At 44.1% G+C, this 143,231-nt stretch overlaps 8 protein-coding genes and 1 long non-coding RNA gene across 12 annotated transcripts in view; 6 read left to right on the forward strand and 3 right to left on the reverse strand.

Moving 5' to 3' along the window:
- Positions 1-4,595: 4,595 nt before the first annotated feature.
- Positions 4,596-33,328, forward strand: LOC139544127 (neuropeptide Y receptor type 1-like). The gene is made up of 5 exons (XM_071350909.1): positions 4,596-5,182; positions 5,337-5,578; positions 14,638-14,784; positions 15,311-15,527; positions 32,204-33,328. Exons 1-5 carry the CDS (start codon positions 4,874-4,876, stop codon positions 32,417-32,419), a joined length of 1,131 nt encoding a protein of 376 aa, XP_071207010.1. The 5' UTR covers positions 4,596-4,873; the 3' UTR covers positions 32,420-33,328.
- Positions 33,329-51,907: 18,579 nt separating this feature from the next.
- Positions 51,908-59,066, reverse strand: LOC139544128 (beta-centractin). Its single transcript, XM_071350910.1, has 11 exons — positions 58,875-59,066; positions 57,336-57,400; positions 57,144-57,219; positions 56,844-56,969; positions 56,477-56,601; positions 56,153-56,369; positions 54,726-54,818; positions 54,428-54,602; positions 54,247-54,308; positions 54,058-54,098; positions 51,908-53,962 (listed from the first exon to the last, which is right to left on the reverse strand). Exons 1-11 carry the CDS (start codon positions 58,920-58,922, stop codon positions 53,860-53,862), a joined length of 1,131 nt encoding a protein of 376 aa, XP_071207011.1. The 5' UTR covers positions 58,923-59,066; the 3' UTR covers positions 51,908-53,859.
- A 397-nt stretch (positions 59,067-59,463) lies between these two features.
- On the forward strand, positions 59,464-62,117 carry LOC139544129 (E3 ubiquitin-protein ligase MARCHF5-like). The gene is made up of 7 exons (XM_071350911.1): positions 59,464-59,634; positions 60,038-60,124; positions 60,213-60,415; positions 60,590-60,720; positions 60,931-61,105; positions 61,301-61,467; positions 61,559-62,117. The coding sequence occupies exons 2-7, from the start codon at positions 60,096-60,098 to the stop codon at positions 61,733-61,735; spliced, it is 882 nt and encodes a 293-aa protein (XP_071207012.1). The 5' UTR covers positions 59,464-59,634; positions 60,038-60,095; the 3' UTR covers positions 61,736-62,117.
- A 6,321-nt stretch (positions 62,118-68,438) lies between these two features.
- LOC139544130 (BTB/POZ domain-containing protein KCTD9-like) lies at positions 68,439-72,886 on the forward strand. 4 transcript variants are annotated; one of them, XM_071350912.1, is made up of 12 exons: positions 68,448-68,699; positions 68,915-69,036; positions 69,134-69,177; positions 69,285-69,402; positions 69,480-69,538; positions 69,631-69,759; positions 69,839-69,906; positions 69,979-70,074; positions 70,186-70,335; positions 71,278-71,383; positions 71,503-71,636; positions 71,676-72,886. In XM_071350912.1, the coding sequence occupies exons 1-12, from the start codon at positions 68,652-68,654 to the stop codon at positions 71,823-71,825; spliced, it is 1,224 nt and encodes a 407-aa protein (XP_071207013.1). In that variant the 5' UTR covers positions 68,448-68,651; the 3' UTR covers positions 71,826-72,886. The 4 variants fall into 4 exon arrangements, with proteins under 4 accessions (XP_071207016.1, XP_071207013.1, XP_071207015.1 ...); XM_071350914.1 differs by having other exon boundaries at positions 68,450-68,699; positions 71,739-72,886; XM_071350913.1 differs by having other exon boundaries at positions 68,454-68,699; positions 71,709-72,886.
- Positions 72,887-85,284: 12,398 nt separating this feature from the next.
- On the forward strand, positions 85,285-107,116 carry LOC139544132 (fibroblast growth factor receptor 1-A-like). The gene is made up of 17 exons (XM_071350916.1): positions 85,285-85,877; positions 93,186-93,415; positions 95,596-95,685; positions 95,850-96,022; positions 98,686-98,809; positions 100,502-100,692; positions 102,379-102,523; positions 102,687-102,877; positions 103,027-103,172; positions 103,341-103,462; positions 103,583-103,693; positions 103,888-104,078; positions 104,270-104,392; positions 104,674-104,744; positions 104,888-105,025; positions 105,138-105,243; positions 105,352-107,116. The coding sequence occupies exons 2-17, from the start codon at positions 93,307-93,309 to the stop codon at positions 105,583-105,585; spliced, it is 2,265 nt and encodes a 754-aa protein (XP_071207017.1). The 5' UTR covers positions 85,285-85,877; positions 93,186-93,306; the 3' UTR covers positions 105,586-107,116.
- Positions 107,117-114,922: 7,806 nt separating this feature from the next.
- Positions 114,923-121,245, reverse strand: LOC139544671 (stanniocalcin). The gene is made up of 5 exons (XM_071351971.1): positions 121,035-121,245; positions 120,587-120,729; positions 120,399-120,506; positions 120,009-120,112; positions 114,923-116,348 (listed from the first exon to the last, which is right to left on the reverse strand). Exons 1-5 carry the CDS (start codon positions 121,150-121,152, stop codon positions 116,051-116,053), a joined length of 771 nt encoding a protein of 256 aa, XP_071208072.1. The 5' UTR covers positions 121,153-121,245; the 3' UTR covers positions 114,923-116,050.
- Positions 121,246-135,826: 14,581 nt separating this feature from the next.
- On the forward strand, positions 135,827-137,010 carry LOC139544135 (uncharacterized). The gene is made up of 3 exons (XR_011668808.1): positions 135,827-135,910; positions 136,034-136,162; positions 136,305-137,010. It is a non-coding gene; the product is annotated as an uncharacterized lncRNA (long non-coding RNA).
- On the reverse strand, positions 136,704-141,128 carry LOC139544134 (ras-related protein rab7-like). Its single transcript, XM_071350919.1, has 6 exons — positions 140,937-141,128; positions 140,116-140,194; positions 139,591-139,717; positions 138,990-139,208; positions 138,651-138,779; positions 136,704-138,338 (listed from the first exon to the last, which is right to left on the reverse strand). Exons 2-6 carry the CDS (start codon positions 140,166-140,168, stop codon positions 138,252-138,254), a joined length of 615 nt encoding a protein of 204 aa, XP_071207020.1. The 5' UTR covers positions 140,169-140,194; positions 140,937-141,128; the 3' UTR covers positions 136,704-138,251.
- A 60-nt stretch (positions 141,129-141,188) lies between these two features.
- The window catches only part of LOC139544133 (uncharacterized), a 2,813-nt gene continuing 770 nt past the window's right edge, over positions 141,189-143,231 (forward strand). Inside the window, exons 1-2 of the mRNA XM_071350917.1 lie at positions 141,189-141,303; positions 143,164-143,231. The exon at positions 143,164-143,231 is cut by the window's right edge and continues 770 nt beyond it. Of these exons, the coding sequence (XP_071207018.1) occupies positions 143,209-143,231 (23 nt within the window). The 5' untranslated portion in view covers positions 141,189-141,303; positions 143,164-143,208. The remainder of the gene's footprint in view (positions 141,304-143,163) is intronic.

The following is a 143,231-nucleotide window of genomic DNA, read 5'->3' on the forward strand; positions in this document are numbered from 1 at the left end:
CTCACCCCCCGCACACACACACACACACATACGCTAGCAGAGGAGAGTCGGTATTCTACCCTTTGAGAGAAAACACTCTGTGTCCTATACACTAGTAAGCCTGTGGAGACGCAAATGCTAGCGTGTGTGTGTGTGTGTATGTGAGTTAGTTGTTTATCCCAGCAGGGAGTTTTGGAGGTGATGGATGGAGGATATTTGCTTCATTATTGTCTTCCGTTGAATAAATGATTTCCACTGAGTGACTCAACATCCCTCTCCCAAACACACTCATACAGATTTTGTTTTCTACCTTTTATAACAAACCAGCCACATGCTGCTCATCAACCCCTACCTGCTGCTCTAATAGAGTACCACAGTATGAGCCATAATACTCATAAAACCTAGTGGTCAAACAGGGAAATGGTTCCAATTCGTTTTTCCACCATTCATTTTTCCCATAGGGGATTTTAGAAACACTTAAAATGAACACTGTGTTTCGTTTAGGCTTACCCTGGCGTGACGTTTTGATAACCATGTAAATCTCTTTAGGACAAGGTGACTTTTATCAATATATTCGCCTGTATTTAAAAAAATAAATACTGCCATGCTAATTTGCTGATAATGTGGCTATCATAAAGACCTACAAATGCCATGACGATCTGGGCGAGAGTGACGAATCGAAGCAAATGTAATAATCTCTGGATTAGTTATGTAATGTTAGCTAAATTTAGTAACAAATAAATTGGCTACATTTCTTTAAATTTGACAATTCTGTCAACTGTTTTGTGCATGTTTTAAATTGATCCAGTACCTGTTAGCAAAGCTATCATTTAGATATGAAGTGCAGGACCTTGCAGGGATTTGTAGTTTAGCATGATGTCTACTTTGATGCTGATATTAAATGTTAATCACAAATGACCAGTCACTTTCATAATGAGTTAACGGGAGCGAGGGCAGAGGCGGTTAACTCATTAAGAAAGTGACTGGTCATTTGTGAGCAACATTCATAGCACAGTAAAATGGCCTAGTGGAGACTAGCAAAACAGAAGAGAGATATTAATGTTGTTTTTCCGGATTAGTGATATTGATATCTGTCTGTGGCAATGAGCTGGTGTCATAAGCATGATGTATTGTCTTTCAGAGTGGTTTTAATAAACAGCTTAGTCAAACCAGGACGCCACTGGCCTGAGGAAGAGAGCAGAGTATGAACCAGATAAATTAGGAGGGAGGAACGTTCACTCTTTTGTGTGTGTGTGTGCTTGTGTGTGTGTGTGCAGGTGTGTAAGTGCACATTCTTACGTGTGTGTTTGTATGCACCCAAGCATGCATGTATGTGTGTGTCTGCATGTGTGTCTTCGCACATGCTTGTGTGTGTGTGTTTGTGTGCATCCAAGCATGAATGCGTGTGTTATTCACAGTCAGTCTGTGTCTGGGAGCGCGTTGGTATTTTTAGAGAGGCCAGGGCTTTCAGACATCCCTGTCTGCTGGCAGAGCAGAGAATATTACAGTCTATCTCTGTTCTACTACATATACTCTCTGTTGTCTAGCTATAGTTATACTGTTGTATATTCTACTACAACTGTCTAGACTAATATAATGAAACACACACATTCAGACACACAATTCTTTGAGGGTCACATTAAGCCATTTGTCTCTAATGTTTAATCTCGTCCGAGGAGCCAGTAATATTCCGTGAGACAGGCTGTATAATCACACTATTAACTTGAGGGCAGTGTGTGTGAGTCTGTGTCTGTGTTTCAATGTATGTGTTTGTTCCCAGTCTCTCTATAGTCTCCCTCACCTCTCCTTCTCTCATGTGTGTGTTTGTTTCCTGTCGTAATTGGCAGTGTATTGCTGATTGCTTGACTACACACCTCATCTGAGCTGCACTCCCCCTCTCATGCAAATGAGACAGAAATCTACTCTCATTTTTTCTGTTACTGTAACAGGTTTTGTTTTAGTTTGTGTGTGTGTTTTTTGTTTTTTTGTGTGTGTGTTTGTGTGTGTGTGTGTGTGTGTATGTGTGTATGTGTGTGTGTGTGTGTGTGTGTGTGTGTGTGTGTGTGTGTGTGTGTGTGTGTGTGTGTGTGTGTGTGTGTGTGTGTGTGTGTGTGTGTGTGTGTGTGTGTGTGTGTGTGTGCAACCTGCTGGGAAGATTTAAAAGACATGAAGCAAAGTTCTGAGGAAGAAGAAATGATAAGATGGTTATACTGGTGTGAAGAACAGAGAGAGAGACAGAGATAAAGATAGAATGAGAGATGAAGAGTAAGAGAAAGACATTTGTAATGTCTTTATTCTTTTGAAACTTCTGTATGTTAAATGTTTACTGTAAATTTTTATTGTTTATTTCACTTTTGTATATTATCTACCTCAATGTTAACATATGTTTCCCATGCCAATAAAGCCCATTGAATTGAATTGAATTGAAAGAGCGAGAGAGAAGCTGGAGTAATTGTCACAGAGAGCTGCTTTCCTGAAGGAAGAGAGACAGATATAATTACATCCACATCTCCTCTCTCCTCTAATATCTTTCCTTGTGCTCTTCAACACTGCCTAGAGATTTTATTAATATTTAGTGGACATTTTAATATTTAGTGGACAATGAAAGCCTTTCCTCCCTCTTCTTATCTTCTACTCTCTCTACTTATTAGTTATCCCCTTCTCACAATAATACATTTTCTCTCTACTTATTAGTTCTCCCTCTCTTCTCTGTTTAATATCTTCTTTCTCTGCTTATTAGTTCTCCCTCTCTTCTCTGTTTAATATCTTATCTTTCTACTTATTAGTTCTCCCCCTCTTCTCTGTTTAATATCTTCTCTTTCTACTTATTAGTTCTCCCCCTCTTCTCTGTTTATTATCTTCTCTTTCTACTTATTAGTTATCCCCCTCTTCTCTGTTTAATATCATCTCTCTCTACTTATTAGTTATCCCCCTCTTCTCTGTTTAATATCATCTCTCTCTACTTATTAGTTCCCCCCCCTTTTCTCGCTTTACTATCTTCTCTCTACTTATTAGTTCTCCCCCTCTTCTCTGTTTATTATCTTCTCTTTCTACTTATTAGTTATCCCCCTCTTCTCTCTTTAATATCTTCTCTCTCTACTTATTAGTTCTCCCCCTCTTCTCTCTTTAATATCTTCTCTTTCTACTTATTAGTTCTCCCCCTCTTCTCTGTTTAATACTGTATCTTCTCTTTCTACTTATTAGTTCTCCCCCTCTTCTCTGTTTAATATCATCTCTCTCTACTTATTAGTTCTCCCCCTTTTCTCGCTTTAATATCTTCTCTCTACTTATTAGTTCTCCCCCTCTTCTCTGTTTAATAATGTCACGCCCTGATCTGTTTCACCTGTCCTTGTTATTGTCTCCACCCCCTCCAGGTTTCGCTGATTTTCCCCAGTGTATTTAGCCCTGTGTTCCCTGTCTCTCTGTGCCAGTTCGTCTTGTATGTTTCCAAGTCAACCAGCGTTTTCCCGTTCCCATGCTTTTTGCATTCTCCTTTTTCTAGTCCTCCGGTTTTGACCGTTGCCTGTTTCTGGACTTTGTACCCGCCTGCCTGACCATTCTGCCTGCCTTGACCATGAGCCTTTTCTGCCACTCTGTACCTCCTGGACTCTGATCTGGTTTTGACCTTTTTGCCTGTCCACGACCATTCTCTTGCCTACTCCTTTGGATTATTAAACATTTGTAAGACTCCAACTAGCTGCCTCCTGTGTCTGCATTTGAGTCTCGCCTTGTGCCTTGATAAATATCTTCTCTCTATTTATTAGGTCTCCCGCTCTTCTCTCTTTAATATCATCTCTCTACCTATTAGTTATCCCCCTCTTCTTTCTTTAATATCTTCTCTCTCTACTTATTAGTTATCCCCCTCTTCTCTCTTTAATATCTTCTCTCTACTTATTAGTTATCCCCCTCTTCTCTCTTTAATATCTTCTCTCTCTACTTATTAGTTCTCCCCCTCTTCTCTGTTTAATATCATCTCTCTACCTATTAGTTATCCCCCTCTTCTTTCTTTAATATCTTCTCTCTCTACTTATTAGTTATCCCCCTCTTCTCTCTTTAATATCTTCTCTCTACTTATTAGTTATCCCCCTCTTCTCTCTTTAATATCTTCTCTCTCTACTTATTAGTTCTCCCCCTCTTCTCTGTTTAATATCTTCTCTCTACTTATTAGTTCTCCCCCTCTTCTCTGTTTAATATCTTCTCTCTACTTATTAGTTCTCCCCCTCTTCTCCGTTTAATATCTTCTCTCTACTTATTAATTCTCCCCATATTCTCTCTTTTTCTATTCTCAACTTCTCCCCTCTTAATTGTTCTAATATTCTCCCTTCTCATACCTTCTCTGTCCTCATCTAAACTATGTTCCCTCTTTTCTTTTTTCTAATTTCCTTTTTTTATGATCCTCTTGTCCTCTCCTCTCTTCTAATCTCATTTTCTCTCATCTTCTGTTCTGTCTTTTCACATTTTCTCTCATCTTCTGTATGTATATCTTCTAAGTTCTATTCTCTTTTCCTCCACTCCCTCTATTCATGATCTTTAGATCTTTTCTTACAGATTCTCTCCTCTTATACAGTAGATAGACTGAGATTATTTTCTATTCTCTTCCCTGTTTTACAGATAGACTTTGTGCTCCTCCTGAGCCAAACCAATCATATTGTCTCCATCAGACTGAGTGCTCAACCAATAAGAGTGATTAGCAGACTCGGAGAGACAATCACAGCGACTCTAACATCTTGACGACCAATCAGACAACTGAGGAGGGTATAGAAGGACTATAACTGCCTGATTACCCAGTCACCCTGTCCCCTCTACACCCCCTTTAGCTCCCTCTTGCCCCCCATCAACTCCCAGGCTCTGCCAGTAAGCTCCCTCTAACAGCCCCCAAAACACTTCTTCCACCATGACCAATAACAGCAGCTCCTCTGGCGTCTGGGATAACTCTGATTGGTCAGAGTCAGCCCAGTGTCCGCCCTCGGTGAGTGGAGCCACCTTCCTCATCGTGGCCTACAGCACGGTGATCGCAGTAGGGTTGCTAGGCAATGTGGGCCTGGTTTTCATCATCGGGCGGCAGAAGGAACTGCATAATGTCACCAACATTCTAATCGCCAACCTGTCCTGCTCCGACATCTTGATGTGTGTGGTGTGTCTACCCGTCACCGTCATCTATACTCTGATGGACCGCTGGGTACTGGGGGAGGCACTCTGCAAGGTGAGAACACAGTCTTTTCTTCAAAAAAATCCTTGTTCAGAGTTCCTGTATCTTTGTTTGATAACCTTGCCGTGTTTGTTTGTGTCCATAATGTGCCTTTTTCTCCTCCCTCTCCCTCTCTTGTCCCTTATATATCTCCTCTCTTCACCATCAGGTCACTCCGTTTGTACAGTGTGTGTCAGTGACGGTGTCTATTTTCTCCCTGGTGTTGATTGCGTTGGAGCGCCATCAGTTGATCCTGCACCCTACTGGCTGGTCCCCAGCAGCAGGCCACTCCTACCTGGCCGTAGGTCTCACCTGGTTGGTCGCCTGCTTCATATCACTCCCGTTCCTGTCCTACAACATTCTGACCGACAACCCCTTCCAGAACCTCACCCTGCCTGCCAACCCCTTCAGGTGAGTCTGTGTGTGTGTGTGTGTGTGTGTGTGTGTGTGTGTGTGTGTGTGTGTGTGTGTGTGTGTGTGTGTGTGTGTGTGTGTGTGTGTGTGTGTGTGTGTGTGTGTGTGTGTGTGTGTGTTCATAAATTCACTCTGGCTACCTACTCTGATTTCAGAGCACTCTCGTCTGAGTGTGCCAGAGCGCAGAACAAGTGATGAATTTACGAACGCTCTCTTTGTCTTTTATTCTCTCCCTTCCTCTCTCTCTCTCTCTCTCTCTCTCTCTCTCTCTCTCAATTCAATTTAAGGGCTTTATTGGCATGTTAAACATATGTTAACATTGCCAAACCAAGTGAAATAGATAATAAACAAAAGTGAAATAAACAATAAAAAAATGTACAGTAAACATTACACTCACAAAAGTCCCAGAAGAATAAAGACATTTCAAATGTCATTTTATGTGCAAATAGTTAAAGTACAAAAGGGAAAATAAATAAACATAAATATGGGTTGTATTTACAATGGTGTTTGTTATTCACTAGTTGCCTTTTTTGTGGCAACAGGTCACAAATCTTGCTGCTGTGATTGCACACTGTGATATTTCACCATGTAGATATGGGAGTTTATCAAAATTGGGTTTGTTTTCGAATTCTTTGTGGGTCTGTGTAATCTGAGGGAAATATGTATCTCTAATATGGTCATACATTTGGCAGGAATTTAGGAAGTGCAGCTCAGTTTCCACCTAATTTTGTGGGCAGTGTGCACATAGCCTGTCTTTTCTTGAGAGTCAGGTCTGCCTACGGCGGCCTTTCTCAATAGCAAGGCTATTCTCACTGAGTCTGTACATAGTCAAAGCTTTCCTTAACTTTTTTAGGATAGGGGGCAGCATTTGAAATTTTGGATGAAAAACGTGCCCAAAGTAAACTGCCTGCTACTCAGGCCCAGAAGCTAGGATATGCATATAATTGGTAGATTTGGATAGAAAACTCTAAAGTTTCCAAAACTGTTAAAATAATGTATGTGAGTATAACAGAACTGAAATGGCAGGCGAAAACCTGAGGAAAATCCATCCAGGAAGTGCTATTATTTTGAAATGGATGTTTTTCCATTGAAAGCCTATCCACCATACAAAATGGTTAGGACCCAGATTGCGTTCCCTATGGCTTCCACTAGCTGCGAACAGTCTTTAGACATTGTTTCAGGCCTTTATTCTGAAAAATGAGGGAGAATGAGCAGTTTCAATGAGAGGCCAGTGGAAAGTCCCCAACCTGTTTGGTGCGCAATCCCGAGACACTTCAACTGTGAGAGACGGAATCTAAAACAAAAATCCAGAAAATCACATTGTATGATTTTTAAGTAATTCATTTGCATTTTATTGCATGACATAAGTATTTGATCACCTACCAACCAGTAAAAATTCCGGCTCTCACAGACCTGTTAGTTTTTCTTTAAGAAGCCCTCCTGTTCTCCACTCATTACCTGTATTAACAGCACCTGTTTGAACTTGTTACCTTTATAAAAGACACCTGTCCACACACTCAAACAGACTCCAACCTCTCCACAATGGCCAAGACCAGAGAGCTGTGTAAGGACATCAGGGTTAAATTGTAGACCTGCACAAGGCTGGGATGGGCTACAGGACAATAGGCAAGCAGCTTGGTGAGAAGGCAACAACTGTTGGCGCAATTATTAGAAAATGGAAGAAGTTCAAGATGACGGTCAATCACCCTCGGTCTGGGGCTCCATGCAAGATCTCACCTCGTGGGGCATCAATGATCATGAGGAAGGTGAGGGATCAGCCCAGAACTACACGGCAGGACCTGGTCAATGACCTGAAGAGAGCTGGGACCACAGTCTCAAAGAAAACCATTAGTAACACACTACGCCGTCATGGATTAAAATCCTGCTCAAGCCAGCGCATGTCCAGGCCCGTCTGAAGTTTGCCAATGACCATCTGGATGATCCAGAGGAGGAATGGGAGAAGGTCATGTGGTCTGATGAGACAAAAATAGAGCTTTTTGGTCTAAACTCCACTCGCTGTGTTTGGAGGAAGAAGAAGGATGAGTACAACCCCAAGAACACCATCCCAACCGTGAAGCATGGAGGTGGAAACATCATTCTTTGGGGATGCTTTTCTGCAAAGGGGACAGGACGACTGCACCGTATTGAGGGGAGGACGGATGGGGCCATGTATCGCGAGATCTTGGCCAACAACCTCCTTCCCTCAGTAAGAGCATTGAAGATGGGTCGTGGCTGGGTCTTCCAGCATGACAACGACCCGAAACACACAGCCAGGGCAACTAAGGAGTGGCTCCGTAAGAAGCATCTCAAGGTCCTGGAGTGGCCTAGCCAGTCTCCAGACCTGAACCCAATAGAAAATCTTTGGAGGGAGCTGAAAGTCCGTATTGCCCAGCGACAGCCCCGAAACCTGAAGGATCTGGAGAAGGTCTGTATGGAGGAGTGGGCCAAAATCCCTGCTGCAGTGTGTGCAAACCTGGTCAAGAACTACAGGAAACGTATGATCTCTGTAATTGCAAACAAAGGTTTCTGTACCAAATATTAAGTTCTGCTTTTCTGATGTATCAAATACTTATGTCATGCAATAAAATGCAAATTAATTACTTAAAAATCATACAATGTGATTTTCTGGATTTTTGTTTCCGTCTCTCACAGTTGAAGTGTACCTATGATAAAAATTACAGACCTCTACATGCTTTGTAAGTAGGAAAACCTGCAAAATCGGCAGTGTATCAAATAGTTGTTCTCCCCACTGTACACGTGTCTTATATCATTTTAAAGGTAATCTTGTTGTTAATCCCACCAAAGTGTCCGATTTCAAATATGCTTTTCAGCGAAAGCACTACAAACGATTATGTTAGGTCACCACCATACCACAATAAGCACAGCCATTTTTCCAGCGAAAGATAGCTTTCACAAAAAGCAGAAATAGAGATAAAATTAATCACTAACCTTTGATTATCTTCATCAGATGACACTCATAGCACTTCATGTTACACAATACATGCATGTTTTGTTTGATAAAGTTCATATTTATATAAAAAAATCGGAGTTTACATTGGCGCGTTACATTCACTAGTTCCAAAAACATCAAGTGATTTTGCATAGCCACATCGTTTCAACAGAAATACTCATCATAAATGTAGATGATAATACAAGTTATACACATGGAATTATAGATATACCTCTCCTTAATGCAACCGCTGTGTCAGATTTTTTTTTAACTTTGCGGAAAAAACAAACCATGCAATAATCTGAGACGGCGCTCAGAACAATAGCCAAATTAGCCGCCATGTTGGAGTCAACAGAAATACGAAATTACATCATAAATATTCCCTTACCTTTGATTATCTTCATCAGAATGCAGTGCTAGGAATCTTATTTCCACAATAAATCGTTGTTTTGTTCGATAATGTCCATTACTTATGTCCAATTAGCTAATTTTGCTAGCATGTGTACGTGTCCAAACGCTCGCGCAGATGCAGGCAAACGTAATATAACTTTTTGAAGTTATACTTTTTACAAGTCGAATAAACTGGTCAAACTTAGTAGAGAATAAATCTTCAGGATGTTGTTATCATCTATATCCAATAATTCTTCTCCGTCTCTATAAGTAATGGAACGCATGGCGATATCATGAGGAAAGTGCGTGACCAAGAACTGGCACTCTGCCAGACCACTGACTCAAACACCTCCCATCCGGTCCCACAACACAGCATAAGCTTCATTCCACGTTCTACTGACTGTTGACATCTAGTGGAAGGCATAGGAAGTGCAAACAGATCCATATATTACAGGGAATTTAATAGGCGTACTCTATGAGTGGATACGTATGCCATTCGGCCTCATGAACGCTCCTGCAGCTTTTCAGCGGTGTATGGAGGAGTGTTTGGAAGGGCTCCGGGATAACTTCTGCATTCCTTATCTGGACGACACGCTAGTTTTCAGTTAAACTTTCGACAGCCATGTGAATGATGTGCAAAAAAATTTGCAGCGTCTCAGAGAGTATGGCATTAAACTCAAACCCAGTAAGTGTGATCTCTTTAAACCCCAGGTCCGTTATTTGGGCAGAATAGTGTCTGCAGAGGGCAGCCGAGTTGACCCAGCCGATTTTGAAGCAGTAAGAGCATTGAAAAAAATCAGACCAGAGACTGTGGGTCAGCTCAGACAAATGCTTGGTTTACTCACTTACTACAGACAGTACATCAAAGACTTTTCTAGGAGGGCCAGCTGCCTGTATGACCTCCTGAAAGCAGATTCAGAGAAATTACCTGACCACCCACGGAAAACAAAAACAAAGAAAGTAAGTCATGTGGTGCCCTCAAACAAGCCAATCCTGTGGACTGACCAGCATCAACAGGCACTTGAACAGCTGATTGAGTGTTTGCTTCACCCACCAGTCTTAGGTTTCCCTGATTTCACTCAGCCATTTGTTGTACACACTGATGTGTCACACCAAGGCTTGGGAGCAGTTCTTTATCAAAAGCAAGATGGGAAGCTTAGGGTCATTGCTTATGGCTCTCGAACCTTAACAGCAGCTGAGAAGAACTATCACTACCACTCGGGCAAGCTAGAATTTCTAGCTCTAAAATGGGCAATCACTGATAAGTTCCATGATTATTTGTACTATGCTCCGACCTTCACTGTATACAGCGATAACAACCCGCTCAGCTACATTCTGTCTACTGCAAAACTGAACGCAACCACTTCCAGGTGGGTTTCAGAATTGGCTGATTTCCACTTTACAATAAAGTACAGGCCAGGCAGAGAGAACGGTGATGCAGATGTGTTGTCAAGGATGCCACTGGATGTAGAGTCACTGATGAGAGAATGTTCTGAGGAGCTTCCACCAGACACCATTGCCGCCACGATACAAGCAGTTGAGGTACAGAAAGAGGCTGTTGTACCTTGGTCACTTTCAGCTGCAGCTATGTCAGTGTCAGCTGAAGGTGAGACAACCACTGCAACAACCAGCTCGATCCCAAAAGATGGGATAAGAGAAGCACAAGAATCTGATCCGGTCATCCGTCCTGTGCTCAATTTCAAACTGTCTGGTTCTAAACCGCCAGTTAATAAAGAGCAAAAGGAATTCAGTCCAAAGACAAAGTGCCTATTCAGAGAATGGGACAAATTGACAATAGACAGTGATGGCATTCTGTACAGAATCACTACAGCCCGCAAGCGGTTAGTTCTACCAGAGCAGTACAAAGGTAAAGTGATGGAAGAGTTGCACAATAACATGGGACACCAAGGTACTGACTGCACTGTATCACTAGTACGTGACCGCTTCTTTTGGCCATATATGCAATCTGACATCGAGCACTATGTGACTAAAACTTGTAGCTGTGTCAAGCAGAAAAAGCCAGCCCATGAAACAAGAGCTCCTCTGACAAAAATTGTGACAACACAGCCATTTGAACTGGTATGTATAGACTTGCTTCATCTCGACAGATGCAAAGGGGGATATGAGTACATCCTCGTGATTGTTGATAATTTTACACGTTTCACTCAAGCCTACGCCACCACATCAAAGTCAGGTAAAACTGCTGCAAATCTCATCTTCAATGACTTTGCCCTGAAGTTTGGGTTCCCATCCCGCATCCACCATGACCAAGGGGGAGAATTTGAAAATCAGTTGTTCCATCAGTTAAAGAAACTCAGTGGCATGGCGGGGTCCAGAACAACACCCTACCACCCGATGGGGAACGGTCAAGTGGAACGCATGAACAGAACATTGTTGCAAATGTTAAAGACACTAACTGAGACACAAAAGTCAAATTGGAAGGAGTCTCTGAACAAACTGGTTTATGCCTATAACTGCACCCGTTGCGAAGTGACTGGCTATTCACCATTTTATCTTCTGTTTGGGAGATCACCCAGGCTTCCAGTTGATATGCTCTTTGGATTGTGCACAGAGGCAGGTTCCAGTAACCATCGAGACTACGTGGAGAACTGGAAACGAGGGATGGAAGAAGCATACGCCATTGCAAATGAAAATGCTCAGAAAGCCGCTGAAAGAAGTAAGAAGTACTATGACACTTAAGTTAGGAGTTCAGTGCTACAGCCTGGCGAGCGAGTTCTGATTAAAAACCTGACACCGAGAGGAAGACCAGGCAAACTCCGTAACTATTGGGAAGATACAATTCACACAGTAGTGAGACAAATGGGTTCAGACCTGCCGATTTATGAATTGAGACCAGAAAAGGGTAGGGGACGCTCCAGGGTCCTGCACAGAAACCTGCTCATGTCCTGTGACCACTTACCTTTTGAGACACAACCAGAAATGACAAAAGTCAGAAAAAAAGGAGACATCAGCCTGCATCACATCCTCTAGATTCTGATGAAGACAGCGGGGATGAATATGACCTTCATCATGAGCCGCTACAGGTTCCCACATCTCCTACAGTACCTGAGGAGAGGAATGATGAACCAGCGAGAGAGTGGGAACACAGGCCCCCACCAGTGAAACAGACAGTTGCGGTGCCAGTCCCTGATACTCTACCAGCACAGCCTCTTGTTGAAAAGCGGCTGGAGGAGACAACAACAGTTAAAGACCTGCCTGCTGAGGAGATGAACTTGCCTGCTGAAAATCTGCCTGATGATCGTCCACCAAGTGCCTTTCCTTCATTAACTGATGCTGCTGAACCTGAGGAACCAGCCTGAGGAACCAGCTGCCACAAAGAGAGAGACACCCTCCAAGACGTATCACCTATGATCAGCTTGGTATCCCTTCCTGCTACAGTATCCAGCCACGGCCACAGTTGTTCCCTGTCTACTCTACACCAGGACTGGTTCCATGGCTGCCATCACTACAGCAATGTTACTTTCAGCCACCTTACATGTATGGGCTTCAGCAAACATGAGGCTACAGAGTTGACATGTTTGACCATGGACTACTGACTGATTTCACAGACTGTCACAAGAGACAATTTGCAGACTATGCATTTAGATCATTAAAATTGATGGACTGTTGATCAATAGTATGAGAAAGGACTGTTTATGTTATACAGCTGGTCAACAGATATGGACTGTGAATAACTTGTAAGTTATATTTGAACTGTGACCCTTGACCTCTGCTCAAGTACTACCTTACAGAAGAGGATTTTCTAGGTCCAGTGCATACAGACTGTTGAAGAAGACAATGTTGGTAATGTTGGGACAACATTTATTTTGTCGGGGAGAGTGTGACAGGTTAAAGGAAATACTAATAGCCTGTTATGCATTAAAAAGTATTAGTAAGTTCATAGTATGTGAGGATCTTAAAACATCTAAGGTTAAGAAGATCATGCATTCAGTACTAGTTGATAGAGATTGATAACATTTATATAATTGTGTTAAAATCCGTCAAGCGTACAATGGGTACGAATTGTGAGAGGAATGTGTAAACGTTATGTTGATTACTTTATTTTGTCGTGGGTAAAAGTGTTAATCTGTGATCTACTAAATGCTCTTAATTAATCTATGAGCCTGAGATCGATTGCTCTGGTCTCCACTGAAGGTCCCGGAGAAATTGCGGTCTTTTCTCATTGCACTAAAAGTTTCAATGAGTAAACAATACCGTACCACTCTCGTGATCATTTCTCCCCTTTTTCAGGTACGTTATTGATGATAAAAAAGAGTAATTTAAATGTAATAACTCGCTAACATGTCAAGAGTGTTTAAGGTGTGTCTTAGTAACATATTGAGAAGGTTAGTTAAGTTTGCAGAGAGTAATATGAGCCCTGCTCGGTTGCAGCGAAGAATAGCTTCGTACTGAGAGTAGCTGCCATTTTATGTCGATTGTGAATGAACATGTGCGTTGTTAATAAGATATTTTGCGGTGTTATTTGAATAATGGTTTTTCAAACACTTTATTGCCTGTTGATAAATTGAGTTATGGTTTACTGAGTTAAAGCTTTGTGCTTGACAGTTATATTGAAATTAGTATCTGTTTCAGTGAATTACAGTGTATACTGTTGTGACTTGAATAAGCCTTGTACCCTACAAACCTATCTATTTCCTGTAGATCTGTTGTTCTGTAATGTGTTACTTTTGTAAAATGATTGCACTAAAAGTTTCAAAGAGTAAACAATTCCGTACCACTCTCGTGATCATTTCTCCCCTTTTTCAGGGGCGTAACAATGACTTTAACATCGACCACTCTCAGAATTCTCACTTCCTGTTTGGATTTTTTCTCAGGTGTTTGCCTGCCATATGAGTTCTGTTATACTCACAGACATAATTCAAACAGTTTTAGAAACTTCAGAGTGTTTTCTATCCAATAATAATAATAATATGCATATATTATATTAGTAACTGGGACTGAGGAGCAGGCCGTTTACTATGGGCACCTTTCATCCAAGCTACTCAATACTGCCCCCTGCAGCCATAAGAAGTTAAAACAACCTGAGGATTGATTATAAACATCGTTTGACATGTTTCTACGAACTTTACGGATATTATTTGGAATTTCCGTCTGCCTCTTGTGACCGCATTTGAGCCATTGGATTACTGAACAAAACGCGCCAACAAAATTGAGGTTTTTGGATATAAAAAGGGACTTTATCGAACAAAATGAACATTTATTGTGTAACTGGGAGTCTTGTGAGTGCAACCATATGAAGATCATCAAAGGTAAGTGATTAATTTTATTGCTATTTCTGACTTCCGTGACTAAACTACTTGGCTGCTAACTGTTTGTAATGTTTTGTGTGCTGAGCGCTGTCCTCAGATAATCGCATGGTTTGCTTTCGCCGTAAAGCCTTTTTGAAATCTGACACGGCGGCTGGATTAACAACAAGTTAAGCTTTATTTTGATGTATTGCACTTGTGATTTCATGAAAGTTAAATATTTATAGTAATTTAATTTTAATTTGGCGCTCTGCAATTTCACCGGAAGTTGTCGAAGTGGGACGCTACGTTTGGTCTCACTCTCTCTCTCTCTCTCCCTCTCTCTTGCTCTCTTTCACTCTCATTCTTTCCCTCCCTCTCTCTTGCTCTCCTTCTCTCCCACTCTCTCTCGCTCGCTCCCTCCCTCTCTCTCTCGCTCCCTCCCTCTCTCTCTCACTCTCTCTCCTCAGAGACCATGTGATCTGTTTGGAGAAATGGCCGACTGAAAGACACCGTCTGGCCTACACCACCTCCCTGCTGCTGTTCCAGTACTGCCTCCCTCTACTACTAGTGCTGCTCTGCTACCTCCGCATATTCCTACGCCTACGTCGACGCAGGTGACACACACACGCATGCACACACACATGCACACTCACGCCAGCACACAAGCACACACACACATGCACTCATGCATGCTCGCAAGCACAGACAGACACACACACACACACAAGACAGTCAAAGAATTGTCAGTGAAAAGTCAATAATAGTATGCCTACTCAGACGCAGGTAATACATCAGGACAGGAGTCAATGAATGGTAGTCAATGAGTGACCAATGATGAATAGGTGAATAAAAGAAATGAATGCGTGGAGTAATAGTCCAAGGATCATCAAAGAGGATAGACAATGAACAGTTAATGAGTAAATAGAAATGTTAATGAAATTAGTAAGTACCTGGTAAAGTATGGTTAAATCCCATCCATTTAGTCCGTTCCGGTTGCCACCCATTGATCAAACAAAATTACAACAACAGTTACACAAAGAACAAATAAACAGACAAAGAAAACAGAAACAAAAGTAACTGGAAAAGTGTGGAATACTCTAAGTCCCATCTAAAGTCCTTTCCTGTGTTTTTCCCATCCAGGGACGTGGTGGAGCGGAGCCGGAAGGCCCGAGGAGCCCAGAGGATCAATGCTATGTTGGCGGCCATCGTTGCCGCCTTCGCCCTCTGCTGGCTGCCTCTCAACGTGTTCAACACGATATTCGACTGGGACCACCAGGCGCTGCCCGCCTGCCAGCATGATGCTGTGTTCTCCGCCTGCCACCTCACCGCCATGGCCTCCACCTGTGTCAATCCTGTGGTGAGTGTAGTGGAGTTTAGTTTAGGTTATTAGTATCCACATTAGCTCCTGCACATGCAGCAGCAACTCTTCCTGGGGTCCACATAAAACGTACAAATACATGACAAAGTGCAGAACAGTTATAGACAAGGACATGAAATAGAATTAATAATAATAATAACAAATAAACATAAACAAATAAAATAAATAAGAGTTATAAATTGGATAGACACTAAGAGAGAACAAAAATATTATTTACACTCTATTCTTATATACATATTCATATTATTACACAGTGGGGCAAAAAAGTATTTAGTCAGCCACCAATTGTGCAAGTTCTCCCACTTAAAAAGATGAGAGAGGCCTGTAATTTTCATCATAGGTACACTTCAACTATGACAGACAAAATGAGAGAAAAAAATCCAGAAAATCACATTGTAGGATTTTTAATGCATTTATTTGCAAATTATGGTGGAAAATAAGTCTTTGGTCAATAACAAAAGTTTATCTCAATACTTTGTTATATACCCTTTGTTGGCAATGACAGAGGTCAAACGTTTTCTGTAAGTCTTCACAAGGTTTTCACACACTGTTGCTGGTATTTTGGCCCATTCCTCCATGCAGATCTCCTCTAGAGCAGTGATGTTTTGGGGCTGTTGTTGGGCAACACGGACTTTCAACTCCCTCCAAAGATTTTCTATGGGGTTGAGATCTGGAGACTGGCTAGGCCACTCCAGGACCTTGAAATGCTTCTTACGAAGCCACTCCTTCGTTGCCCGGGCGGTGTGTTTGGGATCATTGTCATGCTGAAAGACCCAGCCACGTTTCATCTTCAATGCCCTTGCTGATGGAAGGAGGTTTTCACTCAAAATCTCACGATACATGGCCCCATTCATTCTTTCCTTTACACGGATCAGTCGTCCTGGTCCCTTTGCAGAAAAACAGCCCCAAAGCATGATGTTTCCACCCCCATGCTTCACAGTAGGTATGGTGTTCTTTGGATGCAACTCAGCATTCTTTGTCCTCCAAACACGACGAGTTGAGTTTTTACCAAAAAGTTCTATTTTGGTTTCATCTGACCATATGACATTCTCCCAATCTTCTTCTGGATCATCCAAATGCTCTCTAGCAAACTTCAGACGGGCCTGGACATGTACTGGCTTAAGCAGGGGGACACGTCTGTCACTGCAGGATTTGAGTCCCTGGCGGCGTAGTGTGTTACTGATGGTAGGCTTTGTTACTTTGGTCCCAGCTCTCTGCAGGTCATTCACTAGGTCCCCCCGTGTGGTTCTGGGATTTTTGCTCACCGTTCTTGTGATAATTTTGACCCCACGAGGGAGATTATCAGTGGTCTTATATGTCTTCCATTTCCTAATAATTGCTCCCACAGTTGATTTCTTCAAACCAAGCTGCTTACCTATTGCGGATTCAGTCTTCCCAGCCTGGTGCAGGTCTACAATTTTGTTTCTGGTGTCCTTTGACAGCTCTTTGGTCTTGGCCATAGTGGAGTTTGGAGTGTGACTGTTTGAGGTTGTAGACAGGTGTCTTTTATACTGATAACAAGTTCAAACAGGTGCCATTAATACAGGTAACGAGTGGAGGACAGAGGAGCCTCTTAAAGAAGAAGTTACAGGACTGTGAGAGCCAGAAATCTTGCTTGTTTGTAGGTGACCAAATACTTATTTTCCACCATAATTTGCAAATAAATTCATAAAAAATCCTACAATGTGATTTTCTGTATTTTTTTCTCTCATTTTGTCTGTCATAGTTGAAGTGTACCTATGATGAAAATTACAGGCCTCTCTCATCTTTTTAAGTGGGAGAACTTGCACAATTGGTGGCTGACTAAATACTTTTTTGCCCCACTGTATACAGTTAAATGAGATATTTAGAAAGAGGAGAGGCTCTGTGAAACAATATGTTGTTTTTTTTATAAATTTTTTAAAGCTAAATGTGCTATTTGCCTGAGTAACGTCTGGTGGCAGAGCATTCCACGATGACATGGCTATATACATAACTGAGCGATGCATTAAATCTGTTTTGGGTTTGGGTACAGTGAAGAAACCCATAGTAGTGTGTCTGGTGGGTTATGTACAGTAGCAGTCAAAGGTTTGGACACACCTACTCATTCAAGGGTTTTTCTTTATTTTTACTATTTTCTACATTGTGGAATAGTAGTGAAGACATCAAAAATTTGAAATAACACATATGGAATCATGTAGTACCCCAAAAAATGGTTAAACAAATCAAAATATATTTTTTTATTTGAGATTCTTCAAAGTAGCCACCGTTTGCCTTGATGACAGCGTTGCACACTCTTGGCATTCTCTCAACCAGCTTCATTGAGTAGTCGACTGGAATGCATTTCAATTAACAGGTGTGCCTTGTTAAAAGTTAATTTGTGGAATTTCTTTCCTTCTTAATGTGTTTCAGCCTATCAGTTGTGTTGTGACAAGGTAGGGGTGGTATACAGAAGGTAGCCCCTTTTGGTAAAAGAACAAGTCCATATTATGGCAAGAACAGCTCAAATAAGCAAAGAGAAACAACAGTCCATCATTACTTTAAGGCATGAAGGTCAGTCAATGCGGAAAATGTCATGAACTTTGAAAGTTTCTTAAAGTGCAGTCGCAAAAAGCATCAAGCGCTATGATGAAACTGGCTGTCATGAGGACAGTCACAGGAAAGGAAGACCCAGAGTTACCTCTGTTGCAGAGGATAAGTTCATTAGAGTTAACTGCACCTCAGATTGCAGCCCAAATAAATGCTTCACAGAGTTCAAGTAACAGACACATCTCAAAATCAACTGTTTAGAGGAGACTGTGTGAGTCAGGCCTTCATGGTCAAATTTCTGCAAAGAAACCACTACTAAAGGACACCAATAATAATAAGAAATTTGCTTCGGCCAAGAAACACGAGCAAAGAACATTAGACCAGTGGAAATCTGTCCTTTGGTCACATGACTCCAAGTTTGAGATTTTTGATTCCAACCTCCGTGTCAAAGTAGGTGAACGGATGATCTCTGCATGTGTGGTTGCCACCGTGAAGCATGGAGGAGGAGGTGTAATGGTGTGGGGGGGCTTTGCTGGTGACACTGTCAGTGAGTTATTTTGAATTCAAGACACACTTAACCAGTATGGCTACCACAGCATTCTACAGCAATACGCCATCCCATCTGGTTTGGGACTATCATTTGTTTTTCAACAGGACAATTACCCAAAACACAGCTCCAGGCTGTGTAAGGGCTATTTAACCAAGAAGGAGAGTGATGGAGTGCTGCATCAGATGGCCTGGCCTCCACATTTACCCGACCTCAACCCAATTTAGATGGTTTGGGATGAGTTGGACCGCAGCCAGCAAGTGCTCAGCATATGTGGGAACTCCTACAAGACTGTTGGAAAAGCATTCCTCATGAAGCTGGTTGAGAGAATGTCAAGAGTGTGCAAAGCTGTCATCAAGGGGAAGGGTGGCTACTTTGAAGAATATAAAATATATTTTTTTAGTTACTACATGATTCCATGTGTTATTTCATAGCTTTGATGTCTTCACTATTATTATACAATGTAGAAAATAGTAAAGAATTAAGAAAAACCCTTGAATGAGTACGTGTGTCCAAAATGTTGACTGGTACTGTATGTCTGTTTGAAGTGAATGCAAATAGATTATACAAGTGGTTAGGCATTTTCAACACAAAAACGTGTCTTAAAAAGACTAGAAGAGAAGCAGTAATTTTGTCCTCAACCATGAGACTTTCATGCATGTTGTTGATGTTAGTTCTATGTTTGCAGTTCAGGGTAAGGCGTGCTGCTTTGTTTTGAGACAGCTGCAGCTTTGCTAGGTCTGTCTTTGCTACACCTGATATTACCAGACAGTAATCAAGATGGGACAAGATCAAAGCCTGAACAACGAGTACAGTTGATCTTTGGTGGTCAGTTTTACGAGTGTATGTTTGGCAGCATGAGTGAAGGATGCTTTGCTGCGAAATAGGAAGCCGATTCTAGGTTTCATTTTGGATTGGAGATGTTTAATGTGAGTCTGGAAGGAGAGTTTACAGTCTAACCAGACACCTAGGTATTTGTAGTTGTCCACATATTCTAAGTCAGAACCGTCCAGAGTAGTGATGCTGGATGGGCGGGCAGGTGCGGGCAGCGATCGGTTGAAGAGCATGCATTTAGTTTCACTTGCATTTAAGAGCAGTTGGAGGCCACGGAAGGAGAGTTGTATGTCATTGAAGCTCATCTGGAGGTTAGTTAACACAGTGTCCAACGAAGGGCCAGAGGTATACAGAATGGTGTCGTCTGCGTAGAGGTGGATCAAAGAATCACCAGCAGCGAGAGCGACATCATTGATGTATACAGAGAAGAGAGTCGGCCCGAGAATTGAACACTGTGGCACCCCCATAGAGACTTCCAGAGGTCCGGACAACAGGCCCTCCGATTTGACATACTGAACTCTATCGGAGAAGTAGTTGGTGAACCAAGCGAGGCAATCATTTGAGAATCCAAGGCGGTTGAGTCTGCCAATAAGAATGTTGTGATTGACAGAGTCGAAAGCCTTAGCCAGGTCGATGAATACGGCTGCACAGTAATGTCTCTTATCGATGGCAGTTATGATATCGTTTAGGACCTTGAGCGTGGCTGAGGTGCATCCATGACCAGAAATACTCATCATAAATGTAGATGATAATACAAGTTATACACATGGAATTATAGATATACCTCTCCTTAATGCAACCGCTGTGTCAGATTTCAAAAAAACTTTACGGAAAAAGCAAACCATGCAATAATCTGAGACGGCGCTCAGAACAATAGTAAAATTAGCCGCCATGTTGGAGTCAACAGAGACCAGAAAATACATGATAAATGTTTCCTTACCTTTGATGAACTTCATCAGAATGCAGTCCTAGGAATCCCAGGTCCACAATAAATGCTTGATTTGTTCGATAATGTCCGTTATTTATGTCCAATTAGCTACTTTGGTTAGCGCGTTTGGTAAACAATTCCAAAGTCACAAAGCACGTCCACTATAACGTGACGAAATGTCCAGAAGTTCCGTAACAGTCAGTAGAAACATGTCAAACGATGTATTGAATCAATCTTAAGAATGTTGTTAACATACATCTTGAATAACGTTCCAACCGGAGAATTACATTGACTTCAGTTGAGCGATGGAACGGAGCTGCCTCCCACGTGAACGCGCGTGGTCAAAGCGTGGTCACCTCATTGCTTTGGTTACTCATTCCTGTCTCCTTCGGCCCCCCTTCACAGCAGAGTCATCAGACAAAGTTCTATTGACTGTTGACATCTAGTGGAAGCCGTAGGAAGTGAAAACTCATCCATATCTCGCTGTAATTTCAATGAGAGCTTGGTTGAAAAACTACCAGCCTCAGAAAAATTCCAAACAGGAAGTGGAGCTTCTCAGGTTTTCCCTGCCATATGAGTTCTGTTATACTCACAGACATAATTCATTATGTATTATCATATATTAGCAACTATGACTGAGGAGCAGGCCGTTTACTCTAGGCACCTCTGTGCACCTTTCATCCAAGCTACTCAATACTGCCCTGGCAGCCATAAGAAGTTAACTTGGTTTTCAAAGACCTTAGAAAGGCAAGGTAGAATAGATATAGGTCTGTAGCAGTTTGGGTCTAGAGTGTCTCCCCCTTTGAAGAGGGGGATGACCGCGGCAGCTTTCCAATCTTTGGAAATCTCAGACGATACGAAAGAGAGGTTGAACAGGCTAGTAATAGGGGTTGCAACAATTTTGGCAGATAATTTTAGAAAGAGAGAGTCCAGATTGTCTAGCCCGGCTGATTTGTAGGGGTCCAGATTTTGCAGCTCTTTCAGAACATCAGCTATCTGGATTTGGGTGAAGGAGAAGTGGGGGAGGTTTGGGCGAGTTACTGTGGAGAGTGCAGGGCTGTTGACCAGGGTAGGGATAGCCAGGTGGAAAGCATGTCCAGCCGTAGAAAAATGCTTATTGAAATTCTCAATTATTGTGGATTTATCGGTAGTGACAGTGTTTCCTAGCCTCAGTGCAGTGGGCAGCTGGGAGGAGGTGCTCTTATTCTCCATGGACTTTACAGTGTTCCAGAACTTTTTTGAGTTTGTACTACAGGATGCAAATTTCTGTTTGAAAAAGCTAGCCTTAGCTTTCCTAACTACCTGTGTATATTGGTTCCTAACTTCCCTGAAAAGTTGCATTTCACGGGGGCTATTCGATGCTAATGCAGAACGCCACAGGATGTTTTTGTGCTGGTCAAGGGCAGACAGGTCTGGAGTGAACCGAGGGCTATATCTATTCCTGGTTCTATATTTTTTGAATGGAGCATGCTTATTTAAGATGGTGAGGAAGGCACTTTTAAAGAATAACCAGGCATCCTCTACTGACGGGATGAGGTCAATGTCATTCCAGGATACCCTGCCAGGTCGATTAGAAAGGCCTGTTCGCTGAAGTGTTTTAGGGAGCGTTTGACAGTGATGAGTGGTGGTCGTTTGACCGCAGACCCATTACGGATGCAGACAATGAGGCAGTGATCGCTGAGATCTTGGTTGAAAACAGCAGAGGTGTATTTAGAGGGCAAGTTGGTTAGGATGATATCTATGAGGGTGCCCGTGTTTCCGGATTTGGGGTTGTACCTGGCAGGTTCATAGATAATTTGTGTGAGATTGAGGGTATCAAGCTTAGATTGTAGGATGGCCGGGGTGTTAAGCATGTCCCAGTTTAGGTCACCTAGCAGCACGAGCTCAGAAGATAGATGGGGGCAATCAGTTCACATATGGTGTCCAGGGCACAGCTGGTGGCAGAGGGTGGTCTATAGCAAGTGGCAACGGTGAGAGACTTGTTTCTGGAAAGGTGAATTTTTAGAAGTAGAAGCTCGAATTGTTTTGGTATAGACCTGGATAGTAAGATAGAACTCTGCAGGTTATCTCTGCAGTAGATTGCAACACCGCCCCCTTTGGCAGTTTTATCTTGGCGGAAAATGTTGTAGACACGGCTAAGACATCCGGGTTGGCAGAGTGTGCTAAAGCAGTGAATAAAACAAACTTAGGGAGGAGGCTTCTAATTTTAACATGCATGAAACCAAGGCTTTTACGGTAACAGAAGTCAACAAATGAGAGCACCTGGGGAGTAGGAGTGGAGCTAGGCACTGCAGTGCCTGGATTAACCTCTACATCACCAGAGGAACAGAGGAGGAGTAGGATAAGGGTACGGCTAAAGGCTATAAGAACTGGCAGTCTAGCACGTTCGGAACAGAGAGTAAAGGGAGCAGGTTTCTGAGCACGATAGCATAGATTCAAGGCATAATGTACAGACAAAGGTATGGTAGGAAGAGAGTACATGGGAGGTAACCCTAGGCATTGAGTAATGATGAGAGAGATATAGTCTCTAGAGACGTTTAAACCAGGTGATGTCATCGCATATGTGGGAGGTGGAACAACATGGTTGGTTAAGGCATACTGAGCAGGGCTAGAGGCTCTACAGTGAAATAAGACAGTAATCACTAACCAAGACAGTAATGGACAAGGCATATTGATATTAGGGAGAGTCATGCGTAGCCAAGTGATCGTATGGGTCCAATGGGTGGTTGGGCTGGCTGGGGACATGGCGATTCAGACAGTTAGAAGGCCGGGGCTAGCAAGCTAGCATAAGGGCCTTAGATGGACGTCGCGATGGGGGAAAGTCTGTTTTTGCCTCCTCGTGCGGTGACGTCGATAGACCAGTCGTGGAATTAGTAGGGTTCCAAGTAGCAGAGGGGTCCAAGTCCAACTGGCAAAATGGGTATAGTGGTCCAAGAAACTGGCCGATGGATCAGCTAACAGTCCAATATACTCTAGATAGCTAGCAGGCCGCGGTTAGCAGAATGGGCATTCAGGGGACGTTGCCCCTGAGGGGCCTGTTGGGATCCTCGGGCAGATTATGTCGGTATTCCAGTCGTGAAGGATCGGCGGGGTTCCGGAGCCCTAGCCGGGAGATGGGTCTAGCATGGGCTAGCTCCAGGCCAGTTGGTGCTAGCTCCGGGACGGAAATGTTAGCCAGGAGTAGTCAACCCGGGTTGCGGTTAGCTAGCTGTGATGATCCAGATGAAAAGGTTCAGAGTTTGCGGTAGGAATACGGGGATATGGAGCGAAAAATAGGTCCAGTATGCTCTTGTTTGAAACGCGTTGTACGAACTGGCGAGAGCTTTCCGAGCTAAAGGTTAGCTGATGACCGCTAGCAGTGGTTAGCTGACTGATAGCTGGTAGCTAGTTAGCTAGCTAGCTTCAGTTGAGGTATTCCAGTTCGGAGGTAAATAGAAATACTTAAGAAAAAAACAGATCCAGACCACATTGGGTGAGGCGGGTTGCAGGAGAGTATTTAGAAGTTGAGGTTTAGGAAAAATATTAAAATGAATGCGAAGAGAAAGATATAAAAATATATATACATGGGACGAGACAAAGACAAAGATGTCTGACTGCTACGCCATCTTGGATTTTTTTAAATGTATTATTATTTATTTTTTTCAGAGTTCTTCTGTCATTTCCTTTCTTTCTCTCTGATGTCAGATTTTCTATCAACCGTCTGTGTTCATTCTTCACGTGGCAGAGTTGGTCACTCAGCTGCTCCATCTCTACGTCAGTGCTGGTAGAGAGCTGGTCCAGGACTTGATCTTTTAACTCTACGAGTTCTGAGTCTAGCTGGGAGAGGCTGCCTCTCATCTGCACCACAATGAAATTGGGTTTAGGTGATGATTTGGCCATTTCTTTGACCATGTCCTCTCTGTCTTTGTTCACTGTCTTTGTTCATTGGGTTCATTGGAACTTGCTTGTGATGTTGTAATGTTGATCAGGTACTGGTCATTTTTTCCCTCTGCTTCCACCACAGATTTGAGTGTAAAAAATCTGTCTACAAAGGTGTGGAGCGCAACTTCATCATTCGCTCCCTTGAACCAATACTGTCCCATTCAGGTATATGTTTATTGTGAGGTACCTGATCTCGCCTTCTTTCTCCTGGTCCTCCAAAATCTGAATCTGCCATCCCTTTTCCAATGCCCCTTTTTGTTATGTATTTTAGTGTCTACATAGGGCAGAGTGCCATGTCGTTGGGCAACAGGTGAAACACAGGAGGTTAGTTCATGTGTTTTGCAAATGCACATAGTGACCAAGTAATGTATCTGGGCTGTCCCTTTATTGCTTCAGTTTGTGGCACCTTTTGGAATGTCCTGATGTCACAGATGGTGGATAGACAAACGGGCGTGGTGAGACTTCTACTGCTGCTGAAGTTTCCGTTGCTACTGCTCTTGCTATAGATCCAGTCGGTATTAGACAAACCTGCACGCCTGTGGGGAAAACAACCTGTAGTTACCTCATTGGCTCACAGCAAAAACTTGACCTTTTTCAAATACAATTTTCTTGTTGTCTGCTTGTTTAAGTCGATTACATAACTACATTTAAGAAAAGCACAACATGTCTAAAGATTACTTTTCAACAATGGCTGCTCCCTAGCGTTCTCACTACTTAGAAAACATAATATTGTAGTGCTTCTCTCATGCCACTTTTCATGACTGTGCTAGCAGCCACTTGAGTGAGTGCTAGCTAGCAACCGACCAGAACATTAAGCTAGCCAAGACCAACAACACAAACAAACAGACTAGACTATACAGCTACAAGTAGTGAGTAGAGTTACAAACAGACTATACAGCTACAAGTAGTGAGTAGAGTTACAACCAGACTATACAGCTACAAGTAGTGAGTAGAGTTACATACAGACTATACAGCTACAAGTAGTGAGTAGAGTTACAAACAGACTATACAGCTACAAGTAGTGAGTGGAGTTACAAACAGACTTTACAGCTACAAGTAGTGAGTAGAGTTGCAAACAGACTATACAGCTACAAGTAGTGAGTAGAGTTACAAACAGACTATACAGCTACAAGTAGTGAGTGGAGTTACAAACAGACTATACAGCTAGAAGTAGTGAGTGGAGTTACAAACAGACTATACAGCTACAAGTAGTGAGTAGAGTTACAAACAGACTATACAGCTACAAGTAGTGAGTAGAGTTACAAACAGACTATACAGCTACAAGTAGTGAGTAGAGTTACAAACAGACTATACAGCTACAAGTAGTGAGTAGGGTTACAAACAGACTATACAGCTACAAGTAGTGAGTAGAGTTACAAACGGACTATACAGCTACAAGTAGTGAGTAGAGTTACAAATTGACTATAAAACTACAAGTAGTGAGTAGAGTTACAAACAGACTATACAGCTACAAGTAGTGAGTAGGGTTACAAACAGACTATACAGCTACAAGTAGTGAGTAGAGTTACAAACAGGCTATACAGCTACAAATAGTGAGTAGAGTTGCAAACAGACTATACAACTACAAGTAGTGAGTAGAGTTACAAACAGACTATACAGCTACAAGTAGTGAGTAGGGTTACAAACAGACTATACAGCTACAAGTAGTGAGTAGAGTTACAAACAGGCTATACAGCTACAAATAGTGAGTAGAGTTGCAAACAGACTATACAACTACAAGTAGTGAGTAGAGTTACAAACAGACTATAAGTAGTGAGTAGAGTTACAAACAGACCATACAACTACAAGTAGTGAGTAGAGTTACAAACAGACTATACGACTACAAGTAGTGAGTAGAGTTGCAAACAGACTATACAACTACAAGTAGTGAGTAGAGTTACAAACAGACTATAAGTAGTGAGTAGAGTTACAAACAGACCATAAGTAGTGAGTAGAGTTGCAAACAGACTATACAGCTACAAGTAGTGAGTAGAGTTACAAACAGACTATACAGCTACAAGTAGTGAGTAGAGTTACAAACAGACTATACAGCTACAAGTAGTGAGTAGAGTTACAAACAGACTATACAGCTACAAGTAGTGAGTAGAGTTACAAACAGACTATACAGCTACAAGTAGTGAGTAGAGTTACAAACAGACTATACAGCTACAAGTAGTGAGTAGAGTTACAAACAGACTATACAGCTACAAGTAGTGAGTAGGGTTACAAACAGACTATACAGCTACAAGTAGTGAGTAGAGTTACAAACAGGCTATACAGCTACAAATAGTGAGTAGAGTTGCAAACAGACTATACAACTACAAGTAGTGAGTAGAGTTACAAACAGACTATAAGTAGTGAGTAGAGTTACAAACAGACCATACAACTACAAGTAGTGAGTAGAGTTACAAACAGACTATACGACTACAAGTAGTGAGTAGAGTTGCAAACAGACTATACAACTACAAGTAGTGAGTAGAGTTACAAACAGACTATAAGTAGTGAGTAGAGTTACAAACAGACCATAAGTAGTGAGTAGAGTTGCAAACAGACTATACAGCTACAAGTAGTGAGTAGAGTTACAGACTATACAGCTACAAGTAGTGAGTAGAGTTACAACCAGACTATACAGCTACAAGTAGTGAGTAGAGTTACAAACAGACTATACAGCTACAAGTAGTGTGTAGAGTTACAAACAGACTATACAGCTACAAGTAGTGAGTAGAGTTACAAACAGACTATAAGTAGTGAGTAGAGTTACAAACAGACTATAAGTAGTGAGTAGAGTTACAAACAGACTATACAGCTACAAGTAGTGAGTGGAGTTACAAACAGACTATACAGCTACAAGTAGTGAGTAGAGTTACAAACAGACTATACAGCTACAAGTAGTGAGTAGAGTTACAAACAGACTATACAGCTACAAGTAGTGAGTAGAGTTACAAACAGACTATACAGCTACAAGTAGTGAGTAGGGTTACAAACAGACTATACAGCTACAAGTAGTGAGTAGAGTTACAAACGGACTATACAGCTACAAGTAGTGAGTAGAGTTACAAATTGACTATAAAACTACAAGTAGTGAGTAGAGTTACAAACAGACTATACAGCTACAAGTAGTGAGTAGAGTTACAAACAGGCTATACAGCTACAAATAGTGAGTAGAGTTGCAAACAGACTATACAACTACAAGTAGTGAGTAGAGTTACAAACAGACTATAAGTAGTGAGTAGAGTTACAAACAGACCATACAACTACAAGTAGTGAGTAGAGTTACAAACAGACTATACGTAGTGAGTAGAGTTACAGACATACCTAAGTAGTGAGTAGAGTTACAAACAGACTATAAGTAGTGAGTAGAGTTACAAACAGACCATAAGTAGTGAGTAGAGTTGCAAACAGACTATACAGCTACAAGTAGTGAGTAGAGTTACAAACAGACTATACAGCTACAAGTAGTGAGTAGAGTTACAAACAGACTATACAGCTACAAGTAGTGAGTAGAGTTACAAACAGACTATACAGCTACAAGTAGTGAGTAGAGTTACAAACAGACTATACAGCTACAAGTAGTGAGTAGGGTTACAAACAGACTATACAGCTACAAGTAGTGAGTAGAGTTACAAACAGGCTATACAGCTACAAATAGTGAGTAGAGTTGCAAACAGACTATACAACTACAAGTAGTGAGTAGAGTTACAAACAGACTATAAGTAGTGAGTAGAGTTACAAACAGACCATACAACTACAAGTAGTGAGTAGAGTTACAAACAGACTATACGACTACAAGTAGTGAGTAGAGTTGCAAACAGACTATACAACTACAAGTAGTGAGTAGAGTTACAAACAGACTATAAGTAGTGAGTAGAGTTACAAACAGACCATAAGTAGTGAGTAGAGTTGCAAACAGACTATACAGCTACAAGTAGTGAGTAGAGTTACAAACAGACTATACAGCTACAAGTAGTGAGTAGAGTTACAACCAGACTATACAGCTACAAGTAGTGAGTAGAGTTACAAACAGACTATACAGCTCCAAGTAGTGTGTAGAGTTACAAACAGACTATACAGCTACAAGTAGTGAGTAGAGTTACAAACAGACTATAAGTAGTGAGTAGAGTTACAAACAGACTATAAGTAGTGAGTAGAGTTACAAACAGACTATACAGCTACAAGTAGTGAGTGGAGTTACAAACAGACTATACAGCTACAAGTAGTGAGTAGAGTTACAAACAGACTATACAGCTACAAGTAGTGAGTAGAGTTACAAACAGACTATACAGCTACAAGTAGTGAGTAGAGTTACAAACAGACTATACAGCTACAAGTAGTGAGTAGGGTTACAAACAGACTATACAGCTACAAGTAGTGAGTAGAGTTACAAACGGACTATACAGCTACAAGTAGTGAGTAGAGTTACAAATTGACTATAAAACTACAAGTAGTGAGTAGAGTTACAAACAGACTATACAGCTACAAGTAGTGAGTAGGGTTACAAACAGACTATACAGCTACAAGTAGTGAGTAGAGTTACAAACAGGCTATACAGCTACAAATAGTGAGTAGAGTTACAAACAGACTATACAACTACAAGTAGTGAGTAGAGTTACAAACAGACTATAAGTAGTGAGTAGAGTTACAAACAGACCATACAACTACAAGTAGTGAGTAGAGTTACAAACAGACTATACGACTACAAGTAGTGAGTAGAGTTGCAAACAGACTATACAACTACAAGTAGTGAGTAGAGTTACAAACAGACTATACAGCTACAAGTAGTGAGTAGAGTTACAAACAGACTATACAGCTACAAGTAGTGAGTAGAGTTACAAACAGACTATACGACTACAAGTAGTGAGTAGAGTTGCAAACAGGCTATAAGTAGTGAGTAGAGTTACAAACAGACCATAAGTAGTGAGTAGAGTTGCAAACAGACTATACAGCTACAAGTAGTGAGTAGAGTTACAAACAGACTATACAGCTACAAGTAGTGAGTAGAGTTACAACCAGACTATACAGCTACAAGTAGTGAGTAGAGTTACAAACAGACTATACAGCTACAAGTAGTGAGTAGAGTTACAAACAGACTATACGACTACAAGTAGTGAGTAGAGTTGCAAACAGACTATAAGTAGTGAGTAGAGTTACAAACAGACCATAAGTAGTGAGTAGAGTTGCAAACAGACTATACAGCTACAAGTAGTGAGTAGAGTTACAAACAGACTATACAGCTACAAGTAGTGAGTAGAGTTACAACCAGACTATACAGCTACAAGTAGTGAGTAGAGTTACAAACAGACTATACAGCTACAAGTAGTGTGTAGAGTTACAAACAGACTATACAGCTACAAGTAGTGAGTAGAGTTACAAACAGACTATAAGTAGTGAGTAGAGTTACAAACAGACTATAAGTAGTGAGTAGAGTTACAAACAGACTATACAGCTACAAGTAGTGAGTAGAGTTACAAACAGACTATAAGTAGTGAGTAGAGTTGCAAACAGACTATACAGCTACAAGTAGTGAGTAGAGTTACAAACAGACTATACAGCTACAAGTAGTGAGTAGAGTTACAAACAGACTATACAGCTACAAGTAGTGAGTAGAGTTACAAATTGACTATACAACTACAAGTAGTGAGTAGAGTTACAAACAGACTATACAGCTAGAAGTAGTGAGTAGAGTTACAAACAGACTATACAGCTACAAGTAGTGAGTAGGGTTACAAACAGACTATACAGCTACAAGTAGTGAGTAGAGTTACAAACAGGCTATACAGCTACAAGTAGTGAGTAGAGTTGCAAACAGACTATACAACTACAAGTAGTGAGTAGAGTTACAAACAGACTATAAGTAGTGAGTAGAGTTACAAACAGACTATACAGCTACAAGTAGTGAGTAGAGTTACAAACAGACTATAAGTAGTGAGTAGAGTTACAAACAGACTATAAGTAGTGAGTAGAGTTACAAACAGACTATACAGCTACAAGTAGTGAGTAGAGTTACAAACAGACTATACAGCTACAAGTAGTGAGTAGAGTTACAAACAGACTATAAGTAGTGAGTAGAGTTACAAACAGACTATACAGCTGCAAGTAGTGAGTAGAGTTACAAACAGACTATAAGTAGTGAGTAGAGTTACAAACAGACTACAAGTAGTGAGTAGAGTTACAAACAGACTATACAGCTACAAGTAGTGAGTAGAGTTACAAACAGACTATAAGTAGTGAGTAGAGTTACAAACGAACTGTACTAAACAAGTTAAATGTCTTACTTTGATGAAATGTTTTAGCCTAGTTGGACACAGCGTCCCAACATTTCCCACTTTGCCACACCGAATAGCCTGAATCCAGAGGGCTCTTCTCACAGGCTATATTTCGCCATGTGGGAGCATTGCGAACCATAGGTCGGGATTTTTTACTTGGCTACATGCACATTGAACAACACAGCAGCTTTTCGGCATGTTTTATTATTTCTGTATAACAAAAAAATTGACAACGAAGTTGCCTCTTTTACAATGGGGGTCAATAGGAAAGACTGTTGGTTTGTGGGCGTGGTCGAGGGGAATTCATTATTACCTGAATAACGACTGGGACTATTGCTGATAGTTCCATTGTTATTGTTTTGGTTTTTGTTTGAATTGTTTTTGTTTGAAATGCCTGTTTTAAAATCAACAAGCCAGGTGCAGATTCCCCTGGGCCCAGATTCACTAAACCTTCTTAAAAATACATTTCTTCTTAACTGCCATTTTTTCCTGAACTATAGACTTACGAAGAAAATTAAGCAAAGTTGATATTTCTCAAAAAGGTTATTGGAAATGTTCTTGCGCTATTTCTTATGTTTCTCCTTAAGCAAAAAGTTTATTGAAGGTTATTGAAAATAACGTTTTTAGATTTGTCTTTAATTCCAAGATAGCTAAACCCTCGTCTTAAACTCAGGGTAGTGAGAGAATACGCTCACGAAAGCAATTGAACATGTTTTATTCACTCACAAACTTCATCTGAAAGATTCAGTATTGATTATTTTAAACCCAATAACATGTTTAGAACAGTAATCTCAGTAGGAAATATGCTAACATGATTGCCATTGCTAGCTAGATAGCTAGCTAAATCAGTTGCCTGGCAACAAACATCTTAAGAAGATTCGTAATAGAATATTTGAGAAGTTTGTAAGAAAATCATTCAATCTTAAGATATTGTTGAGGAATTGCACTTACGAACTATCTTATGAAGTTATTTTTTTTTTCTTAAGAAGCTTCTCTACTGAGTAACCAATTTAATTTGTTTACAGTTTGTTTGCAGTTGTTTACATTCCAAAAAATTTATGCTTTAGAATCCATGTATCACCTCTGTTATTTTCTCAACTGTTTTGTGCAAGGGGCGCTTGTTCCTTTGTATCTCTATTCTAGGGTCCTGGGCCTGTGGTTGGCTCTCTTTTTTCCACATTTGGTCCAGTTTTGATTGTAGTTTCCCGGTTAAAAGCAGGACACAAGATGCTGTGTCCTTGTTCTTGCTCTTGAAAAGCATGTCTTCCCTCTGTCCGAACAGTCCGGAAGGTTGAGAGCAGTAGTGAGAGTGGTAGTGCTAGTTACCTTCCTCTCTTTCCCAGAGGGTTAGGGTAGCGGTAGTGAGAGGGGTAGCTGAGTGATGTGGAAGTGCTAGCTGCCTTCCTCTCCCAGAAGATTTACAGAGAGGGACTGGGAGAATTCCTCAAGAAAAGCTTGAAAGGATTGAGTGGGGTAGAGAGGGGTGGAGTGGAATTGAATGAAATTTAATCAAATCTAATTTAACTTAACTGAATTGAATTTAAATTAACTTAACTCAACTGTATTGATTAAAATGTTGGAAATGTAAATGTCATTACAAACATATTAAGGTGCTGGTGCTCTGCATTTAAACTTTGTCTACACACACACACAGGTGTACGGTTTCCTGAACAGTAACTTCCAGAGGGAGTTGAAGGCCCAGCTGCAGCGCTGCCACTGTGGTTTGGGGGCGCCAGAGAGCTACGAGAATTTCCCACTCTCTACCGTTGGCAGCGAGGGGATCACCAAGATGTCGATGCTGAACCGGGCAGGGTCAATGAGCATCGCGCCGCCGCCACGGGCTGAGCCCAGTGTTAGCATATGCAGCTAACGGCTAGCCGACAGAGCTAGTGGCTAATGCTAATGGCTAAGAGCTAATGGACATTGTGTAGTGTGTACAGCTGTCAGACAGGATGTAAACAACAAAGGTAAAGTTCATATCAAGCAAGCAGCTAACAGACAGAACACCCCAATGGACAGAACTAATAGAGAGCCGCTAACGCTAATAGAGAGAGAGAAAGTGGAACTAAGCAGCTGGACTGACAGTCAAAGACAGAGCTGGTTGGCCCCAGTCTCCATAGAGATCGGTCCATTTCTGAATTCCTACAAAGCATCGCAGGCCCTGCAGAGTATACAGAATGCACTTCGCTAAAAGCAAACAAACAGATCCATACAGCTAATCGACAGAGCAGCTCATGGACAGATTGCACACATGCAGCTACGCTCGGTAGCAAACCTCTGGAGAGACTGTGGCAGAGAGCCTGACAGAACCAGGGACGCGTGGGCTCTGTTTTAATGGTGATGATGTATTTCTGAGCTAATTCAGCTTGTCCCCAGAAAAACTGTCTTCACCAGAGATTGACATCATCCTGGGGTGTTAAGCTGTTGTCAAGCCAGTCAGAAAGATGGACAGACTGTCAGTCAGTCAGACAGTCAATTCTGAACTCAGGGCTGCCTTGAGCTCTAATCCAAATCAAATTTGATTAACCACATACACATATTTTTCAGATGTTATCACAGTTGCAGCGAAATGATTATATTTGGTACTCCATCAGTGCAGTAATACCTAACAATGCAAAACAAAAGACACAAATCCCTTAAAATAAATAAAGAGAGAAAGGTAGAAATATCAGAGCCATGGTCAAAGTTCGGAATATATATACATTGCCGTTGAAAAGTTTTGGAACACCTACTCATTCAAGGATCTTTCTTTATTTTTACTATTTTCTACATTGTAGAATAATAGTAAAGACATCAAAACTATGAAATAACACATATGGAATCATGTAGTAACCAAAAAGGTGTTAAACAAATCAAAATATATTTTATATTTGAGATTCTTCAAATAGCCACCCTTTGCCTTGATGACAGCTTTGCACACTCATGGCATTCTCTCAACCAACTTCATCAGGTAGTCACCTGGAATGCTTTTCCAACAGTCTTGAAGGAGTTCCCACATATGCTGAGCACTTGTTGGCTGCTTTTCCTTCACTCTGCGGTCCAACTCATCCCAAACCATCTCAATTGGGTTGAGATCGGGTGATTGTGGAGGCCAGGTCATCTGATGCAGCACTCCATCACTCTCCTTCTTGGTCAAATAGCCTTTACACAGCCTGGAGGTGTGTTTTGGGTCATTATCCTGTTGAAAACAAATGATAGTCCCACTAAGCGCAAATCAGATGGGATGGCGTATTGCTGCAGAATGCTGTGGTAGCCATGCTGGTTAAGTGTGCCTTGAATTCGAAATAAATCACTGACACCAGCAAAGGACCCCAACACCATCACACCTCCTCCATGCTTCACCGTGATAACCACACATGCTGAGATCATCCGTTCACCTACGGTTGGAACCAAAAATCTCAAATTTGGACTCATCAAACCAAAGGACAGATTTCCACCGGTCTAATGTTCATTGCTCATGTTTCTTGGCCAAAGCAAGTCTCTTCTTCTTATTGGTGTCCTTTAGTAGTGGTTTCCTTGCAGCAATTTAACCATAAAGGCCAGATTCACACAGTCTCGTCTGAACAGCTGATGCTGAAATGTGTCTGTTACTTGAACTCTTTGAAGCATTTGTTCCGGCTGCAATCTGAGGTGCAGTTAATCGCCGATTTCTGAGACTGGTAACTCTAACAAACGTATCCTCTGCAGCAGAGGTAACTCTGGATCTTCCTTTCCTGTGGCGGTCCTCATGAGAGCCAGTTTCATCATAGCGCTTGATGGTTCCCAAGCTCCGAGCTCCCGAGTGGCACAGCGGTCTAGGGCACTGCATCTCAGTGCTAGAGACGTCATTACAGACCCTGGTTCGAGTCCAGGCTATATCACAACCGGCCGTGATAGGGCAGTGTACAATTGGCCCAGCATCGTCCGGGTTAGGATTTGGGCTGGGTAGGCCGTCATTGTAAATAAGAATTTGTTCTTGACTGACTTGCCTAGTTAAATAAAGGTTAAATGGTTTTTGCGACTGAACTTGAAGAAACTTACAAAGTTCTTGACATTTTCCGGATTGACTGTCCTTCATGTCTTAAAGTAATGACGGACTGTCATTTCTCTTTGCTTATTTGAGCTGTTCTTGCCATAATATGGATTTGGTCTTTTACCAAATAGGGCTATCTTCAGTATACCACCCCTACCTTGTCACAACACAACTGATTGGCTCAAATGCATTAAGAAGGAAATACTTTTCACAAATTAACTTTTAACAAGGCAGACCTGTTAATTGAAATGCATTCCAGGTGACTACCTCATGGAGCTGGTTGAGAGAATACCAAGAGTGTGCAAAGCTGTCATCAAGGCAAACGGTGGCTACTTTGAAGAATCTCAAATATAAAACTTATTTTGATTTGTTTAACACTTTTTTTGGTTACTACATGATTCCATATGTGTTATTTCAAAGTGTTGATGTCTTCACTATTATTCTGCAATGTAGAAAATAGTAAAAATTAAGAAAAAGCCTTGAATGAGTAGGCGTGTCCAAACATTTGGCTGGTACTGTATATACTGTGTATATAAATATATATATGAAATGGTGTGTATAGGCAGTATGGACAGTATATGAATAGAAAAGGTATGTACAACAGTAGAATGAGCCTTGACAGGAATACAGTATACATATGAAGTGTGTAAAACATTATGTAAACATTTTTAAAGTGACCAGTGTTCAGTGACTATATACATAGGGCAGCAGTCTCTAAAGTGCAGGGTAGACTACCTGGTGGCTCTCAATGGAATATCTGTAGAAGTTTGTGAAGGTCTTAAGGGCCAAGACAAATTCCTTCAGCCTCCTGAGGTTGAAGAGGCACTGTTTCACCACGCTGTCTGTGTGAAGGGACCATTTCAGGTTGTCAGGGATGTGCATGCAATTGAACTTGAAGCTTATATGACAGCTGTCTCTCTAACGTCAGAATAACCCTGTTGGCACTGACAGCCCTTCCTCTCAGTCACTGTCTCTCTATGACAACAGTAGAAAAATCTATAAGCTATTCACCAATCGGAGATTAGTCTGAAATACGCTGATACTTCTGTCTGAGAGAGAGAGAGAGAGAAGTGAGAAGAAAGAGAGAGAGAGAAGTGAGAAGAAAGAGTGAGAGAAGTGAGAAGAGATAGAGAGAGAAGTGAGAATAGATAGAGAGAAGGGGGATAGATTGAGACCGAGTGAGAGAGTCAGAGAGAGAGATAGAGAGGGGGGTTAGATTGAGACCGAGAGACAGAGAGAGAGAGAGAGAGATAGAGAACGAGACAGAAAGACAGAAAGAGAGAGAGGGGGGGGGTTAGATTGAGACCAAGAGAGAGAGAGATAGAGAACGAGACAGAAAGAGAGAGAGAGATAGAGAATGAGACAGAAAGAGATAGAGAATGAGACAGAAAGAGAGAGAGAGAGATAGAGAGAGGGGTTAGATTGAGACCGAGAGACAGAGAGAAAGAGAGAGAGATAGAGAACGAGACAGAAAGAGAGAGAGAGAGATAGAGAGGGGGGTTAGATTGAGACCGAGAGACAGAGAGAAAGAGAGAGAGAGAGGGAGATTGAGAGACAGACAAAGAGCGAGAGACAGAGAACGAGACAGAAAGAGAGGGGAAGGTAGATTGAGACCGAGCGAGAGAGACAGACAGAGAACGAGAGACATAGAACGAGACACAGAGAGAGAGAGAGAGAGAGAGAGGAATAAGGACACCATGCAGTGCAGGTTGGTGCTGGGGTGCTGGGTGTCCAGCAGTGAGCCAGGGGCTAGAGTGTGACTGACAGCTGTTTCTGGCTGAGAGAGGGAGTCCCGGGTGCTGCTGACACATTGCAGACAGATCACAGACACACAGAGCAGGCTGACTGGATTGGCTGTCTGGTCTACTGGCTGTCTTGCTGGCTGAGGGGCTGGCTGGTCTACTGTATATCTGTCTGGGTGGCCGACTGGCTGGCTGGCATGTTGGCTGTCTGGCTGGCTGGTCTAATGTTTACTGTATCTGTCTGTGTGGCTGACTGGCTGGCTGCCTGGTTTGCTATCTGGCTGGCTGATCTACTGTACATCTGTGTGGGTGGCCGACTGTCTAGCTGGCCTACTGTAAATCTTCATCATGAATCCACATCAACCTTATGATTGTACAAAACTGTGGAAATGATGTAAACCAAATAATATATATATCTCATATCTGATTTTATATTTAAAAAGTATATTTTCGTTGTGGTTCCTGAGGCAGATTCTTCTTCTTCTGTGTTCCATTTTTTCCACTTGATTTTGTGCATCTGTAATTTCAAATATGGAGTGTTATTGTTTTAAATTTGGCTGGTTTTAATGGTCCAACCCTATTGTTTGTAATGTCTTGTTAATTGGTGTTGGACCCCAGGAAGATAAGCTAGCGTTATGGCGTTAGCTAATGGGGATCCTAATAAAAATGACAAATCCCTCGTGTATGAAATTATCTTTAGCTAATTAGCTGTGGTGTGTGTTGTGTTTTGGTGTGTGTGTGTGTGTGTGTGCGCAGACCCTCTTAGCTGTGTGTTCACGATATAATCACCTCAGCCCCTTCTCATTGGCTCCTGCCCCCGGGCAGTGAGGCCTGATTGGCTCTTAGCCCCAGGCAGTTTCCTGCTTAACTAGAGCCAATCATGTGTCAAAATGTATGCTGCTACATACTAATGTGTTAGCTAGGGTATGTTCAGAAACAACCCTGGGCCCTGAGTGCTGAACTACAACAGTAGACTAGTGCATATATGAACTCACCACTGAAGTAGGAGTGATACACAGGTGGTCACATCATGTTGACTATGTTACAGTCTATCTGGTCATGCTATTGATGCTCAATACTCCTAGATCACATACTCACATAGCTCCAATACTCTTTAATGTCATGGTGATTGGGCTTTCAGGATAACATATAGGAATCTGAATGTATGAAGAGAGTCTAAATGTTCACAGATAGTTATAATGATGAAAAAACGTTACAACCGTAAATCGGTGGTGGAAAAAGTATGCTATGGTCATACTTGAGTAAAACTAAAGATACCTTAATAGAGAATTACTCAAGTAAAAGTGAAAGTCACCAAGTAAAACACTACTTGAGTAAAAGTATGTAAGTATCTGGTTTTAAATGTACTTAAGTACAGTGGTGGAAAAATAACTAATTTGTCATAAGTAAAAGTTAAAAGTTAAAGTAAATGCTATACATCAAATTCATTTTATTAAGCAAACAAGACATCACGGTTTTTTCTTTACTTTTTTTATACAGACAGACATGGGCACACTCCAAAACAGACATTTATAAATGCAGTATTTGTGTATAGTGAGTCTGACAGATCCGAGGCAGTAGGGATGACAATGGGTTATATTGGTAGGTGTGTGAATTGGACCATATTTCTGTCCTGCCTGAGCATTCTAAATGTAAGGGAGCGAACATTATTTATAATAATAGTTACATGGAGATAATCTGACTTCTGAAATAAAAATGGATGGCCCTCCCTTCAGCAAAATATATTTGACCTAAATCCTCCCTGAACGCTTGAAAAAAAAAGTGACCCTCCCCTATACCCAAAATAAGAATTAAACCATGTGGATAGCAGAGAACATGTCTGTCTACCTTTTACCCTCACTTCATGGACAGACCAGAGCCTTAGATATGCAGTTTTAGGTTTTCAGTTTTTGTCTTGTTACATTGCAACGAAGAGGTTTTTATAGTGTATAAGGCTGCGGGCCAGAAGGTTGTGGGTTTGCAGACATCCATTTTACAAGAGTAGAGGTGGAAAGATCTCCTTTATAGTAAAAGCATTGCATGAATCTATCATCGTATTTGCAGGTCCAAGAAAAAAATACCTTTTATAAACAGTTCATGCAATTCTACATAATTTTACATATTAGCAGAATCTTTTTTTAATGCCACACAAATTACCAAAATTATAGGCTAATAATGGACAGAGAGATAGGCCTATGTGTTCATCTGACAGGCTAATAATGGACAGAGAGATAGGCCTATGTGTTCATCTGACAGGCTAATAATGGACAGAGAGATAGGCCTATGTGTTCATCTGACAGGCTAACAATGGACAGAGAGATAGGCCTATGTGTTCATCTGACAGGCTAATAATGGACAGAGAGATAGGCCTATGTGTTCATCTGACAGGCTAATAATGGACAGAGAGATAGGCCTATGTGTTCGTCTGACAGGCTAACAATGGACAGAGTGATAGGCCTATGTGTTCATCTGACAGGCTAATAATGGACAGAGAGATAGGCCTATGTGTTCATCTGACAGGCTAATAATGGACAGAGAGATAGGCCTATGTGTTCATCTGACAGGCTAATAATGGACAGAGAGATAGGCCTATGTGTTCATCTGACAGGCTAACAATGGACAGAGAGATAGGCCTATGTGTTCATCTGACAGGCTAACAATGGACAGAGAGATAAGCCTATGTGTTCATCTGACAGGCTAACAATGGACAGAGAGATAGGCCTATGTGTTCATCTGACAGACTAACAATGGACAGAGAGATAGGCCTATGTGTTCATCTGACAGGCTAATAATGGACAGAGAGATAGGCCTATGTGTTCATCTTATCATATTCTCCAATGCCAAATCATGTTAGTCTTGTTTGCAACAAAACTGGCCCTGTATGCAAATAATTAAATCTGAGACTTCATTTGGAATCTGAGAATGGTATTTTCAAAAGTTAGGCCTACCTTTCCACCCGAGTGGAAACCACAATGAGAGAAGGTCTTCAACACAAGTGCTAACCTAAAAGCTGCCTGGGTTTAAACATCTTCTATTGTACAGAAAGTGAATAGCTTAATCAATTGATAGTGACAGAATTAGATTACTTCCCAAGCAAAGTACATTTTTTGTCTCCTTGGCTATAGCAGGTTGTAGCTCAGCCTCTGAATGTCAAAGAATTGAAACAATGATATTGCCACGTCTTTCTCGGCTATTTTACAGCTTGTTTCTAGTATCGCAGACCAAATCAAAATCAAATGTATTTATATAGCCCTTCTTACATCAGCTGATATCTCAGTGCTGTACAGAAACCCAGCCTAAAACCCCAAACAGTAAGCAATGCAGGTGTAGAAGCACGGTGGCTAGGAAAAACTCCCTAGAAAGGCCAAAACCTAGGAAGAAACCTAGAGAGGAACCAGGCTATGAGGGGTGGCCAGTCATCTTCTGGAATAGGGTTAGAGGCAGAGAATCCCAGTGGAGAGAGGGGAACCGGCCAGGCAAAGACAGCAAGGGCGGTTCGTTGCTCCAGAGCCTTTCCGTCCACCTTCACACTCCTGGGCCAGACCACACTCAATCATATGACCCACTGAAGAGATGAGTCTTCAGTAAAGACGTAAAGGTTGAGACCGAGTCTGCGTCTCTCACATGGGTAGGCAGACCATTCCATAAAAATTGAGCTCTATAGGAGAAAGCCCTGCCTCCAGCTGTTTGCTTAGAAATTCTAGGGACAATTAGGAGGCCTGCGTCTTGTGACCGTAGCGTACGTGTAGGTATGTACAGCAGGACCAAATCGGAAAGATAGGTAGGAGCAAGCCCATGTAATGCTTTTTAGGTTAGCCAAAGCATTACAAAGCGTTGTTATAGATTACTTTATATAATCGGATCAGTTTATATAAACTAACTATGTCATACCCTCTCATACCCCCCCCAATTCCAGTCTTGGTTCTTACTTAACAGCTCTTCTGTCACGATCGTCGTCAGGGTGGAAATAACCGGACCAAGGTGCAGCGTGGTGAGCGTACATTTCTCTTTATTATGAATGTCGCCAACAAAACAAGAAACAACAGAAAAGAACGTGAAGCTGACTAGGGCTATACAGGCCACTAACACAGACAACTACCCACAACTAAGGTGGCAAAACAGGCTGCCTAAGTATGATTCCCAATCAGAGACAACGATAGACAGCTGTCCCTGATTGAGAATCATACCCGGCCAAAACATAGAAACAGAAAACATAGAAATAAAGGAACTAGAATGCCCACCCTAGTCACACCCTGGCCTAACCAAAATAGAGAATAAAAGCCTCTCTATGGCCAGGGCGTGACAGTACCCACCCCAAAGGTGCCTGACTCTATAGGGGAGGGTCCGGGTGGGCATCTAATTCGATGGCGGCTCCGGTGCGGGACGCAGACCCCGCTCCACCTCTGGCTCCCCCAACTTTGGTGGCGCCTCTGGACTGGGGACCCTCGCTGCAGGCCCCGGACTGGGGACCCTCGCTGCAGGCCCCGGACTGGGGACCCTCGCTGCAGGCCCCGGAATGGGGACCCTCGCTGCAGGCCCCGGACTGGGGACCCTCGCTGGAGGCTCCGGACTGGGGACCGTCACTGGAGGCTCCGGACTGGGAACCCTCGCTGGAGGCTCCGGACTGGGGACCGTCGCTGGAGGCTCCGGACTGGAGACCGTCGCTGGAGGCTCCGGACTGAGGACCGTCGCTGGAGGCTCCGGACTGGGGACCGTCGCTGGAGGCTCCGGACTGGGGACCGTCGCTGGAGGCTCCGGACTGGAGGCCGTCGCTGAAGGCTCCGGACTGGAGGCCGTCGCTGGAGGCTCTGGACTGGAGACCGGCGCTGCAGGCTCCGGACCGCGGATCAATACTGGAGGCTTTGTGCCATGGATCATCAATGGAGGCTTCGTGCCATGGATCATTACTGGAGGCTTCGTGCCATGGATCATCACTGGCGGCTTCGTGCCATGGATCATCACTGGAGTGAGGAGATGTCTGGACAGCCTGGTGCGTGGAGCTGCCACAGGGCTTACCAGGCTGGGGAGACATACAGGAGGCCTGGTTCTGGGAGCAGGCACAGGACTCACCAGGCTGGGGAGACATACTGGAGGCCTGGTTCTTGGAGCAGGCACCGGATACACTGGGCCGTGGAGGCGCACTGGAGGTCTCGAGCGTAGAGCCTGCACAACCCGTCCTGGCTGGATGGTTACCTTCGTCCGGCAAAGGCAGGGAGCTGGAACAGGACGCACTGGGCTGTGCAGATGCACCGGAGACACAGTGCGCAGAGCCGGCGCAGGATCTCCTGGGCCGTAGAGACGTACTGGCGGCCAGATGTGCTGAGCCGGCACCATCCGTCCTGGCTGGATGCCCACTCTAGCCCGGCCGATGCGGGGAGATGGAATGTAGCGCACTGGAGACACCGTGCGCTCCACCGCATAACACGGTGCCTGACCAGTACCACTCTCCTTACGGTAAGCACGAGGAGTTGGCTCAGGTCTGAAACCTGACTCTGCCACACTCCCCGTGTGCCCCACCCAAACAAAAGTTGGGAGTGGCCTCCCGGTCTTTCGTGCCAGCTGTGACCCTGTGTAATCCTGGGCCCTTTTTCTCGCTGCCTTCGCTTTCCTCGCTGCTTCCACCTGCTCCCAGGGCAGGCGATCCTTTCCTGCCAGGATCTCCTCCCACGTCCAGGATCCTTTCCCATTCAGGATCCTTTCCCATTCAGGATGTCCTCCCATGTCCATTCCTCCTTACCACGCTGCTTGGTCCGTTTGTGGTGGGTAGTTCTGTCACGATCGTCGTCAGGGTGGAAATAACCGGACCAAGGTGCAGCGTGGTGAGCGTACATTTCTCTTTATTATGAATGACGCCAACAAAACAAGAAACAACAGAAACGAACGTGAAGCTGACTAGGGCTATACAGGCCACTAACACAGACAACTACCCACAACTAAGGTGGCGAAACAGGCTGCCTAAATAAAGAAACTAGAATGCCCACCCTAGTCACACCCTGGCCTAAACAAAATTGAGAATAAAAGCCTCTCTATGGCCAGGGCGTGACACCTTCAATGACATGAAGGTTGGCTGTTTTTAAAGAGTGCATGGTGGGTGGAGGAATTGACCGACAAAATCTATGGATATAGCAGCCTATAGCCTAATTTCATCTGTCAAACCGATAGGCCTACCTATTATTTCTTAAATTAGAAGAAATAGGCTCCAACACAAAGCCCTCTTGTTGTTAGTAAATTCCAATTAAAATGAAGACTGTTGAAATGAATTATTCCTACTCTAATTTGCCTACTTTCAGCACCATGAGCTGTCCATTTCCGATTGATTGTGCTGCGGCTGCTGCTTCAGGTTTCAGCACCACAAAGTACATTTCTAAAAACTGGCTTATTGTGAGGTCAATAACTGTGATAAATACATCATGGGCAAGAAACAAATAGTTTTTAATCAAATCTATTATAGTAGTAACAAGCTATCAAAGTTGACCGGTCCTGCGCCTTCTCCTCAAACTGAACAGAACATAAGCTATAGGCTATTTGGAAGAAGCCTTTGACTCTCCTAAACTGACAGCGTAGTCATACACAGCACAGCCATTAGTTAGGCTGCACACTAAAAACAATTGGATCAGCAAGAGCAGAGCATTGTTGGAATATCCATTGCAGTGTGTAATGCAGCCTAGTTGTATTTACACCGTCTCAGCAGCTATCTTATAAATATAACTGTGCTCTGTGCTTCCCCGAGCATGCACTTCGTAGCCTAAAGCCTATAGGCTGTGGATCATTTAATAGAGACCGCACTAAATAGCCTTCAGACGCACTTGATATTGCACGCCCAGCGGAGAATCAGAGATGAGGGGCGGCATCGGGCACACATCTATATATAGCCTAATAAGCAACTCATTCTAAAACTGAAAAATATAGAAATTTCATAAATTACAAATGACATGACCCTCCCATTCGCTGTTCTTGCAGGCTTTACTCAGGCTTACTGTCTTCTGACAAATGACTGTACAGCTGTAAAGATAATTACCTAAATACTACCTAGAAATACTGTGGTGAGAAATATGGTACTGAAAAACGGCACATGCTTAAATTGAAGTGCTGGGAATGCCCCGGCATCATAGTTGTTGTTTATGTTCATATGTCTAAATAAGATATCCGGAATTGAAATTCATTGTTCAGAATAGATATCATTATAGTGTATGTACTTCCAACAACCTTCACAGAGTAAACACTACACACGGGCAAACACACACACACACATACAGGAGATAGGACTGCTCTCACCAGCTGTTCAACTCCCATGAGAGGGTGTTTAGTGCCCCAAAACATCACAGCAACTCGACATGACAAATTTGATTCGACATCTCTGGATGATTTCCTTGCCAGGAAGATACTGTTTAAACCCTAAACTCCAAGGGCTAAACACACACACACACACACAGTAACAATCTGACACTGACACACAGTCACACACTGACACACAGTCACACACAGTCACAATCTGACACACAGTCACACACTGACACACAGTCACAATCTGACACACAGTCACACACAGTCACAATCTGACACACAGTCACAATCTGACACACTGACACACAGTCACAATCTGACACACAGTCACAATCTGCCACACAGTCACAAACTGACAAACAGTCTCACACATTGACACACAGTCACACACAGTCACAATCTGACACACAGTCACACACTGACACACAGTCACACATAGTCACACACTGACAGACAGTCACAATCTGACACACAGTCACACACTGACACACAGTCACACACTGACACACAGTCACATAGTCACACTGACACACATGCAGCCATTTTACAGCTAGGTGATGACAAAATCAGGGTTTATGTCTGTTTTTGTTTCCATTTATTTGTATTCATGTGAAAAGAAGAGGTGCAAACTAGCAGTGTGACTGTGATGTTACATGTATTTCTGTCTGTGATGTGACGTTCCTTTCTGTTGCCTTGGTGCCCCATGATACCTCACTCTGTGCTGTTGTAGAGGAGTGTTTAGTAGGCTGATGCATGTTGCTGGCCAATTTGACACGTGCACACACACACACACACACACACAAAACATAGACAACAGGTGGTTAGGGCTGTATGAGTGATAACATACAAAATCATCAACTAATGTGTGTTTGAACACTTATCATCATGCATTTATGAATGTTGTGTGTGTGTGTGTGTGTGTGTGTGTGTGTGTGTGTGTGTGTGTGTGTGTGTGTGTGTGTGTGTGTGTGTGTGTGTGTGTGTGTGTGTGTGTGTGTGTGTGTGTGTGTGTGTGTGTGTGTGTGTGTGTGTGTGTGTGTGTAATCACCACCCTAAGTGTGTTTGACCCCACTAATGATCACACACTATATATACAGGGACCCTCACATAGATTACAGGTACAACAAACACAGACATCTAATGACCCTGCAGTGTGCTGGACATGACTACAAGACATCTGGAAAATGGATCTGGTCTGTGTGTGGAGGTGGTGGGGGGGGGTGCTTTTCAGTGTGTCTGTACCGCAGCTTTAAGGGATGTTTTTTTCATGTTGAAATGCACTTTAAACAAAAACGGTGATTTGTGATTCAACTGATTGTTGAACTGAATGATAATTTCTCTCATTCTGGAAATGTTTTCTTTGAGAACTATTTCTGTCTGCTCCGGAATATGATTGTTCAGAATGGTCTCTGGATTCCAGGGTAACCGTTACCGGAGCTCGTTAGCGATGTTGTGAGGTGATTCATGTCTCTGACCCGATGGCCAATCAGTGGATAGTACAACCTGTAAGCATCGCCCTCTCGAACTTCTCTAACGAGTCCAGACGTTCTATTTTTTTAACCTTTTTCTCTTTTTTCTGTCTCTTCTTCTGTTCTCTGATCTGTGTAGCAAGCCTCAAGCAGATGTAGCCTATGACCCCTTCATTGATTCCTACTATAATTTCCATATTGATATTTCTGTGGCAGTAATGTTCTGTAAATGTGTTTGAATACAAGAGTCCAACCTGTATCTCTGTGGTTGTCTGTTCTTTCTAGGACTAATAGATCAACATGAGTCAAGAGAAACTTGAGCTCTCCTCTCTCATCTTCTATCCTCTCCTCCCCTCTCCTCTCTCATCTCCTATCCTCTCCTCCCCTCTCCTCTCTCATCTCCTATCCTCTCCTATCCTCTCCTCCCCTCTCCTCTTTCATCTCCTCCCCTCTCCTCTCTCATCTCCTATCCTCCCCTCTCCTCTATCATCTCCTATCCTATCCTATCCTCTCCTCCCCTCTCCTCTTTCATCTCCTCCCCTCTCCTCTCTCATCTCCTATCCTCTCCTCCTCTCTCCTCTCTCATCTCCTATCCTCTCCTATCCTCTCCTCTTTCATCTCCTATCCTCTCTCTCATTTCCTATCCTTTCCTCCCCTCTCCCCTCTCCTCTCATCTACTATCCTCTCATCTCTCCTCCCCTCTCCTCTCTCATCTCCTATCCTCTCCTCCCCTCTCCTCTCTCATCTCCTATCCTCTCCTATCCTCTCCTCCCCTCTCCTCTTTCATCTCCTCCCCTCTCCTCTCTCATCTCCTATCCTCCCCTCTCCTCTATCATCTCCTATCCTATCCTATCCTCTCCTCCCCTCTCCTCTTTCATCTCCTCCCCTCTCCTCTCTCATCTCCTATCCTCTCCTCCTCTCTCCTCTCTCATCTCCTATCCTCTCCTATCCTCTCCTCTTTCATCTCCTATCCTCTCTCTCATTTCCTATCCTTTCCTCCCCTCTCCCCTCTCCTCTCATCTACTATCCTCTCCTCTCTCCTCCCCTCCCCTCTCTCATCTCCTATCCACTGCTCCCCTCTCCTCTCGCCTCGCCTCTGCTCTCCTCTCCTCTCTCCTCATCTCCTATCCTATTCTCTCCTCCCCTCGCCCCTCTCCCCTCCCCTCTACTCTCTCATCTCCTATCCTCCCCTCTCCCCTCCCCTCTACTCTCTCATCTCCTATCCTATCCTCTGCTCTCCTCTCCTCTCCTCTCTCCTCATCTCCTATTCTCTCCTCCCCTCACTCCTCTCCCCTCCTCTCTCCTCTTCCCAACTCCTCTCTGTCTCTGTTGCTTTGTTTTGCTGTAATGTCACATAAGGTCAGAGGAGGATGAGAGAGGGATGAAGTGATGGAGAGAGGAGTCAGGGCTTAGAGAAACAGGATCATCATGTCTGAGAGATTGTTGCCACCTGCTAGTTTTTGTTCCCTCTCTTATGTAATTATTGCAGATCTGAGAGACTCCTGGGAGCAGATTACAGTGCCTGTGGAGTAAATCTGTCTGTGTGTGTGTGTGTGTGTGTGTGTGTGTGTGTGTGTGTGTGTGTGTGTGTGTGTGTGTGTGTGTGTGTGTGTGTGTGTGTGTGTGTGTGTGTGTGTGTGTGTGTGTGTGTGTGTGTGTGTGTGTGTGTGTGTGTGTGTGTGCGCGCGCGTAAGTGTGCGTGTGTGTGCGCGCGCGTAAGTGTGCGTAAGTGTGCGTAAGTGTGCGTGTCTATGCATGTGTGTATGTGTGAGAGAGAGTAAATGTGTTTGTGTGTGTGTTAGGGTGTTACTCTGTCCTCTTTGTGTGTTCTGTCCCTGATATTTTTATACATTTCAGTGGTCCTTTCCTCACGTGTGGTGAGAGAGAGAGAGAAACCTAACCTCCATCTCCCCCTCCCCTTCTCTTTACTCCCTCTCTCCCTCCCCTTCTCTTTACTCCCTCTCCCCCTCCCCTCCTCTTTACTCCCTCTCTCCCTCCCCTCCTCTTTACTCCCTCTCCCCCTCCCATCCTCTTTACTCCCTCTCTCCCTCCCCTCCTCTTTACTCCCTCTCCCCCTCCCATCCTCTTTACTCCCTCTCCCCCTCCCCTCTTTACTCCCTCTCTCCCTCCCCTCCTCTTTACTCCCTCTCCCCCTCCCCTCTTTACTCCCTCTCTCCCTCCCCTCCTCTTTACTCCCTCTCCCCCTCCCCTCTTCTTTACTCCCTCTCCCCCTCCCCCTACCCTCCCCTCCTCTTTACTCCCTCTCCCCCTCCCCTTATCCTCCCCTCCTCTTTGCTCCCTCTCCCCCTCCCCTTACCCTCCCCTCCTCTTTGCTCCCTCTCCCCCTCCCATTACCCTCCCCTCATCTTTACTCCCTCTCCCCATCCCCTCCTCTTTACTCCCTCTCCCCCTCCCATCCTCTTTCCTCCCTCTCTCCCTCCCCTCCTCTTTACTCCCTCTCACACTCCCCTTATCCTCCCCTCCTCTTTGCTCCCCCTCCCCTTACCCTCCCCTCCTCTTTACCCCCTCTCCCCCTCCCCTCCTCTTTACTCCCTCTCCCCCTACCCTCCCCTCCTCTTTACTCCCTCTCCCCCTCCCCTTATCCTCCCCTCCTCTTTGCTCCCTCTCCCCCTCCCCTTATCCTCCCCTCCTCTTTGCGCCCTCTCCCCCTCCCCTTATCCTCCCATCCTCTTTGCTCCCTCTTCCCCTCCCCTTATCCTCCCATCCTCTTTGCTCCCTCTTCCCCTCCCCTTATCCTCCCATCCTCTTTCCTCCCTCTTCCCCTCCCCTTATCCTCCCATCCTATTTGCTCCCTCTCCCCCTCCCCTTATCCTCCCATCCTCTTTGCTCCCTCCTCACCTCCCCTTACCCTCCCCTCCTCTTTACCCCCTCTCCCCCTCCCCTCCTCTTTACTCCCTCTCCCCCTACCCTCCCCTCCTCTTTACTCCCTCTCCCCCTCCCCTTATCCTCCCCTCCTCTTTACTCCCTCTCCCCCTCCCCTTATCCTCCCCTCCTCTTTGCGCCCTCTTCCCCTCCCCTTATCCTCCCATCCTCTTTGCTCCCTCTTCCCCTCCCCTTATCCTCCCATCCTCTTTGCTCCCTCTTCCCCTCCCCTTATCCTCCCATCCTCTTTCCTCCCTCTTCCCCTCCCCTTATCCTCCCATCCTCTTTGCTCCCTCCTCACCTCCCCTTATCCTCCCATCCTTTTTGCTCCCTCTCCCCCTCCCCTTATCCTCCCATCCTCTTTGCTCCCTCTTCCCCTCCCCTTCCCCTCCCCTCCTCTTTGCTTTCTCATTCCCCTGGCCCCACACTCTGCTCTCTCCTCATTTATCTCTTGATAACTCATCCATTATTCATTATTTTATTTTCCTTCCAAATAAAGACAGAAAACATCAGAGACGTGCCAGACTAGTACTTTATTTATACTCTCTATTTATATTCTCTCGCTCCATAAATACCATAGCAACACCATGGGGGAGACACACACCTACACTCTCACTGTTATACACACCACAGTTGGCTGGTAGAACCTTAATTGGGGATGACGGGATCGTAGTAATGGCTGGAACGGAATTAATGGAATGGTATCAAACACATGGTTTGATATCATTCCATTCACGCCATACCAGCCATTATTATGAGCCATCACCCTTTCAGCCTCCTGTGATGCACACACATAACCCCCCCCCCCCCCCCCCCACACACACTCACTCACACTCACACGCCCACACACACACCCTTACACCCCCCCCCCCCCCCCACACACACACACTCACACGCCCACACACACACCCTTACACCCCCCCCCCAACACACACACACACACAAAACAATGTGCACAAGCAGACACAGGCATGCCCACACACTCACACACGCTGCCAGGTGAAAGTGTATATGCCAACCACTGGTATCACATATCTTTTATAACTTTCTCTCTCTGTGCTCTGTGTGTTGGTGACTGGGGATCTGGGCAGGAGACATTCACACAGTCACGCACACAATGCCACAGCAAAGATAACTGCACACAATGCCACAGCAAAGATAACTGCATAGCAACTGTGTTAACACAATACAGATACACACACACACACACACATACACACTAACACTCGAACTGTCCCTACACTACGGTGGCCCTCGACTGATATGTGTATTAATATCTGTCCCTTTGGGCTCAATGAGCTGAGAGCAAACATACCATATAGAAGATAAAGAAAGCAGGTTTCCTATCTCTCTTCCTCATAGAAGAATCGAGACAGCCATAGTAAGTATACAGGTAACTGCCAAAATAATGGAAACACGAGTAAATGATGGATACAAAGTATTTTGAAAGCAGGTTATTCCACACAGGTGTGGTTCCTGAGTTAATTAAGCAATTAACATCCCATCATGCTTAGGGTCATGTATAAAAATGCTGGCCAGGTCATTATTTTGGCTACCATGGCTATGATAGGGCTCGAGTGGTCACTGAATGGTTTGATGAGCATGAAAATGATGTTAGCCATATGCATTGGCTGTCTCAGTCACCAGATCTCAACCCAATTGAACACTTATGGGAGATTCTGGAGTGGCGACTGAGACAGCGTTTTCCATCAACAAAACATCAAATGATGGAATTTCTTGTGGATGAATGGTGTCGCATACCTCCAAGTTCCACAGAATCTATGCCAAGATGCATTGAATCTGTTCTGGATCGTGGTGGCCCAACGCCCTGTTGAGATGTTTTATGTTGGTGTTTCCTTTATTTTCGCAGTTATCTGTAGCTTACTCCTGCTCCTATACTCCTCATGGTTCCTCCTGCTCCTCTGGCGGTGCAACAGAGACATCTAGTGGCCAGAGAAGGTTACTGCATGTCTTTTTTACTCCTCACCTGTCAGTCATATGGACACCTCCATTCAGACTGATGCTCCATAACTTCCTCTGGTCTCCTGAGATTGAATCATTCAAGACAAGAAATTCCCACTGACTCCTTACTAAGTTTATTTTCTTTATTGCAATAATAGCCATCTCAGGTGGTGGTTGTCATTGGGAGTCTGATTGTTAATGTGGGAGTAAATTCACAATGTGTCATTCAAATCACTCATTATTAAAGGGTTTCTTTGAACTAATAAACTATGCATGACAACGTAAATAAATGAATTACTAATAAATCCTTCACTGTAGAGATACTTATATTTCAAGTTTCAACATGTAACATAACCACTTATACAAATAGAAAAATGACACTGCTGAAATAGTAAGACGACCACTTTTGATCTCACATTGTGAATGATTGTATTTGTCACATGCACCGAATACAACAGGTGTAGACCTTACAGTGAAATGCTTACTTACAGGCCCTTAACCAACAACGCAGTTTTAAGAAAAATAAGTGTTAAGTAAAAAATAGATAAGTAAAAATATAAAATAAAAAATAGTTAAAGAGCAGCAGCAAAATAACAGTAGCAAGGCTATATACAGTAGTTACTCTATCCTTTTCCATCATCTCTCTATCCTTCTTCTTCATGTCTATCCTTCTCCATCTGTCTATTCTTCCTCTCCATCTTTGTCTTAGAGATCATGACGTTCCTCTGTAACTCAGGCAGAACAATCTTCATCAGGTTTCTCTCTGCTTCAACTCTGGCCTCTCCTTCATAGTTTCCTCTCATCTCCTCTATCTTCTGCCTGTGTCTCTCCTCCCTCTCATTCTCTCTCTTCGCTCTCAGTCTCTTTAGCTTTCTCTCCATCTCCTCCTTCCTATCAGATTCTCTTTTCAGCTTCCTCTCCAGTTCTCTTTTGGACTTACAAATTGATGTAGTTCTGTCCTTGAGCTGTTCTTGTCTATTGATGTTCTGTATTATGTCATGTTTCATGTTTTGTGTGGACCCCAGGAAGAGTAGCTGCTGCTTTTGCAACAGCTAATGGGGATCATAATAAAATACCAAATGTTATTATTTTCTTCCCTCTCTTCGTTCACCTGTCTTTCCAGTTCAGTGGTTCTTTCATTGAGTGTTCTAATATCTACCTCATGCTCCTGGATCTCTATCTGTATCAGAGTCCTGCAACTCCACAAGCCTCTGTCTCAAGTTCCTCTCCTGCTGTAGAATCTCTCTGTTTCTTGCCACCATCTCCTCTACCTGCTCCAGCAGCTCTGGAACCTGAGTACCATGAGCCCTGTCCTTAATGTTGAGGACGTGGTACCTGCTCCCACATGTCTCTACAAGCTGCTGGAGGTCCTGACTCCCTGCTTGGAGAAACTCCTCAATGTTCTGCTCTTTCAGGCCACCATCATGGGTGAATAGAATCACAGTGTTCCCAACAACCCTCCCCAAACATCTCCTCCATAAATCTATAATACACACATACTGTATCTACACGTTTCGAGAATGCACTGCACAGGAGATCTACGGAATAAGCAAAAGTTTTACTTTCTCCTTTGCACAGGTAGGCTATACACAGGTAGGCTATACACAGGTACTTGGGAGTAAACTCCTCCCCCCTATATTCTTCTCTCTGCTTTTTGGAAAGTGGATTTCTGCCAACATAGACAATATGGTGCCATCAACTTCACCCGTAATTACCAGCCAGCAGACGATAGTGATGTCCTTATTGAGTGACTGAGAAAAGATCCCAAGAGCATTCTCAGTTTATCTTATATGACTTGCTTATGAATGTGGTATGACTTTCATTGTAAAGCATGTGCAGTACTTCTGAATTAATGCCTTATAAAGCCTTTATAAGTTAGTTTAATATGTGACCAAAGTCACCAGAGTGTAACTGAAGTGGGTCACAATGTCTGAAACAATTCATAGCATCCTGTTGGTTATGATTATCATAAAGATTAATTAATTACAAAGACCAGACACCTCCAACAGCAGTCATTAACTTATTTATTATACTGAATTTACAAAATGAAAAGTAAAAGCAACACTTGAATAAACAGTATTTTACATTTATTGTATTTTTTGACGTTTTGAAAAGCGGTCCACTGTACACAAGGCTGATGAAGTATAGAACCTTTTAAAAAACACCCAGAATCTGAAGTGGACTTTCCGGTGCCAGGGCACAGGAGTAAGGCGGACGCAGTTTTGGACACAACCCCTTTACTGCCACTGAGACGTAGGGAAATCAGCTTAGCCATAATAAACACCCAGACTTCTAGTGGTACATGGGGGGAATAGAGGGTAGAAAACTAACTGATAATAATCCACCATCTTGTGCTTCTACATGCTTATTATGAGAATGGTCCTACTACAGTCTATAGCAACTAAACATTGCTCTCTCTCAATTGTTCTAACCCATTCACTTGGTGTTTTAAAATAACTCACAGGGAACATTTAACAGGTGATCTCCACCATCCTTTAAATGGAGCCAAATATGGAGTCTTTGGAGAGAAATAAAACGACAATGTTTGTTGGATGATCTCTGTGGCCTTTCACCCAATATTCAGCTAGTCCCTGACCCTTGACTAACACTGAGATCAGAGATCACTCCAGGTTGTAGCTGCCCATAACCACAGATCTAGGATCAGATAAGCCTTCATCAATCTGAAGGTTAACCAGAAAGGTGATTATTAAATATGAACCTGTATCAATGGTTAGTGGAGACTTGGACCTCCTCAGAGATGATCCTGTCCAGGCATACAGCTCTCAGATCAGTCTCTCTGTGCAGTACAGAACAATAACATGTTTTATGGACAGCACTTTGTCATGTTTAATCTTTACAAGGCATTCAAGGGTCCCATTCAACTGGTCCCAAAGTTTAACTGTCATATCTTAAACGATCATTTAGAAATAGCAATGGTCATCTAATGGTTATTTAAAGTTGAAATCCCCCCGTTGGATTTGGTACCGAGTGAGGAGGATACATCTCACCCGTCCTTTGTTATCAAACCATTTCCACTAATGTCATTTTCAAACAAAGAGAAAAAACACAGCTAACTGAATGGAGATACTTTACACATCATAAGGAAGCGTTAAACATCGCTGTCGTCTAAACATGTCCATTAGTCGTTGTTGAAGAACACATGTGGGAGGGTTGGTGGAAAGAGAAGTTCTTTGAATGTTTTCCAATGAATTCCTTGAATATTTGATGAGCCAATGTAAAACACAGTGGTATTCTCTACCCGTCTACAGCATGACCTATTCCTATAGCAGACTATCCTAACCCCGACCCTCAACACCATCAACACAAATGGAAACCAAAAAATTAAAGAAAACAATGGTGAATTCAACCGTTGACATTAACATGGTGATTTGTAACTGACGACCAAGATACTTTTTTAAAGAACGCAAAAAAATTAAATCAATCTCTTCGGTTTGGAATGGAATTCTTACAGAATCGAAAATAATTCACCTTCTTTGTCATTGGATGATATGATGCAAGGTATCGTACAGGGCAGGGTAGATAGGAGAGTAATATAAATACTTCAGGGTTGAGTAGAGCATTGCCCCTTTAAGAACAGAAAGAACAGTCCACAGTATTGACAGATGCCCACGCAGCCCTGGGTGTGTGAGGAGGTGAGAGGGCCACAGGCTTGCCTGAAGGGCCACGCTGCTCTCTCCCACATGGCTGGTAACAGAAGGCATGCTGAATTGAGGGAGGGTGTATATGGAAATTGCCCTAGCCAGAGGATGGGGGAGACCTTAAGGGGAGGGGGAGACTGGGGCAGACATGGGGCTGTGGGGATAGTTCCAGATGTTGAGGCAAATCAGTAATGTGGGGCAACAGAGCAAATATAGGAGCATTGGAGGGTAGTGTCGTGACAGATTGGGGCAGCACAGGGCAGATAGGTCATGTTGAGGTCAGTTTAAGGGCAGCGGTGTTAGAAGGTCTTCCTGTGGATGGCCCGTGCTCTGTCCTCCTCATACTCCTTCTTGCTGACCCACATTTTCTTAAAGGTGTCCAACGACGCCAGGATGGAGCCACTACGCAGAACACAATAGAGGGAGGAGCGGAGAGAGGGATTAGGGAATAGAGAGATGCGTGAGTGAGAGTGAGTCTGTGTGTGGTGATCTCTTACCCGATCCACGTGGAGTAGAGCCTCTCCTGAGGGGCGGAAATCTGGACAGGAAACACAGAGAGAGACGGAAAGTCAGCAGGGACTTGCTGAGGAGACATCCTGCCCACACATGCTAAAAACAGACTCATATAGCAACATGCTGAGATCTGGCCAAGAAGAGGTGAAAAGCTGGGTCATTGGTTACTATACCTTGATCTTCACGTCTTTGGGAGCGAGCTTCTTCACTTCGCTTAGTAACCTGTCCCCGAAACCTGCAGCAGAAAAGACTGTTAGCTAAGGAGCCTTAAACCACATGAGAAAACACCCACTTTCACAACACACTAGTATTAGTTGTTGTTGGTCAGTGTGTGTGTGTGTGTGTGTGTGTAACCTTTGAGCAGTGTGGATCCTCCAGACAGTACGATGTTGGAGAAGAGTGTGCGTCGGAGGTCCATGTCAGACTTCTGGATAGCGAAGGCCAGCACCTCGTGGATCCCCTCGCTCTCGTCTCCGATCAAGTCTGGCCTGAACAGCAGCTCTGGGGCGCGGAACCTGGCTGGACCAATCTGGACAGGGGGCAGAGGTCAGAGTTAGGGTCAACTGGGTTTCAGAGATGATGATATTGATGTTTGTAGTCCCTCAAAATAAAACAAAGGTGTGTGTGTGTGTGTGTGTGGTGTTTGACTCACATCCAGCGTGCTACCGTCGGGGAGGGTGTACTGGGCCTTCTCGGTCTCCAGAGTCTCATCCTTCTGGGGGTTCAGGGACAGGTAGCAGGCTCTCTGAGGACAGAAACACACATATTACCAGCACTTCCCTATTGACAGTAAGGCTGGCCAATATATTGAATTAATTAGATTCATTTGAATATATGTTTTTCCGCGATATTCCAAATGCCTGTAACGGATTTTGTCTTTATGAGCGTTTATGTCCGCTTGTTCTCGTGTTGTATTTTTGGTCCGGTCTCTTTTGCTCCTTCTGTGCTGTGTGCACCTCCCCATTTACACCAGAGATCTGTATATAATGATGAGATGCACGTCTCTGCCCTAACAATGGGAGTCGTTGTCCCAAAGTCGGGAAGGCAGATGACAAACTTAGGTCCAAAATAAGCCCAAAGAGAATAAGCCTGCTGTTTCAACTCGCTATTTGAGGTTTGGTCCAACAGAATCAGTCATATGGACACTGAAACACACTGAAACATGATTTAACTGTAATAAAGGACAAGTTAACCTTTCTGACGATACCCTTTTTATGTCTCAACTGCTCACATGGCGTACAGAGCAGACATGACTAAAACAGGAGTATCAATGAACATTGATTCTGGAAAAGAAGGCTAAGTTTGTCGTGCCACATACCACGAGCAGCATTTTAGTCAAAGACTTATACGGTCTAGTCTGTGTTTTATAAATGTGCAATAAGCATAAAATGCAATTATATAAGGAATTGGCAACTCGTTGTCATTCTGAGAAATAAGGTAGGCCACTTGATTTCAACATGTGAACAAAGTGGACAGGCTAGCATGCTGTTCAAACAGGTGGAGATGGACAGCAGGGTGTGTTTATAAATATTCAACTGTTTTCTTGTTAGCTAGCAAATACATCCAAGTTGGTAAACATGAAATATAAAATTAGCTGGCTAATCACTAGCATGTGGGCTGGAGAGATTGTTGATGAGACCTGTGTTAATGTTCTATAGCCTAATGCCTGCTATATGAAGTTAGTTAGTGAATGTGCATTATGCAGGGTTCTGGTTACATTTGCAACAAAAAAGGGCAATTTCATAGACACACTTGAAAGCTGGATCAGTGATTATAAAATGTTTAAAAAGCAGGTTGAATTATTTTGATTAAATAATTATTAGTGTCTTATGAATTCATTAGATTATTGCTGACTGTTTGAAATGCAGTGCATTTGAACTTTAATTGTACAACAATGCTTATTTAGAGAGAACATTTAAAATGATAATAGATATATATTGTGAATGACCCATATGTTTGAAAAAATAGAGATGTGATTTTTAGGCCATATCGCCCAGCACTAATTGACAGCAATTCCTATTGAGCCCTTCATTTTCTTCTAGTTAGGTCACACACACACACACACTCTCCGTCCCTTACCTCTTTGATGGTGCGGACCACCTCAAACTCTGCGGAGGTATGGAAGTCATAGCCCTCCTTGCGTAGCAGCAGCCGGAGGTAACGGGACACGTCCCTTCCAGCGATGTCCACCCTCATGATGGAGTGGGGAATGGCAAAGCCCTCGTAGATGGGCACCGCATGGGTCACCCCGTCGCCTGCATCCAACACCACACCCGTGGTACGCCCTGTCGCATAGCTGGACCAGAGAAAGGGGCGTGAGTATAACAAACACACAAAAGCGTGCCTGCACACACTAACACACACGGTATTTACACAAACACACAAACAGTGTAGCGTACTCACAGACTGAGGACTGCCTGCATGGAGATAAAGAGGGCGGGAACGTTGAAGGTCTCAAAGAACACCTCAGCCGCCTTCTCCCTGTTCTTACTGGGGTTCAGAGGGGCTTCAGTCAGCAGGACAGGGTGCTGGAGGGGAAGACAGATCCAGTTAGCATGTGAGTCAGAAGGCTGAAAATCGCTTTCTTAGTCATACTAGCTCCCTTGTCTGTTAAATACTTTTCACACACTCACAACATCCATAATTTTTTATACAATTCAATAAATCAAGAAGCCTAACATTTACAACAACGGTTAACTGTTCACACAGTGAGGAGATTAGAGACAGGAAAAGGGGAGGAGGAGAATAAGGAGGTGAGAGGAGAGCCCACCTCCTCTGAGAAGGTCTGCAGCTGTTCCTTAGAGTAGACGTACTGCCAGATCCTCTCCATATCGTTCCAGTCCTTCACTATACCATGCTCCATAGGATACCTTACTGACAGCAACCCTCTGTGCTCCTGGGAGGGAGGGATAAGAGAAGGGTTAGAGGCTTGATGAAACTGGCCCCTTCATAGTGTGTGTGTGTGTGTGTGTGTGTGTGTGTGTGTGTGTGTGTGTGTGTGTGTGTGTGTGTGTGTGTGTGTGTGTGTGTGTGTGTGTGTGTGTGTGTAAGGCTATGGTATGAAGCCTACCTCTGCTTTGGGTCCAATGAAGAGGTCCCCCTCCAGGGCTCCTGCCATCACGCGCACGTGCTTGGGACGGCCCACGCTGGATCACACACAGCAGAACACAACACAGTTAGAAACAACCCCACGGGTGTTATCCATCTGAATCACAGCTGTGTCTTATTGATGTGGGATAGGTACAAATAAAGGAGGTCTTACTAGTTGGGGAAGCAGTATTTGGGGATCTGGTCTCCAGCAAAGCCAGCTTTGACAACACCTGAACCCTGGGGAGAGACAGATGGAGGTAGAGGGAAGATTAGGAGAGATAGGACAGGAGAGAAAGTTATTCATATCAAGCTATGACTACTTAAGTTGTCTGTCCCAAGCCACAACAATTAACACTCCTTCGTGTGTGTGTTGAGTCATAAGACACAGCCTGAGGCAGCGGAAGGCATTATCCCACTCTGAGACATCACACACATTACAGCCCATATCTGCTGGGTTATGGCTGCATCACCGGGCTTTAACATGCCTAGTGTTTCCTTATAATTAATAGTCATAAGGGTTTGAGTAAAACATTAGCCCATGAAAGGCCTCTGGGCTCATGACAGGGCAACAGATGACACAGGTAGTATTATGTTGACAACAACACAACAGTTATCACCTGCAAGGTCCGGTACACTCATTCAGGACCAATTATCTAGCAAATAAGCTCATTTAGGAAATAAGTGGTTTATTTATAGTGTGGTGCACATAATCAGTGACTGGTGGCGATAGCTAACGCTGCTAGCTAACTTCTTTCTCGACCAACGCATTTCGCATAGATGGCTAGCCGTTCGCAAAGTGGGGTTTGTTTCCCGGCGACACAACTGTGTATCTAGCCGGTGTTGCAGCTATTTACCTAGCTAGTGCCTGACGTTAACTGTAAATGTATCATATAAATCTAGCTAGATAGTTATTCTTCCAGAACAGAACATATATGATGGAGACGATACAGGCAAACCAGTGTTTGGATGAAAAATAACAACGTAAACTGGCTAAATAACGTTAGCTGATTCTGCAGCACACACAGCAACATACATATTTGACAAAGATACATTCTACTACACGAGGTGCACGTGGAAAGAGGTGGCTAAGCGCAAGTGGAATATATTTATGAATAGTAAGCTAGTACAATGTATTCAGTAATGTCCGCTATCAAAGCACAGCTAGAACAATAAGACAGATATTTCACCGGATGTATAAATGTGAATCATCCGATTAGCGTTTCCACTCACTACCAAATATGGTAGTGAGAGGAAGCCCAGTAGCGGGCAGTGGATTTTGGCCAACATTATGCAAATGTCCTCATAGATGAAACATTTGATCTCAATCCAGTTTTCTTTTCCCAAAACTACAATCTGTTGTAGACTTTACCCTTTGCCAAAGTAAAAAAAAAAAGAAGGCGTTTAGAAGGGGTGCAAAGGCGAATTTAGTTATTGCACACGCGCACCTCAGAATAGGTATTCCCTGACGGAAATATGCAGATGTGTGCTAGAACAGGCCAATAGGATCTCGCTAGCTCGTACTCGGCTCTGCCCACCTCTTTCCTTGTTCTGCCCACTATGACTTTGTTTCCATTGGAAACGACAGGCTGTTGCCTATCTTTGTTTAGTTATAAAAATCTTTGATCAAAACCTCCAACACAGCACTAGCTAGCTAACCTCCCTGGCTAGTCGTTAGCTAGGCAAGGGTGTGGATGAGTGACATCATACTTACATTATCGATCACAACCGGCTGGTTAGCTATAATGTCATAGGACTCCATGACGAACTGATTGTTTAAGATATGTTTCTATTAATCCTTTGATACAATCTTGCCTATTTGATATTTTAATCATGTAAATAACGCCCTGTCACTCTGGTCTCAGACCACCGGTCGCTGCTGCTTGCGTTGATCACAACCCAACCCAGTAGGTATGCGGTTGTCTCTAGAGTAGACTGACAGTGCAACAGCCAATGGCAATACTGCCAGCTGGAGCCCACGTGCTCGCTGTCAAACCCAGATTCAGGGTTGTGAGCTTGTGCAGTTTTTGCCGGCTTGTTTTTCCATCATCATCATCATAATCATTATTATCATCATCACCATCTTTATGAATAAATGTACCTTCAGCTAAATAAACTTTCCCCCTTTCCAAGATGAATAGATGAGCATCAGAGTGGGTGGAAACATAATATCTATTACATTATTATGTGCATGTTTGGGAAATCATGGGCAATTATTAATGAACAGAAATTATGTATGTTTTATCTGTCTGTAAATTCCACAACATCCAAAAATGTTGAAGTTGGAAAAAAAAAATGTATTTGCCTTTAAGAAAAAGTGGCTGTAACCGGAAGAACTGTTATGTATTTTTGTCCGTCCGTAGGACAGGCAGTTCGAATATTTTTTATAAATCAAATCTCTTTTATTGTCATCCAACCAGTTAAAAAACTGACTGTAAGGTACTTACAGGTTTTTAAATAGAGGTATTGTCGAGGTAAGAAACCACTGTCATTATTCAACAACAACTAAAAGTTATGAATTCCTCTAATCTATAGTTAGCTAGCTAGGTAGTTACGCACCGGAGGTAGCTAGTATGGCTACTCTTAACACTTGGCCGTTAGCAAGTATCACAAAGCGATTAAAACTTATGAATGGCAAATTGTATGGACATGTCATTTTCTGATCCAACTAAAACATAGAAAATATGCATCACAGCATTAACTATAGCTAAAATTAGTTTAGCCAAGGCCTTTGTAGCCAGTTAGCCAGCTAAGTTACAAGTTTGACCGGAAGTGAGTTTGTGAATGTAGAAGAAGCAAGCTAATACAGGCAGTTAGTAAATAAATGCTGTCTATATTTTAGCCAGATGTAGAGAAAGTGAAAGAATGTGTGTGTAGGTCTTGCCTGGCTGGCCCATGGTGAGACGGGGACCTAGAGGAACTGAACAGACTCAAGATGGCCTGTGTGGAGGAGCCCCCTGAGAAGTAAGTGTATGTGTGTGTGTGTGTGTGTGTGTGTGTGTGTGTGTGTGCGCGTGCGTATTAACCTGTGTCTCACTCTGTGTGTTTCCAGGCACTGCTGGGTGTGTTTTGCGACAGAGAGAGAGGACAGCGTGGCAGAGTGGGTGAGCCCCTGTAGATGTAAGGGCTGTACCAAGTGGATCCACCAGGCCTGTCTGCAGCGTTGGCTCGATGAGAAGCAGAAAGGAAACAGTGGAGGAGCCGTCAGCTGCCCTCAGTGTGGCACAGAGTACCGCATTTTCTTTCCCAAAATGGGTAACTAACACACACACACACTGCATCATCTTACCCAAGGTGAGATATAGAACAAACACACTCACCAACTCGCACACAAACACACTACAATGAAAGCTCTATTCTGTAGCTTTCATGTCCAGATGTGTCAGTTAGTTAATGGCTGTCTGTATATGTTTGTCCCCCACCCTCCAGGGCCATTGGTATACTTCCTCCAGCAGATGAACAGTGCTCTGTCACGGGCCAGTCCATTCACTGCTGCCGGTGTGGTGCTGGGGACAGTCTATTGGTCAGCTGTCACCTATGGAGCTGTGACTGTCATGCAGGTACATGCCTCTTGACTTCTGAACCTTAACCCTGTCATACGCGTTATACCCTTGACCTCTAACCTTTGACCCATAACTAACACTACTCACTAGTTCAGTGAATCTATTGCAAACAACAATGCAACTCAAAACACAAGAGTCCCAGTTCACCTCTTTCCCTCCCTCCCTCCCTCCCTCCCTCATCTTCTACCCCTCCCCCTCTTTCTCCAGGTGGTGGGCCATAAGAAGGGCTTGGATGTGATGGAGAGAGCAGATCCTCTGTTCCTCCTGATGGGTCTACCTACCATCCCTGTGATGCTTGTCCTGGGCAAGATGATCCGCTGGGAGGACTACATACTGAGGCTGTGGCAGAGACACTCCTCTAAACTACAGCTGCTATTGCCAGGTATACATGCATGCATGCATGCATACATACATACAAAAGTGAGAAGACAGGTTGTCTGCCTGGGGTATGGCTGTCTGTCTGAGGTATGGTTAACTCTAGAGGTTTAGTAAACGTTACAGCATATAGTACATTCTGCAAATGAAATGCATTTGACAAAACAATTTTTAACTCTTCCTCTCTTCCCCTCCCTCCCAGGTATAGGTCGTCCGTTGCCCCGTGTGCCAGCTGATGGGGGTAATGGAGGGGACCACCTGTCAGTGTCTCGTACTCTGTGTGGAGCTCTCATCTTCCCCTCTGTAGCCAGCCTGGTGGGACGACTGATCTTCAGCAGGGTACCCTCATCTCTGCAACGCACCGTTCTGGTGAGGGGAGAGTGTATTTGTACAGTATGTTTCAAGGCTGGGGTAGAATTTGTTTTATGTTTGTCTCTCGCTCTCTTTCTCTGTGTTGTAGGGTGGTATAGCATTTGTGGTGATGAAGGGAGTGTTGAAGATGTATTTCAAACAGCAGCAGTACCTCATTCAGGCCAACCGCCACATCCTCAACTACCCTGAGAGAGGGAGGGACGGAGAGACGGAGGGACGGAGCGAGGGAGGAGAAGACGACACAGAGGACAGCGGAAATGAGTGAATGCAAGACTCCCCCTCCCCAACCTTAACCCCGGGGGAGGGAGAAAGAGTTGGAGTTCGGCACACAAGGACAGCAGAAATGATTGACAGCCTCCCAGAATCCTCTGTTCCCAATCGCAATGTAGTTTTATTTTACTCAGATAAGGGGTGTGTTTAGGAGGCGCATTACATTTCCAAACAGAGAACTTGTCCAATAGGAATGCAATTGTTTTTTTTTCTTCTCCCATTTAGGTCTCCTGAATGCGACCCAGCTCTTCTATTTGCATTGTAAGATATCCACCCAACCATGACTGTATGTGTGAGTGTGTGTGTACACTGTAAAACCCATGCTATTTTATTTGCCTGTATGAATGAATTGGCAAATAAAGTGATTTGATTGTTAATTTCTGCATTCTCTCTGTTTGATGTGATTGATTAGGATCCCCATTAGCCAACTCCTATGGCGACAGCTAGTCTTACTGGGATCTGACATGAAGCAAAAAAGACAGACAAAATTACTTTTCAATTTGCATACATTTAGAAACAACATGTAGTGTATGTGTGCATCTAACAGTTACACATACATGTCAGTACATACACATAACAAGGACGTCACATGAGGGCGAGGCGTTGTGCCCTGATGTGTTACTTTATTATAATTTTTTTTAAACCAGGTTTGCTGTTCACTTGCGCTATATAAGATGGAAGGGAGAACTCATGACTCTGTATAATACTCTACATTTCCTTGAATTTGTTCTGGACCTGTGGGGACATGTCTAGTGGGGTAAGTGTGTGTGTCAGTGCTGTGTGTAAGTTGACTATGAAAACAGTTTCTTATAAGAAACATATTTAATAATAAGATAAAACTAGAGCCTGCAGAACTTGCTTTGTGGAGTCTGGTGTCATATCTTTATTACGGATAGACCTCTCCCCATCTTTACAACCATTGAATCTATATATTTTGACCATGACAGTTCACAATCTTAAGTAACACCAAGTAATTTAGTCTCCTCAACTTGTTTTACACAACACCATTCATTACCAGATTAAGGACCCTGGGACTAAACACCTCCCTCTGCAACTGGATCCTGGACTTGCTGACGGGCCGCCCCCCAGGTGGTAAGGGTAGGTAAGAACACATCTGCCACGCTGATCTTCAACACGAGGACCCCTCAGGGGTGTGTGCTCAGTCCCCCTCCTGTACTCCCTGTTCACTCATGACTGCACAGCCAGGACACGACTCCAACACCATCATTAAGTTTGCCGATGACACAACAGTGGTAGGCCTGATCACCGACAACGATGAGACAGCCTATAGGGAGGAGGTCAGAGACCTGACCGTGTGGTGCAAGGACAACAACCTCTCCCTCAATGTGATCAAGACAAAGGAGATGATTGTGGACTACAGGAAAAGGAGGACCGAGCACGCCCCCATTCTCATCAACTGGGCTGTAGTGGAGCAGGTTGAGAGCTTCAAGTTCCTTGGCGTCCACATCACCAACAAACTAACATGGTCCAAGCACACCAAGACAGTCATGAAGAGATCACGACAAAACCTATTCCCCCTCAGAAGACTGAAAAAATTTGGCATGGGTCCTTAGATCCTCAAAAGATTTTACAGCTGCATCATCAAGAGCATCCTGACGTGTTGCATCACTGCCTGGTATGGCAACTGCTCGGCCTCCGACCACAAGGCGCAACAGAGGGTAGTGTGTACGGCCCAGTACATCACCGGGGCCAAGCTTCCTGCCATCCAGGACCTCTATACCAGGCGTTGTCAGAGGAATGGCCCTAAAAATTGTCAAAGACTCCAGCCACCCTAGACATAGACTGTTCTCTCTGCTACCGCACGGCAAGCGGTACCGGAGCACCAAGTCTAGGTCCAAGAGGCTTCCAAACAGCTTCTACCCCCAAGCCATAACAATCCTGATCAAATGGCTACCTAGACTATTTGCATTAAGCCTCCCCCCTCTTCTATGCTGCTGCTACTCTCTGTTATTATCTATGCATAGTCACTTTAATAACTCTACCTACTTGCACATTGCCTCTGTACCGGTACCCCCTGTATATAGCCCCGCTATTGTTATTTACTGCTGCTCTTTAATTATTTGTTATTCTTATTTTATTTATTTTTTTCACCTTTATTGAACCAGGTAAGCTAGTTGAGAACAAGTTCTCATTTACAACTGCGACCTGGCCAAGATAAAGCAAAGCAGTGCGACACAAACAACACAGAGTTACACATGGAATAAACAAGCGTACAGTCAATAACACAATAGAAAAAAATAAAGTCTACATACAGTGTATGCAAATGGCGTGAGGAGGTAAGACAATAAATAGGCCATAGTAGATGTGTAATTACAATTTAGCAAATTAACACTGGAGTGATAGATGAGCAGATGGTGATGTGCAAGTAGAAATACTGGTGTGCAAAAGATGCAGAAAAGTAAATAAAAACAATATGGGGATGAGGTAGGTAGATTGGATGGGCTATGTACAGATGGGCTATATACAGCTGCAGCGATCGGTTAGCTGCTCAGATAGCTGATGTTTAAAGTTAGTGAGGGAAATATAGGTCTCCAGCTTCAGTGATTTTTGCAATTCGTTCCAGTCCTTGGCAGCAGAGAACTGTAAGGAAAGGCGGCCAAAGGAGGTGTTGGCTTTGGGATGACCAGTGAGATATAGTACCTGCTGGAGCGCGTGCTACGGGTGGGTGTTGTTATCGTTACTAGTGGGCTGAGATAAGGCAGAGCTTTACCTAGCATAGACTTATAGATGACCTGGAGCCAGTGGGTCTGGCGACGAATATGTAGCGAGGGCCAGCCGACTAGAGCATACAGGTCGCAGTGGTGGGTGGTATAAGGGGCTTCGGTGACAAAACGGATTGCACTGTGATAGACTGCATCCAGTTTGCTGAGTAGAGTATTGGAAGCTATTTTGTAAATGACATCGCCAAAGTCGAGGATCGGTAGAATAGTCCGTTTTACGAGGGTATGTTTGGCGGCGTGAGTGAAGGAGGCTTTGTTACGAAATAGGAAGCCGATTCTAGATTTAATTTTGGACTGGAGATGTTTAATATAGTCTGGAAGGAGAGTTTACAGTCTAGCCAGACACCTAGGTATTTGTAGTTGTCCACATATTCTAAGTCAGAACCGTCCAGAGTAGTGATGCTAGTCAGGCGGGCGGGTGCGGGCAGCGAACGGTTGAAAAGCATGCATTTGGTTTTACTAGCATTTAAGAGCAGTTGGAGGCCACGGAAGGAGTGTTGTATGGCATTGAAGCCCGTTTGGAGGTTAGTTAACACAGTGTCCAAAGAAGGGATAAATGTATACAGAATGGTGTTGTCTGCGTAGAGGTGGATCAGGGAATCACCCGCAGCAAGAGTGACATCGTTGATATATACAGAGAAAAGAGTCGGCCCGAGAATTGAACCCTGGTGTACCCCCATAGAGACTGCCAGAGGTCCGGACAACAGGCCCTCCGATTTTACACACTGAACTCTGTCTGAGAAGTTGTTGGTGAACCAGGTGAGGCAGTCATTTGAGAAACCAAGGCTGTTGAGTCTGCCGATAAGAATACAGTGATTGACAGAGTCGAAAGCCTTGGCCAGGTCGATGAAGGCGGCTGCACAGTCTTTTATCGATGGCGGTTATGATATCGTTTAGTACCTTGAGCGTGGCTGAGGTGCACCCGTGACCAGCTTGAAAACTGGACTGCACAGCATAGAAGGTGCGGTGGGATTCGAAATGGTCAGTGATCTGTTTATTTACTTGGCTTTCAAAGACTTTAGAAAGGCAGGGCAGGATGGATATAGGTCTATAAAAGTTTGGGTCTAGAGTGTCACCCCCTTTTAAGAGGGGGATGACCGCAGCAACTTTCCAATAATAATTTTAGAAAGAGAGGGTCCAGATTGTCTAGCCCAGCTGATTTGTACGGGTCCAGGTTTTGCAGCTCTTTCAGAACATCTGCAATCTGGATTTGGGGGAAGGAGAAGCTGGGGAGGCTTGGGCAAGTAGCTGCGGGGGGTGTGGAGCTGTTGGCCGGGGTTGGGGTAGCCAGGAGGAAAGCATGGCCAGCCGTAGAGAAATGCTTATTGAAATTCTCAATTATCGTGGATTTATCGGTGGTGACAGTGTTACCTAGCCTCTGTGCAGTGGGCAGCTGGGAGGAGGTTCTCTTGTTCTCCATGGACTTTACAGTGTCCCAAAACTTTTTGGAGTTAGAACTACAGGATGCAAATTTCTGTTTGAAAAAGCTAGCCTTTGCTTTCCTGACTGACTGCGTATATTGGTTCCTGACTTCCCTGAAAAGTTGCATATCGCGGGGACTATTCGATGCTAGTGCAATCCGCCAGAGGATGTTTTTGTGCTGATCAAAGGCAGTCAGGTCTGGAGTGAACCAAGGGCTATATCTGTTCTTAGTTCTACATTTTTTGAAAGGGGCATGCTTATTTAAGATGGTGAGGAAATGTATTTTAAAGAATGACCAGGCATCCTCGACTGAAAGGATGAGGTCAATATCCTTCCAGGATACCCGGGCCAGGTCGGTTAGAAAGGCCTGCTCGCAGAAGTGTTTTAGGGAGCGATTGACAGTGATGAGGGGTGGTCGTTTGACCGCGGACCCATAGCGGATGCAGGCAATGAGGCAGTGATCGCTGAGATCCTGATTGAAAACAGAAGAGGTATATTTGGAGGGCAAGTTGGTCAGGATAATATCTATGAGGGTGCCCATGTTTACGGATTTAGGGTTGTACCTGGTGGGTTCCTTGATAATTTGTGTGAGATTGAGGGCATCTAGCTTAGATTGTAGGACTGCCGGGGTGTTAAGCATATCCCAGTTTAGGTCACCTAACAGAAGAAACTCTGAAGATAGATGGGGGGCAATCAATTCACATATGGTGTCCAGGGGCACAGCTAGGAGCTGAGGGGGGTCTATAACAGGCGGCAACAGTGAGAGACTTAATTCTGGAGAGATTCATATTTAAAATTAGAAGCTCGAACTGTTTGGGCATAGACCTGGAAAGTATGACAGAAGTATGACAGAATCTCTGGAGTAGATTGCAACTCCTCCCCCTTTGGCAGTTCTATCTTGACGGAAAATGTTGTAGTTGGGTTTGGAAATCTCCGAATTTTTGGTGGCCTTCCTAAGCCAGGATTCAGACACAGCAAGGACATCAGGGTTGGCGGAGTGTGCTAAAGCAGTGAGTAAAACAAACTTAGGGAGGAGGCTTCTGATGTTAACATGCATGAAACCAAGGCTTTTTCTGTTACAGAAGTCAAGAAATGAGAGTGCCTGGGCATATGCAGGGCCTGGGTTAACCTCCACATCACCTGAGGAACAGAGGAGGAGTAGGATGAGGGTACGGCTAAAGGCTATCAAAACTGGTCGTCTAGTGCGTTGGGGACAGAAAATAAAGGGAGCAGATTTCTGGGCGTGGTAGAATAGATTCAGGGCATAATGTACAGACAGGGGTATGGTGGGGTGCGGGTACAGTGGAGGTAAACCAAGGCACCGAGTGATGATAAGAGAGGTTGCATCTCTGGACGGGCTAGTTATGCTGGGTGAGGTCACCGCATGTGTGGGAGGTGGGACAAAGGAGGTATCTGAGGCATGTTGAGTGGGACTAGGGGCTCCGCAGTAAACTAAAACAATGATAACTGTCCTAAACAACTGCGTACAAGGCATATTGACATTTGAGAGAGACGTAAAGTGAGGCATAAAGCAATCACAGGTGTTGATTGGGAGAGCTAGCTAAGACAACAACGGGTAAGACAACAACAGCTCTTATCTTACTTTTTTTGTATTTTCTTAAAACTGCATTGTTGTTCAAGGGCTTGTAGGTAAGCATTTCACTGTAAGGTCTACATCTGTTTTATTTGGCGCATGTTACAAATACAATTTGATTTGATTTGATTCAGCTGAGTTCTAGAACTTAGGGAATGATTTGTGCCAAATACAGATCTCTTAGTTTTAGAGATGTTCACAACCAGTTTATTACTGGCCACCCATTCCAAACAGATTGCAACTCTTTGTTAAGGGTTTCAGTGACTTCATTAGCTGTGGTTGCTGATGTGTATATAGTTGATCATTATACATGGACACACATGATTTGTTTAATGCCAGTGGCAGGTCATTGGTGAAAAGAGTAGAGGGCCTAGAGAGCTGCCCTGCAGTACACCACACTTTACATGTTTGACATTAGAGAAACTTCCATTAAAGAAAACCCTTTGAATTATATTATATAGATAGCCCTGAATCCACGATATGGCAGAGGTTGAAAAGCCATAACACCTACGTTCTCAACAGCAGGTTATGGTCAATAATATCAAAGGCTGCACTGAAATCTAACAGTTCAACTCCCACAATCTTCTTATCAATTTCTTTCAACCAATCATCAGTCATATGTGTCAGTGCTGTACATGTTGGGTGCCATTCTCTATATGCATGTTGAAAGTCTTGTTAATTTGTTCACAGAGAAAAATTTGGTTAAACAATTTTTTCCAACAGTTTGCCTAGAGTTGGCAGCAAGCTGATATAGATTAAATATATGACAGATAAGAGTGGCTATAGAGTCCGTTACCATCCTCAGTAGCTTTCCATCTAAGTTGTCAATGCCAGGAGGTTTGTCAATATTGCTCGATAACAATAATTTTTCCACCACCAAACTAAAAGTTTTAAGGACAGGAAGCGAGGAAAGGAAGCATTCATTGTTTAGAAAAAATAATTATTACCAATGACATCTCGGTAACTGCATGTGAGTTACCCCCTCATTCATCGCCATTGGACAACATTCACTCTTTAATCGTTGATTGGACGACATCGTTGCAACGCTTTTTCAAGCTTTTTATTTTATTGCGGATGTTTTGGTTCCAATCGAAAAAATCAGAAACGGGTGTCTCGGGTGACTCAAGCCGAGCAGCTAAATAACCAGAACTATCATGAAGAGAGTCACTCTGTTTGTCAACGGAACGTCTTCCAATGGCAAGGTAAGCTAGTTTCCGAGAACCCTATCGGATCCCTTTCTATATCAACTGCAGCACAGATAACATCTCTGCATAGCTACTGCTGTAGCTAGCTACATCTCATCTGACCACAGTAGGTGCGCTAGGTTGCCAGCAGTTTCGTAATTTGTCAGTGTACATCGCCAGATATATACTGTCGCAGGGTTGTATCTGTGGGCTTCGTGTGTATTTTCCCGCAGGTTGTGGCGCTGTATGGATCGCTGACAGACCTGCTGTCCGTCGCTAGCAGTAAACTGGGAATCCGAGCCTCCAGCGTTTATAACGGTACAGGCGGTCTTATAGACGACATAACGCTTATAAGGTGAGTTCAAAATTGGCGACATAGCAGAACTACTCAGCTAGCTAGGCAGGACAAAGTTCTGTTCACTGCTAACACCGTGCGTGTGTGTGTTCTGCAGGGATGATGACGTGCTGTATGTGTCTGAGGGCGACTCCTTTGATGGTAAGTTGACGACAACCTCTCAACACCTCTATCAGGAGGTACAGTGTGGGATATTCTGTGCTTCTATCTGGGTGGGATGTACTTGCTATCTGTATGACTTCCCTCAGATGTGAGTAAGACACAGTGTGCAGACCCCCAGGATGACCCTGGTTGTCCAGACTGGTTCCAGACTCACACTGATTGGCTGACGCTCAACGTTGGGGGTTGCTGCTTCACCACCACACGGTAACCATGACAACCTCGCAGTCTGTCCACTCCATTCTATTGATACACATAACCTGTGTGGTGTGTTTTCTCCTCAGGAGCACTCTGGTCAGTAAAGAGCCAGTGAGCATGCTGGCCCACATGTTCCGAGACAAAGGTGATGATGTCACTCCCACAATGCACCACTCACTGGCTGTCGTCTCCACTCATTATTCATGTCCCGAATTCCGTGTGTGTGTGTGTGTGTAGATGTGTGGGGTAATAAACAGGACTCCCAGGGTGCCTACCTGATAGACAGGAGTCCAGGCTACTTTGAACCCATCCTCAACTACCTGAGACACGGACAACTCATCATCAATGACGGCATCAACCCACTGGGTATGCCACAAACTCACAATGTACACACTGGACTTACACACGCACACTAATAGCTACTTCATCTCTTTCTCTGTCTCAGGGGTCCTGGAGGAGGCTCGGTTCTTCGGCATTGAGCAGCTGGCTGAGCAACTGGAGAACCTGATCAAGGTGTGTGTGTGAATACCGTAAGTGTGCATGAGGCCTGTCTATCCTAACTACACCATATTTTCTCCTACCCAGAGTTCCCAGCCTGCTGATGACCACTCCCCTCTAACCAGGAAGGAGTTTGTACGTTTCCTGTTGGCCACACCCACCAAGTCAGAGCTGCGCTGTCAGGTAGCACACACTCACCAAAATGTATCTGTTTTCAGTGGCTATGATCTATCTTGTCTGACACTGTCCTCTTTGATCTCCCTCTTTCACACACACACACACACACACACACAGGGTCTGAACTTCAGCGGTGCAGACCTGTCTCGCCTGGACCTGCGCTACATCAACTTTAAGATGGCCAACCTGAGAGCTGCCAACCTCACTCATGCCAACCTCAGTGGTGCCAACCTGGAGCGGGCAGACCTGTCCTCAGCCTGCCTTGATGTGTGTAAATGCATTGTGTTACTGTGTGTGTGTGTTACAGGGAGCTAACCTACAGGGTGTTAAGAGGCTGTGTTCTAATGTGTGTGTGTGTGTGTGTGTGTGTGTGTGTTACAGGGACCTAACCTACAGGGTGTTAAGATGCTGTGTTCTAATGCGGAGGTGTGTGTGTGTGTGTTACAGGGAGCTAACCTACAGGGTGTTAAGATGCTGTGTTCTAATGTGGAGGTGTGTGTGTGTTACAGGGAGCTAACCTACAGGGTGTTAAGATGCTGTGTTCTAATGTGGAGGTGTGTGTGTGTGTGTGTGTGTGTGTGTGTGTGTGTGTGTGTGTGTGTGTGTGTGTGTGTGTTACAGGGAGCTAACCTACAGGGTGTTAAGATGCTGTGTTCTAATGTGGAGGTGTGTGTGTGTGTGTGTGTGTGTGTGTGTTACAGGGAGCTAACCTACAGGGTGTTAAGATGCTGTGTTCTAATGTGGAGGTGTGTGTGTGTGTTACAGGGAGCTAACCTACAGGGTGTTAAGATGCTGTGTTCTAATGCGGGGGTGTGTGTGTGTTACAGGGAGCTAACCTACAGGGTGTTAAGAGGCTGTGTTCTAATGTGTGTGTGTGTGTGTGTTACAGGGAGCTAACCTACAGGGTGTTAAGAGGCTGTGTTCTAATGCGGAGGTGTGTGTGTGTTACAGGGAGCTAACCTACAGGGTGTTAAGAGGCTGTGTTCTAATGTGGAGGTGTGTGTGTGTGTGTGTGTGTTACAGGGAGCTAACCTACAGGGTGTTAAGATGCTGTGTTCTAATGTGGAGGTGTGTGTGTGTTACAGGGAGCTAACCTACAGGGTGTTAAGAGGCTGTGTTCTAATGTGGAGGTGTGTGTGTGTTACAGGGAGCTAACCTACAGGGTGTTAAGAGGCTGTGTTCTAATGTGGAGGTGTGTGTGTGTTACAGGGAGCTAACCTACAGGGTGTTAAGATGCTGTGTTCTAATGCGGAGGGTGCGTCTCTGAGAGGGTGTAACTTTGAGGACCCTTCTGGAGTCAAAGCCAACATGGAGGGTAACACGCACATATAAACAAATTTGACTTGACTCGACACACACACTTAAATCGCAAGGACGAGCAAGGTTCAATACCTTTTCGATCATACTTGGATTTGTATTGATGGTGTGTGTTAGGTGCCAACCTAAAGGGGGTGGACATGGAGGGTAGTCAGATGACAGGTATCAACCTGCGAGTTGCCACACTGAAGAACGCCAAGCTGAAAAACTGCAACCTGAGAGGAGCTACACTGGCTGGCACAGACCTAGAGGTAAACACACACACACACACACACACCTCTCAAACATAGCTCCCTCCCTCTCTTTCTCCCCCTCTCTCTCAGAACTGTGACCTGTCTGGATGTGATCTACAGGAAGCTAACCTTCGGGGCTCCAACGTGAAGGGAGCCATCTTTGAAGAGATGCTGACTCCACTGCACATGTCTCAGAGTGTACGATAACCCTACTGCACATGTCTCAGAGTGTAGGATAACCCTACTGCACATGTCCCAGAGTGTACGATAACCCTACTGCACATGTCTCAGAGTGTACGATAACCCTACTGCACATGTCTCAGAGTGTACGATAACCCTACTGCACATGTCTCAGAGTGTAGGATAACCCTACTGCACATGTCTCAGAGTGTAGGATAACCCTACTGCACATGTCTCAGAGTGTAGGATAACCCTACTGCACATGTCCCAGAGTGTACGATAACCCTACTGCACATGTCCCAGAGTGTACGATAACCCTACTGCACATGTCTCAGTGTAGGATAACCCTACTGCACATGTCCCAGAGTGTACGATAACCCTACTGCACATGTCCCAGAGTGTACGATAACCCTACTGCACATGTCCCAGAGTGTACGATAACCCTACTGCACATGTCTCAGAGTGTACGATAACCCCACACAAACATACACTCCTGGTCCTTAAGTCACTCCTCCCAACCCCCTGTGTAGCTCACCACTGATTTTTGAATTCTCAGAAGAGACTAGTTGTCCAATACTATATCAACCCTTAGTAGTCACTTAGCTACCTGAGGGCAGTGGTTGTTCCTCTGACATGAGGAGTGAATATGAAACGAGACCCAGGAATGTTTTAGTTCTAGTACACATGTTTGTATATATGGCGTAAAAGGTTCTACATGTTTGTAAAATAATATATGTATTTTGAAGGTAGATACGGCAGATTCGAGCCGACTTCTGCAACAACAAACAGTGTGAGGCTAAACTTCTCGCTGTTTTGGTCTCGCAGCTATCGTGTTGCAGCAGTGTAAAATGCACCCATGCGCTTATCTGCAATATCTGAGGTTCATGGCAAAAGTTATATGGCTGAGTCTCACTTTAATGGGTCCACATGTACATTATCCTACATGGGCCATCTTCTCCATGCCCGGGGTTGGATTTCCATCACATGGTGCTACACTTTATCATTGTGGAAAGTATTTTTTTTTTGTTTCACGCTATCACTGTATAATTACTGTTTTATGTCTTTTGCAATAAAGGCTCTAGCCTGTTTTTAGTATCTAGTTGTGTGTTTATGTCGACGGCTCCTCTAAGTGATCCGCACGTATATTTGCCATGCTTTACCCTCGGAAACTTGAGTTAAAGAGACAAGATTTGGAAGGATGGCCCTAGCAGACTAGGCACGCATAAAGTGATGCACACGTACAAGGGTGTGTAGGGTAACTGGAATGTACCTTATTGTAAAGGTTTGTGTTTGAAACCTGCCTTTTAGGAACAAACCTAAAAAAAAGTTATACAGCTGTACTATTGACAGCATCTTGACTGGCTGCATCACTGCTTGGTACGGCAATAGCACCGCCCTCGATCGCATGGTGCTATAGAGGGTGGTGCGGACAGCCCAGTACATCACGGGCTGAGCTTCCTGCCATCCAGGACCTCTATATCAGGCAGTGTGAAAGGAAGGCCCAAAATATCTTTAAAGACTCCAACCACCCAAGTCATAGACTGTTCTCTCTGCTTCTGCACAGCAAGCGGTAACGGTGCATCAAGTCTGACACCAACAAGCTCTTGAACTGCTTCCATCACCATGCCATAAGACTGCTAAAGAGCTAACAAAATGGCTACACGGACTATCTGAGTTGACCTATATATCTAAATCTTTTTTTTTCACACTCACAGGGCCCTACACACAGTCACTCCAACACACACAAACACTATTTGCTCAGACCCACATAATATGCATAAACATTTATACTGACTCTACACACCCACTCACATACAGACATATATGCTGCTACTGCTCTGTTTATCATATATCGTGATGACTAGTCACCTTAGCCCAATACATATCTACCTCTATACAGTTGAAGTCGGAAGTTTACATACACCTTAGCCAAATACATTTAAACTCCGTTTTTCACAATTCCTGACATTTAATTCTAGCAAAAATTCCCTGTATTAGGTCAGTTAGGATCACCACTTTATTTGAAGAATGAAATGTCAGAATAATAGTAGAGAGAATTATTTATTTCAGCTTTTATTTCTTTCATCACATTCCCAGTGGGTCAGAAGTTTACATACACTCAATTAGTATTTGATAGCGTTGCCTTTAAATTGCTTAACTTGGGTCAAACGTTTCAGGTAGCCTTTCACAAGCTTCCCACAATAATTTGGGTGAATTTTGGCCCATTCCTCCTGACAGAGCTGGTGAAACTGAGTCAGGTTTGTAGGCCTCTTTGATCGCACAAGCTTTTTCAGTTCTGCCCACAAATTTTCGATAGGATTGAGGTCAGGGCTTTGTGATGGCCACTCCAATACCTTGACTTTGTTGTCCTTCTTTGGAAGTATGCTTGGGGTCATTGTCCATTTGGAAGACCCATTTGCGACCAAGCTTTTAACTTTCTGACTGATGTCTTGAGATGTTGCTTCAATATATCCACATAATTTTCTTTCCTCATGATGACATCTATTTTGTGAAGAACACCAGTCCCTCCTGCAGCAAAGCACCCCCACAACATGATGCTGCCACCCCCGTGCTTCACGGTTGGGATGGTGTTCTTCGGGCTTGCAAGCCTCCACCTTTTTCCTCCAAACATAATGATGGTCATTATGGACACACAGTTACATTTTTGTTTCATCAGACCAGAGGACATTTCTCCAAAAAGTACGCCCTTTGTCCCCATGTGCAGTTGCAAACCGTAGTCTGGCTTTTTTATGGCGGTTTTGGAGCAGTGGCTTCTTCCTTGCTGAGCGGCCTTTCAGGTTATGTCGATATAGGACTCGTTTTACTGTGGATATAGATACTTTTATACCTGTGTCCTCCAGCATCTTCACAAGGTCCTTTGCTGTTGTTCTGGGATTGATTTGAGCTTTTGGCACCAAATTACGTTAATCTCTAGGAGACAGAACGCGTCTCCTTCCTGAGCGGTATGGCGGCTGCGTGGTCCCATGGTGTTTATACTTGCGTACTATTGTTTGTACAGATGAACGTGGTACCTTCAGGCATTTGGAAATTGCTCCCAAGGATGAACCAGACTTGATTTTCCCATAATGTCAAGCAAAGATGCACTGTGTTTGAAGGTAGGCCTTGAAATACATCCACAGGTACACCTGCAATTGACTCAAATCATGTCAATTAGCCTATCAGAAGCTTCTAAAGCCATGACATCATTTTCTAAAATTGTCCAAGCTGTTTAAAGGCACAGTCAACTTAGTGTATGTAAACCTCTGACCCACTGAAGTTGTGATACAGTGAATTATAAGTGAAATAATCTGTCTGTAAACAATTGTTTGAAAAATTACTTGTGTCATGCACAAAGTAATGTCCTAACCGACTTGCCAAAACTATAGTTTGTTAACAAGAAATGTGTGGAGTGGTTGAAAAAATAGTTTTAATGACTCCAACATAAGTGTATGTAAACTTCCGACTTCAACTGCAGATCCAGTATCCCTGCACATTGTAAATATGGTACTGGAATTTACCCTGTATATATTATGCTTACATACTTTATCGTGTTCTACCTTACATTGTTACTGATTATTGCATTGTTGGGGTTAGAGCTGGAAAGAAAGGCATGTCACTGTGCATTTGACATTAAAACTTGAAAACCACAAGCTTCATCTTACTGTGGTGCTTGCTGTAATTCTCTCTGCATGCAGAAGAGGACAGTAGTCGCAGTATCTGTGGCCAGGACTGGTCTCTCTCAAAGCAGATGTCAAACACCTGACCTTACAGAAAATGCTTACAAGATTCCTTGAGGAATTTTTGCCTTTGTGAGATTTTTCCTGTGGGTTTTCCTTTAGGATTTTTCCTAACTTTTTAGTAAGATATGTAAGGCGGTGTCAGAGGAAGTCCCTAAAAATTGTAAAAGCCCCCAGTTACCCAAGTCATAGAATGTTCTCTCTGCTATCGTATGTCAAGCAGTATCGGAGAGCCAAGTCTGGGACCAAAAGGCTCCTGAACAGCTTCTACCCCCAAGCCATAAGACTGCTGAACAGTTAATCAAATGGCTAAATTACTATTTGCATTGACCCCCTTTTTATTTGCACTGACTCTCTTGCACCAGCTCACTGGACTCTACCCACACACTCACATATACTACACTGGCACTCCAACACACATACACTACATATGCTCAAACACACAAAACGCACACATGCACATAGACACAGTTTCACACTTTCACGTTCTTCACATATGCTGTTGCTACTCTGTTTATTATCTATCCTGATTGTCTAGTCACTTTTACCCCTATCTACATGTACATATTACCTCAATTACCTCAACTACCTCATAACCCTGCACATTGACTCGGTACTGGTACTCCTTACACTCTCATTATTTTATTGTGTAAATATTAGCTTTTTAAATTTTCGTACTTTTTAACTATGCATTGTTGGGAAAGGGGTCATAAATAAGCATTTCATGGTAAAGTCTATTCCTGTTGTATTTGGCGCATGTGGCAAATACAATTTGATTGATTTGATTTGTTTCTATAGACAAACCATAGAGCTGATTGGATGGATGTGGCTTTCACTAACGACCCGTGATGGATGGGGAAGTGCGTGTGTGTTTCTGTCTGTGTGTGTCGGATTTGTGGGTGGGAGACCCTGTTTGCTGGCATGAGGCTGTGGGGGCGGGACCACAGAGGGGTCCTGTGGCCTGTGGTCAAATCAGAGGGGGCGATGGCACGGATATGCTAATTACTGAACACAAACAAACACATCATAGGTAGAATGGCTGTTCATCAAAACCAAGAACTCTCATGATATAACTCAGCTTCAATTCTTCCTATCTTTTAGTAGAATTGAAAATGGCATACCAAAACAACTAGCTATTTTTGGAGGGGCAGAGACACAAAGTCTCTATCTCTCTCTCTTCCTCTTCCTCTCTCTCTCTCTCTCTGTAGAATATGGGCTGTGAAACTGTTATTTTGGTGAGATTCAAACAGTCACAAGTCAGTGAACTCCACAATAATAATAGAGTCTTGATACTGGGCTAGATTGTGTGTGTAAAATGCATGGTAAAGCATTGTATTTACAGTGTATCCTTGAGTGTGGTGGAGAAGCTTTAATTCCGATGACATCACAGATGATCGTGCTCTGTGTGTGGCCTTATACTTGTGTGTGTGTGTGTGTGTGTGTGTGTGTGTGTGTGTGTGTGTGTGTGTGTGTGTGTGTGTGTGTGTGTGTGTGTGTGTGTGTGCTCATGTATGTATGCATGCGTGCATGTATGTGCCCCTTCCCTCCCAACCATGCAGTACTGAGGGTCAGCGACGCCATTCACAGAGGGATAGCTAGGTAACCCCTGGTTGGTGTGCATTGTGGGTAATGTTGTGGCGCGTGTGTTTGTGTGTGTGTGAGAGAGAGAGACAAAGAGATGGTGTGCCTTTTGTGGTGTGGGCTGGAATCCTTAGTTTTGGGGTTAAAGGGCGGGACACGTTCCATTCCTAAACCCCTCAGGCCTCCTCCCTTCCTTCCTCAAGGCCTTGTCTGCTTGAACACTCTCCTGCAGCATGAGCTCATGGGAGGAAAACACACACACTTATGGTGCAGGCAGGCAAGCATGTGCAAGGTCCAGATCGATCTTTGGAAACAATTTTTTTGTGATTTATTTTATTTCTAAAGCGTACTGATTTAGCAGGTTCAAAAGGTATGGATGAAGTCTTGCCTCAGTCCTTCCCTCTGAGAGAGACCACAAGCTCGGGAATGTGGAGGTTACACAGCCAGGCAGTTTTATTTGAAGAACAGAGAATGTCCCTTCAGTCAGCCCAGAACCCACTTCCTTTATAAATACACTCTCCTCTCTCCGCTAAGCTCAGATATTGTTAGGTGCCTCCTAAGAAGAGGTAGGTGCAGGAGAGCAAGGAAGTCCCAGTGGCACAGTCGTTTATTATAAAGTCCCAACCCAACAACAACAGGTGGGGAAACACACCCCAACGAAGTCGCCACACACAGGGAAAATCACGAAACACACGGAGGAGAAACCTCTACTCCTAATACAATACCAACGGTACAACGACTGTGAGGGGGGAAAAAACTGTCGCAAACACGTACCCCTAACAGAGCAAACACAGCAAATAATCCCGCACAAAGACTAGCAGGCAGCGGAGGTTAATAAACCCACCGAAATTAACTAATAGGACACAGGTGTAAACAAAACAGACAGACACAAACGAAAAGGAAAAATGGATTGGTGGCAGCTAGTAGGCGGCGACGACGACCGCCGAGCACCGCCCGAACAGGGAGAGGAGCCACCTTCGGTGGAAGTCGTGACAGATATAGCTTACATATAGCTTACACATTATTGCACACACACACACGCATGCATACAAGCCACAGACTGTTCTCTCTGCTACCGCATGGCAAGCGGTACCAATGCACCTAGTATGGAACCAGCAGGACCCTGAACAGCTTCTACCCCCGAGCTATAAGACTTAAAAACAAGACTGCTAAATAGCTAATCAAATGGCTTCCCGGACTACCTGCATTGACCCATTTTTGCACTAACTCTCTTGCACTGACTATGCACACACACTGGACTACCATTTATGTATACTTTAACTCTGCATTGTTGGAAATGGTAAGAATTTCACTGTTAGTCTACACCTGTTGTCTACAAAGCATGTGACAAATAACATGTGTCACTAGAGAGAGGCAGAGAGGAAAGGAGATTGTTGATTAAGAGAATATGAGGTGATAGTGGGTGTGTAATGTGATGTTAGGGTTCGACAGCTGGAAGGTCCTGTGTTTAGTTGAGCTGGGTGCATGTTTTAGTTAATGCTAGCTGATACATTACATTTACATTTAAGTCATTTAGCAGACGCTCTTATCCAGAGCGACTTACAAATTGGTGCATTCACCTTATGATATCCAGTGGAACAACCACTTTACAATAGTGCATCTAACTCTTTTAAGGGGGGGGGGGGGTTAGAAGGATTACTTTATCCTATCCTAGGTATTCCTTAAAGAGGTGGGGTTTCAGGTGTCTCCGGAAGGTGGTGATTGACTCCGCTGACCTGGCGTCGTGAGGGAGTTTGTTCCACCATTGGGGTGCCAGAGCAGCGAACAGTTTTGACTGGGCTGAGCGGGAACTGTACTTCCTCAGAGGTAGGGAGGCGAGCAGGCCAGAGGTGGATGAACGCAGTGCCCTTGTTTGGGTGTAGGGCCTGATCAGAGCCTGAAGGTACGGAGGTGCCGTTCCCCTCACAGCTCCGTAGGCAAGCACCATGGTCTTGTAGCGGATGCGAGCTTCAACTGGAAGCCAGTGGAGAGAGCGGAGGAGCGGGGTGACGTGAGAGAACTTGGGAAAGTTGAACACCAGACGGGCTGCGGCGTTCTGGATGAGTTGTAGGGGTTTAATGGCACAGGCAGGGAGCCCAGCCAACAGCGAGTTGCAGTAATCCAGACGGGAGATGACAAGTGCCTGGATTAGGACCTGCGCCGCTTCCTGCGTGAGGCAGGGTCGTACTCTGCGAATGTTGTAGAGCATGAACCTACAGGAACGGGTCACCGCCTTGATGTTAGTTGAGAACGACAGGGTGTTGTCCAGGATCACGCCAAGGTTCTTAGCACTCTGGGAGGAGGACACAATGGAGTTGTCAACCGTGATGGCGAGATCATGGAACGGGCAGTCCTTCCCCGGGAGGAAGAGCAGCTCCGTCTTGCCGAGGTTCAGCTTGAGGTGGTGATCCGTCATCCACACTGATATGTCTGCCAGACATGCAGAGATGCGATTCACCACCTGGTTATCAGAGGGGGGAAAGGAGAAGATTAATTGTGTGTCGTCTGCATAGCAATGATAGGAGAGACCATGTGAGGATATGACAGAGCCAAGTGACTTGGTGTATAGCGAGAATAGGAGAGGGCCTAGAACAGAGCCCTGGGGGACACCAGTGGTGAGAGCACGTGGTGCGGAGACAGATTCTCGCCACGCCACCTGGTAGGAGCGACCTGTCAGGTAGGACGCAATCCAAGCGTGGGCCGCGCCGGAGATGCCCAGCTCGGAGAGGGTGGAGAGGAGGATCTGATGGTTCACAGTATCAAAGGCAGCCGATAGGTCTAGAAGGATGAGAGCAGAGGAGAGAGAGTTAGCTTTAGCAGTGCGGAGCGCCTCCGTGACACAGAGAAGAGCAGTCTCAGTTGAATGACTAGTCTTGAAACCTGACTGATTTGGATCAAGAAGGTCATTCTGAGAGAGATAGCAGGAGAGCTGGCCAAGGACGGCACGTTCAAGAGTTTTGGAGAGAAAAGAAAGAAGGGATACTGGTCTGTAGTTGTTGACATCGGAGGGATCGAGTGTAGGTTTTTTCAGAAGGGGTGCAACTCTCGCTCTCTTGAAGACGGAAGGGACGTAGCCAGCGGTCAAGGATGAGTTGATGAGCGAGGTGAGGTAAGGGAGAAGGTCTCCGGAAATGGTCTGGAGAAGAGAGGAGGGGATAGGGTCAAGTGGGCAGGTTGTTGGGCGGCCGGCCGTCACAAGACGCGAGATTTCATCTGGAGAGAGAGGGGAGAAAGAGGTCAAAGCACAGGGTAGGGCAGTGTGAGCAGAACCAGCGGTGTCGTTTGACTTAGCAAACGAGGATCGGATGTCGTCGACCTTCTTTTCAAAATGGTTGACAAAGTCATCAGCAGAGAGGGAGGAGGGGGGAGGAGGGGGAGGAGGATTCAGGAGGGAGGAGAAGGTGGCAAAGAGCTTCCTAGGGTTAGAGGCAGATGCTTGGAATTTAGAGTGGTAGAAATTGGCTTTAGCAGCAGAGACAGAAGAGGAGAATGTAGAGAGGAGGGAGTGAAAGGATGCCAGGTCCGCAGGGAGGCGAGTTTTCCTCCATTTCCGCTCGGCTGCCCGGAGCCCTGTTCTGTGAGCTCGCAATGAGTCGTCGAGCCACGGAGCAGGAGGGGAGGACCGAGCCGGCCTGGAGGATAGGGGACATAGAGAGTCAAAGGATGCAGAAAGGGAGGAGAGGAGGGTTGAGGAGGCAGAATCAGGAGATAGGTTGGAGAAGGTTTGAGCAGAGGGAAGAGATGATAGGATGGAAGAGGAGAGAGTAGCGGGGGAGAGAGAGCGAAGGTTGGGACGGCGCGATACCATCCGAGTAGGGGCAGTGTGGGAAGTGTTGGATGAGAGCGAGAGGGAAAAGGATACAAGGTAGTGGTCGGAGACTTGGAGGGGAGTTGCAATGAGATTAGTGGAAGAACAGCATCTAGTAAAGATGAGGTCAAGCGTATTGCCTGCCTTGTGAGTAGGGGGGGAAGGTGAGAGGGTGAGGTCAAAAGAGGAAAGGAGTGGAAAGAAGGAGGCAGAGAGGAATGAGTCAAAGGTAGACGTGGGGAGGTTAAAGTCACCATATACATATACAGATACTGTGCGTATGTTAGTGAGAGTGAAAAAGTGGCGAAGCAGAGAGGCAGGCATGGTCATCACTCATGCTCATCCCTGCCTGGGGAGTGAATCCAGCATAACTGGAGAGGTGGTTATATGCACCCAGTCTTTCTCTCCCATCTACACACAGGTGTGATCACATGTTTCTACTGTTTTTAACAAGGCTTGTTCCAGGATGTTCCTACAGGTTTCCAGAAATGTTTAATAATTTAAATCATGTTTTAGGATGTTATTTTCCTTATATTAGAACTGTGGTTTAAAGGGTTTGGTAGTCTCACCCATCCTTCATCCTGTCCATCTCCACTCTCCTCTCTTTGACTCTACCCCCGCTCTTCTCTCTCCATCTTCCTCTCTCTCTCTCAGCCTCTCTTAGCAGCCATTTTGGTTCCTCATGTCACCCTCTGTGGTCCGACGTCGTCTTGGGTAACGCCTTATAAAACAGCTTCATATAAAGCCACATTCAACACACAGACACACACACACACACACTCCCATTTCACTGCTCTACCAATGTCAGCCTGACCATACAGGGCTGAACCAGAAGACCGAACTCACACAGCTCGGCTGGCCTGGTTAAAGTGTTTAATTAGCAGTAGTGGTCATGACTTGATGTCGTCGTATGCTTGTTTGTGCATATGCTTGTGCGAAATATGTGTATGAGGGGTGTGTGTGTGTGTGTCTGGGTTACAGTGACAGCTGTGATCAGTGACATGGTAAAGGCTGAGCTCACAGAGGCTGAAGTCACGGGTCTCACAGTCTACTGTGGTGTGAGAGGGCTGTTGTGCCCTGACAAGGCTGGTAAGTTTGGGGCCGGGGAGAGGCCCGGGCTGAGGCTGGGGAGAGGGCTGAGGCTGGGGCTGGGGAGAGGGCTATGGCTGGGTGATAGGCTGAGGCTAGAGCTGGGGAGAGGCCCGGGCTGAGGCTAGGGCTGGGGAGAGGCCCGGGCTGAGGCTGGGGCTGGGGAGAGGGCTATGGCTGGGTGATAGGGCTGAGGCTAGGGGTGGGGAGAGGCCCGGGCTGAGGCTGGGGAGAGGGCTATGGCTGGGTGATAGGGCTGAGGCTAGGGGTGGGGAGAGGCCCGGGCTGAGGCTGGGGCTGGGGAGAGGGCTATGGCTGGGGAGACGGCGATGGCTGGGTGATGAGGCTGGGGCTGGGGAGAGGACCTGGGCTGAGGCTGTTTGTGGTTTGTGGTTTTGGCCTTTAGGTCAGATGGGATGTCTGTGTGTTTCTGTATTTAGTTGTCCTCTCTGTTCCCCTGTTCTGTGGCTACAGCGGGTATCCTCTCGAACTGTCTGCTATGTTCTAAACACACACATATCTTCTTATTTCCTCTCCTGTGGTCAGCTGGACTGGACTGGACTGAGCCTGCTACAGCTGGTAACATCCGGTGTGCGTGCATGCATGTGTATGTGCATCAGTATGCTTGTGTTTGGGACAGATCTATGGGCACCTTATAATGATAGTAGATGTGTGTTTGGGGCTCCGCAATTCTCAGGCATTCAGAACTGCATTCTCTAGAGGGTAACCACACACAGTGTTAGAGTTTCCTTAAAATGGCAATCAGCAGTTGAAACAATAACAAAGCTTACTCCCACCCGTTTCGGTAAAAAGTAAGCACTCTCATAAACAGAGCTGTGGATGCAAGGACTGACCATCAATGATATCAAAAGAATAATTTTAACCATGTTTTGAGGCTGAAAAGCATTTGTTTACATTTACTTTGTTACAAACTTAGTAAAATTAGCTTATATTTTTGTTTCTGATGGGGTACGACAGTTGAGCTAAGAACATGAGGCATTTGAAGTTATATTCGTCAAGAATCAATAGGTACATATCAGTGGATGCTGGTGGTAGGAGGTATAGCAGGAGGTCCCCCCTCCTCTGCTATACTCGCCAATGTGGCGTCAGCACCAATTTGTAAGTCGCTCTGGATAAGAGCGTCTGCTAAATGACTTAAATGTAAATGTAGGTATAGGAGGATGGGCTCATTACAATGAGCCATCCTTCAATAGCTTCTCCCACCAGCTTCCTATGGTACATATTATGAATTGAAAGTTTTAAAAAGTATGTAGCAACTGCTGATTGCCCCTTTAATGGTGTGTAAAGCTGATTGTCTGGGGCTGGAGACGGGGCTGGAGACGGGGCTGGAGACGGGGCTGGCTGGGTCGGAACTAGAAACAATTGTTTGCTTTATTCCATTCTTAAAAATAAACCACTGGTTTAGGACCTCCTGTCCCCCTCCTCTCCTCATCTCTCCTCTCCTCCTCTCCCCCCTCCTCTGCTATACTCGCCAATGTGGCGTCAGCAGCAACCAGCTCCAGATGTGCCCCCCCCCCCACACACACACACACCCTATGCACATGTGATGTGGTCTGGACGATATGCTCCCCGCCTACCCTGCCTATCCCCTACCCTGCCCTACACAGAAACGCACACACCCGTACGGACACTTGCTTGTGTGCACACACAGCCACCAGAGGAGAAGCGAAGCTCTGGGTTTATGAGGTGTTTTTTAGAAAAGCCAGTTTAAGACTCCCATAGGGCGGACCAAACCGAAAACTAGCTGTTATTGGCAGAAAGGTTTGGAACTCTCTTTCTTATTTTTCTATTAAAGGTGCAATATAAAATAAAAATCACTTTCCCACTTCCTGGTTGCTAAAAGTCTAATTGTTCGCCGAATTTCAGTTTATGTGATAAAACAAGCAATGTGTAGTGTAGAGAATCATTGTACTATCTAAACCACTGTGAAATATATTTTCAATAACCAAAAATATTGTATTTTCAGCTGTTTAAGCTGGTGTACAAAACTAAAAGGAAAAAGAAGCAAAAACTAAACTTAAGAATGGGAAGCATAGAAATAGTGCACATAGAACAGATCTACCACTTCTAAGACTCGCTTTCTAATGAGAACGACAGATCTATAACTCACATTTCTATATGAATTTGGTTGGATTGCCCAAAATGTTACATATTGCATCTGAAGGTAATTTACTGCCTGGTGACATGGCCAAAACTCCATCCCACCAAAACAGTCTGACATTTCTGGCGGGCTTTTCAAATAGCTCTTACACTAAAAGGGCATTATCATAACTTTCACAATTTCACAGTACTATTCCAACGTCATAGCGTGGACATATATTTTTTTAAACACAGGAAAATCACGTTTTTGACTGCACTGACTGCACTTACTTGTTGACATTTTTTGTGCCTTTTATGAAGCATTTTTATACAGCCCATATTCCTTTTGAGGCTGTAATGTAGCATTTAGCTAACCTGTCATCAGTGGAGTTTGCACACCATCGGACAGACTGATAGACAGTCAGATATATGAGGTACCCCATAAATAAATGTTATTGGGTTATTTTCCACTTTGGGATCCCTAATGCATGCTGGGAAAGTAGTTGACCTTTGGCCTTTATTGACAATACCAGGAAGTACAGCTTGTAACACCATTCCCAGTTCATCCATCACAGCCAATAGCATTACTGCTTCTTATAAAACAGCCATTCCTACTGTAGTCTAGCCAGCCTACTGTATCCCATGCTAAGGTTTCCTGGACAAGCAGACACATTTCACACAGAATCAGTCAATGGACGCAGAGAGAACATACAAGTGTTTTTGTGTGTGTTTCTCTCTCTGCATCACCTTTCTCTGATTTTTAATCAACTGTTTACTCAGACCAGGTCCAGTTACATCACTGCCCAACTAGTTAGCCACACACACACACACCAGGGCTCTCCAAGATATGAAAGCCATTTCCCTCTGTCAGAATTTTAGTTAAAAGGGCAGTAGACACAAATGCTGAGTAGCCTAGTATTTATTGTCTTATGAGAATGTTGCCAAAACACAAATAAACAGGCTGTCTATTTCCAAAATATGCTGTGTTTAGATCAGTCAAGCCAGTAGCCAACTTTTTTTAAATTTGTGACAGACCTACAGGTCTACAGTGTAGGCTAAATGGTTGTGAGTTCCTGCAAGTGAGAGGAAGAGGCGAGTGAGAAGGTGGAGAAGGGGAGGAAAGCAGAGAAGGGGGAGGTCTCCTTCAGAATCTCTCAGCACACGGTGAGAAGTGGTTGGGGGAGGTCAGAGATCTGGAATTCGCCGCTCGGAAATACATTCAATGACCTAACGTTATAACGTTGCCAGACAATTCGCCTCGCAAATAGATCTATGCGGCGTTGACAAAAATATATATATATACTTTCAGAAAAATATTTGGTTGCAGTATTCTGCAAATGTTTTTCCCGACAGTTGCAAGACAATACAGAACATGATCGGGGTTTCCCCATGTTTTCTCCAAGAATAGGAACGTATTGAGTAAAGTAAAATGCCTTGAGATTTGCTGCTGTTAGAAATATCTTTACTGAAACCGGTCGAAAACTTTACCAAGTAGGCTACATTTGTGCTGAACGTGTTTTTATACCTCTTGTCCCGGAAGATAGAGAGAGACCGCTCCATTGCTAGTCCGAAATCAATGGCCATTAACGTTACTCGAAGCTTCACCGCGCCACTGCATTTGAACTCTGGAAAAACACCGCATTGTTTACGAGAGTTGTGACTTTAAGGTTGAAAATAAATCGATCGAATCGGACATTTAATGACTTTCTTTTAGACGTCTAACCTACCTTCTCGAGGGGAGCTGCACAAGGATCAGAAATTCAGGTGAGACACTACATTCAATGCGACCAATAGCCTAGATGTCCACACAGTCACGGATACAATGTTGCAGCTTGCTTTGGCCTACGTGATCTGTGAACATTTGAGAAAATAATTATACTTTTAAATAAAGTAGGTATATACCGATCTGGCCATTCATGATCATATTGGAATTATCCTACATAGGCTATAGGAATGTTATGCAATTTAGGGGCCCCTGCCAGGGTTAGCCCTAACAAAGTAAAAAAGAAAATCATCCCGATTTAGATGCGTTGTAAAATTAATGAGCCTTCGTAAACTATAACTATGCTTCACAAATTATTTGTAACCATGTCATACATGCTAACCTTTATAATGCCTTATTATGAAGGCTTCGTTAATCATGTATAAGATATACACAAAGATGACCACGTAATTACAAACCACAGTCCAGCTAGTAAGATTTGACCCATGTCTCTCTGACTGAGGAACACACCGTAAAGCAGTCAGTCGACTCACATGCCACCGCAATGGGCAGACTGGGCACACCGACTGCGGTGGGTGTACATGTATCAGTTTAATCTGTTTACGGTAAATGACGCTTGTGCGTGTGACATTCCAACTCTGATGAGATCCGGCTGTTCATTCAGCAGCACGCGCCATATCTGCTGTTCGTTGACTCATCACAGCGCTACCGCTTGACCGGTGAGTCACGCGCAGAACCAACTGTTTATTTTTTTTTATTTTAGCTTTATTTAACTAGGCAGGTCAGTTAAGAACAAATTCTTATTTTCAATGACGGCCTAGGAACAGTGGGTTAACTGCCTTGTTCAGGGGCAGAACGACACTTTTTTTTACCTTGTCAGCTGGGGATTCGATCTTGCAACCTTTTGGGGTACTAGTCCGAAACTAACCACTAGGCTACCAAACTGTCACCGGCTCCTTAACCTTTCTAGAACCTCAACCCCGGATCCGGGATCACCCCCCACCCCCCACACACTGATTAGCATAGATAGCATAGCTTCAGAAGTAGATAGTAGCATCTAAATATCATTAAATCACAAGTCCAAGACACCAGATGAAAGATACAGATCTTGTGAATAAAGCCACCATTTCAGATTTTTAAAATGTTTTACAGGGAAGACAAAATATGTAAATCTATTAGCTAAACACGTTAGCAAAATACACCACTATTCTAACTCCATCAGTTTCTTACTCCTTCAGGTGCTATCACCAATTCGGCTCAACTAAGATATTGATATCCACTAACCAAGAAAAAACCTCTTCAGATGACAGTCTGATAACATATTCATGGTATAGGATAGTTTTTGTTAGAAAAAAGTGCATATTTCAGGTAGAAATCACAGTTTACAATTGCACCGACCATCGCAAATCGACTAGAATTACTAGATAGAGCAACGTGTATGACCAATTTACTCATCATAAAACATTTCATAAGAATAGACAAAGCATAGCATTGGAAAGACCCAGATCTTGTGATTCCAGACAATATTTCAGATTTTCTAAGCGTTTTACAGCGAAAACACAATAAATCGATAAGTTAGCATACTACATGTGAAAACGTTACCAGAGCATCGATTCCAGCCAAAGAGCGCTATAACGTAATCACCGCCAAAAGATATTAATTTTTTCACTAACCTTCTCAGAATTCTTCCGATGACACTCCTGTAACATCATTTTACAACATACATATACAGTTTGTTCGAAAAGGTGCATATTTAGCCATACAAAACCGTGGTTACACAATAAAAATACTAGGAAATCAAGCCTCAATATGTCTGACGTCATCTATCAGAGTGATCTAGTTTAATTAAAAGCTAATCATATACTTGACTAAAAAATACAGGGTTGACAGGAATCGAAAGACAAATTAGTTCTTAATGCAACCGCTGATTTACATTTTTAAAATTATCCTTACTTTTCAATACAGGGTTGGCCAAGTGAAGCTATACCAAACAAAATGGCGATGTATGCGTTTAAAATATTTCGACAGAAACACGGTTTATCATATTAAATATTGCTTACTTTGAGCTGATCTTCCATCATATTCTTGGGCAATGTATCCTTTCTATGTTATAAACGTCTTTTGGTCGATAGATGTCCTCTGTCCTTCGAAATGTCCACTAACAACGACCGAGACCGCGAAACGTTCCCAAAGCTAGAAAGTGCACGACAAATAAATTCCTCAGAATCGCACTAAACGGATATAAATTGCTATAAAACGGTTAAAATTAACTACATTCTGATGTTTTTAACAACTATAACGACTGAAAACATGACCGGAGAAATATAGCTGGTTAGAAAACGATTTGGAACGAGACAGGTCCGATGGCCTTCACGCTTGAGGCGCACGTTGAGAAAGGGCGGTCTCTGTACATTTTGGTCATTTATAATGGCTGTGAACGTCCCATCGATTTCATTGAAAACGTGATGACGTACAGACACCCAGAGGAAGACGTAGGCAGTGTCGGTTTCTTCATAGCATTCACTGTGGCCTTATAAACAGACCCCAGATCAGAGGTAAAAATTTCTGAAATCTGAACCCTGTCATGAAAAGTGCTGTAAAAATTGTTCTGTACCACTCAGAGACAAAATTTCAACTCCTATAGAAACTATAGACTGTTTTCTATCCAATAATAACAATAATATGCATATTGTACGATCAAGAATTTAGCACGAGGCAGTTTAATTTGGAGACCCAAATATGCTAATGCGGAACAGCACCCCCTATAGTTGCAAGAAGTTTTAATAGAATGTGAATATAAGTAGTACTGTTGCCACATGATCCGTGGGCCATGCATGACATTGAACGAGTTATTGGGCTGGTTTCCTGGACCGAGATTAAACCTGGTGCTCAACTAAAAAAAACACTTTCAATCGAGATTCTCCTTTGAGTATGTTTTTTTATCTGTCCAGAAAGGGCTCATTATGATCAGAAGACCATTTTGGATGTTTATGTCAGCACCTACACACAATGATGATAATAATGGTGTGGTGTGAGAGTTCAGTTTCAAGTGTATTTGTGTAATGAATACATTGGAAATCCAAATCTTACTCGCCAGGGTAACAGTGAGAGAGAGATACTGAATGTGAGTGTGAGAACTGACTCACTCTGCCATTTGGGAATGGAGGGATTATGTGATGGCTGCTAATCTGTATCAGATACCACATTCTGGGAGGAGAAACAGATGAGTAGAGAGAGATAATAGAACAGATAGACTGAGAGAGGGATAAAGAGATGAGTGGGGAGGTAGATAGAGGTGTATGGTAAAGCTGTTATCCAGGCCTATAGAAGACTCCAGGGTCACTGACCTGGAGTGTGAGTGAGTTAGGAGGATTAAAGTCTTACAGCAGACTTGTGTGCTTTCTGTTCTACTCTCAACCTGTCCTCTGTCTCCAGTCATTCAGCCTCTGTAAGTAACAGTACTACAGCTGGGTTGTATAGTTGCACAATCAATGCCTTCATGGATGCTTAATGGTAGCATATCTCAGCCATGGCTCCCCTTGGCACACAGGTACACACCATGAGCTGTTTTCCAGTTTACAGGAAAATGGTGTGTTACTATGAGAGCGTTACTATGACGAGTGGACCAGGCCAGGGCTGAGGCAGAATGTGGTGTGTAGGTAAAGGCTTTTGGAATGGAACATCTGGAGAGGTCACATCTGCCAGAAAGAGAGGGAGGGGGAAATAAAAAGATAATCTTAGGAGAACTAGAAGTTGTCTGATTGAAGGGATTAGGGGGGGGGAGGGGTAATTTTAAGAGAACTAGAAGTTGTCTGATTGAAGGGATTAGAGGGGGGGTGTATGGGGGGGGGATAATTTTAGGAGAACTAGAAGTTGTCTGAAGGGTTTGGAGGGGGGGTAATCCTAGGAGAACTAGAAGTTGTCTGATTGAAGGGTTTGGAGGGGGGGGGTAATTTTAGGAGAAGTGGAAATTGTCTGATTGAAGGGATTAGGGGGGGTAATCTTAGGAGAACTAGAAGTCGTCTGATTGAAGGGAATAGAGGGGGGGTGTGTGGGGGGGGGTAATTTTAGGAGAACTAGAAGTTGTCTGATTGAAGGGTTTGGAGGGGGGGGGTAATTTTAGGAGAAGTGGAAATTGTCTGATTGAAGGGATTGGGGGGGGGGGGGGGGTAATTTTATGAGAACTTGAAGTTGCTGATTGAAGGGTAGGGGGGGGGGGGGGTATGGGGAGGAAGGCATGGGAGAAAGATGGAGTAGGGAGATGTTTCCGGTATGTTGAAGCCCTCTCCTCGATAGAGAGCTGGTGTGATGCTCTATTCCTGGCCTAGCGACTATATGCCACCCTGTGTGTGTGTGTAGTTACTGTCTCTCAGACCATCAGTTTTTTATCATATCAACCCCCCTGGGTCATTCTAACAGCCTCCTCTAAGCTATACACAGAACCAGCAAGCTGACCCGGTGGCTTCTAGTTTAAACCAGCAGCATCTGCAGAATAACAGCACAGAAAATAACTAGCACTGGACTTGAAGCTATTTTGGAAGGTTTTACTTGCAAGGATCATCATTTGTAGGGGTTTTCTACCCTGCTCTGGTTCAAAGCAACTCTCTTTGTATAAGACCGTCTGTTAAATTGCTGAAATGGATGTCAAAGTTACTGTTATCTGCGGTTTCCTCTCTCTGAAGAAGCCACACAGCAAGGCTAGGGCAGGGAGAAAGTGGTCTTATTTCTATTCTAATTGTGTCTGTGGTGATTATGTGGTGATTTGATAACTACCACAGTGAGGAACTGGGTGTGTTAGCTAGCTGTTAGCTTCTATGGCAGGGGTGTCCAAGTCTCCTTCTGAAGAGCTATGGCAGAGGTATGCTGGTGTGATGCTCTATTCCTGGCCTAGCGACTATATGCCACCCTGTGTGTGTGTGTAGTTACTGTCTCTCAGACCATCAGTTTTTTATCATATCAACCCCCCTGGGTCATTCTAACAGCCTCCTCTAAGCTATACACAGAACCAGCAAGCTGACCCGGTGGCTTCTAGTTTAAACCAGCAGCATCTGCAGAATAACAGCACAGAAAATAACTAGCACTGGACTTGAAGCTATTTTGGAAGGTTTTACTTGCAAGGATCATCATTTGTAGGGGTTTTCTACCCTGCTCTGGTTCAAAGCAACTCTCTTTGTATAAGACCGTCTGTTAAATTGCTGAAATGGATGTCAAAGTTACTGTTATCTGCGGTTTCCTCTCTCTGAAGAAGCCACACAGCAAGGCTAGGGCAGGGAGAAAGTGGTCTTATTTCTATTCTAATTGTGTCTGTGGTGATTATGTGGTGATTTGATAACTACCACAGTGAGGAACTGGGTGTGTTAGCTAGCTGTTAGCTTCTATGGCAGGGGTGTCCAAGTCTCCTTCTGAAGAGCTATGGCAGAGGTATGCTGGTTTTGCTCCTACCCTGCTCTAACACACGTGATTCAGCCAATTGGGGCCTGGTGAGCAGCTGATGAGTAGAATTGGGGGGGGGGGGGGGGTAGAGCTGGAGCAAAAAGCCTGCATACTCGATGTCTCTCTCTTACTCTCCCTCATTCTCTCTCGCCTATGTAATAAGAAGACTGTGTCTGCCTAGCTGTCTGTGCTGGGCTCTGCTGTCAGCCAGCCAGCAGTACGATGGAGACTCTCCACCATAAAACTCATAAATCTGCAAACAAACTCATCAATTTAAGAGACTCTTTAACAATAGTGTGGGGTTGAGTTACGGGCGGTGTCCATGAGGGTAAATTCTCTGTGTGTGTGTGGTGTAAATCAAGGGCATTAATGACATCTTCATAAACCTGCCACTCTACTCTTTACTGTTACACATCTCCCACTCTGGGTCATCACCCTGACACACACACGCACACGCACACTGGCTGCCAGTTCTGAAGGACAGAGTAACCCTCAGTAATGCCCACACCACCCCTAGCTGCCAGCTACAGTAGTGTCCAAGTTTCAGTAATGTTAATGTACCGTCAAGCTGTTCAACATGTTTCTGACTCTACAACAGTATATAATGAGAAGGGATATTATGTATTATAGAATATATTTACAGCTCTCCTGGGTGTTAGTCTCTCTACGTCAGTGTTTGTTTGTGGTCTGGAGCGGTCTCATAACACCTAAACACCAGATCCATCTTCTCAATGAGACTTTCACACTGTGGCACTGGCAGGCGGACGAAGGGGCATTATGGTGTTTGGGCTGGGGTTAAGGCGTCCGCAATCTCCGCATGCTTCCCATCAAACAGTTCGGAAAAGTTTGTGCATATATTAATCATGACGTTTTTGTTCGTTTTGGTCTTCGGTAAGGTTTTTTCGGCTGATCTTGTAGTCAAACATTTTTCTCGAGACAAGCCGAAGTCGGTAGCCGAAGTCTACACCCCTTTGTCGGTGATTGGTCAACAGTAGGGATTCTTCAATTAAGTGTTTGTCATTCAACCAGAGACTAATCATTTTCATGCACATTTTTTAATTGAGAAATACTGCACCAAACATCTTAGTTAGATGTAAAATTGCGCAACTAAGATCTCCTCTGCAAAAAACTTCTAAATGAATGACAGAATTATTGAGTTATGTTAGATGAAGTCTGACTATTTTGAGGGAGTGTATACTGGCTACGGCATCTCAAGATGGACAAACAGTACTATTGCTGCCTAATGACTTTTAAGGGAGTATGCGAGCACACTCATTCAGCACTCGGCTAGGCGCCAGCCAAACCGAAGCATACTGACGCCTTTAGGCGGAGGCATAACAAAACTGTGATAAAACACAGCTTTGTTTTGGAACGTTTGATGGGCATTAATGTGTGACAGGTGAGCTTATTGGACAAGCGTCTAAAGATGTTATAGTGTGAGGAGTGTTGGAAGCGGAGTTCTCATCTGAGATCTGTGAAAAGAGACACCAGAGCATGTGTCACAGCCTCTACCAATGTCCTCCTGCGAGCATGGGCAGTTAGAGCCTGACCCATATGTTTTTCGGGTCCGATTCCGATTTTTGGGGGGACAAACTTACCGATACTGATATACATTTTCTACACTAAGTTCTCATAAATTGCCATCCAAAAGAGCAATTGTCCAATAATTGTGCTTCAAATGTTGATTTCATACATCGTGACAATAAGGACAAGTATTCATATAAGCATGAGATCCCCTTTTTTCATCCTATTTATTAATATTGGTTATCGGCTGATAGTATTGGTGAACTGATATATCGGACGGGCTCTAGACAGGGTAGCAGTGTCACATCCTTTTCTTGCCATTTATTTTCATAAAATGCCTTGTCTTGTCTTTAACAGATTCATGGATGTCCCTCTCTTTTTTCCTCTTACAGTTCCCCACCTGAAGAGTTGATGGTTGTAGGCTGATACATTTAAGCGCCCTCTACAGCCAGCCCTGTACCAGTAGCCCCTGCCATTCCAGTACTGTACCAGTTAACCTATACCAGTGCCAGTATGTTGTTGTCCCGCTGGTCTCTGCTGCTCCTCTGGTCACTGCTGGTTCTACTGATTTACTCTCCCCTGACCCAGTCCAGACCAGCTGCTGCCCATGTCAGCGACACAGGTAGGAAACATGTGCCACATAAAGATCTTAAATTCTTTTTCTATCTTGCTTGTGCTTTCTTGGTTGTAGTTGACAGGCAGGGCTACGTCTCATTAGCCTTCTGTGTGTGTGTGTGTGTGTGTGTGTGTGTGTGTGTGTGTGTGTGTGTGTGTGTGTGTGTTTGTGTATACTCGCTTGTGAACCTTCTTTTCCTCTGTTATTTAATCTCTTTTAATCCCTCAGGTTGAGGGTTCTAGGTTCAGGCTGAGGGTTCTAGGTTCAGGCTGAGGGTTCTGGGTTCAGGCTGAGGGTTCTAGGTTCGGGCTGATGGTTCTGGGTTCAGGCTAAGGGTTCTGGGTTCAGGCTAAGGGTTCTAGGTTCAAGCTGAGGGTTCTAGGTTCAGGCTGAGGGTTCTGGGTTCAGGTTGCTACCATGGTGGTTCAATCCCACTGACTCTGTTCTGCTATCTGGAACTGTTCCGTTAGTAGTGGGTCTCTATTCTGAGCTAGAGAAAACAGAACATACACTTACATTTATGGATGTGTGTTTGGGGTGGGGGATTCTATATTGAGCTAGAAAGAAGCTCTTCAAGGTTTGTCCATTTAGTTTAAAGCTGAGGATGTTTACAGTGATTTTTCATGGTGCAATGGTTTACATATCCTGTCCACACACACACACACACACACACACACACACACACACACACACACACACACACACACACACACACACAGCTGGTTGGAGGTGGAACAGAAATGCTGTTTTTGGTAGGAAAGGATGAATGCCGTCTGAAAGGAGATGGTTTTATTTGTATTGGCGCGTACTGTAATCACAACCATCCTGACCAACCCTAACACCCTGTGTTGTGTGCGTGTGCTTGTACGCGCATGCGTGTGTACATCTGTTTGTGTATGTGTGTGCCTGCACGTTTGTGTGTGTTTCACTTCCAGCCATCTGGTATCCAGCTGAGAGTGTGTGTGTGATACTGTTGTTTTGGAACCCATAAATTCTTGTTTTTCTCTCTTAGTCAAAAACACCAAAATGTAACTTTTGTGCCGCAAACTCTTTTTCCATAAACAAAGCCTGCTCCCAATTTCCCATATCCTTCTCTCCTCGTTGCTTCGTTCAAATAAAGGTTTAGGTTTTTGGACTTCAACCAACTCCCCCTGCTTTCTCTCTTTTAGTGGATTCCTTTCTTTTTTTCAGCAATTTTTTTGCTTTCTTTGTCTTTATCCCCTCTCTATCTCGCTCTCTCTCTCCGTCTATTTTTGACAACCTCTCATTGAGAATGTTCCCCCTGCTATGAGCAGGCAGTATTCAAGACCTCCCATAATGCAGTCTCTGTAGACCTCTCCCTGTAGATTACAGACATAATGTAGTGAGGTTGGGAGCTTGAATTCGGGGATGGTCTGTGTCAGTCTGTGGTGATGCTGATTATGGACCTAATATCTGTAGATTAGAGGAGAAATGATGACTGCTTTTCTGGTGTAGGTCTTGCTGAGAGGTTGGGAGGTACGGAATCTGTAGCAGAACATGTCCTGAGTTACTAATATATTAGTAATATATTGTATAGTAATCAGTAATCCTGATGAGAGGTGAAAAGGGATGAGTGGTAGTAAATGTCCCTGCTTATAGTAATCACTGATCTGATGTGGCCGGATCTGTGAATGCTGTGGAATGGAACCTGAGCCAACTGTCTAATGGTAGAAGGAAGTAGGCTTTTTCTCATTCAACGTATTCAAACAGGACCCATTAAAGATCTGAAACCTGCTGATTTGCCCTCCTCTCTCCCAACTCACCCTCACATCCCTCCTCACCCTTTGTTCACAACCATTTGTCAGGATGAAGGTGGTGATTATTAGTGTGTTTGTTTATCTCTGAGCTGAGGGTTAGGGAGCAACAGGGGAACTGTGTGTGTGTGTGTGTGTGTGTGTGTGTGTGTGTGTGTGTGTGTGTGTGTGTGTGTGTGTGTGTGTGTGTGTGTGTGTGTGTGTGTGTGTGTGTGTGTGTGTGTGTGTGTGTGTGTGTGTGTGGCAGCTTAAAGGGGTAAAAATGTGAAAGGTTAATCTTTAAGCCGTTTCCCTTTTCACTCAGCAGGAGCATCCCAGACCCCCACAGAGTAACCCTGCCTCAGCCCTCCCTGTTTAAACACACACACACTGGTTTCTATTTTTGGTTTACGTTTTCTTCTCTCTCCATAGCTGACATGCTGGCATCTTCTGAGGACGAAGATGATGATGATGAGTCTTCTTCAGAGGAAAATAAACTATCCAACAATCAGAAGCTCCAATGTAAGCTCCTTCTTCTGACCTCTTTCCCCTGCTACTTTCCTTTCTCTCCCCTTTGCTTCCTCTAGCTTTATTGGTCTGAAAAAGTAGTTACTAGCCAAACCAACTGAAGAAAGATTGATATTGAATCAAAAATGTGAAATATAAATACCTCTCCCTCTCTCTAGTGATGGCTCCTCAGTGGGCGACTCCAGACAAGATGGAGAAGAGGCTCCATGCCGTTCCTGCCAGTAAGACTGTTAAATTTCGTTGCCAGGCGACTGGTAATCCCACACCAACTTTGCGGTGGTACAGGAATGGGAAAGAGTTCAGGAAAGACCAGCGCATTGGAGGCTTCAAGGTATGTGTTTTTGTACAGCCCTCTGCTTCATACTGGGTTGTGTATCATCTGTCAAAGCCCCAGTGCAGCCAAAAACGGGATTTTCCTGTGTTTTATACACTGAGTGTACAAAACATTATGGACACCTCCTCTTTCCATGAAAGAGTCCATGGAAAGCTATGATTGCTTATTGATGTCACTTTTTAAATCCACTTCAATCAATGTAGATGCAACCCAATATTAGGAAGGTGTTCTTAATGTGTTGTATGTAACAGTACAACTTTAGTCCGTCCCCTCGCCACGACCCGGGCGTGAACCAGGGACCCTCTGCACACATCAACAACAGTCACCCATGAAGTGTCGTTACCCAGCGCTCCACAAAAGCCGCGGCCCTTGCAGAGCAAGGGGAACCACTACTTCTAGGTCTCAGAGCAAGTGACGTCACCGATTGAAAGGCTATTAGCGCGCACCACCGCTAACTAGCTAGCCATTTCACATCCGTTACATGTACACTCAGTGTATATACAGTTGAAGTCGGAAGTTTACAGACACCTAAGCCAAATACATTTATACTCAGTTTTTCACAATTCCTGACATTTAATCCCAGTAGAAAATTCCCTGTCTTAGGTCAGTTAGGATCACCACTTTATTTTAAGAATGTACAATGTCAGAATAATAGTTGAGAGAAAGATTTTATTTCAGCTTTTATTTCTTTCATCAGAAGTTTACATACACTCAATTAGTAATTGGTAGCATTGCCTTTAAATTGTTTAACTTGGGTTAAATGTTTCGGGTAGCCTTCCACAAGCTTCCCACAATAAGTTGGGTGAATTTTGGCCCATTCCTCCTGACAGAGCTGGTGTAACTGAGTCAGGTTTGTAGGCCTCCTTGCTCGCACACACTTTTTCAGTTCTGCCCACAAATTTTCTATGGGATTGAGGTCAGGGCTTTGCGATGGCCACTCCAATACCTTGACTTTGTTGTCCTTAAGCCATTTTGCCACAACTTTGGAAGTATGCTTGGGGTCATTGTCCATTTGGAAGACCCATTTGTGACCAAGCTTTAACTTCTTGACTGATGTCTTGAGATGTTGCTTCAATACAGCCACATTATTGTCCATCCTCAAGATGCCATCTATTTTGTGAAGTGCACCAGTCCCTCCTGCAGCAAACACCCCCACGACATGATGCTGCCACCCCCGTGCTTCACGGTTGGGATGGTGTTCTTCGGCTTGCAAGCATCCCCCTTTTTCCTCCTAACATGATGATGGTCATTATGGCCAAACAGTTTTATTTTTGTTTCATCAGACCAGAGGACATTTCTCCAAAAAGTACGATCTTTGTCCCCATGTGCAGTTGCAAACCATAGTCTGGCTTTTTTATGGCGGTTTTGGAGCAGTGGCTTCTTCCTTGCTGAGCAGCCTTTCAGGTTATGTCGATATAGGACTCATTTTACTGTGGATATAGATACTTTTGTACCTGTTTCCTCCAGCATCTTCACAAGGTCCTTTGCTGTTGTTCTGGGATTGATTTGCACATTTCGCACCAAAGTACGATTGCGTGATCCCATGGTGTTTATACTTGCATACTATTGTTTGTACAGATGAACGTGGTACCTTCAGGCGTTTGGAAATTGCTCCCAAGGATGAACCAATTTTTTTTCTGCGGTCTTGGCTGATTTCTTTTGATTTTCCCATGATGTCAAGCAAAGAGGCACTGAGTTTGAAGGTAGGCCTTGAAATCCATCCACAGCTACACCTCCAATTGACTCAAATGATGTCACTTAGCCTATCAGAAGCTTCTGAAGCTATGACATAATTTTCTGGAATTTTCCAAGCTGTTTAAAGGTACAGTGAATTTAGTGTATGTAAACTTCTGACCCACTGGAATTGTGATACAGTGAATTATAAGTGAAATAATCTGTCTGTAAACAATTGTTAGAAAAATTACTTGTGTCATGCACAAAGTAATGTCCTACCCGACTTGCCAAAACTATAGTTTGTTAACAAGAAATTTGTGGAGTGGTTGAAAAACTAGTTTTAATGACGCCATCCTAAGTGTATGTAAACTTCTGACCTCAACTGTATTTCTACACTATGAGGTTGGAATAATATGGTGAAATTGTGAAAATTATTTGAATGCCCTTTTAGTGTAAGAACTGTGTGAAAAGACCGCCTGAAATTTCAGCCTGTTTTGGTGGGATGGAGTTTTGGCCTGCCTGGTGACATCACCAGGTGAGTGATAAATTAGTTAGTTCCAAACCTCTCTGCCAATAACAGCTCGTTTTCAGTTTTCCCTCCCTACTCAAACCAATCCTAGACATTCTTAGCAAAATTCTTGCTTCAGAAATTGCTCTTGCTATAAAAAAAAACAATCACAGTAAGGTGCGTTACACAATTTTTTAAATTTGATATTGAGATAAAAATGGGTGCTTTGAGCCTGTAAGTTAGAGAGTAAATAGCATATCTTAAAAAACAAATATTACAGTACCAAGGAATACTGTGTAAAAAGATAACAGCAGGGGTCCAAGCACTGAACCTTGGAGAACACAAATGTTATTTCTACTTTGCCAAAATTAAATGACTAACACAACACAAAATGTGTATTTTTCATGGCTATTCTCACATTTCACTCCTTTGCCTCTTTCTCTCACGCTTTTCCTCTCTCGCTGTCTCCCTCTTTCAGCTCCGGGACCACACGTGGACCATAATAATGGAGTCAGTGGTTCCGTCTGATAAAGGCAACTACACCTGTCTGGTGGAGAACAAGCACGGCAGCCTCACACACACCTACCAGCTGGACGTAGTGGGTCAGTATGTGTGCATATATACAGTACCAGTCAAAAGTTTGGACACACCTAGTCATTCCCGGGTTTTTCTTTTTTTTGACTATTTTCTACATTGCAGAATAATAGTGAAGACATCAAAACGTTGAAATAATACACATGGAATCATGTAGTAACCATAAAAGTGTTAAACCGATCAAAATATATTTTAGTTTCTTCAAAGTAGCCACTTGATAACAGCTTTGCACACTCTTGGCATTCTCTCAACCAGCTTCATGAAGTAGTCACCTGGAATCCATTTCAATTAACAGGTGTGCCTTGTTAAAAGGAAATTTGTGAAATGTCTTTCCTTCTTAATGCATTTGAGCCAATCAGTTGTGTTGTGACAAGGTAGGGGTGGTATACAGAAGATAGCCCTGTTTGGTAAAGACCAAGTCCATATTATGGCAAGAACAGCTCAAATAAGCAAAGAGAAACGACAGTCCATCATTATTTTAGGACATGAAGGTCAGTCAATGCAGAAAATTTCAAGAAGTTTCCTCAAGTGCAGTCGCAAAAAACATAAATCGCTATCATGAAACTGGCTCTCATGAGGACCGCCACAGGAAAGGATGATCCAAAGTTACCTCTGCTGCAGAGGATAAGTTCATTAGAGATAACTGCACCTTAGATTGCAGCCCAAATAAATGCTTCACAGAGTTCAAGTAACAGACACATCTCAACATCAACTGTTCAGAGGAGACTGCATGAATCAGGCCATGGTCAAATTGCTGCAAAGAAACCACTGCTAAAGGACACCAATAATAATAAGAGACTTGCTTGGGCCAAGAAACACGAGCAATGGACGTTAGACCGGTGGAAATCTGTCTTTTGGTCTGATGAGTCCAAATTAGAGATTTTTGGTTCCAACCGCTGTGTCTTTGTGAGACGCAGAGTAGGTGATCTCCGCATGTGTAGTTCCCACCGTGAAGCATGGAGGAGGAGGTGTGATGGTATGGGGGTGCTTTGCTGGTTAAACTGTCTGTGATTTCTTTAGAATTCAAGGCACACTTAACCAGCATGGCTACCACAGCATTCTGCAGCGATACGCCATCCTATCTGGTTTGCGCTTAGTGGGACTATCATTTGTTTTTCAACAGGAAAATGACCCAACACACCTCCAGGCTGTGTAAGGGCTATTTGACCAAGAAGGAGAGTGATGGAGTGCTGCATCAGATGACCTGGCCTTCACAATCACCCGACCTCAACCCAATTGAAATGGTTTGGGATGAGTTAGACCGCAGAGTGAAGGAAAAGCAGCCAACAAGTGCTCAGCATATGTGGGAACTCCTTCAAGACTGTTGGAAAAGCATTCCAGGTGAAGCTGGTTGAGAGAATGCAAAGAGTGTGCAAAGCTGTCATCAAGGCAAAGGGTGGTTACTTTGAAGAAACTAAAATCTAAAATACATTTTGATTTGTTTAACACTTTTTTGCTTACTACATGATTCCATATGTGTTATTTCATAGTTTTGATGTCTTCACAATTATTCTACAATGTAGAAAATAGTAAAAAATTAAGAAAAACCTTGGAATGAGTAGGTGTATCCAAACTTTTGACTGGTACTGTATATATATTGTGTGTGTTTACTTTTGATATGTGTACCTTGAGTGGTGGGAGTGTGTATGTTTGTGTTTTTGTATCACTCACATTGCATTGATGTTTTCTGTGTATTCTAGAACGTTCCCCTCACAGGCCCATCCTCCAGGCAGGCCTGCCAGCTAATCGTACGGCCATGGTTGGTAGCGACGTGGAGTTTGTCTGTCGAGTGTTCAGCGACCCTCAGCCCCACATCCAGTGGCTCAAACGCATCACCATTAATGGCAGCAGAGTGGGACCAGATGGACTGCCTTACGTACGCGTACTGAAGGTACACACACACACAGACACACACATACAGTGGGGAGAACAAGTATTTGATACACTGCCGATTTTGCAGGTTTTCCTACTTACAAAGCATGTAGAGGTCTGTCATTTCTATCATAGGTACACTTCAACTGTGAGAGACGGAATCTAAAACAAAAATCCAGAAAATCACATTGTATGATTTTTAAGTAATTAATTAGCATTTTATTGCATGACATAAGTATTTGATCACCTACCAACCAGTAAGAATTCCGGCTCTCACAGACCTGTTAGTTTTTCTTTAAGAAGCCCTCCCGTTCTCCACTCATTACCTGTATTAACTGCACCTGTTTGAACTCGTTACCTCTATAAAAGACACCAGTCCACACACTCAATCAAACAGACTCCAACCTCTCCACAATGGCCAAGACCAGAGAGCTGTGTAAGGACATCAGGGATAAAATTGTAGACCTGCACAAGGCTGGGATGGGCTACAGGACAATAGGCAAGCAGCTTGGTGAGAAGGCAACAACTGTTGGCGCAATTATTAGAAAATGGAAGAAGTTCAAGATGACGGTCAATCACCCTCGGTCTGGGGCTCCATGCAAGATCTCACCTCGTGGGGCATCAATGATCATGAGGAAGGTGAGGGGTCAGCCCAGAACTACACGGCAGGACCTGGTCAATGACCTGAAGAGAGCTGTCTCAAAGAAAACCATTAGTAACACACTACGCCATCATGGATTAAAATCCTGCAGCGCACGCAAGGTCCCCCTGCTCAAGCCAGCGCATGTCCAGGCCCGTCTGAAGTTTGCCAATGACCATCTGGATGATCCAGAGGAATGGGAGAAAGTCATGTGGTCTGATGAGACAAAAATAGAGCTTTTTGGTCTAAACTCCACTCGCCGTGTTTGGAGGAAGAAGAAGGATGAGTACAACCCCAAGAACACCATCCCAACCGTGAAGCATGGAGGTGGAAACATCATTCTTTGGGGATGCTTTTCTGCAAAGGGGACAGAACGACTGCACCGTATTGAGGGGAGGGTGGATGGGGCCATGTATCGCGAGATCTTGGCCAACAACCTCCTTCCCTCAGTAAGAGCATTGAAGATGTGTCGTGGCTGGGTCTTCCAGCATGACAATGACCCGAAACACACAGCCAGGGCAACTAAGGAGTGGCTCCGTAAGAAGCATCTCAAGGTCCTGGAGTGGCCTAGCCAGTCTCCAGACCTGAATCCAATAGAAAATCTTTGGAGGGAGCTGAAAGTCCGTATTGCCCAGCGACAGCCCCGAAACCTGAAGGATCTGGAGAAGGTCTGTATGGAGGAGTGGCCCTGCTGCAGTGTGTGCAAACCTGGTCAAGAACTACAGGAAATGTATGATCTCTGTAATTGCAAACAAAGGTTTCTGTACCAAATATTAAGTTCTGCTTTTCTGATGTATCAAATACTTATGTCATGCAATAAAATGCTAATTAATTACTTAAAAATCATACAATGTGATTTTCTGGATTTTTAGATTCCGTCTCTCACAGTTGAAGTGTACCTATGATAAAAATTACAGACCTCTACATGCTTTGTAAGTAGGAAAACCTGCAAAATCGGCAGTGTATCCAATACTTGTTCTCCCCACTGTATATGTACACGTTCTGAAGGTTAACGCACACTGTATTGACGAGGGCTATGTCACAAAATCTCTCTTTCTCTCTCAGACTGCAGGGTTCAACACCACAGACAGGGAGATGGAGGTGTTTACTCTGAGGAATGTGTCTGTGGAGGATGAAGGAGAGTACACCTGTCTGGCAGGAAACTCTATAGGACTCTCTCACCACTCTGCCTGGCTCAGTGTGATCAAAGGTACACACACATATATAAATGTTATTATTCTGAACTTTATTCACCTTGTGTACAAACCTTTGCAGCCCAATGTGCTTTATATATTTAGACTTAAAATGGAAGAGGAGAAAAAAACATGTAAAAAATGTTCTGAATTCATCCCACTTCACTCCCTCTCCTCCAGACCTGCCCCCCTCCCCTGTACCATCTCAGACCTACCTGGAGATCTTCATCTACTGCGTCGGTTTCTTCATCATCATGTTCATGGTCGCCGTAGCGACCGCCTGCCGACTACGCTGCTCCCCGAAGAAGAGCGACTTCAGCAGCCAGCTGGCCGTTCACAAACTGACCAAGAGCATTCCCCTACACAGACAGGTAACACACACACACATACTAGTGATCCATGATCGTGTGATGCGTAACCTTTGCCTGACACTCTTTTTCCTGAGCTAATCCATAGGCTTTAGTTCAGCGGGCTAACTCATATTACAGTATATCCTCTCTCACTACCTCCCCTTCTCAAGGTGTCAGTAGACTCCTCCTCCTCTCTACAGTCGGGGGTGTGTCTGGTCAGGCCATACTGCCTTTCCAGTGGAGACACGCCCACCCTGGTCGGCGTGTCAGTGTATGAGCTGCCCGCAGACCCACTCTGGGAGCTGTCACGAGACAGGTACTAGAGGGCTTATATCCCTGCATAGTGAATACCCAATCTATAATATCGGCATACATAACCCTACATATTGCATACATAATCTGCACACGGTACTCATAACTTAACCAAGGAGATTCATAACCTCCATGCACAGGACATTCATAGCCGTGTGTGTCTGTGTTCTAGGCTGTCTCTGGGGAAGCCACTGGGTGAAGGTTGTTTTGGTCAGGTTGTGCTAGCAGAGGCTGCAGGTCTGGACAGAGAAAAACCCTCTCGTCTCACCAAGGTTGCCGTCAAGATGCTCAAAGGTACATAAAACTACTTCCTGAAATATATTCCTAATATTTAAGGAGATAATTCAAAATAAACTGAAAAACTGTTTGTATTGGTTGATATTGATTTGATGTGACATCCTGTTTCCTGTGTAGCGGACGCCACAGAGAAGGACCTGAGTGATCTGATCGCTGAAATGGAGATGATGAAGATGATCGGGAAACACAAAAACATCATCAACCTGCTGGGAGCCTGCACACAGGATGGTAATACTGGTGCTGTGTGTGTTTGTGTGTGTGTGTGTGTGCGTGTGTGCGTGCGTGTGAGCGAAATAGCATTTTATTTGCACAGATGAGTACAATGGTCACAGTACCAAGGGCTGAAAATAACATCAGGGGTCCAAGCGCTGAACCTTGGGGAACACCACATTGTTTATTATAACCCTTCCCTGTCTCTCCAGGCCCTCTCTATGTGGTTGTAGAGTATGCATCTCAGGGCAACCTGAGGGAGTACCTGCGTTGTCGGAGGCCTGTGGATCTGGAGTACTGGTCTGGGCCAACCCAGGCCCCCCTGGACAGCGTAGAGGTCAGGGAGCTAGTGTCTGCTGCCTACCAGGTGGCCAGGGGCATGACATACCTCGCCTTACAGAAGGTCAGAGAAGAGACCAGTGTTATTGTCTGTCTTTTTGTCTGTCTGTCTCTCTCTCGCTCTACTTTTCATCTTTCGGTGTTTCATTCTCTTCGTCTGAATCTATTATTTTCTCTTACTCTACCTCTCCCTTTACTGGACATTAGTGTAAATCAGTCAACCAATAAATGAATCAATCATGTTTTTTTCTGTAGTGTATCCACAGAGACCTAGCAGCCAGGAACGTGTTGGTGACAGAGGACAATGTGATGAAGATAGCAGACTTTGGTTTGGCCAGAGACATCCACCACATAGACTACTACAAGAAGACCACCAATGTAAGTAACATGATGACAGTGGAGCGAGTAGACAACTGAAATTCAGACAGACAGACATATAGATGTTTTAACCCAGGGCTGGCAAACTCAGTCCACGGAGGCAATGAGTTTTTCAATTAAAACCTAGACAAAAGCATTAGACAACCAGGTGAGGGGAGTTTCTTACTAATTAGTCAGCTTAATTAATCAATCAAGTACAAGGGTGGAGCGAAAACCTGCAGACATTTAGCACTCTGTGAAATGAGTTTAACACGTGGTTTAACCCCTTGTTTTCCTCCCAGGGTCGTCTGCCAGTGAAGTGGATGGCTCCAGAGGCTCTGTTCGACCGCATCTACACACACCAGAGTGACGTGTAAGTCACACTCCTAACTCCTAATATACATTCTGTGGTGTTGTGCTATCCATCCTGTTGTTATGTGTCTGTAGGTTTACTTTCAAGCCCAGCAATAACTGTCCCTGAGAAAGTGATGTTGATTGTATTGAATTCTGTTTTAGGTGGTCGTTTGGGGTGTTGCTGTGGGAGATCTTTACTCTAGGAGGGTCTCCCTACCCAGGGGTCCCTGTAGAGGAGCTGTTCAAACTGCTGAAGGAGGGACATCGTATGGACAGGCCAGCCGCCTGCACAGAGGAGCTGTGAGTACACACACACACACACAAAAAAACACAAGTATACTGTAAGAATGTCCTCGCAAGTAGAGTAATACAAACACACGCTCTGTTGTAACACTGTGGTGTGTGTTCTCAGGTATATCATGATGAGAGACTGCTGGCACGCTGTTCCATCTCGCAGACCAACCTTCCAACAGCTGGTAGAGGATCTGGACCGCACACTCTCACTTATGACCAACCAGGTAAACAAACACATTCACACGCGCACACACACAAACACAGTGTCATTTTCGTATCATTTGAATTGTTCCCCTGAACGTGTCATCCCTCCCCCTCTCAACTTTCTCTAGGAGTATTTGAATCTGTCCATCCCTGTGGTCCAGTATTCTCCATTGGGTCCAGACACCAGCAGCTCCTCTGACTCTGTCTTCTCCAGGGAGACGACTCACGAAGCAGAGTACTCTCCCCTGAGCCCATCCTGGACCTCCACCCTGCTCTACACCCAGCACACCCCCTCTAGGACCCCCTCTCGTACCTCCACCCTGGCCTACGCACACCACAAACCTTCCCGAACCCCGTCTTGAACCTCCATCCTAGCCTACGATCACCACAGCATCTACCCTGACGTACACCCGCGGACACAGCCAACGCTGATCTAAAAACACTGCCCCGCCCGTACACCTTAACCTATAAACCTCCCTCTTTATCCACAGATAAAGACAATGGAAAAGACAGACACATGGAGGGTTATAACAGAGTCATAAGACATGAAATAGAGTTTGCACAAATATGGACTCTTCTCTCCTCCTCCCCAGGACTATACTGAACTATTAAAGGGATAGTTCACCCAAATGACACATTGGGAAATGGGGATACCTAGGCAGTTGTCCAACTGAATTTATTCAACTGAAATGTGTCTTCTGCATTTAACCCAACCCCTCTGAATCAGAGAGGTGCGGGGGATGACTTAATTGACATCCACGGTGCCCGGGGAACAGTGGATTAACTGCCTTGCTCAGGGGCAGAACAACAGATTTTTACCTTGTCAGCTCGGGGATTCAATCCAGCAACCTTCCGGTTACTGGCCCAACGCTCTAACCACTAGGCTACCTGGCGGTTTTCTTAAACCGTAAGCAAGGTATGAGACAATGTATGAGAGCAATCCATGCTTTGGTTTATTTTCCCTGGCACTATTTTCACATGCTAACATTTTAGTATTTGTGACACATATCCCATTCAAGTCATGGGACTGATATTAGCATTTGTCACCCATGGACAAAACATCTAAGTGACTTTGTTGAGGTTCACCATCAATTTAAAATACTTTTGGATAATTTGGACATAATGTGCAAAAAATTATAATATCGGTTCCATGACTTGAATTGGATCTGTGCCACAAATGCTAAAACAGTGCAAGGGAAACTAAACCAATGCATGGATGAGCTGTCATACATTGTCCATAGACTGCTTACAGGATCATCGACTGCTTACAGGGCAAGGAAACCAATGTGTATTTTTTATTTGTGTGAACTATCCCTTTAATGTAGGGATACTCTCCCGGGAGCAAGAGGAGGAGAAGAAGGCTGCTATACATTTTTGATCTTCATCGCCATATTATGAAACAAGCTGCTGCCTTGCTGAGCAAACCATACAGGATATAAAAAGGAAATTGATACCAAGGGAAAATAATGTTGTTATTTTGTAAATACAGTATATTACGAATTGTTAATATGAATACATATTTCCAGTATTTTTATTTTATACATGGTAGCTTGTTTTTATCCCTGTCATTGAAATGACATCTAAGAGAGGTGTGGATATGATGCTATGTGTTAGAATCAGAGGAAAGAAGTGGCTATGATGCTATGTGTTTTAATACGCTAATATCATAGCAGCAGTGTTAGTCAGTCAAGGTTTGCCTTCAGTATCACTCTCTTGTTTGGACTCTATGGACACTACAGTGTTATGTTGAGGTTAATGATAAGGTAAATGATAATGCCATGGTTTTAAAACAGTGGCAAATTCACTTATCTCCAATGGAAGTCTACCTGCCTTTACAGAGAATGCCTTTATTAAAGGTATTGTAATAAAGAAAATGGCATTACAAAACTTCAATGGAGTGTTTTTGAATGAGAAAGAAAAGAGGGAGAGAGAAGAGAGCACATGCTGAACTGATCAGCCAGCCCACCAGGACTTCAGGGCTGAATGAAGGAGAGGTGAAAGACTGTGTGATGGGAGAGAAACAGAGCGAGGATAGGTTCAGCTGTTGACTGCAGAGGAAGCATTCACTCCACCAGATGTGTATTTGTGTCTGTATGTGTCCGTATGATTAATGGTGGGAAGAGAGGATTGGTCAGTACGGTCGCTCTATCAATCACAGCAGCAGAGAGCAGCTTCCTGCCTGGCACACACACACACATACACATGGCTTAGGTCCAGAGTCTGGAGAGCATGTCTGTCCCTTGGAGAGGAAACATGTTAAACTTCTGGCTGCATTCTCTCTAGTGAGATTTTAGATGGTTCTGTGTCCTGTATTCTATTCCACAGCTCATGACTATGTGTTATAACAAAACCACTTCATACAGATCTTATCCTTATTATTACAGTTTCAGATCATAGAAACTCTCAAGATCCCTCCCATTCGCTGTCTTGATTTTTTGATATACCTGCTTTCCCTGAAAGGGTTTATCTTCCATGAATTCTCCCTGAGAGACTGTAAATCTAGGCTTGTGTAAATGTGTTTTCTCAAGGCTCCTCGTATTCCTGTTAGCCCAGCCATCTGCCCTATTGCCCAGCTGATGACCACTATAACACACACACACACACACACACACACACACTGAAAAGGCAATAAATGCCCCCCCCCCAAGGTGTTAAAGCAAACACCCCAGCCCTCTCCCCTCCCCATTGACTGCTATCCTGGCTGTATTTGGACTATTGGGGTTAATGCGGTGTGAGAGGCCATTACTGGGTGTGAGGAGACAATGGGGCTGCCGTTTCCACCAAAGACAGATGGTTCAGAGGGGTATCAGAGTCACTGGCATCCAGTGTGGTGCATTTATCAACACCTGTAGGAGCTATTTGGGGAGCAGCCTGGACAAGCACAGGGATATCAACCACTCGTAAAACTGCTGAAGATCTATTCACAGTGTGGCTATCATCTGTGTCAACATCTATTAGTGTTAGGGGCCTGTGTGTATTTGTGTGTGTGTCGTGCGTGTGTGAGAGAGACAGACCGACACAGAAAAAAAGAGTTACGGTTGTACTCAGGTCAGCAGCATGTAGCCTACCTCATACCAGTGGTTCCTAGACTGTTTTACACTGTGACCCATCTAAAGCCTTCCAAAATTCCCTGCTGTGACCACAATATCAATCCTGAAGGAATGGATCTGCTGTGATCCAAACCACCACAATAACAATCCTGAAGGAATGGATCTGCTGTGATCCAAACCACCACAATAACAATCCTGAAGGAATGGATCTGCTGTGATCCAAACCACCACAATAACGATCCAGAAGGAATGGATCTGCTGTGATCCAAACCACCACAATAACGATCCAGAAGGAATGGATCTGCTGTGATCCAAACCACCACAATAACGATCCAGAAGGAATGGATCTGCTGTGATCCAAACCACCACAATAACGATCCTGAAGGAATGGATCTGCTGTGATCCAAACCACCACAATAACAATCCTGAAGGAATGGATCTGCTGTGATCCAAACCACCACAATAACAATCCTGAAGGAATGGATCTGCTGTGATCCAAACCACCACAATAACGATCCAGAAGGAATGGATCTGCTGTGATCCAAACCACCACAATAACGATCCAGAAGGAATGGATCTGCTGTGATCCAAACCACCACAATAACGATCCAGAAGGAATGGATCTGCTGTGATCCAAACTACCACAATAACGATCCAGAAGGAATGGATCTGCTGTGATCCAAACCACCACAATAACGATCCAGAAGGAATGGATCTGCTGTGATCCAAACCACCACAATAACGATCCAGAAGGAATGGATCTGCTGTGATCCAAACCACCACAATAACGATCCAGAAGGAATGGATCTGCTGTGATCCAAACCACCACAATAACGATCCAGAAGGAATGGATCTGCTGTGATCCAAACTACCATTTTAGAAACATAACTTTTTACTACAGCCATTTGTTTCTGAGGCAGTTGAGGCAGGTATGTTTTACCACATGTATTCCTGACATGTTGAAAGGAGAGAATTAACATTTTATTTAACTAGGCAGGTCAGTTAAGAACAAATTCTTATTTACAATGACAGCCTACCCCAGCCAAACCCAGATAACACTGGTCCAATTGTGCACCACCCTATGGGACTCCCAATCACAGCCGGATGTGAATCAGCATGGATTCGAACCAGAGACTGCAGTGACAACTCTTGCACTGAGATGCAGTGCCATAGACCGCTGCGCTACTTGGGAGTAGGAGAGAGAGAAATAAAAAAGAGAGGTAGAAGAGAGAGAGAAAAATCATGTTTTCTATGTCATTACTGAACACTTAGGGACTCATTAGCAGTATAGATGATTCCCTCTGGTCTGTACCCAAACAATTTGAACTTCTACTTTTAAAAATCCACCTCTCTAAAAACAAGTCTCTCACCGTTGCCGCCTGCTATAGACCACCCTCTGCCCCCAGCTGTGCTCTGGACAGCATACAGTGGGGCAAAAAAGTATTTAGTCAGCCACCAATTGTGCAAGTTCTCCCACTTAAAAAGATGAGAGAGGCCTGTAATTTTCATCATAGGTACACTTCAACTATGACAGACAAAATGAGATTTTTTTTTACAGAAAATCACATTGTAGGATTTTTTATGAATTTATTTGCAAATTATGGTGGAAAATAAGTATTTGGTCAATAACAAAAGTTTATCTCAATACTTTGTTATATACCCTTTGTTGGCAATGACAGAGGTCAAACGTTTTCTGTAAGTCTTCACAAGGTTTTCACACACTGTTGCTGGTATTTTGGCCCATTCCTCCATGCAGATCTCCTCTAGAGCAGTGATGTTTTGGGGCTGTTGCTGGGCAACACGGACTTTCAACTCCCTCCAAAGATTTTCTATGGGGTTGAGATCTGGAGACTGGCTAGGCCACTCCAGGACCTTGAAATGCTTCTTACGAAGCCACTCCTTCGTTGCCCGGGCGGTGTGTTTGGGATCATTGTCATGCTGAAAGACGTTTAATCTTCAATGCCCTTGCTGATGGAAGGAGGTTTTCACTCAAAATCTCACGATACATGGCCCCATTCATTCTTTCCTTTACACGGATCAGTCGTCCTGGTCCCTTTGCAGAAAAACAGCCCCAAAGCATGATGTTTCCACCCCCATGCTTCACAGTAGGTATGGTGTTCTTTGGATGCAACTCAGCATTCTTTGTCCTCCAAACACGACGAGTTGAGTTTTTACCAAAAAGTTATATTTTGGTTTCATCTGACCATATGACATTCTCCCAATCTTCTTCTGGATCATCCAAATGCTCTCTAGCAAACTTCAGATGGGCCTGGACATGTACTGGCTTAAGCAGGGGGACACGTCTGTCACTGCAGGATTTGAGTCCCTGGCGGCGTAGTGTGTTACTGATGGTAGGCTTTGTTACTTTGGTCCCAGCTCTCTGCAGGTCATTCACTAGGTCTCCCCGTGTGGTTCTGGGATTTTTGCTCACCGTTCTTGTGATCATTTTGACCCCACGGGGTGAGATCTTGCGTGGAGCCCCAGATCGAGGGAGATTATCAGTGGTCTTGTATGTCTTCCATTTCCTAATAATTGCTCCCACAGTTGATTTCTTCAAACCAAGCTGCTTACCTATTGCAGATTCAGTCTTCCCAGCCTGGTGCAGGTCTACAATTTTGTTTCTGGTGTCCTTTGACAGCTCTTTGGTCTTGGCCATAGTGGAGTTTGGAGTGTGACTGTTTGAGGTTGTGGACAGGTGTCTTTTATACTGATAACAAGTTCAAACAGGTGCCGTTAATACAGGTAACGAGTGGAGGACAGAGGAGCCACTTAAAGAAGAAGTTACAGGTCTGTGAGAGCCAGAAATCTTGCTTGTTTGTAGGTGACCAAATTTTTCCACCATAATTTGCAAACCATAATTTGCAAATAAATTCATAAAAAATCCTACAATGTGATTTTCTGGAATTTTTTTCTCATTTTGTCTGTCATAGTTGAAGTGTACCTATGATGAAAATTACAGGCCTCTCTCATATTCTTAAGTGGGAGAACTTGCACAAATGGTGGCTGACTAAATACTTTTTTGCCCCACTGTATGTGAACTGATTGCCTCCCATCTATCTTCAGAGCTCGTGCTGCTAGGTGACCTAAACTAGGACATGCTTAACACCCCAGCCATCCTACAATCTAAGCTTGATGCCCTAAATCTCACACAAATTATCAATGAACCTACCAGGTACCACCCCAAAGCCGTAAACACGGGCACCCTCATAGATATCATCCTAACCAACTTGCCCTCTAAATACACCTCTGCTGTTTTCAACCAAGATCTCAGCAATCACTGCCTCATTTCCTGCATCCGTAATGGGTCAGCGGTCAAACGACCTCCACTCATCACTGTCAAACGCTCCCTGAAACACTTCAGCGAGCAGGACTTTCTAATCGACCTGGCCCGGGTATCCTGGAAGGATATTGACCTCATCCCGTCAGTAGAGGATGCCTGGTTATTTTTTTTGAATGCCTTCCTCACCATCTTAAATAAGCATGCCCCATTCAAGAAATATAGAACCAGGAACAGATATAGCCCTTGGTTCTCTCCAGACCTGACTGCCCTTAACCAACACAAAAACATCCTGTGGCGTTCTGCATTAGCATCGAACAGCCCCCGTGATATGCAACTTTTCAGAGAAGTTAGAAACCAATATACACAGGCAGTTAGAAAAGCTAAGGCTAGCTTTTTCAAGCAGAAATTTGCTTCCTGCAACACAAACTCAAAAAAGTTCTGGGACACTGTAAAGTCCATGGAGAATAAGAACACCTCCTCCCAGCTGCCCACTGCACTGAGGATAGGAAACTCTGTCACCACAGATAAATCCACTATAATTGAGAATTTCAATAAGCATTTTTCTACGGCTGGCCATGCTTTCCACCTGGCTATCCCTACCCCGGTCAACAGCACTGCACCCCCCACAGCAACTCGCCCAAGCCTTCCCCCTTTCTCCTTCTCCTAAATCCAGTCAGCCGATGTTCTGAAAGAGCTGCAAAATCTGGACCCCTACAAATCAGCCGAGCTAGACAATCTGGACCCTTTCGCTCTAAAATTATCTGCCGAAATTGTTGCAACCCCTATTACTAGCCTGTTCAACCTCTCTTTCGTGTCGGCTGAGATTCCCAAAGATTGGAAAGCAGCTGCGGTCATCCCCCTCTTCAAAGGGGGTGACACTCTAGACCCAAACTGCTACAGACCTATATCTATCCGACCCTGCCTTTTTAAGGTCTTCGAAAGCCAAGTCAACAAACAGATTACTGACCATTTCGAATCCCACCGCACCTTCTCCGCTATGCAATCTGGTTTCAGAGCTGGTCATGGGTGCACCTCAGCCACGCTCAAGGTCCTAAACGATATCTTAACCGCCATCGATAAGAAACAATACTGTGCAGCCGTATTCATTGACCTGGCCAAGGCTTTCGACTCTGTCAATCACCACATCCTCATCGGCAGACTCGATAGCCTTGGTTTCTCAAATGATTGCCTCGCCTGGTTCACCAACTACTTCTCTGATAGAGTTCAGTGTGTCAAATCGGAGGGCCTGTTGTCCGGGCCTCTGGCAGTCTCTATGGGGGTGCCACAGGGTTCAATTCTTGGGCCTACTCTCTTCTCTGTATACATCAATGATGTCGCTCTTGCTGCTGGTGAGTCTCTGATCCACCTCTACGCAGACGACACCATTCTGTATACTTCTGGCCCTTCTTTGGACACTGTGTTAACAACCCTCCAGACGAGCTTCAATGCCGTACAACTCTCCTTCCGTGGCCTCCAACTGATCTTAAATACAAGTAAAACTAAAGGCATGCTCTTCAACCGATCGCTGCCTGCACCTGCTCGCCCGTCCAGCATCACTACTCTGTACGGTTCTGACTTAGAATATGTGGACAACTACAAATACCTAGGTGTCTGGTTAGACTGTAAACTCTCCTTCCAGACTCACATCAAACATCTCCAATCCAAAGTTAAATCTAGAATTGGCTTCCTATTTTGCAACAAAGCATCCTTCACTCATGCTGCCAAACATACCCTCGTAAAACTGACCAATCCTACCGATCCTCGACTTCAGCGATGTCATTTACAAAATAGCCTCCAATACCCTACTCAATAAATTGGATGCAGTCTATCACAGTGCCATCCGTTTTGTCACCAAAGCCCCATATACTACCCACCACTGCGACCTGTATGCTCTCGTTGGCTGGCCCTCGCTTCATACTCGTCGCCAAACCCACTGGCTCCAGGTCATCTACAAGACCTGCTAGGTAAAGTCCCCCCTTATCTCAGGTCGCTGGTCACCATAGCAGCACCCACCTGTAGCACGCGCTCCAGCAGGTATATCTCTCTGGTCACCCCCAAAGCCAATTCCTCCTTTGGCCGCCTCTCCTTCCAGTTCTCTGCTGCCAATGACTGGAACGAACTACAAAAATCTCTGGACTGGAAACACTTATCTCCCTCACTAGCTTTAAGCACCAGCTGTCAGAGCAGCTCACAGATTACTGCACCTGTACATAGCCCATCTATAATTTATGCCAAACAACTACCTCTTCCCCTACTGTATTTATCTATTTATTTATTTAGCTCCTTTGCACCCCATCATTTCTATTTCTACTTTGCACGTTCTTCCACTGCAAATCTACCATTCCAGTGTTTTACTTGCTATATTGTATTTACTTCGCCACCATGGCCTTTTTTTGCCCTTACCTCCCTTATCTCACCTCATTTGCTCACATTGTATATAGACTTATTTTTCTACTGTATTATTGACTGTATGTTTGTTTTACTCCATGTGTAACTCTGTGTTGTTGTATGTGTCGAACTGCTTTGCTTTATCTTGGCCAGGTCGCAATTGTAAATGAGAACTTGTTCTCAACTTGCCTACCTGGTTAAATAAAGGTGAAATAAAATAAAAATGTAGCCATATTATTATATATTATTATTATTATAATGACATCATAACTGATCAGACTGATTGATAAAGGACCCATTATCATTAGTGATATTGTCAGTAGTATTATCTCAACACTTGATCACAATAAACAGGACGTTTTGAACCACTGCTGTACACTGGTTTCCTGGACAGAGACTTGTTTGGTAAACCGGCCCTAAGTACTTGAACAGATGAGTATGTGAAAGCATAGAAACTGACTGAGAAAGTGGTGAGAAGACAGGAGGTTTTGCAGGCCTGTAATTTAGACTGCTGGCTGTATGTACAGAAGTCTGGTAAAGCCATAGGCCTAGGGAGTTTGGCTGGGACTGGAGAGACATACCAGAACTAGTCTTGCTATACCAATGACTGGGCTGTACCAAGGTAGCACTGCACCTGACCAGGGATCAGCCAATGTAGCATTGCCCCTGACCAGGGATCAGCCAACGTAGCGACGCCCCTGACCAGGGATCAGCCAACGTAGCGACACCCCTGACCAGGGATCAGCCAACGTAGCGACGCCCCTGACCAGGGATCAGCCAATGTAGCAACGCCCCTGACCAGGGATCAACCACAGGACTATATTGGAACCCATTGGATTGAAATGGGAATGACAGAGCAAACTTAGAAAATAACTTAACCTCACACTACACCAATGCAAATTATTAAAGATCACCAATGTTTGAAACTGTGATCGTTTAATCACTAGTGAGTCTCGACACAAATCACCTCAGACAAAATGATGAAGATCACAACATTTATTCATAGCAGAGAGAATGACCCCAAGCCCCACGGTGTATAGTACCAGACTAGCACACATTCTCACACAGGATCTCAAAACATACACAACATAACCACATCTGAGGAACACAGCATAGGATCACTCTATAATGTCTTTACACACTACAGGATCTTACATTAACACAGATGAAGACAGAGAGGGACGCGGTGAGTCCCACGACCAGCATGGTGACATCACACTGTCCCTCTGAGGAGGTGGTGACATCCTCATAGAGCAACACATCAGCCAGTGACGTCATGTCAGGATGTCAAACCCCACCCACTGCGGAAAACTCAAACCGAGTTACAACTAGATACAACACAACATCAACATCATAAATAAACATTCTGTAAGAAAATAAATATCAATAATATTATTATAATAATATACCCATAGGTCTTTAATGACTGGTCAAAACGGGGATGTTATGGCTGTAGTGCCACGTTGAAATCAAATGGAACTACGGTGATGGTTCGTTTTCTTAGGTGGCATTTGAAATGTTTAAATTGTTAATATTAAATGTTCAGACTTTTCAACAGCTCTCATGTTTAGTTGAGTCTATTCTGAGCAGATATAATCCTCCACATTCAAGCTCTAGGTAACAGGTTTCATCTCCCGCTCATCAAGTATCAACCCACACAGAAATACTTTCAACAGCATTTACAGATAGATGCTTCCCCAAATCAAATACTACATTACAACAGCCCCAAACTTCCATTAATAATTTAGCCTTAGTCATTTGAGGGTATAGCTATGTGTGTGTGCATGTGTGTGAAAATGTGTGTGTGTCAGTGTGCGTGTGAGTCAGTGTGTGTGTGAGCAAAGCTATCATGAGTGTGTTTTGTGTTTAAGGTAGCTGTGGTGTGTGTGTGTGTGTGTGTGTGTGTGTGTGTGTGTGTGTGTGTGTGTGTGTGTGTGTGTGTGTGTGTGTGTGTGTGTGTGTGTGTGTGTGTGTGTGTGTGTGTGTGTGTGTGTGTGTGTGTGTGTGTGTGTGTGTGTGTGTGTGTGTGTGTGTGTGTGTGTGTGTGTGTACACGTGAATGTATGCTTAAGGTATAAGTGGTGTGTATGTCTGTCTCCTCTTCTCCAATCTACTCCATCTCTCTCTCCAATGCCTCCACAGAGCGTTTCCTAGCAAATAGGTGGGTGGGGTCTCTTCCTCTCATGCTGGGCTGGATCTTGAAGGAAGGAGGCGACCCCATTGGCCAGCGCCAGCCAGCGGTGGCAGAGTTAGGACCCTGGTTAGAACCCTGGGGGCAGTGTTTGTTCTGCAGCAGCTGGAAGAGAGTCTCCATGTCTGGCCCCAGCCTAGCAACAAGCCCTGCCCTGACCACAGCCACTGTCTCCTCATCACAGGCTAGCAGGGACTGGAGCAGAGTGCTGTAGTACCTGGAACACACACACACCGTGTTATGACATACACACAGTACGAACAAATATAAAAATGTATGCACTCACTACTGTAAATCAAATCAAATTGTATTTGTCACATACACATGGTTAGCAGATGTTAATGCGAGTGTAGCGAAATGCTTGTGCTTCTAGTTCCGACAATGCAGTAATAACCAACAGGTAATCTAACCTAACAATTCCACAACTTCTACCTTATGCACACAAGTGTAAAGGGATAAAGAATATGTACATAAAGATATGAATGAGTCATGGTACAGAACGGCATAGGCAAGATGCAGTAGATGGTATCGAGTACAGTATATACATATGAGATTAGTAATGTAGGGTATGTAAACATAAAAGTGCATAGTTTAGAGTGGCTAGTGATACCTGTATTACATAAAGATGGCAAGATGCAGTAGATGATATAGAGTACAGTAAATACATATACATTATATTAAGTGGCATTGTTTAAAGTGGCTAGTGATACATTTTTGATCAATTTCCATCAATTTCCATTATTAAAGTGAGCTGGAGTTGAGTCAGTATATTGGCAGCAGCCACTCAATGTTAGTGGTGGCTGTTTAACAGTCTGATGGCCTTGAGATAGAAGCTGTTTTTCAGTCTCTCGGTCCCTGCTTTGATGCACCTGTAATGACCTCGCCTTCTGGATGATAGCGGGGTGAACAGGCAGGGGCTCGGGTGGTTGTTGTCCTTGATGATCTTTATGGCCTTCCTGTGACATCGGGTGGTGTAGGTGTCCTGGAGGGCAGGTAGTTTGCACCCAGTGATGCGTTGTGCAGATCTCACTACCCTCTGGAGAGCCTTACGGTTGTGGGCGGAGCAGTTGCCGTACCAGGCGGTGATACAGCCTGGTACAGGATGCTCTCGATTGTGCATCTGTAAAAGTTTGTGAGTGTTTTTGGTGACAAGCCGAATTTCTTCAGCCTCCTGAGGTTGAACAGGCACTGTTGTGCCTTTTTCACCACGCTGTCTGTGTGGGTGGACCATTTCAGTTTGTCCGTGATGTGTACGCCGAGGAACTTAAAACTTACTACCCTCTCCACTACTGTCCCGTCGATGTGGATAGGGGGGTGCTCCCTCTGCTGTTTCCTGAAGTCCACAATCATCTCCTTTGTTTTGTTGACGTTGAGTGTGAGGTTATTTTCCTGACACCACACTCCGAGGGCCCTCACCTCCTCCCTGTAGGCCGTCTCGTCGTTGTTGGTAATCAAGCCTACCACTGTAGTGTCGTCCGCAAACTTGATGATTGAGTTGGAGGCGTGCATGGCCACGCAGTCGTGGGTGAACAGGGAGTACAGGAGAGGGCTCAGAACGCACCCTTGTGGGGCCCCAGTGTTGAGGATCAGCGGGGTGGAGATGTTGTTACCTACCCTTACCACCTGGGTGGCGGCCCGTCAGGAAGTCCAGTACCCAGTTGCACAGGGCGGGGTCGAGACCCAGGGTCTTGAACTTGATGACGAGTTTGGAGGGTACTATGGTGTTAAATGCTGAGCTGTAGTCGATGACCAGCATTCTCACATAGGTATTCCTCTTGTCCAGATGGGTTAGGGCAGTGTGCAGTGTGGTTGCGATTGCGTCGTCTGTGGACCTATTGGGGCGGTAAGCTAATTGGAGTGGGTCTAGGGTGTCAGGTAGGGTGGAGGTGATATGGTCCTTGACTAGTCTCTCAAAGCACTTCATGATGACGGAAGTGAGTGCTACGGGGCGGTAGTCGTTTAGCTCAGTTACCTTCACTTTCTTGGGAACAGGAACAATGGTGGCCCTCTTGAAGCATGTGGGAACAGCAGACTGGGATTAGGATTGATTGAATATGTCCGTAAACACACCAGCCAGCTGGTCTGCGCATGCTCTGAGGACGCGGCTGGGGATGCCGTCTGGGCCTGCAGCCTTGCGAGGGTTAACACGTTTAACGGTTTTACTCACGTCGGCTGCAGTGAAGGAGAGTCCGCAGGTTTTGGTAGCGGGCCGTGCCAGTGGCACTGTATTGTCCTCAAAGCGAGCAAATAAGTTATTTAGTCTGTCTGGGAGCAAGACATCCTGGTCCACGACGGGGACGGTTTTCTTTTTGTAATCCGTGATTGACTGTAGACCCTGCCACATACCTCTTGTGTCTGAGCCGTTGAATTGCGACTCTACTTTGTCTCTATACTGACGCTTAGCTTGTTTGATTGCCTTGCGGAGGGAATAGCTACACTGTTTGTATTCGGTCATGTTTCCGGTCACCTTGCCCTGGTTAAAAGCAGTGGTTCACGCTTTCAGTTTTGCGTGAATGCTGCCATCAATCCACGGTTTCTGGTTGGGGAATATTTTAATAGTTGCTGTGGGTACGACATCGCTGATGCACTTTCTAATTAACTCGCTCACCGAATCAGCGTATTCGTCAATGTTGTTGTTGGACGCAATGCGGACCATATCCCAATCCACGTGATCGAAGCATTCTTGAAGCGTGGAATCAGATTGGTCGGACCAGCGTTGAACAGACCTGAGCGCGGGAGCTTCTTGTTTTAGTTTCTGTCTGTAGGCTGGAAGCAACAAAATGGAGTCGTGGTCAGCTTTTCCGAAAGGAGGGCGGGGGAGGGCCTTATATGCGTCGCGGAAGTTAGAATAACAATGATCCAGGGTTTTACCAGCCCTGGTTGCGCAATCGATATGCTGATAGAATTTAGGGAGTCTTGTTTTCAGATTATCCTTGTTAAAATCCCCAGCTACAATGAATGCAGCCTCAGGATATGTGGTTTCCAGTTTACATAGAGTCAAATAAAGTTTGTTCAGGGCCATCGATGTGTCTGCTTGGGGGGGAATATATACGGCTGTGATTATAATCGAAGAGAATTCCCTTGGTAGATAATGCGGTCGACATTTGATTGTAAGGAATTCTAAGTCAGGTGAACAGAAGGACTTGAGTTCCTGTATGTTGTTATGATCACACCACGTCTCGTTAATCATAAGGCATACCCCCCGCCCCTCTTCTTACCAGAAAAATGCTTGTTTCTGTCGGCGCGATGCGTGAAGAAACCAGCTGGCTGCACCGACTCCGATAGCGTCTCTCGAGTGAGCCATGTTTCCGTGGAGCAAAGAACGTTACATTCTCTGATATCTCTCTGGAAAGCAACCCTTGCTCGGATTTCATCAACCTTGTTGTCAAGAGACTGGACATTGGCGAGTAGTATGCTAGGGAGTGGAGCGCGATGTGCCCGTCTCCGGAGCCTGACCAGAAGACCGCTTAATTTGCCCCTTTTACCACGACGTTGTTTAGGTTCGCCGGCTGGGATCAGATCCATTGTCCTGGGTGGAAGGCAAAACACAGGATCCGCTTCGGGAAAGTCATATTCCTGGTCGTAATGATGGTGAGTTGACGTTGCTCTTATATTCAGTAGTTCCTCCCGACTGTATGTAATGAAACCTAAGATTACCTAGGGTACCAATGTAAGAAATAACACGTAAAAAAACGAAATACTGCATAGTTTCCTAGGAACGCGAAGCGAGGTGGCCATCTCTGTCGGCGCCGGAAGTTGGATAAGAGCATCTGCTAAATGACTAAAAATGTAAAAGGTTAGACACACATACACCGCGATAGACCCACACACACACACACACACACACACACACACACACAAACACTGACTGGCTCACCTGTTCGGGAAGTGTGCAGGGACCTGCACCACCTCTCCGATGGCCTCAGGGTTAGAGCGAGCCACACCACAGATGTCCAGTCTACTGTAACACTCCTCCTGGACCTAAACACACACACAATAATTTTAACTCAGAAACTAGCACTTCATGGTGACACACAGTAGAGGACGACAAGTGGCCAAGTAGTTGAGAGTGTTGGGCCAACAACTGAAAGGTTGCTGGTTTGAATCCCAAAGCCAACTAAGTGAACAATCTGTCAATGTGCCCTTGAGAAAGGCACTTAACCCTAATTGCTCTCGATATGACAAAAATGTAGAGCTCATTTTGGCACCGATAGGATGATATGTAGGCTGACATGGTGTGCATCTCTAATAAAGCAGAGTGACTGACCTCAGAGATCATTCTCTGGAAGACTCCACAGCGCCTGATGGTCTGGAAGACTTTAGACGTGACGCCGTTGGCAATACACCTCAGACTCTCCTTTACAAACGTCTTACCCTGCACACACACAAACACTGGGTTAGAGACACTGCAGTGGGTCGTCAAAAAAGTGTGTGTGTGTGTGTGTGTAGGCTTACCTGTGTGTTAAAGGTAGCTGCGGTGTGAAAGAACAGTTGACAGATATCGTGCATGCCATCAGTGTCACAGGTAGAATTCTCCAGGCAGGCAAACGTACCACATCCCACGGCTAGAGCACCATTCAAACACCTAGCCACATCCGCTAGAGAGAGAGAGAGAGAGAGAGAGAGAGAGAGAGAGAGAGAGAGAGAGAGAGAGAGAGAGAGAGAGAGAGAGAGAGAGAGAGATAAAACCTTAGCAATGGTTGTAATGGAATAGACTAACATACATTAAGGAATTTGCCTATATCTCTAGCCATGGCAATGTAACTATTTTAGAAGAAAGGCAACTTTCATAACCAACTCTTGTGCATGGACCTATTACATCCTGTCTCTGCAGACTTTTCGAATAAGAACTGCAGTTTGCATATTTTTTTCACAGTTGGCTAACCAGATGTAGGCTACTCACAGGGGCTGTTGGATGAAAAGCGTGCACGGCGAGGAGAAGCTTCCTCCGGGTCGGTGTCGAAGGTGGCGGCAGTCCCCAGGACAAGGAAGACCGCGCACAGGCCGAATTTTGCGAGCATCTTGTCAGATGGTGATGTTCTTCGATGCAACAGGTTGGACAGTTCGGCTTGAATTGTCGGTGGAGAACAGTTGGGCTGCTGATATCTTGTTCGTTCACTGACTGGTGTTAGTTATGGGCCGTTTTTATAGCCGTTTGTTACATAAATCACTGGATAACCCGCGGGTTTGTCCAATCAGCGCCCGACATCTCCAGTGGGGGTCAGCGGCACGCGCTATAGAATGTTTCCACTGAGCTTGCGCTTTGGAACTTTTAAACTTTCCGTGCGTGAGCTTATATTTATTCATGATAGAACTTTCATTGTGAACATTGAAACTCTTGTGATGATTTTATTCCCAAGTGCACTGTGTTGTGAATTACTTAAGTAAAATACTGTATTGAAACAGGCAGGGAGCAGGCCTCAAACCCTAGCCCTTCTAGCCCGAAGTCCAACGCGCTATCGACTGTGCCCCAAAAGCATGTTCAAGCAGCAGAGTCGATATCCCCGCTTATAAACCCAGGGTCGTTATAATACTTTAAAAGCACTACTTAATTATTTTTGGGGGGTATCTGTACTTGACTTTACTATTTATATTTTGGACACTTTTACTTTTACTTCACTACATTCCTAAAGAAAATAATGTACTTTTTACTCCATACATTTTCCCTGACACCCAGAAGTGCTAGTTACATTTTGAAAGCTAAGCAGGACAGGAAATTGGTAAAATTCACACACAAGAGAACATCCCTGGTCATCCTCTGCCTCTGATCTGGTGGACTCACTAAACACTAATGCTTCGCTTGTAAATTACAGTCAGAAGATTACATACACCTTAGCCAAATACATTTAAACTCAGATTTTCACAATTCCTGACATTTAATCAGTTAGGATCACCACTTTATTTTAAGAATTTGAATTGTCAGAATAATAGTAGAGAGAATTATTTCTTTCAGCTTTTATTTCTTTCATCACATTCCCAGTGTGTCAGAAGTTTACATATACTCAATTAGTATTTGGTAGCATTGCCTTTAAATTGTTTAACTTGGGGCAAACATTTCAGGTAGCCTTCCACAAGCTTCCCACAATAAGTTGGGTGAATTTTGGCCCATTCCTCCTGACAGAGTTGGTGTAACTGAGTCAGGTTTTTTAGGCCTCCTTGCTCGCACACGCTTTTTCAGTTCTGCCCACACATTTTCTGTAGGTATTTGTGATGACCACTCCAATACCTTGACTTTGTTGTCCTTAAGCCAGTTTGCCACAACTTTGGAAGTATGCTTGGGGTCATTGTCCATTTGGAAGACCCATTTGCGACCAAGCTTTAACTTCCTGACTGATGTCTTGAGATGTTGCTTCAATATATCCACATAATTTTCCATCCTTATGATGCCATCGATTTTGTGAAGTGCACCAGTCCCTCCTGCAGCAAAGCACCCTCACAACATGATGCTGCCACCCCCGTGCTTCACGGTTGGAATGGTGTTCTTTGGCTTGCAAGCCTTCCCGTTTTTCCTCCAAACATAACGATGGTCATTATGGACAAACAGTTATATTTTTGTTTCATCAAACCAGAGGACATTTCTCCAAAAAGTATGATCTTTGTCCCCATGTGCAGTTGCAAACCGTAGTCTGGCTTTTTTTATGGCAGTTTTGGAGCAGTGGCTTCTTCCTTGCTGAGCGGCCTTTCAGGTTATGTCGATATAGGACTCGTTTTACTGTGGATATAGATACTTTTGTACCTGTTTCCTCCAGCATCTTCACAAGGTCCTTTGCTGTTGTTCTGGGATTGATTTGTACTTTTCGCACCAAAGTACATTCATCTCTAGGAGACAGAACGCGTCTCCTTCCTGAGCGGTATTTATTTATTTATTTACCGTTATTTTACCAGGTAAGTTGACTGAGAACACGTTCTCATTTGCAGCAACGACCTGGGGAATAGTTACAGGGGAGAGGAGGGGGATGAATGAGCCAATTATAAACTGGGGATTATTAGGTGACCATGATGGTTTGAGGGCCAGATTGGGAATTTAGCCAGGACACCGGGGTTAACACCCCTACTCTTACGATAAGTGCCATGGGATCTTTAATGACCTCAGAAAGTCAGGACACCCGTTTAACGTCCCATCCGAAAGACGGCACCCTACACAGGGCAGTGTCCCCAATCACTGCCCTGGGGCATTGGGATATTTTTCAGACCAGAGGAAAGAGTGCCTCCTACTGGCCCTCCAACACCACTTCCAGCAGCATCTGGTCTCCCATCCAGGGACTGACCAGGACCGACCCTGCTTAGCTTCAGAAGCAAGCCAACAGTGGTATGCAGGGTGGCTGCATGGTCCCATGGTGTTTATACTTGCATACTATTGTTTGTACAGATGAACGTGGTACCTTCAGCCGTTTGGAAATTGCTCCCAAGGATGAACCAGACTTGTGGAGGTCTACCATTTTTTTCTGAGGTCCTGTGGAGTGTGCCCCTGGCTAACCGTAAATACAAAACAAACAGAAGAATAAAATAAAAATTGGTGCCTTAATATAAGGAATTGAAAGTATATTTTTCCAATTACATTTACTTTTGATACTTAAGTATATGTAAAACCCAATAATTTGAGACTGTTTAACTGTTTAACTGGGTAACTTTCACTTTTAGTTGAGTCATTTTCTATTAATTAAGGTATCTTTACTTTTACTCAAGCATGACAATTGGATACTTTTTCCACCACTGCAAGTGCATAGGGCGAGGTTACAAGAGTCTGCTGGGGTGAGAGAGACAAATGTTCAGGTGAGTTCGTGGGGAAAACAATATTTGTCTGCAAAACAAGGAACATTTCAGTATTGTGAAAAGACTAGCCTACAATTAGCTCAAGTTTAATTTAGAATACTTCAGCTTTTTTTTAGCTTTATTTTTTAAACAATAGAACCCCATATCCTAGTTAAATTAGACCTAGGGAATGAAAATGTGTTGTTTTTAACAATTCCAGTCACGTTTCATTTGAAATTGTTCAATCGTGTAGGCTTCCTCGGCATACACATCACGGACAAACTGAAATGGTCCACCCACACAGACAGTGTGGTGAAGAAGGCTCAACAGCGCCTCTTCAACCTCAGGAGGCTGAAGAAATTTGGCTTGTCACCTAAAACCCTCACAAACTTTTACAGATGTACAATTGAGAGCATCCTGTCGGGCTGTATCACCACCTGGTACGGCAACTGCACCACCATCAGCCGCAAGGCTCTCCAGAGGGTGGTGCGGTCTGCAACCTGGCTTCTTCACGCATCGCACCGACAGAAACAAACATCTATCTGGTAAGAAGAAGGGGTGGGGGGGTGTATGCCTTATGATTAACGAGACGTGGTGTGATCATAACAACATACAGGAACTCAAGTCCTTTTGTTCACCTGACCTAGAATTCCTTACAATCAAATGCCGACCGCAATATCTACCAAGAGAATTCTCTTCGATCATGATCACAGTCGTGTATATCCCGCCCCAAGCAGACACATCGACGGCCCTGAATGAACTTCATTTGACTCTATGTAAACTGGAAACCACATATCCTGAGGCTGAATTTATAGTATTTGGGGATTTTAACAAGGCTAATCTGAAAACAAGGCTCCCTAAATTTTATCAGCATATCAAATGCGCGACCCGGGCTGGCAAAACCCTGGATCATTGTTATTCTAACTTCGGCGACGCATATAAAGCCCTCCCCCGCCCTCCTTTCGGAAAATCTGACCACGACTCCATTTTGTTGCTACCAGCCTACAGACAGAAACTAAAACAGGAAGCGCCCGTTCTCAGGTCTGTTCAACGCTGGTCCGACCAATCGGATTCCACGCTTCAAGATTGCTTCGATCACGTGGACTGGGATATGTTCCGCATACCGTCGGACAATAACATTGATGAATACGCTGATTCGGTGAGCGAGTTTATTAGCAAGTGCATCGGTGATGTTGTACCCACAGCGTCTATTAAAACATTCTCCAACCAGAAACCATGGATTGATGGGAGCATTCGCGCAAAACTGAAAGCGCAAACCACTGCTTTTAATCAGGGCAAGGTGACCGGAAACATGACCGAATACTAACAGTGTAGCTATTCCCTCCGCAAGGCAATCAAACAAGCTAAGCATCAGTATAGAGGCAAAGTAGAGTCGCAATTCAACGGCTCAGATACGAGAGGTATGTGGCAGGGTCTACAGTCAATCACGGACTACAAAAGGAAAGCCAGCCCCGTCGCGGACCACGATGTCTTGCTCTCAGACAAACTAAACAACTTCTTTGCTCGCTTTGAGGACAACACAGTGCCACTGACACGGCCCGCTACCAAAACCTGTGGGCTCTCCTTCACTGCAGCCAACATGAGGAAAACATTTAATCATGTTAACCCTCGCAAGGCTGCCGGCCCAGTCGGCATCCCCAGCCGCGTCCACAGAGCATGTGCAGACCAGCTGGCTGGTGTGTTTACGGACATATTCAATCAATCCTTATCTCAGTCTGCTGTTCCCACATGCTTCAAGATGGCCACCATTGTTCCTGTTCCCAAGAAAGTGAAGGTAAATGAGCTAAATGACTATCGCTCCGTAGCACTCACTTTCGTCATCATGAAGTGCTTTGAGAGACTAGTCAAGGACCATATCACCTCCACCCTACCTGACACCCTAGACCCACTCCAATTTCTTACCGCCCCAATAGGTCCACAGACGACGCAATCGCAATCACACTGCACACTGCTCTAACCCATCTGGACAAGAGGAATACCTATGTAAGAATGCTGTTCATCGACTACAGCTCAGCATTTAACACCATAGTACCCTCCAAACTCGTGATTAAGCTCGAGACCCTGGGTCTCGACCCCGCCCTGTGCAACTGGGTCCTGGACTTCCTGACGGGCCGCCCTCAGGTGGTGAGGGTAGGTAACAACATCTCCACCCCGCTGATCCTCAACACTGGGGCCCCACAAGGGTGCGTTCTCAGCCCTCTCCTGTATTCCCTGTTCACCCATGACTGCGTGGCCATGCACGCCTCCAACTCAATCATCAAGTTTGCAGATGACACTACAGTGGTAGGCTTGATTACCAACAACGATGAGACGGCCTACAGGGAGGAGGTGAGGGCCCTCGGAGTGTGGTGTCAGGAAAATAACCTCACACTCAACGTCAACAAAACAAAACAAAGGAGATGATTGTTGACTTCAGGAAACAGCAGATGGAGCACCCACCTAGCCAAATCGAAGGGACAGTAGTGGAGAAGGTGGAAAGTTAAGTTCCTCGGCGTACACATCACGGACAAACTGAAATGGTCCACCCACACAGACAGCGTGGTGAAAAAGGCACAACAGTGTCTGTTCAACCTCAGGAGGCTGAAGAAATTTGGCTTGTCACCAAAAACACTCACAAACTTTTACAGATGCACAATCGAGAGCATCCTGTCGGGCTGTATCACCACCTGGTACGGCAACTGCTCCGCCCACAACCGTAACGCTCTCCAGAGGGTAGTGAGGTCTGCACAACGCATCACCGGGGGCAAACTACCTGCCCTCCAGCACACCTACAGCACCCGATGTCACAGGAAGGCCAAAAAGTTAATCAAGGACAACAACCACCCGAGCCCCTGCCTGTTCACCCCGCTATCATCCACGAAGGTGAGGTCAGTACAGGTGCATCAAAGCTGGGGCAGAGAGACTGAAAAACAGCTTCTATCTCAAGGCCATCAGACTGTTAAACAGCCATCAGTAACACAGAGAGGCTGCTGCCTACATACAGACTCAAATCATTTGCCTATTTAATAAATGGATCACTAGTCACTTTAAATAATGCCACTTTAATAATGTTTACATGTCTTACATTACTCATCTCATATGTATATATTGTATTTTATACCATCTATTACATCTTGCCTATGCCGCCTGGCCATCGCTCATCCATATATGTTTTTGTACATATTCTTATTCCATCCCTTTACATTTGTGTGTATAAGGTAGTTTTTGTGGAATTGTTAGATTACCTGTTAGATATTACTGCACGGTCGGAACTAGAAGCACAAGCATTTCGCTACACTCACATTTACATCTGCTAACCATGTGTATGTGACCAATACAATTTGATTTGAAAATCGGATCAATCATTGTGAACAGCAGCAGCAGCACAATAGACTGTTATCACTACTAACTGGCGGAATGTAGAATGGTTTAGCTGCACTCACTCACCCCAAACCACAAGTACTTTTCATGAGAACATTCATATCTGTGTAAGTGTTTGATTATTGTAGTGATTTGGTGCATTGTGTAGGCTTATTGTTCCTGAAAAGAGCCTTAAACTGTGAATATGGTTCATGAATATTTCTGGTTTTGTGTGATTTTTGTGTCCCACCTGTCCTCCATCTTTCAAATAAACAAACAGTGTTCAGTGGAGCCTGGGCTTCTGAGCTCCTCTCCTCCTCAGAACAATTACTTCTTATTAGAGAGATTTTCTCTCTCTCTCTCTCTCTCTCTCTTTTTCAGGATAAAAAGTAAATGGAATGGAGCTACTGTAAGCACAAGCAAAATCCTAGAGGTAAACCTGGTTCAGTCTGCTTTCCACCAGACACTGAGTGATGAATTCACCTTTCAGCAGGACAATAACCTAAAACACAAGGCCACATCTACACTTGAGTACTTACCAAGAAGACAGTGAATGTTCCTGAGAGGCCAAGTTACAGTTTAGTCTAAAATTTACTTGAAAATCTATGGCAAGACCTGAATAGTATTAGTATTGTAGTATTGATCAAGCAATATAATTGAATTATTATTTAAAGAATAATGGGCAAATGTTGCACAATCCAGGTGTGGAAAGCTCTTAGAGACTTACCCAGAAGTACTCACAGCTGTATCCACTGCCAAAGGTGCTTCTACAAAGTATTGACTCAGGGTGTGAATACTTATGTAAATGAGATATTTCTGTATTACATTTTCAATAAATTAGCAATTTCTTTGAAAAACATGTTTTCACCTGATCATTATGCGGTATTGTGGGCCAAAAATTATATATTTCATCCATTTTGAAGGCACAGTATGTGTGTGTGTGTGTGTGTTATCAGGGGGAAAGAGGTCATTTGTGAAGGTGGCAGAGTTTCCAAGATGACCTGTGTTACCCGGGGCAACTTCTTAGGATCTGATAACATCTCATAGCTCACACACACGCACACACACACGCACACGCACACACACACGTGCACACACACACACACACACACACACCTCTTCAGCCTATAATGGGTTAAATGATCTGATAAGGACCTCAGTGCTGTGACGTCTGAGAACGGAAATGATCCTGTTTTACCTTTCATTAACTTTCCCCTCATTCACTCTCACACTCATTCTCACACTCTTCCTCTCATTATTTCTCCCATTCTTCCTTTCACACACACTGTCACCTCTCCCTCCTTCTGGGTGTTTTTGCATGACACTGTGTTCTGTTAAGGTATTCAGAAATTTCATACAGGGTTTCAGGTTTTTATTTTGCTTATATGTTATGACTAAATGTTGTGGAACTGTACACTATTCCCCGACCCATTCAGAACATATCAACACAAACAAATCTCTAGAATATACTTTGTTTTGTAGAAAACTGTCATGAAGAGCATGTGAAAACAACAGCTGATTGTCTAATTACCTGGAGATTCTATAATCCTCAGCTCACCCTGGCAGAGACAGCCTGTGTACCTGATAAACCCACCTGGTATACTTGGTAAACCTAGTATACCTGGTAAAAGCACCTACACCTAGGCAGGTTCGCATTCAAAGGATTTTTAAAGCCTTGAGACAATTAATACATGGATTGTCAGTGGTGGAAAAAGCACCCAGTTGTCATACTTGAGTAAAAGTAAAGATACCTTAATATAAAATGACTCAAGTAAAAGTGAAAGTCACCCAGTAAAATACTACTTGAGTAAAAGTCTAAAAGTATTTGGTTTGAAATATACTTAAGTATCAAAAGTAAATATAATTGTGTAAATATACTTAAGTATCTAAATTAATTCCTTATATTAAGTAAACCAGAAGTCCCCATTTTTTTTAATGGATAGCCAGGGGCACACTCCAACACTCAGACATCATTTACAAACGAAGCATGTGTTTAGTGAGTCCGCCAGATCAGATGCAGTAGGGATGACCGGGAATGTTCTCTTGATACGTGTGTGAATTAGACAATTTTCTTGTTCTGCTCAGCATTCAAAATGTAACGAGTACTTTTGGGTGTCAGGGAAAATGTATGGAGTAAAAAGTACATAATTTGCTTTAGGAATGTAGTGAAGTAAAAGTAAAAGTTGTCAAAAATATAAATAGTAAAGTACAAATACCCCATAAAATTACTTAAGTAGTACATTCAATTATTTAGACTTAAGTACTTTATACCACTGTGGATTGCGTATGTGTGCCATTCAGAGGGTGAATGGGCAAGACAAAAGATTTAAGTGCCTTTGAACGGGGTATGGTAGTAGGTGCCAGGCGCACCGGTTCGTGTCAAGAACTGCAACACTGCTGGGTTTTTCATGTTCAACAGTTTCCTGTGTCTATCTAGAATGGTCCACCACCCAAAGGACATACAGACAACTTGACACAACAGTGGGAAGCATTGGAGTCAACATTAGGAAGGTGTTCCTAATGTTTGGTATACTCAGTGTGTGTTTTTAAGTCAGAACTCTAGATCCCAGCCAGACTCCTCATCTGGGGGCGGGTCCTCGTTGTCATCAGGGAAACAGTCAAAGTTGCCAGTGTCCAGTGGACCCTTCACCTGGGAGAGAGGAGATAGTGCTGTGTGTGTGTGTGTGTGTGTGTGTGTGTGTGTGTGTGTGTGTGTGTGTGTGTGTGTGTGTGTGTGTGTGTGTGTGTGTGTGTGTGTGTGTGTGTGTGTGTGTGTGTGTGTTCACAGTAGGAGTGAAGAGAGGGGCCAGAGTTGCCTGTCGGAGTCCCTCCCAGTTAAAACCTTCAAACCACCTGGAGACAAACAGGAAACAGTCACACCCAGAACCAAACAATCACACCTCTCCTTGTAGTATCAAGACGACCTGGGCTGTGTCCGAAATGGCACCCAATTCCCTATAAACTGCAGTGCCTTTAACAAGAGCCCTATGTGGCCAATAGGGTTCCATTTCAAGTGAAGGCCTGAAAAAAGACAACCTTGACAAAGTCAATAACTGACTCTTAGGCATAGAACTGAGGCGAAATCATATCTGTTGCTTCAACTGCTCTAGTGAGAATCAGGCCTGTATGGTAGCTAAAGAATTCAACTTTATATCAGAAAATATAGCTATTTCTATTCCATGCAGTCCTATTGGTAGGTAGGAACAGTAGTCATCATCACCATGGTAATTCTTACTTGTGTTTTTGGATGTCCTTCACCCCGTTCTTCAGGTTCCCCACCCTCTCAGATGGGTTGTCCCTGTGCAACTCACACACACACACACACACACACACACACACACACACACACACACACACACACACACACACACACACACACACACACACACACACACACACACACACACACACACACACACACACACACTGCGCAAGCACCATTTGATGAGGTCTCTATGCTCGTGTGTGTGTGTATGCGTGTGTAACCTGCAGAGGTATTTGATGAGGTTGGCAGCACTCTTGGAGATCTTCTTGGGGAACTCCACCATGTCGATTCCTCTCAGGATGATGTTATAGGTCTTCATAGGATCAGAACCAGAGAACGGAGGACTGGAGAAAGAGAGAGAGGGGCAGGGGGATGCCAGAGAAACATCAGCTTAACATTTAGACTAATAATAAGACTAATACGATCTCATCTCTGACGCACGCACGCACGCACGCACGCACGCACGCACACACACACACACACACACACAGGTGGGTGTACCTGCCGCTGAGCAGTTCGTAGATGAGTATCCCCAGGGACCAGCAGTCAACCGAGACATCATGTCCCTTGTTCAGAATGATTTCTGGGGCCACGTACTCTGGAGTGCCACAGAATCTCCACGTCTTTTGACCAACACACTCATGTAAGCGAGCACACATTATATACACACACACTCACACTTACCAGCTCGACGCGACTGAAGCATCCTAGTCCGAGGGTGCAGATGACGTGGAAATCAGTGAGAGACACACTGGAGAAAAACCCTGCCTCTGCCTCCAACCTTGATTGACAAAGGGTCAATCAATTGCCCGATATATTTTCACTGTAATTAACGAGTCTGTATGGTTATATACAGGTGAAGTCGGAAGTTTACATACACTTAGATATTAAAACTAGTTTTTCAATCCCTCCACAAATTTCTTGTTAACAAACTATAGTTTTGGCAAGTCAGTTAGGACATCTACTTTGTGCATGACATAAATAACTTTTTCAACAATTGTTTACAGACAGATTATTTCACTTATAATTCACTGTATCACAATTCCACTGGGTCAGAAGGTTACATACACTAAGTTGACTATGCCTTTAAACAGTCCACCTTACTGCCTTCCCCTCTCTCTCTCTCTCTCTCTCTCTCTCTCTCTCTCTGCATACCAATTGCTGCCTGACCCTGAATAACATTGTACAGCAAACATTTCACCATTCAGAGAGAGAGAGAGAAAGATTAAGAAAGAGATAAAGAAATAAAGAGCAGATGAGAATCGAGATGTCAGTATGTGTGTGTGTGTGTGTGTGTGTGTGTGTGTGTGTGTGTGTGTGTGTGTGTGTGTGTGTGTGTGTGTGTGTGTGTGTGTGTGTGTGTGTGTGTGTGTGTGTGTGTGTGTGTGTGTGTGTGTGCATGCTTGTGTGCCTGTGTGTGTGTGTAAATTTGTGTGTCTTAGCAGCATAGATCTGACACCACCCCTCACCCCAATCACTCAGCCGCAACACACACACACACACACACACACACATTCGTCTGACAACAAATCTCACCTCAATCCATCAGACTAAACGTTAGTGGCAGAAAGGAGGATGAAGAGATTACAAAAAAGACAACAACAAATCCAAATCCTGAAATCAATCAAATGGCTGTGTGGGTTAGGGTTAGTTCTACCTAAAATATCAGTGTGTGTGTGTGTGTAACCTGTAACAGTAGCGGTCCTGGTACAGTTGTAGAGGATGGCCAGTTCTCCAAAGACCTTCCCAGGGTCTATGGTGCACAGCTTCTGTCCCCCTTTAGTAACCTCCACCTTACCCTCTACATACACACATGCACACGCACACACACACACATGCACACACACACACGCACACACACACACGCACACACACATGCACACAATTAGACAATGTTGATCATATACTCCCTTCACTTTATAAACATCCACAAATGAATAGGAGAGTGTGGGTGTATTACCATGAAACACATGATTGTATTCATCATATGTGTTAATGAAACAGATCATGGGTAATATTAATGCATGTCTTTAAGTGTGAATGAGTGGGGAGTTGGGGAGTTCCGTTCAGTCAGGAAGGTTTGATGATGTAACATGTGTACATGTGAATGAGAAACAGAGAGGAAAATAAACTGTAATAAAAAGAGAGAGATTAACAGATATTTTTTAAGAGGATAGAAGTCAAGGTGTCAGGAACAGAGGACTCAGAGAGCCTGGGAGAGCAAGGTGTGTGTGTGTGTGTCTGTCTGTGTGTGTCTGTGTGTGTGTGTGTCTGTGTGTGAGTGTCTGTGTGTGTCTGTGTGTGAGTGTCTTTGTGTGTGAGTGACCTGTCTGCCCCTGCTACAGTGAGCTCACTATACAGAGTATTATCTCTCTCCCTCTCCCCTTTCTGCTAGACTATTACACCTTCTCACCTCTTTATATTCTCCCTCCCTCCCTCCCTCCCTCCCTCCCTCCCTCCCTCCCTCCCTCCCTCCCTCCCTCCCTCCCTCTGAAAGGCCCAGTGCAGTCAAAACAATTGATTTTCCTGTGTATTATATATATTTTCACACTATAATGTTTGAACAATACTGTGTTTTGGTGGGACAGTATGAAAGGGAATTCCATGCAGATCATTTCCAGGTTTCCCCTCCCCACTCAGGCTACTCCCAGACAGTCCTAGCTAAATTATTTGCTAAGAAGCTATTTTTGTTTATTTTTTGCCATTTTAATTGAAAACAATCACAGTAAGGTACCTCAGAGAGAGAGAGAGAGAGAGAAATATGTATCCATCAAAGACATTGAGAGTAATACTACAGCAGTATTACACTAATACTATATAGTCATAGTACCTGTCCCTGCTCCAGGTGTTTCATTAAGTCATTCTCCAGCAGAGCCCTCTGGATCAGCTCTCTAGACCTGTACATGGAGAAAGTGTGTTTGTTTGTGTGTGTGTGTGTGTGTGTGTGTGTGTGTGTGTGTGTGTGTGTGTGTGTGTGTGTGTGTGTGTGTGTGTGTGTGTGTGTGTGTGTGTGTGTGTGTGTGTGTGTGTGTGTGTGTGTGTGTGTGTGTGTGAGTGAGTGAGTGAGTGTGTGAGTTCGGCGGGGTCCAGGGCAGTGGGTTCTGCTGATATTGCCTGTCTCTTAGTCCGCTGCGGTTCATCAGGCACTGGTGGGGATAGCCCAGATGCTGATGGACACATATTTCGGTTAGGCTTTAGCTCTTTCTTGCATAAGTAGTGCACAGTAATTGTTATATAGTATACAGTGCATTCGGGAAGTATTCGTACCCCTTCCCTTTTCCAACATTTTGTTACGTTACATCCTTATTCTAAAATGGATTCAATAAAAAAAATCCTCATCCATCTACACACGATATTCAATAATGACAAAGCGAAAACAGGTTTTTAGAAATGTTTGCAAATTCATTAAAAATTACAAATAGAATACCTTATATACCTTATTTACATAAGTATTCAGACCCTTTGCTATGAGACTCTAAATTGAGCTCAGGTGCATCCTGTTTCCATTGATCATCCTTGAGATGTTTATACAATTTGATTGGAGTCCACCTGTGGTAATATCAATTGATTGGACATGATTTGGAAAGGCACACACCTGTCTGTATAACATCCCACAGTTGACAGAGCATGTCAGAACAAAAACCAAGCAATGAGGTCAAAGGAATTGTCCGTAGAGCTCTGAGACAGGACTGTGTCGAGGCAAAGATCTGGGGAAGGGTACCAAAAAATGTCTGCAGCATTGAAGGTCCCCAAGAACACAGTGGCCTCCATCTTTCTTAAATGGAAGAAGTTTGGAACCACCAAGACTCTTCCTAGAGCTGGCCGCCCGGCCAAACTGAGCAATCGGGGGGAGAAGGGCCTTGCTCAGGGAGATGACTCCCCAAAACTCCCCAGATACAGGTGTGCCAAGCTTGTAGCGTCATAGCCAGGAAGACTCGAGGCTGTAATCGCTGCCAAAGATGTTTCAACAAAATACTGAGTAAAGGGTCTGAATACTTATGTAAATGTGATATCAGGTTTTTATTTTTTATAAATCTCCACAAAAATCCTAAAAACCTGTTTTTGCTTTGTCATTGTGGGGTATTTTGTGTAGATTGATGAGGGGGGAAACAATTTAAGTAACTGAATGTGGAAAAAGTCAAGGGGTCTGAATACTTTCCAAATGCACTTCATGACTAGTTTGGTACGGTACCTCTTACCTGTGTTCTCAGTGGTCCCTGTGTGTTGTAGAGCTTTGCAGTGTCGGTCCAATTCAGTCTGCAGCTGTCTGATGAGGTCATCTTTAGTGTCCAGCTCCAACTCCAGCTCATCTATCAGAGTGTCTCTCTGACGGAGCTCCTCGATCTTCAGCTGCAGCGCAAACTGCAGGTCCCTCAGAGTACCCATAGCCTTGATATGCACACATTCAGAACACACATAGCAATCACACACAGGATGCACACACACAGGAATGGAGAATAAATAATTTGTTTTGGGGACAGCTCCACCACATGCAAAATCCTTGATTATTCACTGGTTAATCCCACAAACATAAATACATTGAAATAAAATAACGATATGCACATACAGGTTACAATAAAACTGAAATATAGAAACACACATACACCACGTGCTGATACTTTGGGAATGTCAAGTTCATGCAGTTATTAGAAAAATACATTTGAAAGTGTAAAAAATATCCTACCTTTGTCCAAGCGTTGGGTGTGTGTGAACAAGAAGCGCGTGCTGACTTCTCCTGTTAGCGCTCCATTCACAGTTGTGTGCGGATCTCTCATCTCATCATGTGTCAATTGATTTATAGCTGATGTGAAAATCGAGCAGGATAGGATAATCAAACAGAGACCGCGACGAATGTGAATTAAAAGGGTAATTTTAAAGGTGTGAAAACTTCAGATGATGGAGAGAGATACCAGACACATCTGCCGGTTGCGCTCTAGTGAAGATTTATAACCGAGCACTGAATGGACAATTTCTACAGTAGGCAATATTGCCGTGCACTTATGCATAAAAGTTTGGATCTTTTTTTCCCAGAAATGTATGGGCGATTAGTTAACATCAATTAAATAATAGCCTTGGCACCATGCACATGATCACAGGGTTTGCTTGTGATGTTTCAAGCTGAATATGTTGAATAAATAGTTCTATTTTTAATAAGATTGATGACACCAGTTAATACCGGTTTTTGTATTTTTTGTGTTGGCAAATCCACTTTCTTATGTATCTGAAAACACAGCAGTGTAGTCATCAATCGTGACGAATCTCCACATCATGTTTTAAATATATATTTGTTGCATTCACGGGGAATCTGCAATGCGGTCGCAAAAACTAGATTTACCTACTAGAATAACCACCATGGCTGCACCCTGCACTGAAAACAATCACAAACAAGGCACACTGGAATTGTATCCTTTTTACCCAATATAAAACGTCAGTATAATGTTTGTTGACATTAACTCTTGATTGTATTCATATTTTGGTAATTTAACATGAAAGTTAGAGCGAAAGCTTCCTTGACAGTTCCGCAGTGCTCTGGACGTCCCGTTCCCATCAACTCGCGAAGCGTCCATCGCGCTCCAGTCCCTCTCCCCAGACCGCGAGCCCCGGAAAGGAGGCATCAGCAAGGAGCTCACTGTTTCCGGTAGCACGCTGTCTGTGTGAGTATCTGCTGTATGTGTACTACCACCTAGTGTAATCAATGGTGTAAGAGTATGGAGGTACTACTGTAGGTCATGTGAATCCCTCCCTCATCTCTTCTTTCACCATCTCCTGTCTCTTCCATACCTCTCACACCATAAGGAGGTGGAGGGCAGATGAGGCCCGTATCCTGCGTGTCTCTGTAGGGTCATTTATGGACCACCTCTCCCTGGTGATGGAAACCATGGAGTTGTTCGGACCACCTGTCCCTCAGTGACCACTCACACACTCAGCAGTCTCTGTTCTACAATGACCTGCAGAGAACCAAGAGGAGCAGTGTTATGCTGAACAGAGGGGTCTCTCTGGCCGACAGACCCAGCAGAAGCATGCTGTGCACCTCGGTACAGAGCGACATGTCCCACTTTCAATCCTCTGCTATTCAAATTGAAGGAACTGGATTGTCTTACACCAATGCAATATTTCTGTAGTTGTTGCATTAGAATGTGATTTAGAGCAGTGGGCCTGCAGGTCTAAGACTAAAAAAAAAAGACAACTGACACATTTCCATAAAGTAGACATTTATGTTTTACAGTGAAGAGATATGCAACAAAAGATGACAGTTGAAGTAGGAGTTGTGTGAAAATGTTCACGTAGATAGATGACTAAGGATTTTTGCTCATTGGTTGTTGGCATGAATGAGACAAAACATTTATGTTACTAGAACACACAGCAACGCTAGTGGATGGTGTAGAATAGGAAGGCAGATTTAAGACAGTGGAATGGAAGAAACTAGGAGAGGTGATCAGTAGGACCAAAGAGGGGCACGGTACACTGTTAGGGCAGAGGACATGGGTCCAGTCCCAAACCCTCCCCTCTTTCCCTAGACACTTCTAGATAGCCTCCTGGTAGACCAGAGAAGTAGTGTAAGCAATATGACCAACTACTATTTCACTAGAACCACACTGCTTACACAAATCAGATAATTTTTAATCTATTAGGGGCCTTGAGGGGGGGCTAGGGTTTAAACTTGAGACAGGCCCATAGTGACTGCTCATCTCATGTCCTCATTCCATAAAATGTATGACCAGCCTCTACAGGGATATAGTTGTGTAGTATGAATAACAAAATAAGAAATGTACTGAACTAACCAGTATAAAAGAACAGAACCGATGTTGCTGTTGGGTCGAGAGAATGTCAGTGCACACCGTCGTATTCTGATTGCACACATTTACCTTCACTGCATCTGGTTAGCTTATCACCCTCTACACAACTGCTTGAAACTTATGAAATACAACTGATTCAAATAGAAACATGTCAAAGGGTCTAGGGGTTGACAGCTTGGCAACATAAGGACTGCTGAAAGGCAGAAAAACACCACATATACTGTATATATAGATTGATATGACAGATCTGCCGCAGTAATACTTGTCATGAGATGAAAGGCACAGAGAGAGAAGAGTAAGTAAGAGTTGCTCCTAACCAATCCCTCTAATGGTTAAGGTTAGGCCAAGAGTAATCTGATCCTAGATCAGTAGTTAATGACAACTTCTACTTTGATCACAAACAAACAGACCAATAGTCTACCTCAGTATAAAAGTAAGGATGAAACAATTAAAACGACAAGAACTAAAAGACATGACAACATTATTAGAAATGATTATAATAGGAGCATCATGATTGTATTTTCCATAGTATCACCGGTTCTTCTATCTTATTAAAAAGTGATGCTGTGCAAATGGGGGATTCTCCTCTCCTTCCTGCCGGTCAAGTCACCACGGGAGACAGTGAGTTAAGAAAAATGTGTTTTCTTTCTTTTCATCTGGAATCTTCTGTAGCTGACTGAGGAAGGGAGGGCAGAGACAGGGGGGGGGGGGGGGGGGTGTCCCCACCTCTCTTCATGGGATGCATCTCAATAGTCTAAAGTGGCTTCCTCCCCTTCATCTGCACTGATGTGAGAACACAGGAAGGCTGTGGGGAGATGGCCTTTACTTTACCTGTCCCAATCTTTTACACCAGTGCAGAGGACGAAAAGGAGACAAGGAGCACTATTAAGATGCACCCATGTCCTCCCGGTCCTCTCCTCCATCCAACGTCCGTCCGTCGTTGGTCTCAGCAGGAGCAGCCGTCGCTGGAGGAGGGCCGGTCGTCTCTCAGTTTGATCTGGTCTGGGAAGTCATACGTCTCCACCTCAGACTCCTACAGACAGAGACAGTGTGCAAAAACAGCAAGTAGAAGAATTTAAGAAAAACAAATCTTCCTCATTTTGGTGAGACCGATACGATCTGCTGTACTGAGATATACTCACATTGGATGGGTTGAGTAGGATTCAAACCTCTAAAAACAGCCTAATACATACTCTTAAAGTAGGTACATTTGCAAAGTTTGACTATGATAGGAGTTCCAGAGAGCAGCCTCAGTGAACGGGTGGAGGTGCTCTGCCTACCAGTGTTTAAGGAGGGCATGTTTGGACAGGTGTTCCCTGTGGCAATATTGTGTGTGTGTGTGTACCTGTTTGAGGGCGTTGCGGGCGATGGTCTGGAATGCTTGGTCTACGTTGATGGCTTCCTTGGCACTGGTCTCAAAGTAGGGGATGTTGTTCTTACTGGCACACCAGGCCTGGGCACGCTTTGTCGTCACCTAGACAACATAACAGTAACACCATGATATCATTAACACCACTGTGTCATACACACTTCCTCATACATCATTAACACCAGTGTCGTACACACTTCCTCATACATGGAACCATCTATAGCCACAACAAACATTTGACAAGGTCTGACTCTGTACTGCCTACGCTCCACCACCTGTCTGTTCCGGCTCTCCAATGTACGGACACACACCTACCTGTCTGTTCTCGAGGTCAATCTTGTTGCCTAGCACCACAAAGGGGAAGTTATCTGGGTCTCTGGGGCTGGCCTGGATCAGGAACTCATCCCTCCAACTGTCCAGAGTCTTAAAGGTGTTGGGCGCCGTGACATCATAGACCAGCACACAGCAGTCAGCCCCACGGTAGAACGCCACACCCAGAGATTGAAACCGCTCCTGCCCTGCCGTGTCCCAGATCTGTCAGGAGAGATATGTTAATTACCGGTACTATGTTTTTGGTATTTTAGTACTTTGTTATATTGTTTTCAATATGTGATTACACTAAGAGGAAGCGAGAGGGTCGGAATGAAGAGGGAAAGAGCGAGGGTGCGAGTGGGGAATGAGAGTGTAAGATAGAATTGCATTGTCTGTTTTCACAGAAATGTGCCTTGCAACATAAGGGGGTGGGGGGAGAGATGCGTAAGAGGCCAAAAAGAAAGAAGGATAAAACTATGACTCAATCACAGGATGAAATTTGCCCAATCTCTGATTCAAACACACTATGACATATTTGGCAGAGGTAAGCACCCATGACTAGGCTAATAATATAGAAGAACATACAGAACCACACGAGACCAACCTGCATGGTGACCAGCCTGTCATCCACCATCACCTCCTTAGTGAGGAAGTCAGCTCCTATAGTGGCCTTGTATTGGTTACTGAACCTCTTATTTACATACTGGTTCATCAGCGATGTCTTCCCTACCCTGGGGACACACCAACACAAACACATTTAGAACTGTAGCTATTTAGTAGAACAGCCAGAGAAGGACTTGAAACACTGACCCCCCTGCACAACTACCTGTGCCATAAAGGTCCTGACTTCTTTACAGAGGCTGATGTACATGTAAGAGTGCTACGGAACAAATACACACTTGAGCGGTAAAGTTCAAAATAAGTGACATCTAGTTGTGTAAACACCATGATCTTCTGGGCCCAGTTTTTCAAGTTATCAGATAGGATTAAATGCATAGAAACAATGAATAGAATGAGTCCCCATTCAAGTCAATGATTAGTCTGTTCTATTCATTGTATTTCTATGCATTTAATACTTTCTGGTAGGTGAGGTCCAGATAACTGGAAAAACTGGGCCCAGGTCACTCACCCAGAGTCTCCGAGGATGATCACCTTCAGCAGCACCTTCTTACGGGAGGCCATCCTTCCCTGGGACTAACGTAATTATGCTGAGAAAAGACGGGGGGGAAAGAGTCAACTGGCTGGACTTGTAGCTGGCATTATCTATTCTAGGTCATTTAACGTACAAGACACAGTAGGCTATTGGTTTAATTGTGATAACAGCCATAGGCTCCAGTGTTACTGACACATTGCTAAAGGGAACTTGTTTACACATCGTGTGATACAGACTTGCTAGTTAAGAACCTTTAGCAAATTAGCATACCAGCTAGCTAAATATGTAACAAGCTAACTCTTTGAAACATGACAGTGGACCTAGCGAGAAAGCTTTGGGCATAGTAGAAATCGAATTAAGTAGGATTTATTAAAATTGTAATCTTACCAACTGTAGCTTATAACACAAAATGTGACATTATCGTTACCAGCCAGCAGGTGCAGCGAATGCTAACCTTTGCTACCGACTGGTCACACTGTAGTGTCGTCTACAGACTGTCAAACAGCTAACGTTAACAATATAGTAGTTAACTATATAGGCAAGCGGCTCATGCTGTTTGAGACCAACCAAGCACGCCGATAATATGCAATAGGAAGTGTAAACCAGATGTATCTAGCTAGCTAAACGTCGAAATGCTAATTAGCTAACTATGTGGACTGTCACAGAAAACCCAACAAACACAAATGTTGTAGCAAGCTAGCTAAAAGTGCCTAGTAAGCAAGCTAACATTAACCAACTAACGTTAGCTAGCTACAGATTGCGTAAAAAGACAAAATGTCGACCAGTTTTAACATTACCTGTTCAACAATCAAACGGCGATAATACGACGCAGGGACAAAACGAAAAATGTTGTCCTTATGTCAGTTTGCCGGGATCTATGTCTATTTTTTTTAAACGTGAAAATCCTGACCACCTAGCTATCGTTAGCCAGCTTCATAAAACCTTGTCCCAGGTTAGCTAACTTGCTAAGAACATCCGCTTTTTGTTACGCTATTGCTGGCAGAGTCACGAGGGACTGACGTGTCTCCAGGTCAAAACCAATGAACGCCCTTCACATTTTGTGTCAAATAGCTACAGTATGTATAATGTATGACATTCCATGTTTGGAAGACGATGTCAGTCTGACAATGAACATTACATGGCATTAAGAAGATATTATATCTGGTAGGTTTATATCACAGTTATATAATTTTAGCATTTTTTAAACCTTTATTTAACTAGGCAAGTCAGTTAAGAACAAATTCTTATTTACAATGATGGCCTACCTCGGCCAAACCCGAACGACGCTGGTCCAATTGTACGCCACCCTATGTGCCGCCCTTATTTCTCTGTCTTTCTTGTAATGCCAACATTTAATCCTGCATGTTATATTAATTCCAAAACAATACATGAATTTACTGTTTTTGACTTGATTATCAGTTGGACAAACAAAATACCTTAACACTTTTCTGTTGTTGCTTACCCTAGTATGAAATAAAATGCCATTCCATACACGATTTTCATGCACTCTTGCCTTGAGCTATTGGAGGTGCCAAATACCGATTATTATCAGGTGGTTAGTTAAGAAGCCAACTGCTTCAAAGACTCAAACAATGATGGACTGGCATACCTGTGTCACATCTATTTCGAGCACCGCATTTTTTTTGGGGGGGGGGGGTTGCCTGTTTTACATGTTACTTTGGCATTAATACGTGTCACATATCAGTTTTCAAACAATGTATAAAACATTTTTTTTTTTTTAATTGGAGTTAATAAAGCCGCATACAAACATCGTCTCTTTTTTGCTTTCTTGAGGAAGGCAGCTCCAAAATGCAGGTGTTTCAGCATTGCTCAGTGCTTTCTGTGGTGGTGGGGCAGCCAGCGGAAAATACAGAGCGTAAGGGTTGGTAATGTTCTCTAGTTGCGCTGTGATTGGCTCAGTGTTCTGTCACTCATTGGGACACTACGTCACTGCCAAATCAAAGGGTAGAGATAAAAAATTAAAGTCCCTTGGATGCTGCCATATAGTTATATTAGAAGGGCCCATCCAACAAGGCTCAAGGTCATTGGCCAGAGATAAAATAAAGACAAATCACATTATATCTGCAGTAGCTTTGATTAAAAGATGGCTCCGAAGAACATGGCTGACGTTTTACATTCTCCCAACCAATTGTGCTATTTAAAATAAAAAAAAGTAAGCATTTTGTGTAACTTATTTTTTTACTTATTGTGTACATAATGCTGCTACCGTCTCTTATGACTGAAAATAACTTCTGGACTTCAGAACAGCGATTACTCACCGTGGACTGGTAGAAACGTTTTCCTATAACGAGTCTGAGAAGGATATCCTGCTCTCACTGGAACAGGCCCAGATCCTCGCCTTTTGCGTGAAGAAAAGACACAGGAAAATTGGCCGCAGATCGGGCAGGCTTCTGAGAATCCGTAGGCGAGCGAGTAAACTCCCACTGCCATCCGTTCTTCTTGTCAGAGGAAAGCCCATAAAATGTCAGAGACTCCAGTCACGCAAGTTATAGACTTTCCTCTGCTACCGCACGGCAAGCGGTACCGGAGCGCCAAGTCTAGGACCAAAAGGCTCCTCAACAGCTTCTACCCCCAAGCCATAAGACTGCTGAACAATTAATAAAATCGCCACCGGACAATTTACATTGACACCCCCCTCCCTCCCTCCCTTTTGTACACTGCTGCAACTTGCTGTTTATTATCAATGCATAGTCACTTCACCCCCACCTACATGTACTAATTACCTCAACTAGCCTGTACCCCCGCACACTGACTCAGTACTGGTACCCCCTGTATATTACCTTGTTATTCTTATTCTTATTGTGTTAGGTGGCGTGGCGAGAATCTGTCTCCGCACCACGTGCTCTCACCACTGGTGTCCCCCAGGGCTCTGTTCTAGGCCCTCTCCTATTCTCGCTATACACCAAGTCACTTGGCTCTGTCATATCCTCACATGGTCTCTCCTATCATTGCTATGCTGACGACACACAATTAATCTTCTCCTTTCCCCCTTCTGATAACCAGGTGGCGAATCGCATCTCTGCATGTCTGGCAGACATATCAGTGTGGATGACGGATCACCACCTCAAGCT

This window comes from Salvelinus alpinus, chromosome 18, assembly GCF_045679555.1.
Source record: "Salvelinus alpinus chromosome 18, SLU_Salpinus.1, whole genome shotgun sequence".
In the NCBI taxonomy this organism is placed as follows: Eukaryota; Metazoa; Chordata; class Actinopteri; order Salmoniformes; family Salmonidae; genus Salvelinus; species Salvelinus alpinus.

Bases quoted from the DNA above. Each gene is read 5' to 3' on its own strand.
- LOC139544127 (XM_071350909.1), top strand. From the start codon at position 4,874: ATGACCAATAACAGCAGCTCCTCTGGCGTCTGGGATAACTCTGATTGG. The intron at 5,579-14,637 runs GTGAGTCTGTGT...CTCTCTCCTCAG, and splicing joins CTGCCTGCCAACCCCTTCAG to AGACCATGTGATCTGTTTGG. The intron at 14,785-15,310 runs GTGACACACACA...TTTCCCATCCAG, and splicing joins CTACGCCTACGTCGACGCAG to GGACGTGGTGGAGCGGAGCC.
- LOC139544128 (XM_071350910.1), bottom strand. From the start codon at position 58,922: ATGGAGTCCTATGACATTATAGCTAACCAGCCGGTTGTGATCGATAAT. The intron at 56,602-56,843 runs GTGGGCTCTCCT...CTTCCCCTCCAG, and splicing joins TGCAGACCTTCTCAGAGGAG to CACCCTGTCCTGCTGACTGA. The intron at 54,603-54,725 runs GTGAGTCAAACA...CCCCCTGTCCAG, and splicing joins CCGACGGTAGCACGCTGGAT to ATTGGTCCAGCCAGGTTCCG.
- LOC139544129 (XM_071350911.1), top strand. From the start codon at position 60,096: ATGGCCTGTGTGGAGGAGCCCCCTGAGAA. The intron at 60,125-60,212 runs GTAAGTGTATGT...GTGTGTTTCCAG, and splicing joins GTGGAGGAGCCCCCTGAGAA to GCACTGCTGGGTGTGTTTTG. The intron at 61,468-61,558 runs GTGAGGGGAGAG...TCTGTGTTGTAG, and splicing joins CTCTGCAACGCACCGTTCTG to GGTGGTATAGCATTTGTGGT.
- LOC139544130 (XM_071350912.1), top strand. From the start codon at position 68,652: ATGAAGAGAGTCACTCTGTTTGTCAACGGAACGTCTTCCAATGGCAAG. The intron at 69,539-69,630 runs GTGATGATGTCA...GTGTGTGTGTAG, and splicing joins CCACATGTTCCGAGACAAAG to ATGTGTGGGGTAATAAACAG. The intron at 70,336-71,277 runs GTGTGTAAATGC...TGTGTGTTACAG, and splicing joins TGTCCTCAGCCTGCCTTGAT to GGAGCTAACCTACAGGGTGT.
- LOC139544132 (XM_071350916.1), top strand. From the start codon at position 93,307: ATGTTGTTGTCCCGCTGGTCTCTGCTGCTCCTCTGGTCACTGCTGGTT. The intron at 95,686-95,849 runs GTAAGCTCCTTC...CCCTCTCTCTAG, and splicing joins CAACAATCAGAAGCTCCAAT to TGATGGCTCCTCAGTGGGCG. The intron at 102,878-103,026 runs GTAACACACACA...CCCCTTCTCAAG, and splicing joins GCATTCCCCTACACAGACAG to GTGTCAGTAGACTCCTCCTC.
- LOC139544671 (XM_071351971.1), bottom strand. From the start codon at position 121,152: ATGCTCGCAAAATTCGGCCTGTGCGCGGTCTTCCTTGTCCTGGGGACT. The intron at 120,507-120,586 runs GTAAGCCTACAC...GTGTGTGTGCAG, and splicing joins CAGCTACCTTTAACACACAG to GGTAAGACGTTTGTAAAGGA. The intron at 116,349-120,008 runs GTGAGCCAGTCA...TGTGTGTTCCAG, and splicing joins CCTGCACACTTCCCGAACAG to GTACTACAGCACTCTGCTCC.
- LOC139544134 (XM_071350919.1), bottom strand. From the start codon at position 140,168: ATGGCCTCCCGTAAGAAGGTGCTGCTGAAGGTGATCATCCTCGGAGAC. The intron at 139,209-139,590 runs GTTGGTCTCGTG...CTCTCCTGACAG, and splicing joins ACAGGCTGGTCACCATGCAG to ATCTGGGACACGGCAGGGCA. The intron at 138,339-138,650 runs GTACACACACAC...CTCTGTCTGTAG, and splicing joins CCCGCAACGCCCTCAAACAG to GAGTCTGAGGTGGAGACGTA.